This window comes from Metopolophium dirhodum, chromosome 1 (assembly GCF_019925205.1).
Source record: "Metopolophium dirhodum isolate CAU chromosome 1, ASM1992520v1, whole genome shotgun sequence".
NCBI lineage: Eukaryota > Metazoa > Arthropoda > Insecta > Hemiptera > Aphididae > Metopolophium > Metopolophium dirhodum.
The window spans coordinates 36753794-36897972 of record NC_083560.1 but is presented as its reverse complement, the minus strand read 5'-3'; the positions used below and the strand labels follow the sequence as shown (position 1 = coordinate 36897972).

The following is a 144179-nucleotide window of genomic DNA, read 5'->3' as shown; positions in this document are numbered from 1 at the left end:
TCTATGTGTATTTTTTATTTTTCTGCTTGCCCCATGATGTACCGAATATCGACAACATGGGACATTCATGTTTTTTCTATGAAAAATCAATTTTATAATTTACTCAAACCAACTTGGGGCACTATTTTAAATTTTTAAAAAATACTAGATAATTTTCTGAATTTAAAAAATATATTTTGTACCTGCAGGTCAGTGTATATTAACATATACAAAAAAATAAAAACATTCTTGTTAACCAATTAAAAATTATTAAAATATGTAAATAACATTAAAAAAATAAAAATAATAACATTCTTGTAGAGTATTAAATATTAAGTAGGTAGGTAACTTCCTTGTTAACCAATTTATAGATATAAAGAAATATATTAAGACTTAACACAGATAATGATTCTAATAATACGTTAACGTCAATCATGGAATCAAGTAAGAAGTTGAAAACTGTTATACCATTAGCTAATGCTTTATGTCGCTTAGCATATATATTACCCGTCTCTACAGCGACCAACGAAAGCGTATTCAGTATTCTTAAGTTTGTAAAAAACCATTTACGAACAACAATGACTGATGAACGATTAGACAATCATTAACTGAACTCATCCAAGGATATTCTGAATGAGATTGACATGACAACAACAATGATAGAAAATTAGGCAACCCTTAAAGTATGCCGTATAAATGTATAATCCACAATTATTGAAAGAACATTGTTATTATTTTTATAATATTTTATAGAATATAAAAACTTGGTACCTGGTCGAGTTTTTAATTTAATTTTTTACTTTTTACCTTTACTAACATCTTAACAAAAATCATATTCTTAAGATACCTAACCTTTTTGATAAATAATAATATACATATATCTAAATATAATATATTGCATTTGTTTTTAGACTAAACATGCATAATATGTAGGTATTTGATTTATAGGAAAAAATTATTTTAGATTTGCATTTGTTATTATTGCTCCAGTTTTCAATTTTATTTCGAGTCAGCAAAGACGGTAATTGGAGTCAACAATTTTTGTATCCCCCCCCCCCCCCCCCTATCAGATTTTTCTCGTGACGTCCCTGAGTACCATCTTCAAATCCAATTTGCTAAAAGATAAGGTACTATAATGTTGAAATCAAAGCACTCCTTCTGGTTTAAATTATGTATACAGAATATAAAAAAAAAAATAAACACCATAGTAAAACCACTATGCTCCTCGCTTCACTCAGAGTCTAAATTGTAATTTAATAACTCTCATAAATTTGGCTACATTTATCAAAAAATAAAAAAATAAATGTTTTTGATATTTATTTTTATATTTCTAGGACAACAGATAACGCGATAAGTTTATCCAGTCAGCCAATTGATCGCGGTCAATGAATTACGGCATTTTTTTTCGATATTCTTACGTGGTCATTATAATTAGTCACCATCATCATTGATTTTGAATTTACGCTTACAACCCATAATTTCAGTAGGAAAAGTAGTATTTCAAAGTTTACTATAATTGTATTTAATAAAAAATTTACGAAGGTATAGACGTATAGTTCAACAAAGTTTTTGGAATTTCAAAAAACGTAATCTGAATATTATAAGAAATTTTATGTTTTTTCATTTTACATGTTACATGTTTGAATGTTGTTTAATTTTCAGCCATCAAAAAAATTTAAATTTATCACCGATACCTGTTATGACCGTTATTTTATTTTTACACAAATATGCGCTTATACCAAAATATATCGTTATGTTCCCTATAACAGCACCAGGACTCCAGTGGTAATTTGAAAATGTTATACTACGCGCATCGACGTAAATCACAGGCATTCTAAGGGTGCTTAGTGCTCTGAATTTAAATGCCAATACCCCGAAGCTCGTGATTATCTTAAATAATAATTAAAAATATTGGACACGTACCTACTATCATAGGTAAAAATATAGACTATCGGACATTTCAATTATTGTTCACATAGAAAGATATATTCGTAGACACTAGGGAGTCCTCAAAGTGAAACTATTTAAAAGTTCTATATATATCCACAAGTCTGTGGTCATGTTATATCCGTAAAGAGAGTGAGTCGTATACTTTCGTATACTTTAGTCGTATTAGTTAATTTATATAAGTACTAAGTTGTACACACGTGACAAGGTTGACTTCTAATATTAATTGTATATTTCAATAATATATACTATATTTTAATCAATATAATTTTTACAAGATGAGGGATGTCATATAATCATAGTATTGTATCACTTTCTAGTAATAATAATTTTTACTATAATATTAGTGTACTCATTATTGATTATATGTAACCGATTTTATGTATTTGTATATTGTTATACTAATGGTAATCATAACCATGTTAAATAAAATAATTTTGAAAAAAGTGCTGTAAATGTATGGTCACATATTCTGGAGCCAGAAATTGTAATGTATAAGAAAACTATACTAGTTTCAATACATTATAATATGCTTTAAGAAGAAATAATAACCTTTTTAAAATCGTATTTATCTATTTTTTTTTTATTATGTATAGTTACACATTCAATTGTATTTCAAACGGTTTTTTTGATATAACAATAAGCTGATTACATTTTATTTAAACAATCAAAAAACCTTATATACATAAATGTAAGCAAACAATAAATGCATAAGATGAATACATTACATTTTAATATTGCATTGTAACTGATTTACAAGTATCGCAAGGTGGATAACAGGCATTTCAAAATTATACCCAGTGTTAAATAAATGATCCAAAAGTGTGCTGATTTCACTCATTCTTGTTCTTCTTTCAAGTTTTGAGGTCAGTTTTAATATTAGAGTGAATTGACCTATCATCAAATTTTTAAGTAACAACATTATCTATGTGTTCTTTTGTTGATGTTTTACGATATTTTAATTTATCAGTTTAGTTTGTTATGAATAGGTAAAACATTCATATTTTAAAATGCTCATAATTCACTTAAAAATTTAAATATTGTAAAAACCAATGAGAGAACTCAGATAATGTTTTTACCTAAAAGTTTGATAATAGATCGATTCACTCTAATATCAAAACTATTGAAACTGGCGAACGATATTTGCTATGTCGTCCGTGTGTAAGACGAAGACAACACATACAGGGCAACGTCCTCTAGAGTTAAAAAGTTTAAAAAAATTAACCTATGTCACACAAATTATTAGGCATAAGATGTTTGCGGTCTTTGTTCATGAACGCGCACGGGATTAATATAAGACAGTTAAAAAAAAAATAAAAAAAATAAATGGGAGTGATATTATAATACTGACATTACTATAGTATACGATTTTATTTATACTTACTGCGTACGTGTTACCTGACTGACGTGATAAATATATGACACGACGAATGTTAGGTATAAAAAAGACTGTTATTATATCTAATTTAGCGTCAGAATCATAGAAAATAAAGAATGGATAGGCCACGCCTATGCTTATAACATTAGGTGTCGTGTTCCTTGAGAGCAGATATCTTCTATCCAGTAGGAAATGAAAAATGTATAATATGTATAATACCTACATAACATATTACTATGCTGACCATATAAATAAGCCACAGTGTTTTAAATATGCAACGGGCCTTAAAAGAACACTCTGGCCAAATGCTGTTCCTTCTTTAGACATAGATATAACTGAGGTGGTCATTTTAAATTTTCATGACGAAGAAAAACTAGAAAATTACTATTTGCTTAAAAAGTAACATTACAATAAATTATTCAATATACAATCCTAAACCTTTGATTGTTTTATGTACCTATATTTCAATAAGTGATTCAACTAAAGAAATTTTGCCTAGCTGTAGCGCAATTACATATGATTTACCTACTTGAAGCCCAATTCGAAGTCCATTAGGTAGAAGGTAAACAAATTTATAATAAAAATTACGTTATTTGATATGTATAATTTGGGTCAGATTAAAATAGTCTTACTATATTTGCCTAATGCCTTATTTTAATTTCAGTCTGTCAGATTGTTCAATAATTGAAACACAAAAAAAAAACAAAAATTTGGAATAACACTAGATTTGTTGATTTATCTGTCTGTCGTTTTTTAAAACCAAGAAGGGCGGCCAGAAATTTCAAAATACTAAAATCCAGTGTTTTGAACATTCGATATAAAAACAAATTATTAGCTCAGCTATTTTGAAGCTAGACATTGGATATTCACCCGTAAATTAAAAAAAATCTCATGCAATAATTTTCTTATTTGGTCGTTATTCACAAGCTATAATAACCATGAGCTAAATTTTCGTCAAATGTTTATTTTATCATTTTCTATACACGATATAATTTTAAAAATATTCTCATTTGTTTTAAGTTATTTATACATAGACAATATCAATTTTCAATTTTTATAGTTTTCTATTCTATTAATGTTAATACAATTTCGTTCCGTCTGAACCTTTTGTTTGTTTAAATTTATATATTCTTTTTTTTATGATTTCTTTTTAGAACGTCCTGGGTTATGAATTTATCGTTTGGTTTACAATAATTGTAGGTGGGACTGAAAAATGACAACTCGTTTGCGTACAGCTATTAAATTAGATTTAAACGATAATGTGATTTTAGATAAATGTGTGCGTTATTGACGACCGCTGGATGTTACTATATGCTTATTATTTAGTCGAACGTGTGATGCTATCGAGATACGAGTCATTTTATTTCGTGTAATACCATGGACATTCAAATGTTTTTGAAACGCGCAGAGGAAAACGTTGTTTTAATATCAGAAAGATTATATCAAAAACCTATTTTGATGTACGATACAGTGCAATAAAGTACATTGATAAACAATTTTCAATTGAAACCATTAAATTAGTGATTGGAATTGATGGTTGCCTTTGATGAATAGCTCAGAAAATGCATTTTGGCCAATATTAGTTTATACCAACTATGATGTTTTATATTATAAACATGCACCATGAGTAAAATACATAAACTAATGAAAAACAATGAATGTAAAAATGTACCATCATAATATTTCAATATATTCTTCTGTACAATGGAGGTGGTTATAATATTTTAGTAATTTTTTTCGTACAACAAGTCCGGAGTGGACGTAATATGCACTTATGCCGGTGGAGACGAATCGGTTTATAATTATTGATGGTAAGAACATTATCTGTGTTTGTATGAGGATTTTTATGATAGTTTAATTTTTAAGTGTGTTAGGTTAATTTAGGTTAATTGAATGAAAATGCATAACTTGCTAAACAATTGATCAATCATATAAAAAACAAACATACAAACCAGATAATGTTATTAGTTCTTACCGTTAAGTTTCATAGTAGTTCGGTGAATTTTAATTTTTAAACTAACTGTGCTAAACGTAATCTACTGAGAGTAAATTTGTTCTGTTACGCACAGAGACAGAGACAACAAATGGCCGTGTTGTGTCGTGGTGTCCCTTAAGAAATACATGAATTTATTAAAACCAAAAGCAGTTAAATATTCATTATAAAAACGTTTAAACTATTTTGGTTTTAAAATGGTGAAAATTTTTTTAAAAAAGTGAGGAATATTTAGGTGCTGCTGACGCTGGACATAAAGGAATCTATTAAAATTTACAATATAATTAATAATATTATTGTAATGTATATTTATTATTTAAAAATATTAAAATGTATGATAAAACAAAAAAAACAATTAATAAACAAAATATAGTATATTTGTTAAATATTTACAGTTTACAAATGGTTATATAACAGGTAAAACAATTTATTTTATTTAATAATAGTTTGTAAAAAAATCAGTTTTCTGAACACATACAATTATTTTTGTTATTTTTTCTGTGGAGACTTGAGTTGTTCGCACGTACCTGTCCGCCGGTCGTTGTGTTTGCGTGGCGTCCTTTTGCGAACTCCTGACGTGACGGAGTCTGAAGCCTCTGCGCTTTTTTACGTTCAGCCGTCGAAACCTCGTGGTCGAGCCGTTACGCGTTCATACCTCGTCGTCTAGGTCGACAAGTGCGTTTACCTACCTTGTTGGGGGACATCGCGGTTGTCGCCGCCGATTATCGTGTGCGTGTCCGCGATCGCTGATTGCATTGATTGCAAAAAAGGTCGACAAATGGGTAAACTTTGTATTTCATTTTTTTTGTACAATTTCGTACTGGCAAAATACAATAATGTACTTTATTCACAATAATATCATCAAATATACTTGGTAATATCATAGGCTGACTGACCGTTTTCGCTCAGAATCGTTTTCCTTATACAATGATATTATATCATTGAATTCAAATTTAACATCATCCATTACAGTGACCTATTTGGAACCTACTGTACAGCAGAGCGATATCCACTTACTTGCTTTTTTTAAATCTAAAATATAAAATATGCAATTTCATCAATTTCCAACTCAAAATAATTTACAAAATGTTGTGGTTTTGAAATTTGTCAAATTTTGAACTTCCGACTTTTATTAAAAACTATTGTGAATTTTTAGGCTTAACTTTCTTCTTAAATAACACTAACATAACCTAACCTAACCTATAAGGAGCCTTTTGTTAAAAAAAATAAAAGTAAAAATTGAGACATCATCGCAAAATCATTACTTAAGCGCTCCGCTCAGAATTTAAAATATAATACAAGCCTCCTACTATATTGTTACAATGACAATGACAATTGAAAAATATTTGAAATCCTTAGTCAGAGTTTTTTTTTATAAGCATTTAAAGTTCAAATCTTGATAAAATACTAATGGGATACAATTTAAATGTAATATGTTTAAATTATTGCACACACTTAGTCTATTCAACTAGTTTTTTCTTGTTACTTCGGAATTATTTTTTTCAAATTCAACAATTTAATTAATTGATGTATTTGCTACCTATATTCGTATACAATTTTAAATTTAGTATATTATATTATATAGATATTATATAGTGTATACATTAAATAATAATAAAAACTAGACTTTATCAATATAAAATAATTGGTTTAATATAACAACAATAATTATACACTTGCATTAATTGTCTATTGGAGTGCTATTGGTTAAAGTTTACTTTGATTTCGTGGTGTGGGCAGACATTTTGCTAACGAAATAGTTAAAGTTAATTTTGTTGTTTTACTTGATAGAAACACAACGCATAGCTCCAAGGAAATTTAATCGATATTCTCCCTGAAAAAAAAATATAAAATCGTGTTGACCAGTATTATATATTATTGTACACATATTTGTTACAATACGCAATGGTTACTATATTGACACATATAACTAAGTAGGTATTTACAAACGGTAATTGTGGAAAAACATACGTCAATAATTATAAAAACAAAAGGATTCACTACAGGACTTCATCTTTGGTCTACTCTAATATTATAACAATATATAAACAACAACGAAGTTCCTCGTCCTACTGTTATTCATAGCAATCGTATGATTTTGGTCCAACAATATGGTAGATATTTTTATTTTAATAATGTATATCATTACTATTCATTGACCTCGATTTCACTATTGTTGCTGTAGATAACTTTAGCATATAATAACATATTATTTAAAATAGATAGGTAATAGATATTATATTCTTATAGGTACTATGTTATTGAAGATTCGGAATAATACACTTTCAATTATTAACAAAAAAATTAGCAAATTATTAGGTATCATTTAATTTTTGACAATTTATTCAAGTGCGTGATTACTAATATTTATTATGACCTTAAGGTAATATATTATTAACTATTAAAATTTTTTTAAATTTTGGTTGGAAATTATAATAATTTATATGGTATTATTCATGCCAGTTAGTGCTTGTAATAGTTATAGGTACTTACGAATATTATTCATGAATCTGAAATAAATTAATTGAAACACAGTTTTTGGTATAGACTTACACGTTAGGACAAGTACTTGTTTCAGTATGTAATTTCATTAATGTACGTGGAAAAAAACACGCATCATTGAAAAGCAATACATTTGCTTAAAATCTAAAATTCATCTGATATCTCTCTCTATATATAAAAAGAAGTGTACATTTTGAATAAATTTTATAACTCAAGATCCAGCAAACCGATTTCGATAAAAGCGTGAGGCTTTTGTATTAATTGATTATATTAATCCTCCGTAGGTGGAATTAAGTAAAAATGACAAACTTGGTACAATTTTTACACTTACGTACAAACAGCACGGGGTCCGCGATCTACTGCAGGTAGATTGCCTACCTGATAATATACTGCTGCGAATCAGAATTTTTATTCCGAGCAACAGAAAAGTTAAGATAAATTTAGAACACCATACACCATACACAATACACCAAATATTAAATAACGAATTGAACAAAGTTTGAAGAATTGGTACATTTAACAGGCAACAAAGTGCCAGCGGGATCAGCTAGTTTTATATATTTAAATGTTTAATATATACAAATAACTTAATAATAATATAATGTAACAAAATTATATGAATCGCTTTTAGTGTTGTATCACGAAAAAAAAAAAGGTACATGAGAAATATAAAAAAAATATATCAAGTCTAAAAATATTAAATATTTTTTATGTAAGTGAACATAGATAGTCTAAAAAATGTAATATTACCATTTTGTTGTATAATTATAGCTTCTCGTAGCAAAATCACTAGAGTAAAATTAAAAATAGTTGTATAATTATGTACTTGAACTTGAATAGGTAGTAGGTAGTAGGTACTATAGGTAATACTATAGTATTATAATAATATATTATTTATTTACTAAGATACAGCCTCAAAAGTACAGAGTGTAAGATAATATTTAAATGAAATATGTATATTTATATTAACGGCACTTAAGAGGACACCCACCTGGGCATTTGTTGTATCCGTCTTATAAACTGAACAAAGTTCGAGTCATAATATAGAGTTGGTACATTTAACGGGCAACGAAGTGCACGGAATCAGCTGGTATATACATATATTTAACATTTAAATATAACGCCCCCTTCATACAAAATGTAAGTTTTCATTACACACTTGAAGTTTTTAACAAATTAAATTAATTATAAGAAACAGGAAAAACACACGTTTTAGATATTCAACTTGAGTTGGAATATAAAATATAAAGTTATACAAATTATATGGATATTATAATATATAAGACAATTAAATTAGAAATTATATTTTACATCTAATGTATTATGACAAGGAAGTCCAAGAGAAATGCAATGAAAAAAAACAATTTAGTGCAGTGAAAATAATTTTAATATAAAACTAAAAATTATAATCGTAAAATTATGTTGAAAATATTATTTTAAATTGTTTTGGTTTGATTATTTGTCTTTTATTGTACCTACTTAAGGTTTGATTTTTTACATTTTTTTATGGGAGATGTAAATTAACAATCGATGAATCAATATCCATATTTGCCATTTTATTAAGTTGGTCAACGACCATTGGTAGAAATATTATACTTTAACTTTTATTATTATCAAGAGAAAGATCTAACTATAGGTAGGTACCAATATACTTTTAAGTTTTGATATACCTACTCAAAACTATGAAAACATATTACATTAAACTAATTAACTATTTAAACTATTTAATCTATAGGTTTTCATTTCAAATGTTACGTCATAATGTTATAATCTATGAAACTTAATTTTGCCATAATTGCTCAAATTTATAGACCATATTCTGCATTGAATATTTGTATTAAAGCACTAGACATTAAACAGAAGAACGCATAATTTATTCACTTTACAGTAGTTACAAAAAATCTATGCATGTGATTTAATTTTCAATTTGTTAAATGATTTTATTAATTTAATTTGATTGCTTATACTATTATAATAATATATAGGTACCAATTGGTTAGTTAATGTACATTAATGTACCATACGATAATAATATTATTATTGTTAAAGAGTTTTGCGCATAACCGCTATATATTGTTGTCCATAACCATGGATATTTATATTGTCATTTTATGAATGTTTAAAAACATAACAAACAAAGTACTATATTATGACGTCATTATACTGTGTTACGCAGAAATAAGACGACTTGCGTTTTTTTACTTTTATCAATCCGCATTACGAATCTATATATTTCGGAACAGTTTTGGTATGTAACTCGACGGTCGACGGTGGCGATCACATACCTGATAATTGATGGTAATATGATTACATATAATATATCTATTATCAGGTCTATGGCGGCGATGCATCTGTGCCATCGGGATGGATAGGGACATATCCCAGAGACCGCAGAACGGCCAGTAACTGATGTTGTATCGAGCTGTAACTACAGTTGCGAAATTCGTTTGACGACGCGATGACCCTCCCCAGGAGATCGGCTAACTTTACGGCGTCAGATTTCCCTTCCGGTGTCAGGACTCAGGAACGAGTGGTTCCTCGGCCTGGTTGAGATGGGCTCAGTAGTACTTACCTGATTTTGACGTACATTACATAATAATAACCTATATCATTAAACAAAACAAAACGCATAAACTCATTGCTTCAATATACAGAGTTATTTCAAATTGCCTATATTGTCATCAAACAAAATAAAATGGCAGCGTAAGGGTACATTCCATATAGTTATAACTAGGGCTCGGAAGTTGAGGCATTTTGCATTTTTTTTTGGAACTCTTTAGACGATGCTCTCCTGGCTACAAATGTGTTTTATTAGCATGTGAAACTGAAAAACTAAATTTTATTTTGCATTTTTATGCATTTTTTGGCTTTCTTTACTTTTAAGTCATTTTTTGACATTTTTAGGTCATTTTTCGACAATTTTAGCTCATTTTTCGACATTTTTAGTCATTTTTACTAATTTCACACTAGTATTCACTTCTTATCGTTTCTTGTCTATGCCGATAACTTAAAACTTGGAATTACCACGGACTAAGATTAGTACCTGTTCGATTTTATCTCGCCGATTACATTTTGTCGTTGTATTGTAGTGAATAATATTATACCTACATTTTATTATTTTTTCCTAATATTCGATTAGTATCCGATTTTATCTCGCCGATTACAGTCGTCGCGTCGTTGTCGTGTAAAAGTGAATTTATTAACAGATAATCGTCGTTCATTTACTTTCGATAATATAAAATACTCTCTTATTGTACAATGCAATGATTTTGATTTTTAAATAATTTGTAAGCATTGATAAATTTATAAAACAAATATTTTTAATTTTTTAATTTTCCTATTTTAAGGACATTTTTGTCATTTTTATGTCATATTTTGAATTTTATAGTAAAATAGAGTAAAATATTTAAAAAAATGTATTTTTATTAATATAAAACTGATATATGTAATTTTTTTAGGTCATTTTTTTAGGACATTTTTTGCTATTTTTATGGTCATTTTTATGGTCATTTTTTATTGTTTTTAAGGTCATCAACTTCCGAGCCCTAGTTATAACTTATAAGTATGGGTCGTCCCCTTTCGCTGTCGTTTAAATTTCTCAACGTCGAGGTATTCAACATTTTTCATACTGCGGCTCCTTTATGTGTTCACAATATTTTCACGGCTCACGAATTATCATGAAAAATTTGAAACAATACGGATAAAATATTGCCAATATCGGTGGTGATAACAGTGATTTTTGTACTAGAAATAAAACTTTTAATAGTCGCGTAATGTATTTCACTCCTTCCCCCCGCCGAAAATGATTTTCTTTAGATTTAACGTTAAAAGTTGTTTGAGCACATATTACTTTGTAAATAACCACAGTTGAATCTGAATTAAAAAATGTTAATATATCAGTTTCCTTTAAAATATGTTTATATTGAATAATTGTTAAGACTGCGTAAATTTAAGTATCATTCCTTCAAAGTTCAAAAACGATTTAGACACTTAAAATTTCAACTTAATATAGCAAATACTAAAAAAATAATTATTAAAATAAAATAATATGTCATTATTTCATGTAGAATAATATAATAGCTAAATAAAAAAAAATTATATATTTTATAGTTTTAATAGAGAAAATTAAATAATGTAAAAATGTATATAAGTTTAAAATATCAATCAAATAATATATATTTTTTATACAAACGGCTCTATAAGTCGGTCGTATGTTAACACATTTTTTTGAAATTCTATTTTTAGTGTCGGAATATTGTAAAGATAAATTACCTACTGATAAAAAACCGATAATTTTTTTTTGTTTTAAAATAGTACGTTTCGCCGGCTAAAATTACCATTCATCCCACACGGCTGGGCTCGATTAAACAGTTGTAATAACTTAGTAATTATGATTATTATTATTTTTCCAAAATTATCGAATATAAATAAAATTATTATTATTGTGTGTGTCAATATTCGCATCGTAACGAGGCGTTTTATCGGGATGACAAGTGCGTATAGTCGGCTACGCGTGTCACAGCTATAATATTTATTATGATCATTACATTAACCGTCGCAAAGAGCAGTATTAATCATCGGAACGACAAGAGCGTATAGTCGGCTACGTGTTTCAGTTATAAAATCATAAATATTTTGAAGCTAGACATTGGATATTCACCCGTAAATTAAAAAAAATCTCATGCAATAATTTTCTTATTTGGTCGTTATTCACAAGCTATAATAACCATGAGCTAAATTTTCGTCAAATGTTTATTTTATCATTTTCTATACACGATATAATTTTAAAAATATTCTCATTTGTTTTAAGTTATTTATACATAGACAATATCAATTTTCAATTTTTATAGTTTTCTATTCTATTAATGTTAATACAATTTCGTTCCGCCTGAACATTTTGTTTAAATTTATATATTCTTTTTTTTATGATTTCTTTTTAGAACGTCCTGGGTTTTGAATTTATCGTTTGGTTTACAATAATTGTAGGTGGGACTGACAACTGACAACTCGTTTGCGTACATCGAAAAACGTGAAAACCCGGTTAATACTAATTTTGACCTGAAAAATGACTACTCGTTTGCGTACAGCTATTAAATTAGATTTAAACGATAATGTGATTTTAGATAAATGTGTGCGTTATTGACGACCGCTGGATGTTACTATATGCTTATTATTTAGTCGAACGTGTGATGCTATCGAGATACGAGTCATTTTATTTCGTGTAGTACCATGGACATTCAAATGTTTTTGAAACGCGCAGAGGAAAACGGTGTTTTAATATCAGAAAGAATATATCAAAAACCTATTTTGGTGTACGATACAGTGCAATAAAGTACATTGATAAACAATTTTCAATTGAAACTATTAAATTAGTGATTGGAATTGATGGGTTGCCTTTGATGAAAAGCTCAGAAAATGCATTTTGGCCAATATTAGTTTATACCAACTATGATGTTTTATATTATAAACATGCACCATGAGTAAAATACATAAACTAATGAAAAACAATGAATGTAAAAATGTACCATCATAATATTTCATTATATTCTTCTGTACAATGGAGGTGGTTATAATATTTTAGTAATTTTTTTCGTACAATAAGTCCCGAGTGGACGTAATATGCACTATGCCGGTAGAGACGAATCGGTTTATAATTATTGATGGTAAGAACATTATCTGTGTTTGTATGAGGATTTTTATGATAGTTTAATTTTTAAGTGTGTTAGGTTAATTTAAGTTAATTGAATGAAAATGCATAACTTGCTAGACAATTGATCAATCATATAAAAAACAAACATACAAACCAGATAATGTTATTAGTTCTTACCGTTAAGTTTCATAATAGTTCGGTGAATTTTAATTTTTAAACTAACTGTGCTAAACGTAATCTACTAAGAGTAAATTTGTTCTGTTACGCACTTGTAAGACAGAGACAACAAATGGCCGTGTTGTGTCGTGGTGTCCCTTAAGAAATACATGCATTTATTAAAACCAAAAGCAGTTAAATATTCATTATAAAAACGTTTAAACTATTTTGGTTTTAAAATGGTGAACATTTTTTTAAAAAAGTGAGGAATATTTAGGTGCTGCTGACGCTGGACATAAAGGAATCTATTAAAATTTACAATATAATATAATAATATTATTGTTATGTATATTTATTATTTAAAAATATTAAAATGTATGATAAAACAAAAAAAAACAATTAATAAACAAAATATACTAATATATTCGTAAACTGGTAAGGCACATAGGTATGTTACGGTAACATGAGAAATTCAATTATAATTTGATTTTGCAGTTGTTATTATACATAATATAACAAATAGTACATTAAAATTTCATGTTACATATTATTATCAACAATGAATTATTATTTTATATTAATTTATATTAATAGGCATTACAGTTTTTACTATACATAATCATAACAGATAGTGTACATTCAATTTTCAATTTTTCATGTTACATATTATTAATTTTATATTATCATTTATACCCCATCTTACAACATCTTACATGTTACATATATTTGTTAAATATTTATAGTTTACAAATGGTTATATAACAGGTAAAACAATTTATTTTATTTAATAATAGTTTGTAAAAAAATCAGTTTTCTGAACACATACAATTATTTTTGTTATTTTTTCTGTGGAGACTTGAGTTGTTCGCACTGTAGTAAACCTGCGTTTCTACGAATATATTAAGTACCTTTCCGCGGTAGGACAACAACAACAAGGAGATTAACTTTCAACTATTCGATTCCAAGAATCGCGTACATGTACGTACCTAGAGTTTTACGACGTAATTAAAACTTCGACATCAAATATCTGCAAAACAAACCTATAATAATTTAAGTGCCAATAAAGAAGAGTGCCAATCGTACATTCGGGTTGTTTTGCAATAACAACGTCCAGCTCCGGTTCCCTTTCAGATATCCACCTCCTGGGCTCTACCGTGTACATTTTTTTATACATATAGATTTTATATAAATATAAGATAGAGTCTATAGCAAATTAGGATTTAGTACAGAGTCTGCACCACGCAGTCACTAACTTCTCGGGCAGATGCTTTTCGCTCTGTCCTCAAATTTATCTAATTTCTTTATAAATGTTTAATTATTATTATTTTGTCTTAACAATAAAGTACTATAAATAACTTATACAACTTGTCTCTCTCCAACCTTCTCTCCTACATTAACCATCAACGTCGACGAACTCAAAATATAAGCGAGCAGTGAGGGATCACTACACGTCTTTTGGTGTCAGGTGTGGGGTATTCCCGAAGGAAGAATTTTGGTATCCAACCCAGAATCGAGTACATCAGCGGACCTCGAGTTCAACTACGTTGCTGAAACCTAGGAAGGAAGGAACGACCGAGCCAAGCCACCAACTACACTCAACATAGCCAAGCGGAGCATCAACGACGAGCCAGCAGAGCCGCCAGCACGCAGAGCAGACAGGACCAGACAAAAATCGCAATGAATCCTACATTGTAAGTTGTTATTTAAGCAGATTATTTAGTATATGTCTGAGGTCCAAATAGGTGTTGGGAAGTAGTTAAATATAACCCGCGAACTTTACATACTACCATAATGAGTGTAACATTAGGAATAGACACCGCCTTGCGCGGCATACCTAATTTTAACGGGGGAACTGAGGCAGATTTGTCCTCATATATAACCGAATGTAACTATGTAATGGACAATATCCATGACAATATTAAACCGGTAGTATTCCAAAATATTTTAGCTAAATTAAAGGGAGACGCATATCAGGCTACACGTTACCGCAACTTCACAGACTGGACAGAGCTTAAAAACCACCTTCGTAACGTTTTTGGGGCACCACATTCAATTAATTATTTACAGTCCCAACTTAGTAACATTAGGCAACGTACCGACGAAGACGTACGTAGCTTCGCCGGACGAACCGAAAAATGCTATCACGAATTGGTAGGAGCGTTAACATTAGGACTAGAGCCAGCCTCAGCCGCCGCGGTAGCCACATCCCATAAAACAGGAGCACTTACTGCGTTCGTTAACGGAGCAAAACCAGCAATCAGGTCATTTTTAAGGGCGCGTGACGTAGATTCTCTCGAAAAAGCAATTACTATCGCTATTGAGGAGGAACAAGACCTCCAACACATTAACCGTCGTTTTAACGCAGATAAAAATTATGTAAAAAACAATGCAAACCATAAAAAAAACATTAAATGCAATAAATGTAGTAAATTAGGACATTACGCAAATGAATGCCGCAGTAACACCGGTACTTCGTCCAACACATTTTTTAGAAATCCCATAAATAACCGCGATGACAAAACTAGTATAGTCAAACGCGAATATCAGGGTCAAGTTCGATTTTGCGCGTACTGTAAAAAAACTAACCACAACATTAAAGATTGTAGGAAGCGCATGTATAACGAAAGTAAAAAAACAAGTAGTAAGGACGGTGAAGGTCCTAGCACCAGCCGTACCGTAGCCGAAATTAATCAGAATCACGTACGAGTGGTAGCGGACTTTCAAGAGGAACACATAATATGTGGGTCTCACAATTTCGAACCGCATAACATTAAATTATTAATTGACTCCGGGGCAGAAATGAATCTTATTAAGATTTCTGCACTCAACGGGCAGGTAGTCGTAAATGAACACGAAAAACGCACAATTAAAGGTATAAACGAAATACCTATATTTACAATAGGAACTATAGTGACGACGATGCAAATTAACGCAGTAGACGTTCTCATAAAATTCGACGTCGTTTTTGGCGACTTTCCAATAACAGAATCAGGTATTATAGGACGTAACTTCTTGAAACAAAACAAGGTCATTATGGACTATAGTCAAAATTTATTGACCATACCCGAACAAACCAGTTCGAGGGAAATTATATTACCGCCTCGTAGCAACTGCGTACTATTAATTAAAAACGATGAGCACATCACGCATAAAAATATAACTATTAAAAAACAAGACGTGAACGAAAACGTTATTATAGCTAACAGCATTAGCCCAGTCAATAGTGACACAATTATAAGTAACATAATAAATATTTCAGAGGAACCTTTTGTCATTGACGAGTTAACCACTCAACATATCGAGTGGGAACCGTACCTTGAAACAGCTTTAACAGCTTCTTTTGTAGACACGAAAATTAACAATCGCATAACCATATTAACAAACGAAATTAACACGGACAATTTAAATCACGAAGAGCGCGAACGCATTCTAGAATTATGTTGTAGTTACGCGGACTTATTTTATTTACCGGGGGACTATTTGAGTGCCACCGACGTCGTGACACACGAAATTAATACACCGCGTTGCACTAAACCAATTAATATACGACCATATCTATATGGACGTCATTTCAATATTATTACCGATCATCGACCTCTTACATACCTGTTTAGTATTAAGGACGCGTCGTCGCAACTTATGCGCTGGCGTTTACAGCTCGCGGATTACGATTACACTATTACGTATAGGGCAGGGCCCGAACACTCGAACGCCGATTGTTTATCACGTATCCGAGTAGTACAAACGAATACGACTAGCGCCGATACAGAGTTCAACGAATTCCGTGCCGCTGAGAGTAAGCCAATATTCAATTCTAAAATTCTCGAAATCGAAGGCGACGTTAACAAGGTCACGGAAAGCGAAACTATTATAGTAACGATTCCCGAAGATAAAATAATTACACATCCAGTCGTGCGCGAGATCATAAAAAAAGTTGATTTTAACGAAATACATTTTACCGACGGAAACCGGTTCTATACGCACACCAATGGATCAAAATTAATTATATTCTATGGTATCACCAAAACACATACAACACCGCTTGAAGCGGAATCCATTTATCTAGCGTTACAAAATATACGCGACTATTGTATGACAAATCGAATTAAATCTTTTTCCACGGTCAAATTAAATGGACCTACCTCATTAACAAATTTCTTGAGAATTCGTACGATGTTTCGGTACGTATTTCGACAAACCGACATCGTAATAAAAATATATACAGGTGAACGTTTTACCGACGAGGAAAAACAACAAATTATTTATGAGCATCACAACTCACCTCTAGGCGGACACTCCGGTGTATCGCGTACTCTCAAACGATTAAAACTTAATCATGACTGGCATAACATTAAGAAAGACGTTAAACGTTATATTAAACACTGTGAACTATGTCAGAAAAATAAATCCCATGTTAAAACAAAGCAACCTATGATGATTACTAGTACAGTAGTCAAACCTTTCGAACGAATCTGTCTCGATATCGTAGGGCCACTACCCAAAACCGTGATGGGGAACTTATATATTTTAACATTACAAGACGAGTTATCGCGTTATGCACTCGCTATTGCACTATCATCCACTGACGCTCCAACCGTAGCACAAGCTTTCGTCGAATGTTTCGTATGCACATACGGAATTCCAAAATCGATTTTAACCGATTGCGGGACCAATTTTTTATCCGACATTTTTAAAAGCATGTGTAAGCTGTTGGACATTAAAAAGATTCAGACGACTGCATGGCACCCACAAGGAAACGGTTTTTTAGAACGGTCACATAAAACACTAAAAGCGTACTTACGCAGCTTTGTAGACAAGGACAGTAATTGGGATAAACTTTTATGTTACGCAACTTTCTGTTATAACACGACGGTTCACACGTCGACTAACTTTACACCATATGAATTAGTATTCGGAACAAAACCCACAGTTCCATCAGCTTTTCATAAAGAACCCGAAGCACAATATAATTACGATAATTACGTTTTCGACCTTAAAAGAATTATGCAAGAAACGCATAAAATAGCTCGGGAAAATCTTATTAAAAAGAAAGAAACAAATAAAACATATTACGATAAAACGTCTAACGCCATCGATTTACACGTAGACGATAAAGTTCTACTTAAAGAACAAAATAAAAAAAAATGCTCTTAGTTTCAACTGGTCAGGACCATTCGAGATACTATTAGTACATGATAATGAAAATATAACGATTCAAAAAGGCCGTCGCGAATACCGTATTCATAAAAATAACGTTAAACGCTATTATGACGACGACGATACTGAATAACTATATAACTAGTATCATAAAACTATAATTTTTTTTTATTAATTCTTATTTTATTTTTTTTATTTTTATCATTATAGTAATTCTTATTAGTAGTTTCTAAGAAATGGAACGGGTATATTAAATACTATTAAGCTGAATTTTATTTTAAAATTATATTTTAACTAATAAGCTGAAACGGTTTTCAGACTTATACTACTTATCATACCATTCACGTCAGGAACTTTTCGATACGCTGACGAACCATTAAAACAACATTCTGGTCTATACTACGAAAACAGGGGACCTTTGAAACTCATAACATCTCAATGGGATCTTACTGCATACATTAATCTTACTAAATATAACGAAGAATTCGAATACATAAACGAAGTAATAGATAAAACGAACGAATTGTGTGTTGCATACATGCACGACCCAGTTACCAATAACTTTAATTGTAACAACTTACTTAAAACAGCCACCGCTATAGTTGACAATTTACACAATAAAAAGACACAAGTCTTAGATTCTATTGGTCACATAATTACTAAACGTAATGCTTTAACTAAACTCGTTACAAAAGCAGCTAAATTAATATACGGAATATGCAATTTAGAATGCATACAAAAATTTAATTTTAATATAGCAAAAAGCCAAAGCACTTCGCAATCTAAACTAATAAAAGAACAAATTAAAGTAGTACAACTACAGAATAATATAGTGTCACCCAACATTATATCTTCGGTACCTTTAACATTAATGGTGAACGAAACGACAAACATTACAAGGGAACAACAAATAAAAAATTATTTGACAAAACATTTTATACACGTTAATTTATTAATTACAAAACAGATAGAAGAAACAAACACACTATTAGAGGTAATACAACAAGCTAAAATGGGAATTATTCATCCAAGTTTAATATCTCCAAAAGAGTTATTAGAACACGTTAAAGACGTTAAAGTATCATTACCTGGGGGCACCGATTTACCAACTGATTTAGACATACAAAATATTTACGAATTGATAAAGCTCTCAGACATTACTATATACTATGCAAATGACAACTTAGTGTTTATAATTTCTTTACCTTTAATTTATCAAAATGATTTTAGTTTGTATAATTTAATACCTGTGCCAGTGTGCACCGGAAACGATTGTTTTTATATAAAACCTAGTAATAAGTATCTAGCCATAAGTAGAACGAAAGAACACTATGCTCTTTATGACGAATTGTATTACACACATTGTAAACACGCTAGAGACTTCCTTTTGTGTCCTGAGGGTAATCCTTTACATCCACGTGCTAGTAGACCAGCATGCGAAGTACAATTACTCCAAGATCCTATAAAACTTCCAACAAACTGCGAAATCATGCACATACAAATGGGTACATCCATCTTTCACAAAAAACGATTCAAAAACGAGTGGATCTACGTCACTAACTACGATTTAGTATTCATCACCTGCGACGAAGATAAAGAATCCACCAGCCATACACTAAAAGGTGTAGGTATCTTAAAACTAAACGAAACTTGTAAAGGGTACGCCGCTAGAGACGTACTCTTACCAGGAAAAGTCGATTACAAATCAGAATATATGGATTTCAACCCGAAATCAGTTTTACAACACATAAAGGATATGCCGTTCACCGACAACGACAACTTAATGGAAAACTACCATGTTAAAACAAATAACATGGAGGACCTACATAAAGTGTCAGGTTCGAACAAGCAATTAGAAAAACAACAAAAAGTCGACAATAAAATCGACGAGCTACAAAACACACAAGAACGTAACGATTATATACTATATGTAATAACAAGTAGTATTTTTATGGCAGTAATCATATTAATAATAAATATGGTTAAAACAAAAACAGTAACAAACCACACGGAAGTAGCACAGTCACAGGAAGAAACAGAGGAACTTAATGCAAACCCAGTGATGTCATTAAGAGGAGTCGACATGGTCGAGTTTCCACTCGCGCCAAGAAACAGCCCTACCGGCTACCCAACACTGCGAACATTCTTGAATTAGTGGAAGTCGGGGACTTCCATCTTCGAGGGGAGGAATGTAGTAAACCTGCGTTTCTACGAATATATTAAGTACCTTTCCGCGGTAGGACAACAACAACAAGGAGATTAACTTTCAACTATTCGATTCCAAGAATCGCGTACATGTACGTACCTAGAGTTTTACGACGTAATTAAAACTTCGACATCAAATATCTGCAAAACAAACCTATAATAATTTAAGTGCCAATAAAGAAGAGTGCCAATCGTACATTCGGGTTGTTTTGCAATAACAACGTCCAGCTCCGGTTCCCTTTCAGATATCCACCTCCTGGGCTCTGCCGTGTACATTTTTTTATACATATAGATTTAATATAAATATAAGATAGAGTCTATAGCAAATTAGGATTTAGTACAGAGTCTGCACCACGCAGTCACTAACTTCTCGGGCAGATGCTTTTCGCTCTGTCCTCAAATTTATCTAATTTCTTTATAAATGTTTAATTATTATTATTTTGTCTTAACAATAAAGTACTATAAATAACTTATACAACTTGTCTCTCTCCAACCTTCTCTCCTACATTAACCATCAACGTCGACGAACTCAAAATATAAGCGAGCAGTGAGGGATCACTACAGCACGTACCTGTCCGCCGGTCGTTGTGTTTGCGTGGCGTCCTTTTGCGAACTCCTGACGTGACGGAGTCTGAAGCCTCTGCGCTTTTTTACGTTCAGCCGTCGAAACCTCGTGGTCGAGCCGTTACGCGTTCATACCTCGTCGTCTAGGTCGACAAGTGCGTTTACCTACCTTGTTGGGGGACATCGCGGTTGTCGCCGCCGATTATCGTGTGCGTGTCCGCGATCGCTGGCTAAAGTCCGATCGACCGTCATTGATTGCGAAAAAGGTCGACAAATGGGTAAACTTTGTATTTCATTTTTTTTGTACAATTTCGTACTGGCAAAATACAATAATGTACTTACACCCCCCCCACCCCAAAAAAAAAAAAAAAATAAAAATAATCTACTATAAAAATTCAGTGGGGAGGTGAATAATATATCCTAGTTTATTTAAAACAGATCGAGAATTATATGCAAGGATATTTTACCCCCTTAAAATTTTACCGGAGGTATAAATATCTTAGGTTTTTTTTACCCCCAGTAAAAATATGCTAGGTTATTTTTACAGAGGGGGGGGGGTAAAAATCGCATGTTACCCCGGGCTTAAGGATCAATAGAAAAAAAAAGTAATTTTTATTGCCTATGGATCTAATTATTGCATTGACAGACTGAAAAGAATATCTGAATTTATATCATTTTTATCATGTTGTACAATAACACGATGTAGTCATTTGTTATCGGGTATCGTTATTCGTCATTCTTCAAATCATCGAATAAGAATGATCGTGATTTTATCGGACATCACGTACACTACATTACATACCTACCTAATATTCTTGTCTGTATTTTGTTTAGTTTAATTTTTTTAATTAGTATAATTAAAAAAATGGAGTTAATAACAAGCATGAGGGAAACAAATTGTAGACAATGGCTACGATAGAACATTGATTTTATTTTGGCTTATATTCTTCTTCTCAGAATGTTGAACGGTGGCGATGTTCAAATAAACCAAACTATTTATTTGGGATGGAAAAATAAATTATTAAGAGACATAGTATGTTGCAAACATATATTTTATTTTTATAAAACAATATGTAAAATATAAATATTAAACAATATGAATATATCTATAAAACAAGTTAACTGTTTTCGTAATATTCAATTTTTATTTTATAGACTCATATAATTACAAACAATGTACAACTTCTGTTAAAGCACACGATGCAATGCCGCACTGTTAAAAAAAAGTATAATGACTAAAAATATTTATATTTATATATTTATGTGCATGAACATAGGTTGTATTGAATAATTAATTATTTTAGGGCACAGGACTTGTAGCTTTAAAAAAGCACACGGTGGCGATGTTCAAATAAACCAAAATATTTATTTGGGATGGAAAAATAAATATTAAACAATATAAATATATCTATAATGCGTCAAAAATTAAAAATAAATACATTTTTATCCATACATTTAGGCGGTATTCCTTTAAATAAAAATGTTGGTGTGGAAAAAATAAATTGAAGTTAAATATGTCTCAAAAAGGTTTTTTTTTTATTTATTACAATAAAAATGTTTCAGCATATTGTGCATGCGATTACAAGTTTCCAATTACAATTTAATTACGGTTAGTTATTGATTTTCGGTTATTATACAAATAGAATATAGTATAAGGCTTGTAGATAATTTTAATGAGGTTTGTCGATAAGGGATTTATTGTTAGGAATAATGACTGTTATGGGAATTGTTGTAAAATAGTAAAAAAAAAAGAATAAAATTTCGTATAAAAGTGTACATAAAATATACCCTATATCAAAAAGGACTCAAAATATGCATTTATAAAATTTTAAAACTAGTTTTGCAAAAGCATGAAACGTATTTGTATCATACTCTGCTATTATTGTGAATGTGCAAAATAAATATGCAAATACTACAAGTCCTCTGCCCCAATTATAATAGTTTATTGTATAATTAGTTGCCTATAGCAACTTTACAAATGTAAACTGAAGACAAATATAAATGTATAATTCTGTACTTGAACATAATACTATATAGTTAATGCTATTATTAATTTAATTATTAAGATAAACGCCAAATAAGCTCAAATACAGTGTTGAATATTGTAATGAATATTGAACGTGGTTGTATTGTGGTAATTTTATTCACGTTTATTCTCATTATAATACGAGAAATCAATGATATTGTTTTACAATATTTCTTTTAAAATAATGGTTTATACTCTAACGAGTGTACAATAAAAATAGTGTATATTGGGATCACATAAAAGGAGTGAGAATTTGTGAACTTTTAATTCACGGTTGTTTTTCCGAAGGATATACTGGCTGTATAGTCCTGGATGTCAGCGTGTTCAATGAATGGCGGAACTGAATCGGTAGCGGACGGCGGAACGCTCGTTGTCTTCCCGGTAGTTGACTCTCAATAACAGTGAACTCTTTCGCAACGCACTATGTTAGTGGAGAAAATTAAATTTGCCGGGTCAGACTGTAGAGCATCCGTGTATAACGATATCAAGTGTCATCCGGCCTGCTCACTCTGGGGCAGAAAAGCTGTTGGTTGATTGGAGATTGGGGTCCGTGTATAACGATAATAAATATCGTCCGGTTCACCAGTCATCCGCCCTCAGAACATTGGCTGGCGGCGGCTTGTATTTATGTGGTTCGCAGCCGTTGGATCACAATTGAATTGATAGTTGTTATTTCTTCGTGTTTGGTTTTCTAATTATTGATTTGAAATGTTTGATGATTGTAATCATATAGTTTGAAGGGTGCTGATTCAGAATAAGTTAACTTCAAGGTTTTATTTCCACAAATTCGTTGAGAAAACTCGATATCCCGACGGGTGGCACACGGGTGCTATCTAGACTGGGTTCCTGACGGTCGGTCGTTGACGGGTCTCTGATGCGTGAGCGCGCGGCGGCAGCGTGTTATTTTTTGACTGGTTGGTGCAATGCACTACGAGAGTGCGCCACATAAATGGGCACTCCGTTTTGTCTCGTTACAATATTATTTATATGTGGCGTAGGTAAGTAAATTTATTATGACGTTACTTAAGTTAAATTTTAGATTTTTAATATGTATATGCTTATGAATACTAAAAAAAAAATACCAAAATTACATTACATTTTTAAATAAAGAATAATTTGTTAACTGATGAAAACCGTGAATGTTTAATTTGTAATGGAAAAAGTCCAAAACAGACTATTTTCCCTGTAACTTCAAGAATCTTTCAAAGAGGTTAATTTGACCATACTTAATTCGGTGAGATTGATATGAAATGAATGACATGTTCCGCAGTTTTATTGAGGTATGCGGAAAGGGATACGTTCTGAAAATAGAATTGAAGTTATTTAGTAATTTATTGTCATTGAAAGAAAGGGAATGCCTGCATTTTTCCTAGAAAAACTTATATAAATGATTGAGATAATTTGTTAATTTTCGTGATTTTTCGGTATTTTGTCAAGATTTGAACCTTAAATGCTTATAAAAAGTTTTATTGACATTCATTGAAAAAAAAAGTAGGTAAGTGGATGTCACTCTGCAGAAAGTTACAAGTGGGTCACTGTCATGGATGGTGTTAAATTTGAATTCAATGGTAATATAATATCATTGTAAAAGAAAAACGATTCTGAGCGAAAACGGTCAGTCAGCCTATGATATTACTAAGTATAATTGATAATATTATTGTGAATAAAGTAATTTATATATTATAACCTATTTACGTGGAGCCTTGTTTTAAATTTTCAATCCATAGCCATAAAAGTTAAAAATTTATAAATTTATAAATTTTTAACCACAAAATAATTAATAAATTATAAATTTGATAAATGTTGTCAAAATTTGAACTTTAAATGCTTATAACAAAAAATTGTGCCTATGTATTTTTAATATTTTTCAACTGCTATTAGAACGATATATCAGGAGCCTTATATTAAATTTTCACGCTTTTTTACCCAACAAATAAAAATTTATTGATATTTATAGAAAAAAAAACTAAAAAAATTGAAAACTGACAATGTCCGTAAACAGCTCAAAAAGAGTCAAAATATTTTCAACATTTTATGGTGTATAGAAAATGCTAATATAAACATTCAGTGTAATTTTCAAGTATCTACAGTCATTCGTTTTTTAATTACAATAAAATAAGAAAATTGTTACATGAGAAATCGAGTAAATATCAAATGTTGTAAAAATATAAATTTCAGACGCTCATAAAAATTTAATTTAAGTTTCTTCTAGACATTTTTTGAACCTAACCTAACCGGCTCATCCGTAGTCGGACTTACTGTAGTGGTAGGCGAGGTAGATATACCTCATCCCATACCACCAATCATTATATGTATACCTATTGTGCGGTTAAATTACCTACATCCCAATTTTTGCCTGTCGGTAAAACGATTCTTTTTTATAATAATTAACCGTCAGTAAACTTTTAGCCGACACGTCCGTATATATTATTAAATAATATGTATAGTGTTTCCCCAAGACTAAAACCCGCACACTTTTTCAAGGTTGTTGTATCCAAAAAAAAAAAATTGTATAGGTAGGTGCTTCCCTAAAAATGTATGTACTTTTAAATGTAAAACCTAAGAATTCTATATTTTGTTCATACAATAACAATTTCATCTCATTTGCGTAAACGTATAAACATAAGTCAATTTTTCATTTTCGGTGGTATGAATGTGGGTAGGTATTTAAAGCAAATTTTAGTGCTTCTATCAAACCTTTTGGTAAATTTGGTAAAAGTTTTGACGTTCGGAATGCATCTGGTCTGTAGATTAAAAATAGTGTGCAGTATTTTTCCATATATTGGGCCGATAAAGAATGTGGTTTTATGCATCGATCTTTTTGGAGTAGAAATGCGAAGTCTTTCCCCCTGAAAACGTCTCTGAGTAGAGTTAGTAACAATTATACCAGTATTATATTCGATATAACAAAGCTGCTCCAAAAGTTAAAATCCTAGATCTCGAATTGCCCTCACTAGTATGTACAAATGTAAACATACCGGAAGCCGGAAAGTTAGGATGCGTTATTGCATTTATAATGAACAACTTTTTTCTTATAGGTTATTAATACTTAACTTTGTCGTCACATGTATTTGCTTGGTCAAATTCGAGTTATTATACGTCTACAGCATGCAGTGGCGTACACTGATATTTTTAATGAGAGGGGTTATATTACAAAATTATACATATCAACATATTTTTTTAATTTTAATAATTTGTATATTATACCTATAATACGTATGTACACCACTGCCTACATGAGTTATATGTATATACATAGTTGTAATAATGTAATAATATCAATAACATCACAAAGCACAACTAGTATTAACAAACAAAATCAAATCGTTCCACGCTATGTCACTCCGTTTGGCTATTAGATTATCTTTAGTTCTAAACCGGTGGGAATAGGTATATGAACGGAAACTCCATCGTGAGTGTATATTGTTTTGTGAATGATATGAATACACATTACACATTGACAATAAAATAATACACGCGCGTCTAAGCAAATTACGACGTGTTTGATTTCCTTAATTTTTTTATTTCAGTATAGGTAGAAACGACTAAATTATATATTTATATGCCAATAATATATTATAAACCAACATTCGTGTAAACCCATACAAAAGATATGATTTGAACTGTGCAACAAACTGCGCCCTGTATAATATGTCAGAGACTATAGAGTTCACGGTGGCTACATAAAGATAACTACATACGTTAACATAACCGCAGCATTAATTTTAAATTATATAGTTGTAAATGAGTGAATAATGCATATTTATTACAAGTATATATGTATGAACTAGTAATTACTAATATATTCGTGTCTTTTTTGTTTCAACAGTCACTCTTCATCGCCGCACACATTTGAACAACCAAATGAATAGAATAGGTAAAACTAGGTTTTTATTGCATTGTAGATTTTCTGCAGTAGTTTGGTGATGAATGAATAATGATGATGATGATGATGATGATGATATTTCTTCTGATTGCAGTTTTTAAATACCTACAGCCATTAACTGTAGGAAATACGGGGAATATGAAACTTTAAAATAATAGATACTGAATAAACCGTGAGATTTGCTGTAAACTGGTACAACAACTAACTTATAAAAAAAGTTTAAAATTAAAACTTCTATTTGGGAAATAATATGAAATCTAAAATCAGAATGACGAATAAAATGTCAATCAATACCTATATAATATACACATGTATATTTTTAAAAAATGTATACAGCTGAAAATTCAATTATACAATATATATAGAAATTTCAAATTTGTCTTGTATCAGTTATAGGTATCATAATAGTGATAAAATACTAAATTACTATAGGTTAAGTACCTACTGTAAAAAATGCATTAATTAAAATAATTACCTTATTATAAGTTATTATTTATTACGTATTATTAATTTCTGATTTACCTAAAATCCTGGGAAGCGATTAAGCAATTATCCACTAACGATGTGCAGTCGATGTTCGATTACAATTTCGCAAAGCTGAAAGCATAAATATGTATATAGCATGACATAATTCTCGATCGTTATTGTGTATTGATATATTTAACGGAAAGCGGATACTATAGAGCAGGGGTCTCCAAACTGTTTTATTCGAGGGCCACATAAAATATCAAAAGCTTTTAGCGAGCCAAAAGTGTATAAACACATGTCATTTTTACGTGGGCTGTCGTTTAGAGATTCCTGCTATAGAGTACAAAATATATAATAGGTAGTAATTATATAATATGATTAGAAATTACAATACAGCTCTTCTCGATATAATATCACAAAGTATTTGTAACAACTAGGTACCTGTGAATTAAATTATGGTTTTTTTTTAATAATATTAAGATATATTATACTAAGTTAATTAGTTAAATAAATTAGGTTAATCCTATTATTATACATGAGGTATGATTATACATATCAGAAGAACAGGGTCAGTGAGACTTATTAATGGAACTAATGTATTGAAGGCCTTAAAAGAGATGGAATAGGGAGTGACATGAAAATAGCTGGTGTGACTGTAATAGTGTACGAGATGTAGGAAATCAAGGTCTATAATGGAGGCGTAAGACGAGGGTGGGCAGGTCAACATATAGTTAGTAGTAGTATAAGGCAACGTAAAAGAGTGTGGCAGCCACATTTAATTATTTAAAAGTTTCAAAACTTCTACATAAAATAATATTATGTTTGTACCATTTATTTCCTAGATTACCTTTTAATTGGACCGTGATGCGTTCAATAAAAGAAGACTTTTAATTTTCAAAAGAATCGAGAATATTATATTATGATTCTTTGGGTCCCGACAGTTCTGATAAGAATGATCGATTTCTCTATAAAAGATGTGTATTGTGATTGTGCATTTTTCTTTTATATTTTCGATTATCTTTCTCCTTTAAGCAAAGCTTGTGTAGGAGAAAGAAAGTTATTATATATATGATACAATTATTATAATGATAAAATTTACAAAATACAGAGTATAGGTTCTAAGTACATATAAAGCTAAATAAACAAATATAGTTTAGAAATATTATTAAGAAATTGTACATGATAGTTGTACAATTTCTAACTCAATGTTACTAGAGAGTCAATTTTTTGAGTTAAAAAATCTAGTGAGCCAGAGAAAATCGAAAGAAAAATACAAAAAAAGAAGCTATGTTAACTATGCTCCTATAAATAATATGATAATAAGACATTTAATAGTTCAGTATTAGATAAGAATTCATATCTTCGTTTTACGATAAACATTACATCGATTTTAATAATTTTATAAATATTAAAAAATAAAATAGAGAAAAATCCTAACATTTTATATTTTTATAAAGTAAATTGAAATGTATCACGGGCAGGGACGAACCCACACTCAGCAATATTTGATTTTCAGTCGGCAAAATAGAATTTTTTTTCACCTGAATTAAACCAATTTTTTTAAGAAGAGGAAAGGAAAATTAAATAAATTGTTTAAATGTTAATATTGTTTTGAGGCCCCTGAAAATGTGTCATTTTTATGGAGTTGTGTATAGGCAATTATTTTGTTCCTGCGATTACTGATAGTCTTCGTGTGTGTAGTTAATGATCATTAGTGTGTGTCTACTCTCCTACTATCACCCGCGACCCAAATCAATTTACAATACATTGTTAATTTTATCTGGTTTATGGTCGCACGCACGCACATGCACAATTCATTAAATGTCTAGATCAAAATATTCAAAACCAATTTGTGGACGTGAAATAGCCGTCGCACTGACAAAAATTAAGTTACTTCTAGTGGTTTGATTTAAAAAATGTTAAGATGTTTTTGTTGGTAAACAAGTTTACTTTGCATCGGTCTGAGCACTTTTTCAATTTTATCAAATTCTTGACGGTAATAAATATTTTACATTTTATAAATTTAAAAATTTTTAGTATTGAATACATTCAAAAATATCTAAAATATAAAAAATATGCTCCGACCTATGCAAAGTAGACTTGTTGACCAATTAAAACTATTTAAAACATCTTTACATTTATTAAATTGAACCACTATAAGTACTTTAATTTTTGTCAGTCGCTAAGGTCGTTTTGATGAAAAATTAATAGGGTTTGCAGGGTCCTTAATTAATATAGATATAAAAAATATAGATTTTAAAAATATTATACATATCTCGTTTCACTCAGAATCTAATATTTTTTATTAAATTTAATGAATTTTTTTAATAATTAAATTGAAACCATTGGTAAATATATAGGTAGGACATTTTATGAAAATACAAATATTGAGATTATTTTATATTTATATAGGTTATGATAGAAGAAGACGATTCTTATAATATAGATAATGATTTGGCAACAATAATAATAAGTGATGAATTATAATTATTACCTATTTCATATTATGTTTGTTGATGTTATTTCATTCTGATATAAATTAAAAATAATAAGTTAAAAATAATAACAATTTTTAAGAATACACCCCCCTATGGTTTTTTTGGGATCGTCCCTGATCACGGGCCAGTTAAAAATGGTACGCGAATGGTAAAAATGGTACCACCAGTTACCCATCGCTGATGTATTGGTACGAGTAATATCACAGAATAGATAGGTAATATAGTTATATAGCAACGAGTAATCCAAAAATACTGCTTGTATATTATATACTTTTTATAGTTACAATGGATATTGGTTTGGCACTGGGCCACTGGGGGTAAGTATTGCCTCCAAACTGATATTGAACTTCTTTAAAACCCATGCAGAGATTACACCAGACAAACGAAAAATTGTTCTTCTTTATAATATTAATATAATATATAGATATATGTAAAGATTAATACATGACGTTGGTGATAATATAACTTACATGAATTAAATATTTAAACACATAGGAATAGGTAGGTACACAATAATTATATTCATTTAACAGCCCACTACAGCTGTACCTAATAATTATGGCACAACAAGTGTCAGCCCTTCTCTTTGGGTTATATAAAATAATACTTTCAATTAAGTTTATTTTATGCATGTACTCAAACATTATCCATGTTTTTACTGTTATTTCTCAAAAATAGCCACTAATCCATAAAAACCATCTGGAGTCTATATCACTAAGGCTCAGTTTTAAAAATGTCTAAGGTTTGCTTGTTCAACTTAAGAGGACGCCACACGCACATTTTAGATCTTTTCTGGGAAATAGATAGCAGTGTAGTTTGAGCCGCAGATTAAAATAAACATGAAAAGAAATTCAATTCATTTTCCATATAATAATATACATGTGATCCCGATTATTTTTACAAAATACCAATAACAAATTGTGATTTACGTTATCCAATTGTTAATATTATATAATACATATTCTTAAATCAATCATACATTCACGTAAGGTATTTTGTTTAATCCGGACTTTCATTTATTCGGACAATCTAGAGCCCCAATTAATCCGGATTATTGAGATTCTACCTACTGTATTTTATTATCTCTCCGATAAACCGATAACGGCGGTCGTTGTCGATTTTGAATCCGTACGATACGGTCCTTTTAATTCAGCCATAGCTGTGTCGATCGAAGGTGCCGACGTATGTTTTCCCGATAAATGTGGTACGCTTTTAAACAAAACAAGACCGTAACCGTCGGAGAGCACGTGACTGTGCACCATGTCCATAATATGTGTTTTTTTTGTTTCGATTAGAAGTCTTTTCGTAAGCCCAATGTCGTATTTCGTCGAACATAAAATGTAAAACATTAAGTGTTTATCAAATGCACGGAGCACGGACAGCTGAAACGGTCGGATCGTCAGCGGCTCACACAATACATTCGATCCGCGTACAGCGGAGCTGTCGTCGACGGTTCCAATGTACCTATTGGCTATTGTTTTGTACTTAGTGGTATGCAATTGTGTATTCTCGCTTTGTACGATATGATTATTTTGAAACCATTTACATATTATTAAGTCATCATCGAACAATCGGTGCTGCAGTGTAAGTGGCATGGCCAACAGCCAGATTTAACTGTGAGACATTAACCTTTGTAATTTGTTTATTTTAGATTCTGAGTCGATGATTTTTTTATTTTTGTGTCGTCATCATCTTTTAGGACAGTAAAACTGCTTAGATTTTAAGCATGATTTTGAAATGTATAAAATGTATCAATTCTAGTAATTTTCGATACATTCGGGTAAAAATATAAAAAAAACAGCAGAAAACGACAGTATATATTGTATGAAAAAAAAATATTGCATAAGCTTATATAACATAAGCTTGAAAACAAATGTTAAAAAAAACAAAATTTAAAAAAAAAATGTAAAATGATTAACCTAATTTAAGTTAGTATAAGATATAAAAAAAAATGTTAAAGCAAGTCAAGTACAAACAATGTGTAAAATTTTTCTAACTTATTTAAGTCAGCATAAGCTTGAAAACAAATGTAAAAAAATGTAAAATGATTAACATAAAAACAAAAAAAAAAAATGTGTCTATGAACTAAATACATTGTAAGCAAAGTTTATATGAAAAATGTATAGTTAGATTAGTTAAAAGTTAAAACTATGTAGAATATATAGAATAAAAACCAAAATATGTAAAAATTCATAACATGAGAACATGACAATATATTGTACACAAATATTAAATTAAAATAATTGTATAGCTATCATTACAACACCATATAGGGAACTAAAATATAAAATATATAAGAATAGAAACATATCAATGGAATGCGGGGAGTACGAACTTTCAGCTTCAGTTATCTGTTATCTTCCTAATTTTTTTTATGTAAACTTTAATATTATTTACATTGCCCCTTTTAGATTGTATAGTAAAATTTGTTTTCTTTATATATATATATAAATGTCTAGTTTAAATTGTATAACTTTTTCAACTTTCAACTTATTCTCATTTTATCTCTCCTCTACTTAAATATTTGTATTGCTCTCACTCTCGCCCACGAGTGGTGTTGTGAGGGCACAACACAAAAAAGTGCAGGGTGGATGTAATAATATGCTCACACACCCTTATAATAAACTAAAATTTTACAGAATAATAAACAACGGCCAGACTGTCGCTTGTAGAAATCGGTCGTATCAAATAAAACCATTGACAACGACAACTAAGATATCGACACGCACTCATAACAATATTACGTAGGATGTGTGTGACCTTATTTTATGCTGACGCCAAAGAATAATCTAGTTTCCAGGCCCACGATAATTTAGTGACAAAGCCACCCACCACTCTCTGGTCAGCATCCTCGCGTCCGTCCCTTAAATCAGTGCATGAGCACCAACCACCAGAGTAACAACCTCTCAAGTCCAAAAGAAACCGATTTCAACGAGCGACAACTGGACTCCTTATGCGAGCAATAATCAGTGCGTTCGTTAATTCAATTTGTGTATTTGAAGTATTACTTTGTTTTATCTAAAACCTAAAACTCCTACAATATTATCTACAAACAACTGCGAATCAGGTAAAGCATATAATATAATATTTTATGTTGATTGCAGTTAATACATTCCATGTGCTTTTTTCCATAAAATTATATTGTACGGTGTATTTGATCTAATTCTCGAATACACGATCTCGAGAGCCCTCCGAACACCTGGAGGAAGGTAATAGCGTAATTTTACTACTCTAACTTTTACTATTTTAATATAACTATCGAAAGGAGTCATATTTATTCTATTTATCTTATTTCTACGTTATTACAATATTGTAACTATAAAGCTAAAATTGTAAGTTAAATAACATACTTCTTTCATATACTATCACCAAAAATACATGCAGTTTCTTTTATAGTTATTTTATGTTATATTATATATCATTGAATTCAAATTTAATACCATCCATTATACTGTTACGTGCTGCCCCTTCAGGGATTCATTATGTAGATGATTTTGAAAATAATAGTATAGTCAAATTAGAATAGTAAATGCAATGTTTTTATTATAACAGAATAAAATGTATAATATCGTCGTGGTAGTAGTAGTCGGCCTGTATATGGCTAGTGGCATGAAGGCGCTTCTGTGTTGCTGTTCCAGGTACATCTGCTTATGCTGTGCTCCAAGCCCTCATATATACGATGTCGGTTCCTTTGATAGTATTGGCGCGTGCACAGGGTGTCCTTGAGGTGGATGTAGCTGTTCACAAAGTTGTTATACTCGCAATTTAGTGAAACTGCCGCCTCGTAATGGTAATTTGTTGTTGTACGCTCTTCTTGATTAGTTTGCCAAAATAGAATATGGCTTCTAACTATGAGATTACGTCCAGGAGACCATAACAACTCAAGGAGAACTGCCTCTGCGAGTCGAGCAATACTTATACACTAATACGTGAATCAATTACCCACATATATTATATATTAGTACGTAAAGCTATTCCTTTACACCTCCCTGCCAAAAAAAAGGTTATTAGCCTATAAAGGCTAAGAATCTTTAACAATGATATTTAAGTTCAATAGTCAACAGTAGTTGGTTTACAATTTTGATATACATTTACATTGATTACAATTTTGTAATATATATTTTACATTTCATTACAATCTTGTTATTACAAGTTACAATTGATATATATGTTTTACATTTACAATCTTGTTATAACAGGTAGGTAACTATTTTGTTATACATATTTTATGACGTTTTACAATTATAACGTAATTTACAGTGCTTATTCAATTACATTCTGTTGTTTTTTTTTAATTTATATAATAAGAGAATATTTTGATTACCTGAAATTATAATATTAGAATTGTTAAAATGTTAGTTAATTATATAATATAAGTTTATATTTCCCCTTTTGAATACAATATTATTTAGTGATTAAAATCTTCCACCAATTGATATTTAATTATGTGAATAATATAAATAACTGTTACACACATATGTCAACATAATTCTATTTACTTAGGATAATTAAGTATATAGCTCGGATCTCTCGTTTTTTCTATTAATTTTAGTAATTCTTTACATTCTCCGTTACAATGGTCATTCATAAAAAGTTAAATATTTCTGGTTATCTTATTTAATTTTCTGAAATCATAACGTTCGTTTAACCTTTTGTTTGCTTTTAACATGTGCCAGATAAAGCATACTGAATATACTGATTTCATCTTATTATCCTTAAATTTATAAATATGAACTTCAGTGCTTAATATTTTTTTTAATTCTTCGATAAATCTAAAAACTATATAATTGTGTTAAATCTACGTAATTACCTTCACCGTGAAATTATTGAAATGATTTTAGATTCTGAGCGAATGAGTTAAACGTATTGATTTTACAATGTGTGTTTTTTTTTTGTGTCTGTCATCACCTTTTAGGACAGTAAAAGTGCTTGGATTTTCTTCAACAGTAACTTTTCTGATAGAAAAGTGAATCTAGTTGCTGACATTGGGGGGTCAAAAGTAAAAATTTCTCAGTAGTTTTCAAAAGCTCCGTGAAAAACAAAAAAAAAATTAAGGAAAAACGGGAATTTTTATGCAAAATCTGTTTACGAAAAAATCGATTTTGGTTTTAGGTGAAACTCTAAAACAAATGACCGTAGGTACATGAAATTTGACTGAATGTTTATATTACCATTTTTTATACACCATAACATTTTCCAAATATTTTGAGCGGTTTACGGACATTTTAAGTTTCCATTTCTTTTAGGTTTTTTTTTTCTATAAATATCAATAAAATTTTATCTGTTGGGTAAAAAAGCTTGAAAATTTAAAAGAAGGCTCCTAGGTTATTGTTTCAAAGCAGATGAAAAAAATTAAAAATCCTTAGTCACAGTTTTTATTTATAAGCATTTAAAGTTCAAATCTTGACAAAATACGGAAAAATCACGAAAATTAGTAAACTATTTTGAGTTGAGAATTCATAAAAATTTTCTTTTCAAATCTTAGATTTTAAAATGTAATACAAGATTATACATAAGATTGTCTACCTTTATCAAAAAAAAAAAATGTCTACAATAATTCAAATTAAATTTCTATGAGCGTTTGAAATTCATATTTTTACAACATTGATACATGACTGTAGATACTTGAAAATTTCACTGAATGTTTGTATTAGCATTTTCTATACACGATCAAATTTTGAAAATAATTTAACTCTTTTTGAGCTGTTTACGGACATTGTCAGTTTTCAATTTTTTTAGTTTTTTTTTTCTATAAATATCAATCAAATTTTATTTGTTGGGTAAAAAAACGTGAAAGGCTCCTGATATATCGTTAAAAAATATTAAAAATACATATTGTAGTAAACCTGCGTTTCTACGAATATATTAAGTACCTTTCCGCGGTAGGACAACAACAACAAGGAGATTAACTTTCAACTATTCGATTCCAAGAATCGCGTACATGTACGTACCTAGAGTTTTACGACGTAATTAAAACTTCGACATCAAATATCTGCAAAACAAACCTATAATAATTTAAGTGCCAATAAAGAAGAGTGCCAATCGTACATTCGGGTTGTTTTGCAATAACAACGTCCAGCTCCGGTTCCCTTTCAGATATCCACCTCCTGGGCTCTACCGTGTACATTTTTTTATACATATAGATTTTATATAAATATAAGATAGAGTCTATAGCAAATTAGGATTTAGTACAGAGTCTGCACCACGCAGTCACTAACTTCTCGGGCAGATGCTTTTCGCTCTGTCCTCAAATTTATCTAATTTCTTTATAAATGTTTAATTATTATTATTTTGTCTTAACAATAAAGTACTATAAATAACTTATACAACTTGTCTCTCTCCAACCTTCTCTCCTACATTAACCATCAACGTCGACGAACTCAAAATATAAGCGAGCAGTGAGGGATCACTACAATATGCACAATTTTTTTTTATAAGCATTTAAAGTTCAAATTTTGACAATTTTTCATTATTTTGTTGTTAAAAATTTATAAAATGTTCAACTTTTATAGCTAAGGATTGAAAATTGAAAACAAGGCACTTAGGCTCCACGTAAATAGGTTATTATATATAAATTACTTTTTTCACAATAATATCATCAAATATACTTGGTAATATCATAGGCTGGCTGACCGTTTTTTTTTCCTATATTTCTTACCTAGTCTATATAAATATATCTGCCTTATTTTCGCGACTACATAGTCAAATCGCATTTTGTTAAAACTGCGGCAGCAATTGGATCGTGACAATGCGTGATATGATGATTCGTATTGCACACCAATCAACGTGCTTCCAATAAGTTTAACATTTTGCCATTTTATTAATTTTTCCTATGTACCCTGAATATAAGGTTTCCTTTGTTTCTATATTAGTTAGTTTTAAATTGAATTCATCATTATTCCTATCGCTATATGCTGTTATATTTAAAAATACTAAAATACCCCTTGTACGAACAATAATAGGCCGTGCCGCCCGGTCACCAAAATACTTCGTGCGTCGTTACACCACTACTCCCCGACCGACCAGTGTGGTATGTGTGTATATGGTTAAGTACTCAACAGGAAGTGGACAGGTTCACCGAGCAAAACCTGCAAGTACTAGTTATAGGGGTGGGGTGTGTAGCCGTGTAGGTGTGTACTTGTGTGGGTGTGTGCTTAAAAATTATGTGAATAAATGTATAACAGTAAGGCTTTAGGCACAATATCAGCGTATAATTTCAGTTAATAATAATACACGGGCCTTCTGGCTGAACGAATATAAAAATAATATGTAAATAAAAACTCACAAATATGACGGTGCTCGGTTGGCCAGCTGCTACCCTTCCTATAATGTTTATAACGATAATAATAATAATAATAATAATAATAATAATAAACGGCACACACTATGCGTCGCTACAATAAGTAAAAAACAATACCTATATAAAATTCTGGCGATAAGCGCCTTACAAAAAACAATATATAAATTACTGGTGATTCGCGCTCTACAAAAAACATTAATATACTTCACGCCTTTCTCGCACGTAATAATTCATCGTTCCGCGTAGGCACTACGGAACGGACTGCTCGCCCCGGCGGCCTATGCTGAACGATGCCGTGTCACGGCCTAATCTACATATTATGCAATAATATCTTTAACAATAATTAAATAATCATACAACTGATTTGTGCCTGTGTGTGTGTTTGAGCCGGTCGGTGGCGGGATGTATTATGGCGGTTATTCTGTCGTGGCGGCGACACCCCTTAACCTTATCTTTTTATAATTGTTAAATCTGTCGTCCCATTCCAAAAAACTATTATTGGCTCCCTGTTATCGATGCGCAAATATTTCTGTAGGTATACTGTTGACAAAGTCGACTCCCCCTGATGGCTTACACTTGTGTATACTTGTTCCAACAATGATGTGGTCAAGTTTGGTTTATTCCGAAATACCCTTTTGATTGTTTGCACAACTTTCCCCAAGTCACAGCGCCGGAACCTCCTTAACTTATCGTCTTGCATAAGTACAAGAAGATAATAAAAGGGGTCCTTGCAAGAACGAGATAACTCCATGTTTTTCGAAAAATGGGGTTTTGGCTGTGTATTATCAAGAAAAAAATTACGAGTATATCTGTGCAAGAACGAGACAATTCCGATCATTCGTATAGGAGATATAAAGTAAATGGAGTTGTCTGGTTTTTTTTCCGTTGAAAAACCAGATAACTCCGGAGCGGTACATAATTATATTTATATATTTTTTTTTTTATTATATTTTCTTTATTATTTTTTTTTGTATTTTTTACAAATTTATAAAACATAGAATGAATAATAATTTTTTTTTGTATTAAAACAAATTATGAATAAATAATAAATACATGGTTTTGGTCAAAAAACAAGATAAATCCAAAAATGTAGGTTAATATTAACTATTATCTCAAAGAAATTAAGAAAATCAAATCAATTACTACGGCATATTTTTTATCGTGGTCTAATGTATCTAAATTAATTTCCAAATTATATTATATAATTTGGTAATTAAATATTTAAATATTTCTAAAATAACATTATCGTTTCCTGAAAAGTTTTGAAAAATGGAGTTATCTCGTTCTTGCACGTACCCCTTTGATTGTCCTCCAGTTTCATCGGTTTATATTTTTCTAAACTGTTAGAGATGGCGCCGGATACCAATAATATTTCGGTCTTATTGATCATAGTGAATTCGAAATCCACTATGAAAAAACGGATTTGAGAGCTAGAATATAAAATATAATATTTATACATATTATTATTACTATAATTACATATTACTACTATATATCATTTTCCTGTGTTGTTGTTATTTTGTTTTATTCTTCGAAGAAATGATCCGTCGATAATATCGATAGTATATAGTTGCTCTAAAAGCACGCCCACCTCTACACAAATCGACCTATCCGCGCTAGGTTTATCGATTACTGCGTGTACAAACGCGGTCATTGGTACCATAGCTTGGTTTAATACACGTGGTGTAAGCGGCATGGTCATTTTTCTATTAGCCTCTATTACATGTCGTTTAAAACATCCTATACAAATTATATCCCCACGAACGTACTGGTTGTGCTGCCCTGTTAATAATTCGTTTTTCAGCTCTCGGAAAAAATCGAATGCTTAGTGTTAATGAAAGCTCTGCCGACAATGGTATGTTTTCGTTCATGTTTTGTTTTTTGTTTAAATCTTTTATATATTTTATATTTTTACGTGTATTTTATATTTCATTTCTTCCTTCTTATACTATGAAATAGTTAAAATTTTATTTATTACTTATTACGATTGTTACGTTAATATATTTTTTTTTTTTTTTATTAATTAAACATAAGACTTTCCTAGCCTAAGGCTATCTAAATCTAGGGATATTGAAAGTTTACATAATTTTTAACATTATAACATGATAATTAAAATTTTTAAGTACTATGGATAATTACAATTGGTATAAAATATAGTATGACATATAAAATTAATGATATTTGTTAGCATGAGCAAAATGTATACAAATAGATAAAATAGCAACGTGTTTATATAATCTAAAGTAAATAAAGATAAGTAATTGTAGGTATGGTCTGATATACGATGAAAAGATAGATAAAAAGGGAAAAACCTGTACACTATGGACAGAAACGTTTATTGACAATCTCGGTAAGGAGATTAATTAGTGGAGTAATTAAAGAGTTAAAATTAGAAATAAATTCTGATAAAACGTTTGTGATGGATTCCATGGAAGAGGTTACCGTTTTGGTCGCTGCAGCATAGGATTTCCTTGGAAGCTGCCGAGCATGATCTCCTGGGACATCGTTTGACGAAGACTTTGTAGGCGTTGGTACATTTGTATTTTTGCGTTTTTTTGTAACGGATTGATAAACACGGCATCCTTTGTAGTTAGCCGTGTGTACCTCAGAACAGAGCGCGCATTTGGCTGGACTAGCTCGGTCGTTTATGCAGTTCACGGAGCGGTGGTCTCCACCGCATTTGACGCACCTAGATTCATGTTGACAGTAGTTATCGGTATGGCCGTAGGCTTGACAATTATGGCACTGAGGCGGACCACGGCGGGACAGATGAGGTTTTTCGATTTTAACTTTGGTATCAAGTAGCAAAGCGATATTGAAAATATCTTTGTTATTATTCTGACGATATAAATCAACAAAAAATAATCGGAGACCGCGTCTATTTTTATCTTGGACATTGATAACTTGTTTCACAGAATGTCCGTCTTCCGACAAGGCGACAGAAATTACCGTACACAATGTGGAATGGTGGAGATTTCTTATTGCGACTCTGAATGAGCGATTAACGCGAGCTTGAAAAGTATGAAAACTGGAATCAGTATTATTGAGATGATTCAGAATAGTGTTGTAGTTGAGTACGCCTCTGGGATATACGATCAGGTATGATTTAGTAGACTTACAGATAAATGCGTTTGGACCGGTCAACCTTGTTAGCTCATTTGTGAAGGCGGAGAAATTTGAGATGTTGGAGTTGTAAAACGGAGGTGGCGTGACGTCTTGTGTATCGAGCATAGGCTGCTCGATATTTTGTTTTGCAGGACCTGATTTTTCGTTGCAAACTGTCGAACTGTTGGTGGATGTATTAAATATGTTGTCCCTAGAATCATCAGAGTACAAGGCGAACTCATAACGAATTTTTTTGACTTTTTATCAGCAACTTTTGGCGAAATTGACGAATTTGAAAAATTGCGTTTGTTAGACATTGATGTCTGGAGCGACTCGCCACCGGTGTCGTGGACTTTGTCTACCATATTATCGAACTGCGAGTGCGATAACGGAGCTCATAGGCAACTGCGTGCGTGCACGTTGAGCGTAATAGCCGGACTGACGTTATTATTACTACATATCCTAATTGTTGTTAATATTACTTACGATATATTATTTTTACGTATTATTTTTTTGTTTTTACGTATTTATAATTTATTTTATAATTTATTTATTTTTATTGTTTTTTTGATTTATTTTGATTTATTTTATTTTGTATATGTTTAACAAGGATTTATTTATAAAAATAAATGGGTGGTAAAAATACGTCTATTAATTGATTTTATATTGCACCTATAGTTAAACAAATTGATCTATTCGGACGTGTAATGTTACAAAATGGATGGAGATATGTGGTCAAAGGAATCATCACTAAGTTTCATTCTTCTTCTGATAGTGGTATGGGCATTCTATTGTGTGCTTATAGTACGTGATGTTCAAAACAGCTTAAGTATATTATGTTTCTTCGTACTGAATATGTGCATTAGTTAATAACACTTCTTTTAATTCTTTAATAAAATCGATCACATGTAAAGTTAATGAATATTCTAAAGATATTGGTGCATTTCCACCCATGTTTATAGTTTATATTTTATTGGTTAACATATATTTTATTTTGACGTTCTCTTGTTTATTTTCTGAAACATAATTTATATTATTTTGTTTGCATCATTATTATTTATATACATTTATTATTATTATTAATTACCTAAGTTATTATTTATTTATTATTATTATTATTATTTTTACTCTAATTTAACTAGTAATTATTCCTTATTTATTCTATTTTTATTATTATTATTTTTTTTTCACTACTATTTATCCTGGTGACGGTGGTGGAGTGAATAGTGTATCTGCAAACCCTCTTATGTAGTCACTTCTGTTTGATGGTCTATATTTAACTATCCTTCTGGGTATATCTATTACTTGCTCATCACTAATATATTTGCATTTAATTAATATATATATATTGCTATTATGAGTATGAGAGTTAGCTAATAATATTATTGTTACATATAGTATGTTACTGTGTATAAACTGGTGTTTTTGGCTCTGTTCTCTTAAAAATTCTGGATCAACTATTTGTTGTACTTCATCCAAAGACTTAGATACGCCGTGTAGATCCGTCAACTGCATATTTGGTATGTCTCCCCATTCTTTATTTACCTCGAATCTATATATGTGTTCAGGTATCATTTCTAACATGTTTTTTATGTTAGTTGTAGGTATGAAGTCCTTATAATTTGTGTTAGTAATGGTACAGTATGGTTAGTGCTTTACTTCCCACATGTTTCCAGGTGTTTGTGTTCATGTGTTGTACTCCTTTAACGAAAAATATGTGACGAGTTTATATTCAGCCCCTATAATCCTAGTAGGTCCTAAATTTTCGTAATATAATCCTTTGCCATGTCCATAAGGCATATATCCAAATTAGTATTCTGATGTATTTATTTCATCAGATTTGACTAGACTACCAATTATCATCACCAATCTAAAAGTATAAAATTATATTTATATTAAACTAACTACCTTATTTATTATTATCTTATATTTTTTTTTTTTAAACCATCTATCATAATCTAGTAAATCCCTTGGATCGTATAAAATTTCATATAATTTCTTAGTCGTTTACATAAAGTATCTATTGACGTCACTGAATCTGATGACAAATCGTACATGATTTTAGTAATAATTTCTGTTATTTTAGTTATTTCGAGAGTTGTGAAAGGTTCTTCAATGTTATTATTTGCAGTATTGATATTCCTTTACAACACGTGCATGAACGTTACATGGGGTCTCATAATAAAATAATGATAAATCCCCTTGCTAGAGTGAGAAGCACCATATAAAAGCAGTCTGTCTCTCATCCACATTCCGGCACGCAAACCCCTCGCACATTAATATAGGAATGGATATTGTATTATGTGTGGCACTACTGCACTACTATAATAATACACACTGATGCCGTTCCACCCCTTTCTTTCACAAGCCGCCACTGACTTGAATACAACCAATAATCGGTCAATTGTGTTGCCAATATCGAATATTGATCGTGTATGAGCCGCTTAAAAGATGTTAAAAAGTCTTAATCTCAATCCTTGTACTTGTAGGGAAAATGCCTTTATTTCAAAGATAATAAATGACTCAACAACTTGTTTTATATTTGTATAACAGGTTTCTTTCCGCAAACCTCAATATAAACACTGGAACATATCGTTCACTTTATATAAATACTCACCGAAATAAGTAGGTATGGTCAAATTAACCACTTGAGAGATTTTTGGAGATACAGGGAAATTAGTCTGGATTGGACTTTTTCTTTTACAAATTGAACATTCACGATTTTCATCAGTAAACAGTGGCGTACGCAGGGGTAGGGTTCTAGGCTTCTGACCCTTAAATTAACACAATCGCTGCGACGCAAACAATAAATAATATGATACTGAGTATATATAGTACTGTATAATATACTTATAAATTAGGTATTAATATTTATGTTATAAACTTATAAATACTTATAAAGTTATAACATAATTGTCTGGGTTTCCCTAAAAGCCATCGACTGAAAAATGTTTACCTTCCCAACCCACCACCAATCACACTGGTCAGTGGTCTCTGTCATTATCAGTCAACAATTGTGATCATATTGTGATTGACATTTGGATAATACCATCTAACTGCGATCATTTAAGTTATTACCTATTTTGTAGGCATTCAGACATATTTTATCGTAGTTTCTCGTGGTCTTTACTCTTCTTAACATTAGGAATACATTGTTTGTACTTTGTGTCTTTGTTACTTATTAAAATGGGAAGAAAATCGACCAATCCTGTAAGTAAGTTATAATTTACATGTTATATTCAAAAGGAAGAATCGACTTGCACTATTGAAAAGTTCCGACGACCTTTATTAAAAATCAATACCGGTGTCCGAAATCGGAAAAAATCAATACCGACATCTGAAACCGAAACCGAAACCTAACGACGAGCCACACACAAATAATATTATCTTGCATTATTAACTAAATTAATTTGATAATAATTTATCTCCACCAAACCTAACATTTTACACCTCACCCCTTACTTACTTGGCTATAACACGATTCCCTAAAATTATTTACACGCAATTTATTTATATTTTTCTCTAGATTGAGGCAATTATATTTCACCTTATCCACTAGATTGTCATCAATTATAGATTTCGGAATGTCTTCAATTTACTGAAAACCAATAATATTTTATATTTAGGTATTCAAACATAAAAAAATTATCAATTCTAATTAATAAATATTAAATATTCATTACGGTATTTTTTTTTTTTTATAAAAATGAATTAATTAATTTAAGAATTAAAGAATTATAGGTAAATATTGAAAATATTTCTCGTTAAGTATCTTTTTTTTTTATCTTTTTTGTACAATAATTTATGTTTATTTTTAAATATTTTAAAAATAAATCCTATAATGAATCGAACTTTATTGTAATATTGTCACATAATTCAGTTTTTTAATTATTTACTTTACAGAAATACATTGAGGCATATTGTACTAAATACAATAAATTGCATTGTGCACTGTGCCAATTGGTGAGTTATAGATCATTTAGATTGTAAGACTAAAAGCAAAGATATGGGGGAGATCCGTTAAAATTTAATAAAAACTAAAGTGCACTTATGATGAGATGGTTAAAATTTTTATAATTAAATATATTTATTTTTTTTAAATGTCTACTGTTTAAATTTTTTAAGAATAATAAAATATATATATTTTTTAACAGTGAAAAATCAAATTAGGAGTAGATATACCTAACCTATATACTATTGCAAAATATATTTGAAAAAAATCTAGGTAGGTACCCATTTCAGATCTAAGCAATTTTGAATTTTCACGGCGTAATATATTTTCCACTAACTAAGATTTATATTCTGTCCTCAAAAATCTAATATACATATTTTTACCTAGGTAGGTACTAAATGATTCGTAAAATTTCAGTTTGATAAATTTCGTCATGTTTGATCTTTAAACACTTATATCTCAACTGCTATTTTAACTACTTATGAGGAACCTTGTATTAATTTTAAAAATTGTTAATCCAACGAATAAAATTGTATAGACATTAGTTATAGAATAAAAAAATAAGAAAATTTCAAATTTCAAATTCGTATAAATAAGTCAAAACACGTTGTAAAGAAAACTCCTAGTACCTGTTTGAATTAATAATAATTTTAGTTAATAATTTACGGGTAAATCAATGTCAAACGCCCTTAATAAATTAATTTGACTTTTCGGTAAACTTTTTTTTTTTGTTAAATGTAAAAAAACTTAAGGGTAATGTTGTATGGTTATTAAAATTCTTAGATATACATGGAAAAGTTTTTATGAATTTCTCATTTGCAACAATTTACCAATTTTCGTGATTTTGATAAATGTCAAAATTTTAACTTCAGACATTGTATAATATACTGTATTAAACTTGAATTCAATGATATAATATCATTGTATAAGAAAAACGATTCTGAGCGGAGACGGTTTGTCAGTCTGGATATATTATATTGTTATTATTTATAATATCATGTAAGTTGAATTAATATTATAATATTATAATTTTTTATTCGTTTCTATGGTAATACACAAAGCGTTTTTAATTAATTAATTAATTACAATCCCATTTTTAGTGGTTTTTCGTAATTTTTCGATGATTTTTCCCGTGGCATTAAATAATTATTGATAAAACCGAAAAATGACCTCTCTAGGTTATTTTTTTTGTTGCTCATATGAGTCCACGAGAACATTTACTAGAATATTTACTTTGTAATATGGATGTTTCACTCATGGCCGGAGGGAAGTGGGCCATGAGAGGTCGTGACAACCCCCCCCCCCCCCTATCAGATTTTTCTCGTGCCGTCCCTGAGTACCATCTTCAAATCCAATTTGCTAGCTAAAAGATAAGGTACTATATGTTGAAATCAAAGCACTCCTTCTGGTTTAAATTATGTATACAAATATAAAAAAAAAAATAAACTTCATAGTAAGAGTAGAATCTACATTGTAATTTAATAACTCTCATAAGTTTGGCTACATTTAACAAAAAATAAAAAAATAAATGTTTTGATATTTATTTTTATATTTCTAGGACAACAGATAACGCGATAAGTTTATCCAGTCAGCCAATTGATCGCGGTCAATGAATTACGGCATTTTTTTTTCGATATTCTTACGTGGTCATTATAATTAGTCACCATCATCATTGATTTTGAATTTACGCTTACAACCCATAATTTCAGTAGGAAAAGTAGTATTTCAAAGTTTATTATAATTGTATTTAATAATAAATTGACGAAGGTATAGACGTATAGTTCAACAAAGTTTTTGGAATTTCAAAAAATGTAATCTGAATATTATAAGAAATTTTATGTTTTTTCATTTTACATGTTACATGTTTGAATGTTGTTTAATTTTCAGCCATCGAAAAAATTTAAATTTATCACCGATACCTGTTATGACCGTTCTTTTATTTTTACACAAATGTGCGCTTATACCAAAATATATCGTTATGTTCCCTATAACAGCACCAGGACTCCAGTGGTAATTTGAAAATGTTGACCTATGCGCATCGGCGTAAATCACAGGCGTTCTAAGGGTGCTTAGTGCTCTGAATTTAAATGCCAATACCCCGAATCTCGTGATTATCTTAAATAATATTGGACACGTACCTACCACTATCATAGGTAAAAATATAGACTATCGGACATTTCAATTATTGTCCACATAGAAAGATATATTCGTAGACACTAGGGAGTCCTCAAAGTGAAACTATTTAAAACAAATATGTTAAAAAAAAAGTGTCCACTGTAATTATATATTTATAGTATAACTACAGGGAAACTTCCCTACAATGAACTTCCAACTAACAAAATGTTTTGTTTAACTTAATATTTTAGAGATCCAAATGTAGGTATTTACTTCTATTTTACGAAATTCTTCATGATAAAAATTTTTTTTGTTGCTCATATGAGTCCACGAGACTTTATAATATGGATGTTTCACTGTACATATTATATAACTATGAAAAAAAAATTAATTTGATTTTAAAATTATTATAATTATGGCTGTGAATATAATGCAGTTGTTGTATATGCATGCACGCGTATGTATGTATGTATGTATGTATGTATGTATGTATGTACTATGTATATATATGTATGTATGTATGTATGTATGTATGTATGTACTATGTATATATATGTATGTATGTAATACATATATAGGGATAAATGTGATGACTCGGGGTAAGACGAGTGTGTGACCGATTCGGTTCTCACGATGGTCTACGTGACCGAAAGGGCTGGTTCAGCACATTCTTAGAGGCCTGGACGGACCGTTGCGGCGGGCCTCGCCCGGCGGACGGCAGTCGTGTAAGGTCGAAAGAGTGAGTAACACCCGTGTTACTGGTCAGAGCATCTTTTATAGTTTATTACAGAGCCTCATATAGTTTTAATCAGAACCTCTCTCAGTGTCAGTATTTATATAGATTCATTACATTAATTATATATACATTAATTCTTTTGTGTTTACTTGAAATATTTAGTATTAATATCAACTTATAAAAGCATTATATACATTGTTACAACAAGTGTCTAATTTAATAAATTGGTAATCTTAGTATACGTAATCTACGTGTTACTTATTTAACACCAATACCTACGGTTTAACGTCATTCGACGGTGGATCACACTTCACAGTAAAAAATCTTGTTTAATGCATTTTGAACCTAAACAATTTTACTTTATAATGCAACCTACATATACCCTAAAAAACTTTAAGTTTTTAAAAATTATCGAAAAAAGTGATTTAAGGAATGTAAAACAACTTATAATGGAAAAAAAAATCTTAAAATTTCAAAATCGAGTACAGTGTAAAGTGAAAGTCATTCTGCTGTACAGTGTGTCATTGAAATGGATGGCGTTAAATTTAAATAAAATTATCTAAAATAATTGTATACTAGTCCGTATTTGATGAAATTTTTGTGGTTAATGTAATTTATTTTACTTTTAAGCATTAGTACAAAAGTAGGTAGTATAACAATTACATTTGAAATTGTAATTGTATGCATAAAATATAATTATATACTCTAACATTTTCATATACCCACGAATAATATTTTTCACTGAAAACAAAATAAATTTACTATAACAGTTAGGTATTCTTGGTTTTAATATATACCTAATTTTGTTCTAATTTGAACTTATATAAGGTCTGTAAAAATTAACTAGTGTTGCGTGCACCCGTCTTATAGGAGAAGGTTGATAGGTTGGTGGTAGAAGCGTCAAATGATCAACAAATTGTAGTTCGATGCAAATTCACAGTGCCAAGATCTAATTCATAGAATCTATTGCGCGTCGCGGAGTTCCCACAGCTTTCTTACCAGTTCGGGTTCTATCATCTGGCCGTTGGCGGATGCTGAATCTGTTGCTAACAATAAATTATAATGATGCTCTCCCAGGGTTTTGTGCACTACGCTAACATCATCCCAACCATCTATGTGTTACCCATGCATTAGATATTCGTATATTCTAACATGTGAAGGAGCGGAGTTGAGGGGTACCGTACGTAGCACTAGTAATAAAAGTTGAAAATTATATAAACTTTTAACTACCGTAGAATGGGCATAACCTGGGTTACTTTGATTTCATGGGGCTACTTTGATACACTTATATTTTAATTCACAAGAGTACCACGACGATATAATTTTTTTCATAAAATGGTGTTACTTTGATATCACATTAAGAAATATAGGTATTAAAGTCGTATTAGACATAATTATGTAACGCATAGTTTTCTTTTTTAATTGTCTGTTTCACAGTGATATTTATGTTCCACGTACCTAGTCCGTTAACTAGCTCATATTTGTTGTTTTGTATCAATTATCAATTTGTTTCTATGAAGTAACTACTTAAACTTCATACTATTAGTTCCTGTTGAAAATATAAATTTAAACTTAAGAAATATGGATGATTTTAACTAACAATTTTATCATGTATAGAAAATGTTAAATAAACATTTGATGAAAATGTCAAGTATTTACAATTGATAGTTAGGTATAGTTAGGTATTCTTGGTTTTAATATATACCTAATTTTGTTCTAATTTGAACTTATATAAGGTCTGTAAAAATTAACTAGTGTTGCGTGCACCCGTCTTATAGGAGAAGGTTGATAGGTTGGTGGTAGAAGCGTCAAATGATCAACAAATTGTAGTTCGATGCAAATTCACAGTGCCAAGATCTAATTCATAGAATCTATTACGCGTCGCGGAGTTCCCACAGCTTTCTTACCAGTTCGGGTTCTATCATCTGGCCGTTGGCCAGTGCCGCAATAACCGGGTGTGTTGCGTGTGTTGAACACACGGGCCCAAGGCCCCAACCCATAAGGGAGGCCCAATGATAAAAATTTAAAAATATATAGAAAGAAAAAAATAAAACCTTTTTGTTATAATAATAATTATTAATAAAGATTGAGCAATAGATCGGTTTCGTTTTGTTCACAACATTATCATACATCAACGTTTCTTTGCGGCCTTTATAACCGAAATTAAAAATAGTTTGGTTGTAATTGATTCAAATGCGTCATGCGAAGGAACGCGCATTTTGACCGGTTTAGTGTGAGCGTGTCTACGCGTTTCAATTATTGGTGCCTATTTTTGTTGTGCGAGAAAAACGAGACCGGGCTCGCTTTTATAATACAAGTTCAAAAGGTGAGTCTTCTACGGTCGGTATTTTGTAGTCGGTCAATAATAAGCTCTCCATTTTGATAACGTATGTGAAAACTTAGTTGCGATATTTATATGAATAATTAAATTTAAAATAATAAATAAATGATTGCCATAATTTTTTGAAGTGAGTACAGTATTTATTTTTGAGTTTCTAATTGACTGTTAATGTATGGTATGTTCAATTTATTAGATTCTGAGCGAAGCGATGAATGTATAATGTATTGATTTTACAATGATGAGTGTTTTTTTTAAATTTTTTTTTGTGTCTGTCATCACCTTTTAGGACAGTAAAAGTGCTTGGATTTTCTTCAACAGTAACTTTTCTGATAGGAAAGTGAATCTAGTTGGTACTTTGGGGGGTAAAAAGTAAACATTTCCCAGTAGTTCTCAAAAGCGACATAAAAATAAAGAAAAATTAAGAAAAAACAAAGATTTTTACGCAAAATCTATTTTTGAGAAAATCGATTTTGGTTTTCGGTGTAACTCTAAAACAAATGACCGTAGGTACATGAAATTTTGACTGAATGTTTATACTAGCATTTTATATACACCATAACATTTTGACTTATTTTGAGCTGTTTACGAACATATTCAGTTTCCATTTTTTTTAGTTTTTTTTTCTACAAACATCAATAAAATTTTATATGTTGGGTAAAAAAGGTTGAAAATTTAATACCTAGGTGATTGTTTCAAAGGTAGATGAAAAAAAATTATTTTGAGTTGAGAATTCATAAAAATTTTTCTTTTTCAATCTAAGATTTGAAAATGTAATACAAGATTATCCATAAGTTTATCTAAGTATACACGATATAATTTTAAAAATATTCTCATTTGTTTTAAGTTATTTATATATAGACAATATCAATTTTCAATTTTTATAGTTTTCTATTCTATTAATGTTAATACAATTTCGTTCCGTCTGAACCTTTTGTTTGTTTAAATTTATATATTCTTTTTTTTATGATTTTTTTTTAGAACCTTCTGGGTTTTGAATTTATCGTTTGGTTTACAATAATTGTAGGTGGGACTGACAACTAACAACTCGTTTGCGTTCATCAAAAAACGTGAAAACCCGGTTAATACTAATTTTGACCTGAAAAATGACAACTCGTTTGCGTACAGCTATTAAATTAGATTTAAACGATAATGTGATTTTAGATAAATGTGTGCGTTATTGACGACCGCTGGATGTTACTATATGCTTATTATTTAGTAGAACGTGTGATGCTATCGAGATACGAGTCATTTTATTTCGTGTAGTACCATGGACATTCAAATGTTTTTGAAACGCGCAGAGGAAAACGTTGTTTTAATATCAGAAAGAATATATCAAAAACCTATTTTGGTGTACGATACAGTATAGTAATACTGTAAAGTACATTGATAAACAATTTTCAATTGAAACCATTAAATTAGTGATTGGAATTGATGGGTTGCCTTTGATGAAAAGCTCAGAAAATGCATTTTGGCCAATATAAGTTTATACCAACTATGATGTTTTATATTATAAACATGCACCATGAGTAAAATACATAAACTAATGAAAAACAAGGAATGTAAAAATGTACCATCATAATATTTCATTATATTCTTCTGTAAAATGGAGGTGGTTATAATATTTTAGTAATTTTTTTCGTACAATAAGTCCCGAGTGGACGTAATATGCACTATGCCGGTAGAGACGAATCGGTTTATAATTATTGATGGTAAGAACAATATCTGTGTTTGTATGAGGATTTTTATGATAGTTTAATTCTTAAGTGTGTTAGGTTAATTTAGGGTAATTGAATGAAAATGCATAACTTGCTAAACAATTGATCAATCATATAAAAACCAACATACAAACACGGATAATGTTATTAGTTCTTACCGTTAAGTTTCATAATAGTTCGGTGAATTTTAATTTTTAAACTTGCTGTGCTAAACGTAATCTACTGAGAGTAAATTTGTTCTGTTACGCACTTGTAAGACAGAGACAACAAATGGCCGTGTTGTGTCGTGGTGTCCCTTAAGAAATACATGAAATTATTAAAACCAAAAGCAGTTAAATATTCATTATAAAATCGTTTAAACTATTTTGGTTTTAAAATGGTGAAAAAAATTTTAAAAAAGTGAGGAATATTTAGGTGCTGCTGACGCTGGACATAAAGGAATCTATTAAAATTTACAATATAATTAATAATATTATTGTAATGTATATTTATTATTTAAAAATATTAAGATGTATGATAAAACAAAAAAAAACAATTAATAAACAAAATATACTAATATATTCGTAAACTGGTAAGGCACATAGGTATGTTACGGTAACATGAGAAATTCAATTATAATTTGATTTTACAGTTGTTATTATCCATAATATAACAGATAGTACATTAAAATTTCATGTTACATATTATTATCAACAATGAATTATTATTTTATATTAATTTATATTAATAGGTATTACAGTTTTTACCATACATAATTATAACAGATAGTGTACATTCAATTTTCAATTTTTCATGTTACATAGGTATTATTAATTTTATATTATCATATATATACCCCATCTTACAACATCTTACATCTTACATATATTTGTTAAATATTTACAGTTTACAAATGGTTATATAACAGGTAAAACAATTTATTTTATTTAATAATAGTTTGTAAAAAAATCAGTTTTCTGAACACATATAATTATTTTTGTTATTTTTTCTGTAGAGACTTGAGTTGTTCGCACGTACCTGTCTGCCGGTCGTTGTGTTTGCGTGGCGTCCTTTTGCGAACTCCTGACGTGACGGAGTCTGATGCCTCTGCGCTTTTTTACGTTCAGCCGTCGAAACTTCGTGGTCGAGCTGTTACGCGTTCATACCTCGTCGTCTAGGTCGACAAGTGCGTTTACCTACCTTGTTGGGCGACATCGCGGTTGTCGCCGCCGATTATCGTGTGCGTGTCTGCGATCGCTGGCTAAAGTCCGAACGACCGTCATTGATAGCAAAAAAGGTCGGTTCATTTTTTTTGTACAATTTCTTACTGGTAAAATACAATAATGTACTTACACCCCCCCACCAAAAAAAAAAAAAAAAAAAATAAAAATAATATACTATAAAAATTCAGTGGGAAGGTGAATAATATATCCTAGTATATTTTAAACAGATCGAGAATTATATGCTAGGATATTTTACCCCCTTAAAATTTTACCGGAGGTATAAATATCTTAGGTTTTTTTTACCCCCAGTATAAATTTGCTAGGTTATTTCTACAGGGGGGAAGGTAAATATCCGGGGGGTAAAAATCGCATGTTACCCCAGGCTTAAGGATCAATAGAAAAAAAAAGTAATTATTATTGCCTATGGATTTAATTATTGCATTGAAACACTGAAAAGAATATCAGAATATCAGTTTATATCATTTTTATTATGTTGTACAGTACACGATGTAGTCATTTGTTATCGGGTATCGTTATTCGTTATTCATCATAAATCATCAAATAAGAATGATCGTGATTTTATCGGACATCACGTACACTACATTACATACCTACCTAATATTCTTGTCTGTATTTTGTTTAGTTTAATTTTTTTAATTAGTATAATTAAAAAAATGGAGTTGATAACAAGCACGAGGGAAACAAATTGTTGTAGACAATGGCCACGATAGAACTTTGATATTATATTAGCTTAATATATTCTTCTTCTCAGAATGTTAAACGGTGGCGATGTTCAAATAAACCAAACTATTTATTTGGGATGGAAAAATAAATATTAAACAATATGAATATATCTATAAAACAAATTAACTTCTTTCGTAATATTCAATTTTTATTTTATGGACTCATATAATCACAAACAGTGTAAAACTTCTGTTAAAGCACACGTTGCAATGTTGCACTGTTAAAAAAAAGTGTAATGACTAAAAATATTTATATTTATATATTTATGTACATGAACATAGGCTGTATTGAATAATTCATTATTTTAGGGCAGAGGACTTGTAGCTCTAAAAAAGCACTAAATATGCAAGAATTTTTGCACTCATGGAATATTTTTTTAGCAATTTCATTTAAAAATATTTATAAAATAAATAGCATTTAAAATAAGTCAAAACAATTACATAATTTAAATATATCTTATACCATTGCCAAATAAACAAAATGCATTTTTCTTAATTTTCTATTTTTTATTTATTTATTTCTTTCTATTAATAAATTAACTACAGGAAATTAATATTATTGGCTTATCAGCGATCCTCAAGCGCTTCTAGAAAAAACTTGTGCCCGCGGACAGTAAAAAATCATATTAAGCGTCAAAAAATTAAAAATAAATACATTTTTATCCATACATTTAGGCAGTATTCCTTTAAATAATTATGTTGGTGTGGAAAAAATTAATTGAAGTTAAATATGTCTCAAAAAGGTTTTTTTTTTATTTATTACAATAAAAATGTTTCAGCATATTGTGCATGCAATTACAAGTTTCCGATTACAATTTAATTACGGTTAGTTATTGATTTTCGGTTATTATACAAATAGAATATAGTATAAGGCTTGTAGATAATTTTAACGAGGTTTGTCGATAAGGGATTTATTGTTAGGAATAATGACTGTTATGGGAATTGTTGTAAAATAGTAAAAAAAAAAAAAGAATAAAATTTCGTATAAAAGTGTACATAAAATATACCCTATAACAAAAAGGACTCAAAATATGCATTTATACAATTTTAAAACTAGTTTTGCAAAAGCATGAAACGTATTTGTGTCATACTTTGCTATTATTGTGAATGTGCAAAATAAATATGCAAATACTACAAGTCCTCTGCCCCAATTATAATAGTTTATTGTATAATTAGTTGCCTATAGCAACTTTACAAATGTAAACTGAAGACAAATATAAATGTATAATTCTGTACTTGAACATAATACTATATAGTTAATGCTATTATTAATTTATTTATTAAGATAAACGCCAAATAAGCTCAAATACAGTGTTGAATATTGTAATGAATATTGAACGTGGTTGTATTGTGGTAATTTTATTCACGTTTATTCTCATTATAATACAAGAAATCAATGATATTGTTTTACAATATTTCTTTTAAAATAATGGTTTATACTCTAACTAGTGTACAATAAAAATAGTGTATATTGGGATCACATAAAAGGAGTGAGAATTTGTGAACTTTTAATTCACGGTTGTTTTTCCGAAGGATATACTGGCTGTATAGTCCTGGATGTCAGCGTGTTCAATGAATGGCGGAACTGAATCGGTAGCGGACGGCGGAACGCTCGTTGTCTTCCCGGTAGTTGACTCTCAATAACAGTGAACTCTTTCGCAACGCACTATGTTAGTGGAGAAAATGAAATTTGCCGGGTCAGACTGTAGAGCACGGATGAGCCATTGGATCACAATTGAATTGATAGTTGTTATTTCTTCGTGTTTGGTTTTCTAATTATTGATTTGAAATGTTTGATGATTGTAATCATATAGTTTGAAGGGTGCTGATTCAGAATAAGTTAACTTCAAGGTTTTATTTCCACAAATTCGTTGAGAAAACTCGATATCCCGACGGGTGGCACACGGGTGCTATCTAGACTGGGTTCCTGACGGTCGGTCGTTGACGGGTCTCTGATGCGTGAGCGCGCGGCGGCAGCGTGTTATTTTTTGACTGGCTGGTGCAATGCACTACGAGAGTGCGCCACATAAATGGGCACTCCGTTTTGTCTCGTTACAATATTATTTATATGTGGCGTAGGTAAGTAAATTTATTATGACGTTACTTAAGTTAAATTTTAGATTTTTAATATGTATATGCTTATGAATACTAAAAAAAAAAATACCAAAATTACATTACATTTTTAAATAAAGAATAATTTGTTAACTGATGAAAACCGTGAATGTTTAATTTGTAATGGAAAAAGTCCAAAACAGACTATTTTCCCTGTAACTTCAAGAATCTTTCAAAGAGGTTAATTTGACCATACTTAATTCGGTGAGATTGATATGAAATGAATGACATGTTCCGCAGTTTTATTGAGGTATGCGGAAAGGGATACGTTCTGAAAATAGAATAGAAGTTATTTAGTAATTAATTATTGTCATTGAAAGAAAGGGAATGCCTGCATTTTTCCTAGAAATACTTATATAAATGATTGAGATAATTTGTTAATTTTCGTGATTTTTCGGTATTTTGTCAAGATTTGAACATTAAATGCTTATAAAAAGTTTTATTGACATTCATTGAAAAAAAAAGTAGGTAAGTGGATGTCACTCTGCAGAAAGTTACAAGTGGGTGGATGGTGTTAAATTTTAATTCAATGATAATATAATATCATTGTATAAGAAAAACGATTCTGAGCGAAAACGGTCAGTCAGCCTATGATATTACTAAGTCTAATTGATAATATTATTGTGAATAAAGTAATTTATATATTATAATCTATTTACGTAGAACCTTGTTTTAAATTTTCAATTCTTAGCTATAAAAGTCTAAGCGTTTTTACTGTACTAAAAAGTGATGACAGACACAAAAATAAAAATAAAATACACATTGTAAAATCAATAAATTCATCGTTCCACTCAGGATCTAAAAAAAATATTTTCTTGTGGGTATCGCTCTGCTGTAATGGTGTGTGGGTCACTTATATGGATTATTTAATATACAATTAAATATTAGGAACAAAGTAAGTTGAATTAATTTTTGACAAAATGTTGGGTTTTTAAATATAAATTTGTATAAAAAATAAATAATAATTTTAGTAGGAACCTCGAGAGTTTCAAATACCAATAAAAAATATTATTCACTTACAACAAAATCGTTATTCTTCGTGTAAATGTGCAATTTCGTCTAAACTTAAAATACATAAAAAAATCCAGGAGTACGTTATTTTAGATTTTTTTGTTACAGCTCGAATACTTATAACTTATTATAGTAGATCGCGGATTTGCATGCATTTGCGTATTTATTCTGGTTGATCGTATAATATACTAAGCAAACAAAAAAATTGGGACATAACGACTAAAAAATTAACTTTTTTCAGTGCATGTTTTTATATATTTTGATATTTATCTACTTTAAGGGCTTATTTTACAATTTTAACTGCATATTCCATCTTTGAGTGCATATTTTGATTATTTTGTTTTTTGGACATTTTTGAAATATATACTATTGCAATATAAGAAAAAAAATATTATATTTGTAGAGTTTCGATTAATATCAATCTAAATTAATAAGTACTTGTAGGTATAAATGGTTTTCCTAAATATTTTTTATACTAATTGATACCTGTTTTTATTTTTATCTTATAAATTAAAACTGCCCACAAAATGATGAAAGTAAAGAAAAAATGAAGAAAAGTATTTATAGTAGGGTTCCATAAATTTAAATATAATGTTAATTAATTAATTAAAACTTAATCTTAAAATTTTTTTCGCTGATTTTTTTTATTTTTCATGCATATTTTAACTATTTCTAGGGCTTATTATGTGATTGGTTTTTAATGCATATAAATCTACGCTCTTATTATTAGATACCTTGTTTATGATGTTCAATCATTACATAGCTGTAATAATTGAATATTTTATACATTTATAACTGCAAATAATTTGCAAACTTTTGAGGTTTTGAAGAATTTTGTCAAATTTCAAACATCGGACACTATTATAAACATAATTGTGAATTTAGGCTCAAGGTTTATTTTAAATCACGTGAATAAAAACTTGCGTAATAATATCTTGACTATGCAAGTTTAATATTTTTTAACTGCTATCTTGGGAACCTATGAGGATACATACCTATTATAGTAAATTTTTAAATCTTAAATAGAAAAAGGTGGATAAGTGGATGTCGCTCTGCTGTACAGTAGGTTACAAGTGGGTCACTGTAATGGATGGTGTTAAATTTGAATTCAATGATATAATATCATTGTATAAGAAAAACGATTCTGAGCGAAAACGGTCAGTCAGCCTATGATTTTACCAAGTGTATTTGATGATATTATTGTGAATAAAGTAATTTATATAATTTATATAATTTATAACCTATTTACGTGGAGCCTTGTTTTAAATTTTCAATCTTTAGCCATAAAAGTAGAAAAAAAACCAAAGAAAAAAAAACTAAAAAAATTGAAAAATGACAATGTCCGTAAACAGCTCAAAAAGAGTCAAACTATTTTCAACATTTTATGGTGTATAGAAAATGCTAATATAAACATTCAGTGAAATTTTCAAGTATCTACAGTCATTCGTTTTTTAATTACAATAAAATAAGAAAATTGTTACATGAGAAATCGAGTAAATATCAAATGTTGTAAAAATATAAATTTCAGGCGCTCATAAAAATTTAGTTTAAGTTTCTTCTAGACATTTTTTTTTTGATAAAGGTAGACAAACTTATGAGTAATCTTATATTACATTTTCAAATCTTAAATTTAAAAAGAAAAAATTTTATGAATTCTCATCAAAAAATTTGCTATTTTTCGTGATTTTTCCGTATTTTGTCAAAATTTGAACTTTAAATGCTTATAATTAAAAACTGTGACTAAGGATTTTTAATTTTTTTCATCTGCCTTTGACACAATAACCTAGGAGCCTTCTATTAAATATTCAAGCTTTTTTACTCAACAGATAAAATTTTATTGATATTTATAGAAAAAAAAACTATAAAAATTGAAAACTGACAATGGCCGTAAACAGCTCAAAAAGAGTCAAAATATTTTGTAAATTTTATGGTGTATAGAAAATGCTAATATAAACATTCAGTCAAAATTTCATGTCCCTACGATCATTTGTTTTAGAGTTACACCAAAAACCAAAATCGATTTTCTCGAAAACAGATTTTACGTAAAAATTCCCGTTTTTCCTTAATTTTTCTTTTGTTTTTCACGTCGCTTGTGAAAACTACTGGGAAATTTTTAATTTTGACCCCCCAAAGTACCAACTAGATTCATTTTCCTATCAGAAAAGTTACTATTGAAGAAAATCCAAGCACTTTTACTGTCCTAAAAGGTGATGACAGACACAAAAATAAAAATTAATAAAAAAAATAAAAAAAAAATAAAAAAAAAAACACACATCATTGTAGAGTCAATACATTCATCGCTTCGCTCAGAATCTAAAATGACTAATTTTATGAATTCTTATTAACTCAAAATAATTTACACTGTATTGTGGCTTGACGACTTTTGTCAAATTCAAATTTCGAACAGTTATAAAAAGTTTTAACAAATTTATACTCAACTTTTTTTTTAAATCACACGAATAAAAATTTACCAAGAGCCTAGGCTTGTGTTAAAATTTCAATTTTATGATAAGGCCAAATATTATTTATTCACAATACATTGAAGAAACTAAAAATGTCTAATAGCTATAAAAACTAAATAAAAGTCTATGGTTTGATTGTTAAGTAATCTTTAGTAATTCAATCAAAATATGTTACTAATTAGATTTTAAAGAGTGTTTAACGATGTAAGCTTGAACATGTTTAATTAAAAACTTTTTTTTCATTTAAATTTTCCGAGCACTTTAAACTTTCTTAGGAAATTTATTTTTTTAATGTACATATTTTTTTAAATATATATAGATAATAGGGGATAATATATACGAAAAATAAAAGGTAAAAAAAGACGACTCTTTGAAAAATCAATACATTCAGCTCTCAGCTCAAAGATGATTTTTAATTTAACTTAAAAAAGTAAATTTTGTGTTTCAATTAAGTTTATTTTATGCATGTACTCAAACTTTATCCATGTTTTAATTGTTATTTCTCAAAAATAGCCACTTATCCATAAAAACCATCTGGAGTCTATATCACTAAGTCTCAGTTTTAAAAATGTCTAAGGTTTGCTTGTTCAACTTAAGAGGAGGCCACACGCACATTTTAGATCTTTTCTGGGAAATAGAGAGCGTTCAGGTCTCCTCGTTCCCAGGACTGTAACTTGTATACAGTAAAACCTCATTAATCTGGACCCCATTAGTCCGGACTTCGATTAATCCGGACAGTCATTTAATAATACGTAAACGTGTAGTTTGAGCCGCAGATTAAAATAAACATAAAAAGAAATTCAATTCATCTTCCATATAATAATATACATGTGATCCCGATTATTTTTACAAAATATAATAACAAATTGTCATTTACTTTATCCAATTGTTAATATTATATAATACATATTCTTAAATCAATAATACATTCACTTAGGGTATTTTGTTTAATCCGGACTTTCATTTATTCGGACAATCTAGAGCCCCAATTAATCCGGATTATTGAGATTCTACCTACTGTATTTTATTATCTCTCCGATAAACCGATAACGGCGGTCGTTGTCGATTTTGAATCCGTACGATACGGTCCTTTTATTTCAGTCATAGCTGTGTCGATCGAAGGTGCCGACGTATGTTTTCCCGATAAATGTGGTACGCTTTTAAACAAAACAAGACCGTAACCGTCGGAGAGCACGTGACTGTGCACCATGTCCATAATATGTGTTTTTTGTTTCGATTAGAAGTCTCAAATGCACGGACCACGGACAGCTGAAACGGTCGGATCGTCAGCGGCCCACACAATACATTCGATCTGCGTACAGTGGAGCTGTCGTCGATGGTTCCAATGTACCTATTGGCTATTGTTTTGTACTTAGTGGTTTGCAATTGTGTATTCTCGCTTTGTACGATATGACTTTTTTGAAACCGTTTACATATTATTAAGTCATCATCGAACAATCGGTAAAAGCCAGATATAACTGTGAGACTTTAAATTTTAAATTAACCTTTGTAATTTGTTTATTTTAGATTCTGAGTGGACGATTTTTTTATTTTTGTGTCTGTCATCATTTTTTAGGACAGTAAAACTGCTTAGATTTTAAGCATGATTTTGAAATGTATAAAATGTATCATTTCTAGTAATTTTCGATACATTCGGGTAAAAATATAGAAAAAACAGCAGAAAACGACAGTATATTATATTGTATGAAAAAAAAATATAGCATAAGCTTATATAACATTTGCTTGAAAACAAATGTAAAAAAAAACAAAATTTAAAAAAAAAAATGTAAAATGATAAACATAATTTAAGTTAGTATAAAATATAAAAAAAAAGTCAAGTACAAACAATGTGTACAATTTTTTCTAACTTATTTAAGTCAGCATAAGCTTGAAAACAAATGTAAAAAAATTAAAAAAAAAAAAAAAATGTAAAATGATTAACCTAATTGAAGTTAGTATAAGGTATAAGATCAATTTAAAGCAGTGAATACAAAAAATAAACCTAATTTTCAGCTAGTACTAATAAGAAAATAAATGTTAAGCATAAGAAATACAAAAAAAAAAAAAATATATACAAAAAAATTAACTTTGTTTAACTTTTAGGTTAACATAAAAACAAAAAAAAAATGTGTCTATGAACTAAATACATTGCAAGCAAAGTTTATATGAAAAATGTATAGTTAGATTAGTTAAAAGTTAAAACTATGTAGAATATATAGAATAAAAACCAAAATATGTAAAAATTCATAACATGTGAACATGACAATATATTGTACACAAATATTAAATTAAAAAAAAAAAAATTGTATAGCTATCATTACGACACCATATAGGGAACTAAAATATAAAATATATAAGAATAGAAACATATCAATGGAATGCGGGGAGTACGAACTTTTAGCTTCAGTTCTATCTTCCTAATTTTTTTTATGTAAACTTTAATATTATTTACATTGCCCCTTTTAGATTGTATAGTAAAATTTGTTTTCTTTATATATATATATAAATGTCTAGTTTAAATTGTATAACTTTTTCAACTTTCAACTTTCAACTTTCAACTTATTCTCACATTATCTCTCCTCTACTTAAATATTTGTATTGCTCTCACTCTCGCCAACGAGTGGTGTTGTGAGGGCACAACACAAAAAAGTGCAGGGTGGATGTAATGATATGCTCACACACCCTTATAATAAACTAAAATTTTACAGAATAATAAACAACGGCCAGACTGTCGCTTGTAGAAATCGGTCGTATCAAATAAAACCATTGACAACGACAACTAAGATATCGACACGCAATCATAACAAAATTACGTAGGATGTGTGTAACCTTATTTTATGCTGACGCCAAAGAATAATCTAGTTTCCAGGCCCACTATAATTTAGTGACAAAGCCACCCACCACTCTCTGGTCAGCATCCTTGCCTCCGTCCCTTAAATCAGTGCATGAGCACCAACCACCAGAGTAACAACCTCTCAAGTCCAAAAGAAACCGATTTCAACGAGCGACAACTGGACTCCTTATGCGAGCAATAATCAGTGCGTTCGTTAATTCAATTTGTGTATTTGAAGCATTACTTTGTTTTATCTAAAACCTAAAACTCCTACAATATTATCTACAAACAACTGCGAATCAGGTAAGGCATATAATATAATATTTTATGTTGATTGCAGTTAATACATTCCATGTGCTTTTTTCCATAAAATTATATTGTACGGTGTATTTGAGCTAATTCTCGAATACACGATCTCGAGAGCCCTCCGAACACCTGGAGGAAGGTAATAGCGTAATTTTACTACTCTAACTTTTACTATTTTAATATAACTATCGACAGGAGTCGTATTTATTCTATTTATCTTATTTCTACGTTATTACAATATTGTAACAATAAAGCTAAAATTGTAAGTTAAATAACATACTTCTTTCATATACGATCACCAAAAATACATGCAGTTTCTTTTATAGTTATTTTATGTTCAAATTTGGACGAAATTAAATAACCAAGAATAACGATTTTAGTTATTTTGTTGTAATTTTATAATATTAATTCAACTTACCGGCTGCCGTATTATTAATAAGTAAAACTATATAAATATAATATAAAATATCCACACAGGCAAACCGTCACCGCTCAGAATCGTTTTTCGTATATAATGATATTAGATATCATTGAATTCAAATTTAATACCATCCATTATACTGTTACGTGCTGCCCCTTCAGGGATTCATTATGTAGATGATTTTGAAAATAATAGTATAGTCAAATTAGAATAGTAAATGCAATGTTTTTATTATAACAGAATAAAATGTATAATATCGTCGTGGTAATAGTAGTCGGCCTGTATATGGCTAGTGGCATGAAGGCGCTTCTGTGTTGCTGTTCCAGGTACATCTGCTTATGCTGTGCTCCAAGCCCTCATATATACGATGTCGGTTCCTTTGATAGTATTGACGCGTGCACAGGGTGTTCTTGAGGTGGATGTAGCCGTTCACAAAGTTGTTATACTCGCAATTTAGTGAAACTGCCGCCTCCTAATGGTAATTTGTTGTTGTACGCTCTTCTTGATTAGTTTGCCAAAGCAGAATATGGCTTCTAACTATGAGATTACGTCCAGGAGACCATAACAACTCAAAGAGAACGGCCTCTGCGAGTAGAGCAATACTTATACACTAATACGTGAATCAATTACCCACATATATTATATATTAGTACGTAAAGCTATTCCTTTACACCTCCCTGCCAAAAAAAAGGTTATTAGCCTATAAAGGCTAAGAATCTTTAACAATGATATTTAAGTTCAATAGTCAACAGTAGTTGGTTTACAATTTTGATATACATTTACATTGATTACAATTTTGTAATATATATTTTACATTTCATTACAATCTTGTTATAACAAGTTACAATTGATATATATGTTTTACATTTACAATCTTGTTATAACAGGTAACTATTTTGTTCTACATATTTTATGACGTTTTACAATTATAATGTAATTTACAATACTTATTCAATTACATTCTGTTGTTTTTTTTAAATTTATATAATAAGAGAATATTTTGATTACCTGAAATTATAATATTAGAATTGTTAAAATGTTAGTTAATTATATAATATAAGTTTATATTTCACCTTTTGAATACAATATTATTTAGTGATTATAAATCATCCACCAATTGATATTTAATTATGTGAATAATATAATTAACTGTTACACACATATGTCAACATAATTCTATTTACTTAGGATAATTAAGTATATAGCTCGGATCTCTCGTTTTTTCTATTAATTTTAGTAATTCTTTACATTCTCCGTTACAATGGTCATTCATAAAAAGTTAAATATTTCTGGTTATCTTATTTAATTTTCTGAAATCATAACGTTCGTTTAACCTTTTGTTTGCTTTTAACATGTGCCAGATAAAGCATACTGAATATACTGATTTCATCTTATTATCCTTAAATTTATAAATATGAACTTCAGTGCTTAATATTTTTTTTAATTCTTCGATAAATCTAAAAACTATATAATTGTGTTAAATCTACGTAATTACCTTCACCGTGAAATTATTGAAATGATTTTAGATTCTGAGCGAATGAGTTAAACGTATTGATTTTACAATGTGTGTTTTTTTTTTGTGTCTGTCATCACCTTTTAGGACAGTAAAAGTGCTTGGATTTTCTTCAACAGTAACTTTTCTGATAGAAAAGTGAATCTAGTTGCTGACATTGGGGGGTCAAAAGTAAAAATTTCTCAGTAGTTTTCAAAAGCTCCGTGAAAAACAAAAAAAAAATTAAGGAAAAACGGGAATTTTTATGCAAAATCTGTTTACGAAAAAAATCGATTTTGGTTTTTGGTGTAACTCTAAAACAAATGACCGTAGGTACATGAAATTTGACTGAACGTTTATATTAGCATTTTCTATACACCATAACATTTTCCAAATATTTTGAGTGGTTTACGGACATTTTCAGTTTCCATTTTTTTTAGTTTTTTTTTTCTATAAATATCGATAAAATTTTATCTGTTGGGTAAAAAAGCTTGAAATTTTAAAAGAAGGCTCCTAGGTTATTGTTTCAAAGCAGATGAAAAAAATTAAAAATCCTTAGTCACAGTTTTTATTTATAAGCATTTAAAGTTCGAATCTTGACAAAATACGGAAAAATCACGAGAATTAGCAAACTATTTTGACTTGAGAATTCATAAAAATTTCCTTTTCAAATCTTAGATTTGAAAATGTAATGCAAGATTATACATAAGTTTGTCTACCTTTATCAAAAAAAAAAAAAATGTCTACAAGAATTCAAATTAAATTTCTATGAGCGTTTGAAATTCATTTTTTTACAACATTGATACATGACTGGAGATACTTGAAAATTTTACTGAATGTTTGTATTAGCATTTTCTATACACGATCAAATTTTGAAAATAATTTGACTCTTTTTGAGCTGTTTACGGACATTGTCAGTTTTCAATTTTTTTAGTTTTTTTTTCTATAAATACCAATAAAATTTTATTTGTTGGGTAAAAAAGCGTGATATATCGTTCTAATAGCAGTTGAAAAATATTAAAAATACATATGCACAATTTTTTTTAATAAGTATTTAAAGTTCAAATTTTGACAAAATTTATCAAATTTATAATTTAATAACTATTTTGTTGTTAAAAATTTATAAAATGTTCAACTTTTATAGCTAAGGATTGAAAATTGAAAACAAAGCATTTAGGCTCCACGTAAATAGGTTATTATATATAAATTACTTTTTTCACAATAATATCATCAAATATACTTGGTAATATCATAGGCTGGCCGACCGTTTGTTCTTCCTATATTTCTTACCTAGTCTATATAAATATATCTGCCTTATTTTCGCGACTACATAGTCAAAAACTCATATTGTTAAAATTACGGCAGCAATTGGATCGTGACAATGCGTGATATGATGATTCGTATTGCACACCAATCCATGTGCTTCTAATAAGTTAAACATTTCGCCGTTTTTATTAATTTTTCCTATGTACCCTGAATATAAGGTTTCCTTTGTTTCTATATAAGTTAGTTTTAAATTGAATTCATCATTATTCCTATCGCTATATGCTGTTATATTTAAAAATACTAAAATACCCCTTGTACGGGCCGGGTACGAACAATAATAGGCCGTGCCGCCCGGTCACCAAAATACTTCGTGCGCTGTTACACCACTACTCCCCGACCGACCTGTGTGGTATGTGTGTATATGGTTTAGTACTCAACAGGAAGTGGAAAGGTTCGCCGAGCAAAACTTGCAAGTACTAGTTATAAGGGGGGTTTGTGTGTAGCCGTGTAGGTGTGTACTTGTGTGGGTGTGTGCTTAAAAACTATGTGAATAAATGTATAACAGTAAGGGTTTAGGCACAATATCAGCGTATAATTATAACCACTTTGAGAGATTTTTGGAGTTACAGGGAAATTAATCTGGTTTGGACTTTTTATTTTACAAATTGAACATTCACGATTTTCATCAGTAAATATTGGCATACGCAGGGGTAGGGTTTTAGGGTTCTGACCCTTAAATTAACACAATCGCTGCGACGCAAACAAAAAAATTATATAATTAAATATATTTAATTTTTTTAAATGTCTACCGTTTAAATTTTATAAGAATAATAAAATATATATATTTTTTAACAGTGAAAAATCAAATTAGGAGTAGATATACCTAACCTATATACTATTGCAAAATATATTTGAAAAAAATCTAGGTAGGTACCCATTTCAGATCTAAGCAATTTTGAATTTTCACGGCGTAATATATTTTCCACTAACTAAGATTTATATTCTGTCCTCAAAAATGTATAATGTGTACTTAACAATACGTAACGATCAGTGGCATTTTATAAAAATAATAATTGATATACATATTATAATAGGTACCTCTATCCTTATAATTAATAAATGTTTGTAATTTTATATCTTTTTATAAAAATCAATAGATTTTGATAGTTGCGAATGCGTTTTTTTCTCAAACGATGAATACATCTACGAATGAAATTTACATCATTCAATGTTACATCTACGACATTTCATTGAACTACTTTGCACATTAATTTTAACGAGCGTTCATAATATTAGATGTCGGTTTTTTCGTTAAATTTTTACGCAGTGAATGTTCATGTTTGATAACCGATTTTAAAAGAACTTTTACATCTTTACTGATACCTATATACTGTTTTGAAGTAGGTTGTAGCTATTGTAGGTACTAAGTGGACATCTCCAATTGACACCCACTTGTGTAATTATTTAAAACTAATAACATTTTTCCAGTGGCATATAATTATAATTACGGTAGGGCTGACGGTATTGAAAATAATCTTCGGTATTACGGTATTGATTTCAATACCGGTTTGAAACAATATACCGAAAAACCGAAATGTTTCGGTATACCTAAATACCGATATGGTACGGTATACAGAAATAATAAATAAAATCTAACTAGTATCGATATTTTTTACTTTTATTGTTTCACATTATATACTTTATTATATACTATAATATATAATATTGTAATCTATAATATACTAGCTGATCCCGTGCACTTCGTTGCCCGTTAAATGTATCAACTCTATATGACTCAAACTTTGTTGTAGGAGTTTATTCCGGAAAAAGATATGACACGGGATTTTTGTGTATGTATCATAATATTACCATTGATACTAGAAAACAGCACTAAAACCGTCCATTCGGTTTTTTATGGTATACCGTTCATTCGGTTTTTTACGGTATATCAATTACCAAAATAATTTTAAAATACCGTCAACCCTAAATTATGGTTGAAATAATGTGTAAAATAATCTTATCTGACACGTTAAAAATAATAAGTAACTAGTGTTTTTTGTAGTTTATTTTTTAATTTAAAGAAATGTTTCAATTTATTATTTTGTTATATTCTAATAATTGATATTCCAAGAAATTAGGGTTATTGTCTACCTATTTGAGAAATTCGATCAAATTATCAGTTGATTAATTTAATTTTTCATTCATCACCAATAATTCAAGTAAGTTACCTACCCACCTACTTAATAATTGACGTAAAACATTTGACAAAATGGTTTTTTAAATTTATATTTTAAACAAAAAAAGATGAGTAAGTGGATATCGCTCTGCTGTACAGTAGGTTACAAGTGGGTCACTGTAATGGATGGTGTTAAATTTGAATTCAATGATATAATATCATTGTATAAGAAAAACGATTCTGAGCGAAAACGGTCAGTATTTTTTAACTGCTATTGTAACGATATATCAGGAGCCTTTCACGCTTTTTTACCCAACAAATACAATTTTATTGATATTTATAGAAAAAAAACTAAAATAATTGAAAACTGACAATGTCCGTCAACAGCTCAAAAAAGTCAAATTATTTTCAAAATTTCATCGTGTATAGAAAATGTTAGTATAAACATTCAGTGAAATTTTTAAGTATTTACAGTCATATGTTTTTTAATAACAAAAAAATAAGAATATCGTTACATGAGAAATCGAGTGAATATCAAATGTTGTAAAAATACGAATTTCAAACGCTCATAGAAATTTAATTTGACTTTCTTGTAGACATTTTTTTTTTGCTAAATTTTTTCCTAGATTTAAAAAGAAACATTTTTATGAATTCTCAACTCAAAATAATTTGATAATTTTCGTGATTTTTCCGTATTTTGTCAAGATTTGAACTTAAAATGCTTATAAATATAAATAAAAACTGTGACTAAGGATTTTTAATCTTTTTCACCTGCCTTTGAAACAATAACCTATTAAATTCTATTAAATTTTCAAGCTTTTTTAACCAACCAATTTTATTGATATTTATAGAAAATAAAACTAAAAAAAATGGAAACTGAAAATGTCTGCAAACAGTTCAAAATATTTGGAAAATGTTATGGTGTATAGAAAATGCTAATATAAACATTCAGTCAATATTTCATGTACCTATGGTAATTTGTTTTAGAGTTGCACCAAAAACCAAAATCGATTTTCTCAAAAACAGATTTTGCGTAAAAATTTTCGTTTTTCCTTAATTTTTCTTTTGTTTTTCACGTCGCTTTTGAAAACTACTAGGAAATTTTTAATTTTGACACCCCCAAAGTACCAAGTTGATTCACTTTCCTATCAGAAAAGTTACTGTTGAAGAAAATCCAAGCATTTTTACTATCCTAAAAGGTGATGACAGACAAAAATAAAAATAAAAAAAACACACATCATATTAAAAAATCAATAAATTCATCGCTTCGTTCAGAATCTAAAAATTAACTTCTATCTAACTAAGTTGGAAATTTGCAGGTAAGTTTCAGAAAGTTTAAATAAAGGTTTAAATTGTATTTGTTGGGTAAAACAGCCTTGTTCATGTACTGTTATATAAACTTGCCTTTAAGATACGATGCCGAGGTGCTGTATATTATTATTGTTATTTATATAATATGTTGGTATAAACATCGAAAAAAACCACCATGCAAGCTCTTTCCTCATCCGTTGCCAGTACTTGCAACTACACGGGCACGGGACGTATGAATATCAGCCTCTAGCTATATATTATACTGATATGTATAGGGATCAGAAGAAGAACAGTTTCCAAAACCAACAAAAGAATAATAGGTTAAAGTGGAAACGGTGAAATCTCCCTTGCCCGAATATTATTTCCTTGATGACGAGCAGCTGCATGACGTTCGGGTGGCGTCGTCGGACTTGTGCATGTATTTATAATATATATGACGAAACAACAAGACCACAAGGCTGGATGGTCTGTATTTGGAATGTGGTTGAAGAGATTGTACGCATTGAGTACCTATAGTCGACTCTTAAGAAACAAATCCAAACAATTAAGAAATAGGGACTATTATTTAACTTCTTATCTTATAACTTATTAATTTTATTTACACAATTCGTACATATTGACCTGTCGACATTTTTTTCTTGTCGATATTATATTGACTGTCGACGTTTAGAAAGTAATGTATTTTACTGTTAGGCATTAGTTCAAAGGTAGGTTAAATTTATTTTTGACAAAAAATTACATTTCATGTAATTTTATTGTTATTATTAATACGGTAGCTTATGTTTGTTATGTTGAATTATTATTATTTGTTTTTTTTTCATATTTGTATATTACAATATACTCTAAAAGTTTCATATAACCACAAATAATATTTTTTAAATTATGTATAAGTACTACAAAATAACTAAAATCATTATTCTTGGTTACCGTTAACCAGGCCAACTTGGGGCAGTTTTGAAATTCTATTATAAATAACTTTAAGTCTAATTATTCTATAGGTATTTTCAATATAACATAATTTTTTTAGTTAAGGTTTAGTTTATTAATTTCTGTTGCATTTGAATCATACAAATTATTCCTTCTATGTGTATTTTTTATTTTTCTGCTTGCCCCATGATGTACCGAATATCGACAACATGGGACATTCATGTTTTTTCTATGAAAAATCAATTTTATAATTTACTCAAACCAACTTGGGGCACTATTTTAAATTTTTAAAAAATACTAGATAATTTTCTGAATTTAAAAAATATATTTTGTACCTGCAGGTCAGTGTATATTAACATATACAAAAAAATAAAAACATTCTTGTTAACCAATTAAAAATTATTAAAATATGTAAATAACATTAAAAAAATAAAAATAATAACATTCTTGTAGAGTATTAAATATTAAGTAGGTAGGTAACTTCCTTGTTAACCAATTTATAGATATAAAGAAATATATTAAGACTTAACACAGATAATGATTCTAATAATACGTTAACGTCAATCATGGAATCAAGTAAGAAGTTGAAAACTGTTATACCATTAGCTAATGCTTTATGTCGCTTAGCATATATATTACCCGTCTCTACAGCGACCAACGAAAGCGTATTCAGTATTCTTAAGTTTGTAAAAAACCATTTACGAACAACAATGACTGATGAACGATTAGACAATCATTAACTGAACTCATCCAAGGATATTCTGAATGAGATTGACATGACAACAACAATGATAGAAAATTAGGCAACCCTTAAAGTATGCCGTATAAATGTATAATCCACAATTATTGAAAGAACATTGTTATTATTTTTATAATATTTTATAGAATATAAAAACTTGGTACCTGGTCGAGTTTTTAATTTAATTTTTTACTTTTTACCTTTACTAACATCTTAACAAAAATCATATTCTTAAGATACCTAACCTTTTTGATAAATAATAATATACATATATCTAAATATAATATATTGCATTTGTTTTTAGACTAAACATGCATAATATGTAGGTATTTGATTTATAGGAAAAAATTATTTTAGATTTGCATTTGTTATTATTGCTCCAGTTTTCAATTTTATTTCGAGTCAGCAAAGACGGTAATTGGAGTCAACAATTTTTGTATCCCCCCCCCCCCCCCCCTATCAGATTTTTCTCGTGACGTCCCTGAGTACCATCTTCAAATCCAATTTGCTAAAAGATAAGGTACTATAATGTTGAAATCAAAGCACTCCTTCTGGTTTAAATTATGTATACAGAATATAAAAAAAAAAATAAACACCATAGTAAAACCACTATGCTCCTCGCTTCACTCAGAGTCTAAATTGTAATTTAATAACTCTCATAAATTTGGCTACATTTATCAAAAAATAAAAAAATAAATGTTTTTGATATTTATTTTTATATTTCTAGGACAACAGATAACGCGATAAGTTTATCCAGTCAGCCAATTGATCGCGGTCAATGAATTACGGCATTTTTTTTCGATATTCTTACGTGGTCATTATAATTAGTCACCATCATCATTGATTTTGAATTTACGCTTACAACCCATAATTTCAGTAGGAAAAGTAGTATTTCAAAGTTTACTATAATTGTATTTAATAAAAAATTTACGAAGGTATAGACGTATAGTTCAACAAAGTTTTTGGAATTTCAAAAAACGTAATCTGAATATTATAAGAAATTTTATGTTTTTTCATTTTACATGTTACATGTTTGAATGTTGTTTAATTTTCAGCCATCAAAAAAATTTAAATTTATCACCGATACCTGTTATGACCGTTATTTTATTTTTACACAAATATGCGCTTATACCAAAATATATCGTTATGTTCCCTATAACAGCACCAGGACTCCAGTGGTAATTTGAAAATGTTATACTACGCGCATCGACGTAAATCACAGGCATTCTAAGGGTGCTTAGTGCTCTGAATTTAAATGCCAATACCCCGAAGCTCGTGATTATCTTAAATAATAATTAAAAATATTGGACACGTACCTACTATCATAGGTAAAAATATAGACTATCGGACATTTCAATTATTGTTCACATAGAAAGATATATTCGTAGACACTAGGGAGTCCTCAAAGTGAAACTATTTAAAAGTTCTATATATATCCACAAGTCTGTGGTCATGTTATATCCGTAAAGAGAGTGAGTCGTATACTTTCGTATACTTTAGTCGTATTAGTTAATTTATATAAGTACTAAGTTGTACACACGTGACAAGGTTGACTTCTAATATTAATTGTATATTTCAATAATATATACTATATTTTAATCAATATAATTTTTACAAGATGAGGGATGTCATATAATCATAGTATTGTATCACTTTCTAGTAATAATAATTTTTACTATAATATTAGTGTACTCATTATTGATTATATGTAACCGATTTTATGTATTTGTATATTGTTATACTAATGGTAATCATAACCATGTTAAATAAAATAATTTTGAAAAAAGTGCTGTAAATGTATGGTCACATATTCTGGAGCCAGAAATTGTAATGTATAAGAAAACTATACTAGTTTCAATACATTATAATATGCTTTAAGAAGAAATAATAACCTTTTTAAAATCGTATTTATCTATTTTTTTTTTATTATGTATAGTTACACATTCAATTGTATTTCAAACGGTTTTTTTGATATAACAATAAGCTGATTACATTTTATTTAAACAATCAAAAAACCTTATATACATAAATGTAAGCAAACAATAAATGCATAAGATGAATACATTACATTTTAATATTGCATTGTAACTGATTTACAAGTATCGCAAGGTGGATAACAGGCATTTCAAAATTATACCCAGTGTTAAATAAATGATCCAAAAGTGTGCTGATTTCACTCATTCTTGTTCTTCTTTCAAGTTTTGAGGTCAGTTTTAATATTAGAGTGAATTGACCTATCATCAAATTTTTAAGTAACAACATTATCTATGTGTTCTTTTGTTGATGTTTTACGATATTTTAATTTATCAGTTTAGTTTGTTATGAATAGGTAAAACATTCATATTTTAAAATGCTCATAATTCACTTAAAAATTTAAATATTGTAAAAACCAATGAGAGAACTCAGATAATGTTTTTACCTAAAAGTTTGATAATAGATCGATTCACTCTAATATCAAAACTATTGAAACTGGCGAACGATATTTGCTATGTCGTCCGTGTGTAAGACGAAGACAACACATACAGGGCAACGTCCTCTAGAGTTAAAAAGTTTAAAAAAATTAACCTATGTCACACAAATTATTAGGCATAAGATGTTTGCGGTCTTTGTTCATGAACGCGCACGGGATTAATATAAGACAGTTAAAAAAAAAATAAAAAAAATAAATGGGAGTGATATTATAATACTGACATTACTATAGTATACGATTTTATTTATACTTACTGCGTACGTGTTACCTGACTGACGTGATAAATATATGACACGACGAATGTTAGGTATAAAAAAGACTGTTATTATATCTAATTTAGCGTCAGAATCATAGAAAATAAAGAATGGATAGGCCACGCCTATGCTTATAACATTAGGTGTCGTGTTCCTTGAGAGCAGATATCTTCTATCCAGTAGGAAATGAAAAATGTATAATATGTATAATACCTACATAACATATTACTATGCTGACCATATAAATAAGCCACAGTGTTTTAAATATGCAACGGGCCTTAAAAGAACACTCTGGCCAAATGCTGTTCCTTCTTTAGACATAGATATAACTGAGGTGGTCATTTTAAATTTTCATGACGAAGAAAAACTAGAAAATTACTATTTGCTTAAAAAGTAACATTACAATAAATTATTCAATATACAATCCTAAACCTTTGATTGTTTTATGTACCTATATTTCAATAAGTGATTCAACTAAAGAAATTTTGCCTAGCTGTAGCGCAATTACATATGATTTACCTACTTGAAGCCCAATTCGAAGTCCATTAGGTAGAAGGTAAACAAATTTATAATAAAAATTACGTTATTTGATATGTATAATTTGGGTCAGATTAAAATAGTCTTACTATATTTGCCTAATGCCTTATTTTAATTTCAGTCTGTCAGATTGTTCAATAATTGAAACACAAAAAAAAAACAAAAATTTGGAATAACACTAGATTTGTTGATTTATCTGTCTGTCGTTTTTTAAAACCAAGAAGGGCGGCCAGAAATTTCAAAATACTAAAATCCAGTGTTTTGAACATTCGATATAAAAACAAATTATTAGCTCAGCTATTTTGAAGCTAGACATTGGATATTCACCCGTAAATTAAAAAAAATCTCATGCAATAATTTTCTTATTTGGTCGTTATTCACAAGCTATAATAACCATGAGCTAAATTTTCGTCAAATGTTTATTTTATCATTTTCTATACACGATATAATTTTAAAAATATTCTCATTTGTTTTAAGTTATTTATACATAGACAATATCAATTTTCAATTTTTATAGTTTTCTATTCTATTAATGTTAATACAATTTCGTTCCGTCTGAACCTTTTGTTTGTTTAAATTTATATATTCTTTTTTTTATGATTTCTTTTTAGAACGTCCTGGGTTATGAATTTATCGTTTGGTTTACAATAATTGTAGGTGGGACTGAAAAATGACAACTCGTTTGCGTACAGCTATTAAATTAGATTTAAACGATAATGTGATTTTAGATAAATGTGTGCGTTATTGACGACCGCTGGATGTTACTATATGCTTATTATTTAGTCGAACGTGTGATGCTATCGAGATACGAGTCATTTTATTTCGTGTAATACCATGGACATTCAAATGTTTTTGAAACGCGCAGAGGAAAACGTTGTTTTAATATCAGAAAGATTATATCAAAAACCTATTTTGATGTACGATACAGTGCAATAAAGTACATTGATAAACAATTTTCAATTGAAACCATTAAATTAGTGATTGGAATTGATGGTTGCCTTTGATGAATAGCTCAGAAAATGCATTTTGGCCAATATTAGTTTATACCAACTATGATGTTTTATATTATAAACATGCACCATGAGTAAAATACATAAACTAATGAAAAACAATGAATGTAAAAATGTACCATCATAATATTTCAATATATTCTTCTGTACAATGGAGGTGGTTATAATATTTTAGTAATTTTTTTCGTACAACAAGTCCGGAGTGGACGTAATATGCACTTATGCCGGTGGAGACGAATCGGTTTATAATTATTGATGGTAAGAACATTATCTGTGTTTGTATGAGGATTTTTATGATAGTTTAATTTTTAAGTGTGTTAGGTTAATTTAGGTTAATTGAATGAAAATGCATAACTTGCTAAACAATTGATCAATCATATAAAAAACAAACATACAAACCAGATAATGTTATTAGTTCTTACCGTTAAGTTTCATAGTAGTTCGGTGAATTTTAATTTTTAAACTAACTGTGCTAAACGTAATCTACTGAGAGTAAATTTGTTCTGTTACGCACAGAGACAGAGACAACAAATGGCCGTGTTGTGTCGTGGTGTCCCTTAAGAAATACATGAATTTATTAAAACCAAAAGCAGTTAAATATTCATTATAAAAACGTTTAAACTATTTTGGTTTTAAAATGGTGAAAATTTTTTTAAAAAAGTGAGGAATATTTAGGTGCTGCTGACGCTGGACATAAAGGAATCTATTAAAATTTACAATATAATTAATAATATTATTGTAATGTATATTTATTATTTAAAAATATTAAAATGTATGATAAAACAAAAAAAACAATTAATAAACAAAATATAGTATATTTGTTAAATATTTACAGTTTACAAATGGTTATATAACAGGTAAAACAATTTATTTTATTTAATAATAGTTTGTAAAAAAATCAGTTTTCTGAACACATACAATTATTTTTGTTATTTTTTCTGTGGAGACTTGAGTTGTTCGCACGTACCTGTCCGCCGGTCGTTGTGTTTGCGTGGCGTCCTTTTGCGAACTCCTGACGTGACGGAGTCTGAAGCCTCTGCGCTTTTTTACGTTCAGCCGTCGAAACCTCGTGGTCGAGCCGTTACGCGTTCATACCTCGTCGTCTAGGTCGACAAGTGCGTTTACCTACCTTGTTGGGGGACATCGCGGTTGTCGCCGCCGATTATCGTGTGCGTGTCCGCGATCGCTGATTGCATTGATTGCAAAAAAGGTCGACAAATGGGTAAACTTTGTATTTCATTTTTTTTGTACAATTTCGTACTGGCAAAATACAATAATGTACTTTATTCACAATAATATCATCAAATATACTTGGTAATATCATAGGCTGACTGACCGTTTTCGCTCAGAATCGTTTTCCTTATACAATGATATTATATCATTGAATTCAAATTTAACATCATCCATTACAGTGACCTATTTGGAACCTACTGTACAGCAGAGCGATATCCACTTACTTGCTTTTTTTAAATCTAAAATATAAAATATGCAATTTCATCAATTTCCAACTCAAAATAATTTACAAAATGTTGTGGTTTTGAAATTTGTCAAATTTTGAACTTCCGACTTTTATTAAAAACTATTGTGAATTTTTAGGCTTAACTTTCTTCTTAAATAACACTAACATAACCTAACCTAACCTATAAGGAGCCTTTTGTTAAAAAAAATAAAAGTAAAAATTGAGACATCATCGCAAAATCATTACTTAAGCGCTCCGCTCAGAATTTAAAATATAATACAAGCCTCCTACTATATTGTTACAATGACAATGACAATTGAAAAATATTTGAAATCCTTAGTCAGAGTTTTTTTTTATAAGCATTTAAAGTTCAAATCTTGATAAAATACTAATGGGATACAATTTAAATGTAATATGTTTAAATTATTGCACACACTTAGTCTATTCAACTAGTTTTTTCTTGTTACTTCGGAATTATTTTTTTCAAATTCAACAATTTAATTAATTGATGTATTTGCTACCTATATTCGTATACAATTTTAAATTTAGTATATTATATTATATAGATATTATATAGTGTATACATTAAATAATAATAAAAACTAGACTTTATCAATATAAAATAATTGGTTTAATATAACAACAATAATTATACACTTGCATTAATTGTCTATTGGAGTGCTATTGGTTAAAGTTTACTTTGATTTCGTGGTGTGGGCAGACATTTTGCTAACGAAATAGTTAAAGTTAATTTTGTTGTTTTACTTGATAGAAACACAACGCATAGCTCCAAGGAAATTTAATCGATATTCTCCCTGAAAAAAAAATATAAAATCGTGTTGACCAGTATTATATATTATTGTACACATATTTGTTACAATACGCAATGGTTACTATATTGACACATATAACTAAGTAGGTATTTACAAACGGTAATTGTGGAAAAACATACGTCAATAATTATAAAAACAAAAGGATTCACTACAGGACTTCATCTTTGGTCTACTCTAATATTATAACAATATATAAACAACAACGAAGTTCCTCGTCCTACTGTTATTCATAGCAATCGTATGATTTTGGTCCAACAATATGGTAGATATTTTTATTTTAATAATGTATATCATTACTATTCATTGACCTCGATTTCACTATTGTTGCTGTAGATAACTTTAGCATATAATAACATATTATTTAAAATAGATAGGTAATAGATATTATATTCTTATAGGTACTATGTTATTGAAGATTCGGAATAATACACTTTCAATTATTAACAAAAAAATTAGCAAATTATTAGGTATCATTTAATTTTTGACAATTTATTCAAGTGCGTGATTACTAATATTTATTATGACCTTAAGGTAATATATTATTAACTATTAAAATTTTTTTAAATTTTGGTTGGAAATTATAATAATTTATATGGTATTATTCATGCCAGTTAGTGCTTGTAATAGTTATAGGTACTTACGAATATTATTCATGAATCTGAAATAAATTAATTGAAACACAGTTTTTGGTATAGACTTACACGTTAGGACAAGTACTTGTTTCAGTATGTAATTTCATTAATGTACGTGGAAAAAAACACGCATCATTGAAAAGCAATACATTTGCTTAAAATCTAAAATTCATCTGATATCTCTCTCTATATATAAAAAGAAGTGTACATTTTGAATAAATTTTATAACTCAAGATCCAGCAAACCGATTTCGATAAAAGCGTGAGGCTTTTGTATTAATTGATTATATTAATCCTCCGTAGGTGGAATTAAGTAAAAATGACAAACTTGGTACAATTTTTACACTTACGTACAAACAGCACGGGGTCCGCGATCTACTGCAGGTAGATTGCCTACCTGATAATATACTGCTGCGAATCAGAATTTTTATTCCGAGCAACAGAAAAGTTAAGATAAATTTAGAACACCATACACCATACACAATACACCAAATATTAAATAACGAATTGAACAAAGTTTGAAGAATTGGTACATTTAACAGGCAACAAAGTGCCAGCGGGATCAGCTAGTTTTATATATTTAAATGTTTAATATATACAAATAACTTAATAATAATATAATGTAACAAAATTATATGAATCGCTTTTAGTGTTGTATCACGAAAAAAAAAAAGGTACATGAGAAATATAAAAAAAATATATCAAGTCTAAAAATATTAAATATTTTTTATGTAAGTGAACATAGATAGTCTAAAAAATGTAATATTACCATTTTGTTGTATAATTATAGCTTCTCGTAGCAAAATCACTAGAGTAAAATTAAAAATAGTTGTATAATTATGTACTTGAACTTGAATAGGTAGTAGGTAGTAGGTACTATAGGTAATACTATAGTATTATAATAATATATTATTTATTTACTAAGATACAGCCTCAAAAGTACAGAGTGTAAGATAATATTTAAATGAAATATGTATATTTATATTAACGGCACTTAAGAGGACACCCACCTGGGCATTTGTTGTATCCGTCTTATAAACTGAACAAAGTTCGAGTCATAATATAGAGTTGGTACATTTAACGGGCAACGAAGTGCACGGAATCAGCTGGTATATACATATATTTAACATTTAAATATAACGCCCCCTTCATACAAAATGTAAGTTTTCATTACACACTTGAAGTTTTTAACAAATTAAATTAATTATAAGAAACAGGAAAAACACACGTTTTAGATATTCAACTTGAGTTGGAATATAAAATATAAAGTTATACAAATTATATGGATATTATAATATATAAGACAATTAAATTAGAAATTATATTTTACATCTAATGTATTATGACAAGGAAGTCCAAGAGAAATGCAATGAAAAAAAACAATTTAGTGCAGTGAAAATAATTTTAATATAAAACTAAAAATTATAATCGTAAAATTATGTTGAAAATATTATTTTAAATTGTTTTGGTTTGATTATTTGTCTTTTATTGTACCTACTTAAGGTTTGATTTTTTACATTTTTTTATGGGAGATGTAAATTAACAATCGATGAATCAATATCCATATTTGCCATTTTATTAAGTTGGTCAACGACCATTGGTAGAAATATTATACTTTAACTTTTATTATTATCAAGAGAAAGATCTAACTATAGGTAGGTACCAATATACTTTTAAGTTTTGATATACCTACTCAAAACTATGAAAACATATTACATTAAACTAATTAACTATTTAAACTATTTAATCTATAGGTTTTCATTTCAAATGTTACGTCATAATGTTATAATCTATGAAACTTAATTTTGCCATAATTGCTCAAATTTATAGACCATATTCTGCATTGAATATTTGTATTAAAGCACTAGACATTAAACAGAAGAACGCATAATTTATTCACTTTACAGTAGTTACAAAAAATCTATGCATGTGATTTAATTTTCAATTTGTTAAATGATTTTATTAATTTAATTTGATTGCTTATACTATTATAATAATATATAGGTACCAATTGGTTAGTTAATGTACATTAATGTACCATACGATAATAATATTATTATTGTTAAAGAGTTTTGCGCATAACCGCTATATATTGTTGTCCATAACCATGGATATTTATATTGTCATTTTATGAATGTTTAAAAACATAACAAACAAAGTACTATATTATGACGTCATTATACTGTGTTACGCAGAAATAAGACGACTTGCGTTTTTTTACTTTTATCAATCCGCATTACGAATCTATATATTTCGGAACAGTTTTGGTATGTAACTCGACGGTCGACGGTGGCGATCACATACCTGATAATTGATGGTAATATGATTACATATAATATATCTATTATCAGGTCTATGGCGGCGATGCATCTGTGCCATCGGGATGGATAGGGACATATCCCAGAGACCGCAGAACGGCCAGTAACTGATGTTGTATCGAGCTGTAACTACAGTTGCGAAATTCGTTTGACGACGCGATGACCCTCCCCAGGAGATCGGCTAACTTTACGGCGTCAGATTTCCCTTCCGGTGTCAGGACTCAGGAACGAGTGGTTCCTCGGCCTGGTTGAGATGGGCTCAGTAGTACTTACCTGATTTTGACGTACATTACATAATAATAACCTATATCATTAAACAAAACAAAACGCATAAACTCATTGCTTCAATATACAGAGTTATTTCAAATTGCCTATATTGTCATCAAACAAAATAAAATGGCAGCGTAAGGGTACATTCCATATAGTTATAACTAGGGCTCGGAAGTTGAGGCATTTTGCATTTTTTTTTGGAACTCTTTAGACGATGCTCTCCTGGCTACAAATGTGTTTTATTAGCATGTGAAACTGAAAAACTAAATTTTATTTTGCATTTTTATGCATTTTTTGGCTTTCTTTACTTTTAAGTCATTTTTTGACATTTTTAGGTCATTTTTCGACAATTTTAGCTCATTTTTCGACATTTTTAGTCATTTTTACTAATTTCACACTAGTATTCACTTCTTATCGTTTCTTGTCTATGCCGATAACTTAAAACTTGGAATTACCACGGACTAAGATTAGTACCTGTTCGATTTTATCTCGCCGATTACATTTTGTCGTTGTATTGTAGTGAATAATATTATACCTACATTTTATTATTTTTTCCTAATATTCGATTATTATCCGATTTTATCTCGCCGATTACAGTCGTCGCGTCGTTGTCGTGTAAAAGTGAATTTATTAACAGATAATCGTCGTTCATTTACTTTCGATAATATAAAATACTCTCTTATTGTACAATGCAATGATTTTGATTTTTAAATAATTTGTAAGCATTGATAAATTTATAAAACAAATATTTTTAATTTTTTAATTTTCCTATTTTAAGGACATTTTTGTCATTTTTATGTCATATTTTGAATTTTATAGTAAAATAGAGTAAAATATTTAAAAAAATGTATTTTTATTAATATAAAACTGATATATGTAATTTTTTTAGGTCATTTTTTTAGGACATTTTTTGCTATTTTTATGGTCATTTTTATGGTCATTTTTTATTGTTTTTAAGGTCATCAACTTCCGAGCCCTAGTTATAACTTATAAGTATGGGTCGTCCCCTTTCGCTGTCGTTTAAATTTCTCAACGTCGAGGTATTCAACATTTTTCATACTGCGGCTCCTTTATGTGTTCACAATATTTTCACGGCTCACGAATTATCATGAAAAATTTGAAACAATACGGATAAAATATTGCCAATATCGGTGGTGATAACAGTGATTTTTGTACTAGAAATAAAACTTTTAATAGTCGCGTAATGTATTTCACTCCTTCCCCCCGCCGAAAATGATTTTCTTTAGATTTAACGTTAAAAGTTGTTTGAGCACATATTACTTTTGTAAATAACCACAGTTGAATCTGAATTAAAAAATGTTAATATATCAGTTTCCTTTAAAATATGTTTATATTGAATAATTGTTAAGACTGCGTAAATTTAAGTATCATTCCTTCAAAGTTCAAAAACGATTTAGACACTTAAAATTTCAACTTAATATAGCAAATACTAAAAAAATAATTATTAAAATAAAATAATATGTCATTATTTCATGTAGAATAATATAATAGCTAAATAAAAAAAAATTATATATTTTATAGTTTTAATAGAGAAAATTAAATAATGTAAAAATGTATATAAGTTTAAAATATCAATCAAATAATATATATTTTTTATACAAACGGCTCTATAAGTCGGTCGTATGTTAACACATTTTTTTGAAATTCTATTTTTAGTGTCGGAATATTGTAAAGATAAATTACCTACTGATAAAAAACCGATAATTTTTTTTTGTTTTAAAATAGTACGTTTCGCCGGCTAAAATTACCATTCATCCCACACGGCTGGGCTCGATTAAACAGTTGTAATAACTTAGTAATTATGATTATTATTATTTTTCCAAAATTATCGAATATAAATAAAATTATTATTATTGTGCGTGTCAATATTCGCATCGTAACGAGGCGTTTTATCGGGATGACAAGTGCGTATAGTCGGCTACGCGTGTCACAGCTATAATATTTATTATGATCATTACATTAACCGTCGCAAAGAGCAGTATTAATCATCGGAACGACAAGAGCGTATAGTCGGCTACGTGTTTCAGTTATAAAATCATAAATATTTTGAAGCTAGACATTGGATATTCACCCGTAAATTAAAAAAAATCTCATGCAATAATTTTCTTATTTGGTCGTTATTCACAAGCTATAATAACCATGAGCTAAATTTTCGTCAAATGTTTATTTTATCATTTTCTATACACGATATAATTTTAAAAATATTCTCATTTGTTTTAAGTTATTTATACATAGACAATATCAATTTTCAATTTTTATAGTTTTCTATTCTATTAATGTTAATACAATTTCGTTCCGCCTGAACATTTTGTTTAAATTTATATATTCTTTTTTTTATGATTTCTTTTTAGAACGTCCTGGGTTTTGAATTTATCGTTTGGTTTACAATAATTGTAGGTGGGACTGACAACTGACAACTCGTTTGCGTACATCGAAAAACGTGAAAACCCGGTTAATACTAATTTTGACCTGAAAAATGACTACTCGTTTGCGTACAGCTATTAAATTAGATTTAAACGATAATGTGATTTTAGATAAATGTGTGCGTTATTGACGACCGCTGGATGTTACTATATGCTTATTATTTAGTCGAACGTGTGATGCTATCGAGATACGAGTCATTTTATTTCGTGTAGTACCATGGACATTCAAATGTTTTTGAAACGCGCAGAGGAAAACGGTGTTTTAATATCAGAAAGAATATATCAAAAACCTATTTTGGTGTACGATACAGTGCAATAAAGTACATTGATAAACAATTTTCAATTGAAACTATTAAATTAGTGATTGGAATTGATGGGTTGCCTTTGATGAAAAGCTCAGAAAATGCATTTTGGCCAATATTAGTTTATACCAACTATGATGTTTTATATTATAAACATGCACCATGAGTAAAATACATAAACTAATGAAAAACAATGAATGTAAAAATGTACCATCATAATATTTCATTATATTCTTCTGTACAATGGAGGTGGTTATAATATTTTAGTAATTTTTTTCGTACAATAAGTCCCGAGTGGACGTAATATGCACTATGCCGGTAGAGACGAATCGGTTTATAATTATTGATGGTAAGAACATTATCTGTGTTTGTATGAGGATTTTTATGATAGTTTAATTTTTAAGTGTGTTAGGTTAATTTAAGTTAATTGAATGAAAATGCATAACTTGCTAGACAATTGATCAATCATATAAAAAACAAACATACAAACCAGATAATGTTATTAGTTCTTACCGTTAAGTTTCATAATAGTTCGGTGAATTTTAATTTTTAAACTAACTGTGCTAAACGTAATCTACTAAGAGTAAATTTGTTCTGTTACGCACTTGTAAGACAGAGACAACAAATGGCCGTGTTGTGTCGTGGTGTCCCTTAAGAAATACATGCATTTATTAAAACCAAAAGCAGTTAAATATTCATTATAAAAACGTTTAAACTATTTTGGTTTTAAAATGGTGAACATTTTTTTAAAAAAGTGAGGAATATTTAGGTGCTGCTGACGCTGGACATAAAGGAATCTATTAAAATTTACAATATAATATAATAATATTATTGTTATGTATATTTATTATTTAAAAATATTAAAATGTATGATAAAACAAAAAAAAACAATTAATAAACAAAATATACTAATATATTCGTAAACTGGTAAGGCACATAGGTATGTTACGGTAACATGAGAAATTCAATTATAATTTGATTTTGCAGTTGTTATTATACATAATATAACAAATAGTACATTAAAATTTCATGTTACATATTATTATCAACAATGAATTATTATTTTATATTAATTTATATTAATAGGCATTACAGTTTTTACTATACATAATCATAACAGATAGTGTACATTCAATTTTCAATTTTTCATGTTACATATTATTAATTTTATATTATCATTTATACCCCATCTTACAACATCTTACATGTTACATATATTTGTTAAATATTTATAGTTTACAAATGGTTATATAACAGGTAAAACAATTTATTTTATTTAATAATAGTTTGTAAAAAAATCAGTTTTCTGAACACATACAATTATTTTTGTTATTTTTTCTGTGGAGACTTGAGTTGTTCGCACTGTAGTAAACCTGCGTTTCTACGAATATATTAAGTACCTTTCCGCGGTAGGACAACAACAACAAGGAGATTAACTTTCAACTATTCGATTCCAAGAATCGCGTACATGTACGTACCTAGAGTTTTACGACGTAATTAAAACTTCGACATCAAATATCTGCAAAACAAACCTATAATAATTTAAGTGCCAATAAAGAAGAGTGCCAATCGTACATTCGGGTTGTTTTGCAATAACAACGTCCAGCTCCGGTTCCCTTTCAGATATCCACCTCCTGGGCTCTACCGTGTACATTTTTTTATACATATAGATTTTATATAAATATAAGATAGAGTCTATAGCAAATTAGGATTTAGTACAGAGTCTGCACCACGCAGTCACTAACTTCTCGGGCAGATGCTTTTCGCTCTGTCCTCAAATTTATCTAATTTCTTTATAAATGTTTAATTATTATTATTTTGTCTTAACAATAAAGTACTATAAATAACTTATACAACTTGTCTCTCTCCAACCTTCTCTCCTACATTAACCATCAACGTCGACGAACTCAAAATATAAGCGAGCAGTGAGGGATCACTACACGTCTTTTGGTGTCAGGTGTGGGGTATTCCCGAAGGAAGAATTTTGGTATCCAACCCAGAATCGAGTACATCAGCGGACCTCGAGTTCAACTACGTTGCTGAAACCTAGGAAGGAAGGAACGACCGAGCCAAGCCACCAACTACACTCAACATAGCCAAGCGGAGCATCAACGACGAGCCAGCAGAGCCGCCAGCACGCAGAGCAGACAGGACCAGACAAAAATCGCAATGAATCCTACATTGTAAGTTGTTATTTAAGCAGATTATTTAGTATATGTCTGAGGTCCAAATAGGTGTTGGGAAGTAGTTAAATATAACCCGCGAACTTTACATACTACCATAATGAGTGTAACATTAGGAATAGACACCGCCTTGCGCGGCATACCTAATTTTAACGGGGGAACTGAGGCAGATTTGTCCTCATATATAACCGAATGTAACTATGTAATGGACAATATCCATGACAATATTAAACCGGTAGTATTCCAAAATATTTTAGCTAAATTAAAGGGAGACGCATATCAGGCTACACGTTACCGCAACTTCACAGACTGGACAGAGCTTAAAAACCACCTTCGTAACGTTTTTGGGGCACCACATTCAATTAATTATTTACAGTCCCAACTTAGTAACATTAGGCAACGTACCGACGAAGACGTACGTAGCTTCGCCGGACGAACCGAAAAATGCTATCACGAATTGGTAGGAGCCTCCGCGGTAGCCACATCCCATAAAACAGGAGCACTTACTGCGTTCGTTAACGGAGCAAAACCAGCAATCAGGTCATTTTTAAGGGCGCGTGACGTAGATTCTCTCGAAAAAGCAATTACTATCGCTATTGAGGAGGAACAAGACCTCCAACACATTAACCGTCGTTTTAACGCAGATAAAAATTATGTAAAAAACAATGCAAACCATAAAAAAAACATTAAATGCAATAAATGTAGTAAATTAGGACATTACGCAAATGAATGCCGCAGTAACACCGGTACTTCGTCCAACACATTTTTTAGAAATCCCATAAATAACCGCGATGACAAAACTAGTATAGTCAAACGCGAATATCAGGGTCAAGTTCGATTTTGCGCGTACTGTAAAAAAACTAACCACAACATTAAAGATTGTAGGAAGCGCATGTATAACGAAAGTAAAAAAACAAGTAGTAAGGACGGTGAAGGTCCTAGCACCAGCCGTACCGTAGCCGAAATTAATCAGAATCACGTACGAGTGGTAGCGGACTTTCAAGAGGAACACATAATATGTGGGTCTCACAATTTCGAACCGCATAACATTAAATTATTAATTGACTCCGGGGCAGAAATGAATCTTATTAAGATTTCTGCACTCAACGGGCAGGTAGTCGTAAATGAACACGAAAAACGCACAATTAAAGGTATAAACGAAATACCTATATTTACAATAGGAACTATAGTGACGACGATGCAAATTAACGCAGTAGACGTTCTCATAAAATTCGACGTCGTTTTTGGCGACTTTCCAATAACAGAATCAGGTATTATAGGACGTAACTTCTTGAAACAAAACAAGGTCATTATGGACTATAGTCAAAATTTATTGACCATACCCGAACAAACCAGTTCGAGGGAAATTATATTACCGCCTCGTAGCAACTGCGTACTATTAATTAAAAACGATGAGCACATCACGCATAAAAATATAACTATTAAAAAACAAGACGTGAACGAAAACGTTATTATAGCTAACAGCATTAGCCCAGTCAATAGTGACACAATTATAAGTAACATAATAAATATTTCAGAGGAACCTTTTGTCATTGACGAGTTAACCACTCAACATATCGAGTGGGAACCGTACCTTGAAACAGCTTTAACAGCTTCTTTTGTAGACACGAAAATTAACAATCGCATAACCATATTAACAAACGAAATTAACACGGACAATTTAAATCACGAAGAGCGCGAACGCATTCTAGAATTATGTTGTAGTTACGCGGACTTATTTTATTTACCGGGGGACTATTTGAGTGCCACCGACGTCGTGACACACGAAATTAATACACCGCGTTGCACTAAACCAATTAATATACGACCATATCTATATGGACGTCATTTCAATATTATTACCGATCATCGACCTCTTACATACCTGTTTAGTATTAAGGACGCGTCGTCGCAACTTATGCGCTGGCGTTTACAGCTCGCGGATTACGATTACACTATTACGTATAGGGCAGGGCCCGAACACTCGAACGCCGATTGTTTATCACGTATCCGAGTAGTACAAACGAATACGACTAGCGCCGATACAGAGTTCAACGAATTCCGTGCCGCTGAGAGTAAGCCAATATTCAATTCTAAAATTCTCGAAATCGAAGGCGACGTTAACAAGGTCACGGAAAGCGAAACTATTATAGTAACGATTCCCGAAGATAAAATAATTACACATCCAGTCGTGCGCGAGATCATAAAAAAAGTTGATTTTAACGAAATACATTTTACCGACGGAAACCGGTTCTATACGCACACCAATGGATCAAAATTAATTATATTCTATGGTATCACCAAAACACATACAACACCGCTTGAAGCGGAATCCATTTATCTAGCGTTACAAAATATACGCGACTATTGTATGACAAATCGAATTAAATCTTTTTCCACGGTCAAATTAAATGGACCTACCTCATTAACAAATTTCTTGAGAATTCGTACGATGTTTCGGTACGTATTTCGACAAACCGACATCGTAATAAAAATATATACAGGTGAACGTTTTACCGACGAGGAAAAACAACAAATTATTTATGAGCATCACAACTCACCTCTAGGCGGACACTCCGGTGTATCGCGTACTCTCAAACGATTAAAACTTAATCATGACTGGCATAACATTAAGAAAGACGTTAAACGTTATATTAAACACTGTGAACTATGTCAGAAAAATAAATCCCATGTTAAAACAAAGCAACCTATGATGATTACTAGTACAGTAGTCAAACCTTTCGAACGAATCTGTCTCGATATCGTAGGGCCACTACCCAAAACCGTGATGGGGAACTTATATATTTTAACATTACAAGACGAGTTATCGCGTTATGCACTCGCTATTGCACTATCATCCACTGACGCTCCAACCGTAGCACAAGCTTTCGTCGAATGTTTCGTATGCACATACGGAATTCCAAAATCGATTTTAACCGATTGCGGGACCAATTTTTTATCCGACATTTTTAAAAGCATGTGTAAGCTGTTGGACATTAAAAAGATTCAGACGACTGCATGGCACCCACAAGGAAACGGTTTTTTAGAACGGTCACATAAAACACTAAAAGCGTACTTACGCAGCTTTGTAGACAAGGACAGTAATTGGGATAAACTTTTATGTTACGCAACTTTCTGTTATAACACGACGGTTCACACGTCGACTAACTTTACACCATATGAATTAGTATTCGGAACAAAACCCACAGTTCCATCAGCTTTTCATAAAGAACCCGAAGCACAATATAATTACGATAATTACGTTTTCGACCTTAAAAGAATTATGCAAGAAACGCATAAAATAGCTCGGGAAAATCTTATTAAAAAGAAAGAAACAAATAAAACATATTACGATAAAACGTCTAACGCCATCGATTTACACGTAGACGATAAAGTTCTACTTAAAGAACAAAATAAAAAAAAATGCTCTTAGTTTCAACTGGTCAGGACCATTCGAGATACTATTAGTACATGATAATGAAAATATAACGATTCAAAAAGGCCGTCGCGAATACCGTATTCATAAAAATAACGTTAAACGCTATTATGACGACGACGATACTGAATAACTATATAACTAGTATCATAAAACTATAATTTTTTTTTATTAATTCTTATTTTATTTTTTTTATTTTTATCATTATAGTAATTCTTATTAGTAGTTTCTAAGAAATGGAACGGGTATATTAAATACTATTAAGCTGAATTTTATTTTAAAATTATATTTTAACTAATAAGCTGAAACGGTTTTCAGACTTATACTACTTATCATACCATTCACGTCAGGAACTTTTCGATACGCTGACGAACCATTAAAACAACATTCTGGTCTATACTACGAAAACAGGGGACCTTTGAAACTCATAACATCTCAATGGGATCTTACTGCATACATTAATCTTACTAAATATAACGAAGAATTCGAATACATAAACGAAGTAATAGATAAAACGAACGAATTGTGTGTTGCATACATGCACGACCCAGTTACCAATAACTTTAATTGTAACAACTTACTTAAAACAGCCACCGCTATAGTTGACAATTTACACAATAAAAAGACACAAGTCTTAGATTCTATTGGTCACATAATTACTAAACGTAATGCTTTAACTAAACTCGTTACAAAAGCAGCTAAATTAATATACGGAATATGCAATTTAGAATGCATACAAAAATTTAATTTTAATATAGCAAAAAGCCAAAGCACTTCGCAATCTAAACTAATAAAAGAACAAATTAAAGTAGTACAACTACAGAATAATATAGTGTCACCCAACATTATATCTTCGGTACCTTTAACATTAATGGTGAACGAAACGACAAACATTACAAGGGAACAACAAATAAAAAATTATTTGACAAAACATTTTATACACGTTAATTTATTAATTACAAAACAGATAGAAGAAACAAACACACTATTAGAGGTAATACAACAAGCTAAAATGGGAATTATTCATCCAAGTTTAATATCTCCAAAAGAGTTATTAGAACACGTTAAAGACGTTAAAGTATCATTACCTGGGGGCACCGATTTACCAACTGATTTAGACATACAAAATATTTACGAATTGATAAAGCTCTCAGACATTACTATATACTATGCAAATGACAACTTAGTGTTTATAATTTCTTTACCTTTAATTTATCAAAATGATTTTAGTTTGTATAATTTAATACCTGTGCCAGTGTGCACCGGAAACGATTGTTTTTATATAAAACCTAGTAATAAGTATCTAGCCATAAGTAGAACGAAAGAACACTATGCTCTTTATGACGAATTGTATTACACACATTGTAAACACGCTAGAGACTTCCTTTTGTGTCCTGAGGGTAATCCTTTACATCCACGTGCTAGTAGACCAGCATGCGAAGTACAATTACTCCAAGATCCTATAAAACTTCCAACAAACTGCGAAATCATGCACATACAAATGGGTACATCCATCTTTCACAAAAAACGATTCAAAAACGAGTGGATCTACGTCACTAACTACGATTTAGTATTCATCACCTGCGACGAAGATAAAGAATCCACCAGCCATACACTAAAAGGTGTAGGTATCTTAAAACTAAACGAAACTTGTAAAGGGTACGCCGCTAGAGACGTACTCTTACCAGGAAAAGTCGATTACAAATCAGAATATATGGATTTCAACCCGAAATCAGTTTTACAACACATAAAGGATATGCCGTTCACCGACAACGACAACTTAATGGAAAACTACCATGTTAAAACAAATAACATGGAGGACCTACATAAAGTGTCAGGTTCGAACAAGCAATTAGAAAAACAACAAAAAGTCGACAATAAAATCGACGAGCTACAAAACACACAAGAACGTAACGATTATATACTATATGTAATAACAAGTAGTATTTTTATGGCAGTAATCATATTAATAATAAATATGGTTAAAACAAAAACAGTAACAAACCACACGGAAGTAGCACAGTCACAGGAAGAAACAGAGGAACTTAATGCAAACCCAGTGATGTCATTAAGAGGAGTCGACATGGTCGAGTTTCCACTCGCGCCAAGAAACAGCCCTACCGGCTACCCAACACTGCGAACATTCTTGAATTAGTGGAAGTCGGGGACTTCCATCTTCGAGGGGAGGAATGTAGTAAACCTGCGTTTCTACGAATATATTAAGTACCTTTCCGCGGTAGGACAACAACAACAAGGAGATTAACTTTCAACTATTCGATTCCAAGAATCGCGTACATGTACGTACCTAGAGTTTTACGACGTAATTAAAACTTCGACATCAAATATCTGCAAAACAAACCTATAATAATTTAAGTGCCAATAAAGAAGAGTGCCAATCGTACATTCGGGTTGTTTTGCAATAACAACGTCCAGCTCCGGTTCCCTTTCAGATATCCACCTCCTGGGCTCTGCCGTGTACATTTTTTTATACATATAGATTTTATATAAATATAAGATAGAGTCTATAGCAAATTAGGATTTAGTACAGAGTCTGCACCACGCAGTCACTAACTTCTCGGGCAGATGCTTTTCGCTCTGTCCTCAAATTTATCTAATTTCTTTATAAATGTTTAATTATTATTATTTTGTCTTAACAATAAAGTACTATAAATAACTTATACAACTTGTCTCTCTCCAACCTTCTCTCCTACATTAACCATCAACGTCGACGAACTCAAAATATAAGCGAGCAGTGAGGGATCACTACAGCACGTACCTGTCCGCCGGTCGTTGTGTTTGCGTGGCGTCCTTTTGCGAACTCCTGACGTGACGGAGTCTGAAGCCTCTGCGCTTTTTTACGTTCAGCCGTCGAAACCTCGTGGTCGAGCCGTTACGCGTTCATACCTCGTCGTCTAGGTCGACAAGTGCGTTTACCTACCTTGTTGGGGGACATCGCGGTTGTCGCCGCCGATTATCGTGTGCGTGTCCGCGATCGCTGGCTAAAGTCCGATCGACCGTCATTGATTGCGAAAAAGGTTGACAAATGGGTAAACTTTGTATTTCATTTTTTTTGTACAATTTCGTACTGGCAAAATACAATAATGTACTTACACCCCCCCCCCCCCCAAAAAAAAAAAAAAAATAAAAATAATCTACTATAAAAATTCAGTGGGGAGGTGAATAATATATCCTAGTTTATTTAAAACAGATCGAGAATTATATGCAAGGATATTTTACCCCCTTAAAATTTTACCGGAGGTATAAATATCTTAGGTTTTTTTTTACCCCCAGTAAAAATATGCTAGGTTATTTTTACAGAGGGGGGGGGGGGGGGGGGGGGGTAAAAATCGCATGTTACCCCGGGCTTAAGGATCAATAGAAAAAAAAAGTAATTTTTATTGCCTATGGATCTAATTATTGCATTGACAGACTGAAAAGAATATCTGAATTTATATCATTTTTATCATGTTGTACAATAACACGATGTAGTCATTTGTTATCGGGTATCGTTATTCGTCATTCTTCAAATCATCGAATAAGAATGATCGTGATTTTATCGGACATCACGTACACTACATTACATACCTACCTAATATTCTTGTCTGTATTTTGTTTAGTTTAATTTTTTTAATTAGTATAATTAAAAAAATGGAGTTAATAACAAGCATGAGGGAAACAAATTGTAGACAATGGCTACGATAGAACATTGATTTTATTTTGGCTTATATTCTTCTTCTCAGAATGTTGAACGGTGGCGATGTTCAAATAAACCAAACTATTTATTTGGGATGGAAAAATAAATTATTAAGAGACATAGTATGTTGCAAACATATATTTTATTTTTATAAAACAATATGTAAAATATAAATATTAAACAATATGAATATATCTATAAAACAAGTTAACTGTTTTCGTAATATTCAATTTTTATTTTATAGACTCATATAATTACAAACAATGTACAACTTCTGTTAAAGCACACGATGCAATGCCGCACTGTTAAAAAAAAGTATAATGACTAAAAATATTTATATTTATATATTTATGTGCATGAACATAGGTTGTATTGAATAATTAATTATTTTAGGGCACAGGACTTGTAGCTTTAAAAAAGCACACGGTGGCGATGTTCAAATAAACCAAAATATTTATTTGGGATGGAAAAATAAATATTAAACAATATAAATATATCTATAATGCGTCAAAAATTAAAAATAAATACATTTTTATCCATACATTTAGGCGGTATTCCTTTAAATAAAAATGTTGGTGTGGAAAAAATAAATTGAAGTTAAATATGTCTCAAAAAGGTTTTTTTTTTTATTTATTACAATAAAAATGTTTCAGCATATTGTGCATGCGATTACAAGTTTCCAATTACAATTTAATTACGGTTAGTTATTGATTTTCGGTTATTATACAAATAGAATATAGTATAAGGCTTGTAGATAATTTTAATGAGGTTTGTCGATAAGGGATTTATTGTTAGGAATAATGACTGTTATGGGAATTGTTGTAAAATAGTAAAAAAAAAAGAATAAAATTTCGTATAAAAGTGTACATAAAATATACCCTATATCAAAAAGGACTCAAAATATGCATTTATAAAATTTTAAAACTAGTTTTGCAAAAGCATGAAACGTATTTGTATCATACTCTGCTATTATTGTGAATGTGCAAAATAAATATGCAAATACTACAAGTCCTCTGCCCCAATTATAATAGTTTATTGTATAATTAGTTGCCTATAGCAACTTTACAAATGTAAACTGAAGACAAATATAAATGTATAATTCTGTACTTGAACATAATACTATATAGTTAATGCTATTATTAATTTAATTATTAAGATAAACGCCAAATAAGCTCAAATACAGTGTTGAATATTGTAATGAATATTGAACGTGGTTGTATTGTGGTAATTTTATTCACGTTTATTCTCATTATAATACGAGAAATCAATGATATTGTTTTACAATATTTCTTTTAAAATAATGGTTTATACTCTAACGAGTGTACAATAAAAATAGTGTATATTGGGATCACATAAAAGGAGTGAGAATTTGTGAACTTTTAATTCACGGTTGTTTTTCCGAAGGATATACTGGCTGTATAGTCCTGGATGTCAGCGTGTTCAATGAATGGCGGAACTGAATCGGTAGCGGACGGCGGAACGCTCGTTGTCTTCCCGGTAGTTGACTCTCAATAACAGTGAACTCTTTCGCAACGCACTATGTTAGTGGAGAAAATTAAATTTGCCGGGTCAGACTGTAGAGCATCCGTGTATAACGATATCAAGTGTCATCCGGCCTGCTCACTCTGGGGCAGAAAAGCTGTTGGTTGATTGGAGATTGGGGTCCGTGTATAACGATAATAAATATCGTCCGGTTCACCAGTCATCCGCCCTCAGAACATTGGCTGGCGGCGGCTTGTATTTATGTGGTTCGCAGCCGTTGGATCACAATTGAATTGATAGTTGTTATTTCTTCGTGTTTGGTTTTCTAATTATTGATTTGAAATGTTTGATGATTGTAATCATATAGTTTGAAGGGTGCTGATTCAGAATAAGTTAACTTCAAGGTTTTATTTCCACAAATTCGTTGAGAAAACTCGATATCCCGACGGGTGGCACACGGGTGCTATCTAGACTGGGTTCCTGACGGTCGGTCGTTGACGGGTCTCTGATGCGTGAGCGCGCGGCGGCAGCGTGTTATTTTTTGACTGGTTGGTGCAATGCACTACGAGAGTGCGCCACATAAATGGGCACTCCGTTTTGTCTCGTTACAATATTATTTATATGTGGCGTAGGTAAGTAAATTTATTATGACGTTACTTAAGTTAAATTTTAGATTTTTAATATGTATATGCTTATGAATACTAAAAAAAAAATACCAAAATTACATTACATTTTTAAATAAAGAATAATTTGTTAACTGATGAAAACCGTGAATGTTTAATTTGTAATGGAAAAAGTCCAAAACAGACTATTTTCCCTGTAACTTCAAGAATCTTTCAAAGAGGTTAATTTGACCATACTTAATTCGGTGAGATTGATATGAAATGAATGACATGTTCCGCAGTTTTATTGAGGTATGCGGAAAGGGATACGTTCTGAAAATAGAATTGAAGTTATTTAGTAATTTATTGTCATTGAAAGAAAGGGAATGCCTGCATTTTTCCTAGAAAAACTTATATAAATGATTGAGATAATTTGTTAATTTTCGTGATTTTTCGGTATTTTGTCAAGATTTGAACCTTAAATGCTTATAAAAAGTTTTATTGACATTCATTGAAAAAAAAAGTAGGTAAGTGGATGTCACTCTGCAGAAAGTTACAAGTGGGTCACTGTCATGGATGGTGTTAAATTTGAATTCAATGGTAATATAATATCATTGTAAAAGAAAAACGATTCTGAGCGAAAACGGTCAGTCAGCCTATGATATTACTAAGTATAATTGATAATATTATTGTGAATAAAGTAATTTATATATTATAACCTATTTACGTGGAGCCTTGTTTTAAATTTTCAATCCATAGCCATAAAAGTTAAAAATTTATAAATTTATAAATTTTTAACCACAAAATAATTAATAAATTATAAATTTGATAAATGTTGTCAAAATTTGAACTTTAAATGCTTATAACAAAAAATTGTGCCTATGTATTTTTAATATTTTTCAACTGCTATTAGAACGATATATCAGGAGCCTTATATTAAATTTTCACGCTTTTTTACCCAACAAATAAAAATTTATTGATATTTATAGAAAAAAAAACTAAAAAAATTGAAAACTGACAATGTCCGTAAACAGCTCAAAAAGAGTCAAAATATTTTCAACATTTTATGGTGTATAGAAAATGCTAATATAAACATTCAGTGTAATTTTCAAGTATCTACAGTCATTCGTTTTTTAATTACAATAAAATAAGAAAATTGTTACATGAGAAATCGAGTAAATATCAAATGTTGTAAAAATATAAATTTCAGACGCTCATAAAAATTTAATTTAAGTTTCTTCTAGACATTTTTTGAACCTAACCTAACCGGCTCATCCGTAGTCGGACTTACTGTAGTGGTAGGCGAGGTAGATATACCTCATCCCATACCACCAATCATTATATGTATACCTATTGTGCGGTTAAATTACCTACATCCCAATTTTTGCCTGTCGGTAAAACGATTCTTTTTTATAATAATTAACCGTCAGTAAACTTTTAGCCGACACGTCCGTATATATTATTAAATAATATGTATAGTGTTTCCCCAAGACTAAAACCCGCACACTTTTTCAAGGTTGTTGTATCCAAAAAAAAAAATTGTATAGGTAGGTGCTTCCCTAAAAATGTATGTACTTTTAAATGTAAAACCTAAGAATTCTATATTTTGTTCATACAATAACAATTTCATCTCATTTGCGTAAACGTATAAACATAAGTCAATTTTTCATTTTCGGTGGTATGAATGTGGGTAGGTATTTAAAGCAAATTTTAGTGCTTCTATCAAACCTTTTGGTAAATTTGGTAAAAGTTTTGACGTTCGGAATGCATCTGGTCTGTAGATTAAAAATAGTGTGCAGTATTTTTCCATATATTGGGCCGATAAAGAATGTGGTTTTATGCATCGATCTTTTTGGAGTAGAAATGCGAAGTCTTTCCCCCTGAAAACGTCTCTGAGTAGAGTTAGTAACAATTATACCAGTATTATATTCGATATAACAAAGCCGCTCCAAAAGTTAAAATCCTAGATCTCGAATTGCCCTCACTAGTATGTACAAATGTAAACATACCGGAAGCCGGAAAGTTAGGATGCGTTATTGCATTTATAATGAACAACTTTTTTCTTATAGGTTATTAATACTTAACTTTGTCGTCACATGTATTTGCTTGGTCAAATTCGAGTTATTATACGTCTACAGCATGCAGTGGCGTACACTGATATTTTTAATGAGAGGGGTTATATTACAAAATTATACATATCAACATATTTTTTTAATTTTAATAATTTGTATATTATACCTATAATACGTATGTACACCACTGCCTACATGAGTTATATGTATATACATAGTTGTAATAATGTAATAATATCAATAACATCACAAAGCACAACTAGTATTAACAAACAAAATCAAATCGTTCCACGCTATGTCACTCCGTTTGGCTATTAGATTATCTTTAGTTCTAAACCGGTGGGAATAGGTATATGAACGGAAACTCCATCGTGAGTGTATATTGTTTTGTGAATGATATGAATACACATTACACATTGACAATAAAATAATACACGCGCGTCTAAGCAAATTACGACGTGTTTGATTTCCTTAATTTTTTTATTTCAGTATAGGTAGAAACGACTAAATTATATATTTATATGCCAATAATATATTATAAACCAACATTCGTGTAAACCCATACAAAAGATATGATTTGAACTGTGCAACAAACTGCGCCCTGTATAATATGTCAGAGACTATAGAGTTCACGGTGGCTACATAAAGATAACTACATACGTTAACATAACCGCAGCATTAATTTTAAATTATATAGTTGTAAATGAGTGAATAATGCATATTTATTACAAGTATATATGTATGAACTAGTAATTACTAATATATTCGTGTCTTTTTTGTTTCAACAGTCACTCTTCATCGCCGCACACATTTGAACAACCAAATGAATAGAATAGGTAAAACTAGGTTTTTATTGCATTGTAGATTTTCTGCAGTAGTTTGGTGATGAATGAATAATGATGATGATGATGATGATGATGATATTTCTTCTGATTGCAGTTTTTAAATACCTACAGCCATTAACTGTAGGAAATACGGGGAATATGAAACTTTAAAATAATAGATACTGAATAAACCGTGAGATTTGCTGTAAACTGGTACAACAACTAACTTATAAAAAAAGTTTAAAATTAAAACTTCTATTTGGGAAATAATATGAAATCTAAAATCAGAATGACGAATAAAATGTCAATCAATACCTATATAATATACACATGTATATTTTTAAAAAATGTATACAGCTGAAAATTCAATTATACAATATATATAGAAATTTCAAATTTGTCTTGTATCAGTTATAGGTATCATAATAGTGATAAAATACTAAATTACTATAGGTTAAGTACCTACTGTAAAAAATGCATTAATTAAAATAATTACCTTATTATAAGTTATTATTTATTACGTATTATTAATTTCTGATTTACCTAAAATCCTGGGAAGCGATTAAGCAATTATCCACTAACGATGTGCAGTCGATGTTCGATTACAATTTCGCAAAGCTGAAAGCATAAATATGTATATAGCATGACATAATTCTCGATCGTTATTGTGTATTGATATATTTAACGGAAAGCGGATACTATAGAGCAGGGGTCTCCAAACTGTTTTATTCGAGGGCCACATAAAATATCAAAAGCTTTTAGCGAGCCAAAAGTGTATAAACACATGTCATTTTTACGTGGGCTGTCGTTTAGAGATTCCTGCTATAGAGTACAAAATATATAATAGGTAGTAATTATATAATATGATTAGAAATTACAATACAGCTCTTCTCGATATAATATCACAAAGTATTTGTAACAACTAGGTACCTGTGAATTAAATTATGGTTTTTTTTTAATAATATTAAGATATATTATACTAAGTTAATTAGTTAAATAAATTAGGTTAATCCTATTATTATACATGAGGTATGATTATACATATCAGAAGAACAGGGTCAGTGAGACTTATTAATGGAACTAATGTATTGAAGGCCTTAAAAGAGATGGAATAGGGAGTGACATGAAAATAGCTGGTGTGACTGTAATAGTGTACGAGATGTAGGAAATCAAGGTCTATAATGGAGGCGTAAGACGAGGGTGGGCAGGTCAACATATAGTTAGTAGTAGTATAAGGCAACGTAAAAGAGTGTGGCAGCCACATTTAATTATTTAAAAGTTTCAAAACTTCTACATAAAATAATATTATGTTTGTACCATTTATTTCCTAGATTACCTTTTAATTGGACCGTGATGCGTTCAATAAAAGAAGACTTTTAATTTTCAAAAGAATCGAGAATATTATATTATGATTCTTTGGGTCCCGACAGTTCTGATAAGAATGATCGATTTCTCTATAAAAGATGTGTATTGTGATTGTGCATTTTTCTTTTATATTTTCGATTATCTTTCTCCTTTAAGCAAAGCTTGTGTAGGAGAAAGAAAGTTATTATATATATGATACAATTATTATAATGATAAAATTTACAAAATACAGAGTATAGGTTCTAAGTACATATAAAGCTAAATAAACAAATATAGTTTAGAAATATTATTAAGAAATTGTACATGATAGTTGTACAATTTCTAACTCAATGTTACTAGAGAGTCAATTTTTTGAGTTAAAAAATCTAGTGAGCCAGAGAAAATCGAAAGAAAAATACAAAAAAAGAAGCTATGTTAACTATGCTCCTATAAATAATATGATAATAAGACATTTAATAGTTCAGTATTAGATAAGAATTCATATCTTCGTTTTACGATAAACATTACATCGATTTTAATAATTTTATAAATATTAAAAAATAAAATAGAGAAAAATCCTAACATTTTATATTTTTATAAAGTAAATTGAAATGTATCACGGGCAGGGACGAACCCACACTCAGCAATATTTGATTTTCAGTCGGCAAAATAGAATTTTTTTTCACCTGAATTAAACCAATTTTTTTAAGAAGAGGAAAGGAAAATTAAATAAATTGTTTAAATGTTAATATTGTTTTGAGGCCCCTGAAAATGTGTCATTTTTATGGAGTTGTGTATAGGCAATTATTTTGTTCCTGCGATTACTGATAGTCTTCGTGTGTGTAGTTAATGATCATTAGTGTGTGTCTACTCTCCTACTATCACCCGCGACCCAAATCAATTTACAATACATTGTTAATTTTATCTGGTTTATGGTCGCACGCACGCACATGCACAATTCATTAAATGTCTAGATCAAAATATTCAAAACCAATTTGTGGACGTGAAATAGCCGTCGCACTGACAAAAATTAAGTTACTTCTAGTGGTTTGATTTAAAAAATGTTAAGATGTTTTTGTTGGTAAACAAGTTTACTTTGCATCGGTCTGAGCACTTTTTCAATTTTATCAAATTCTTGACGGTAATAAATATTTTACATTTTATAAATTTAAAAATTTTTAGTATTGAATACATTCAAAAATATCTAAAATATAAAAAATATGCTCCGACCTATGCAAAGTAGACTTGTTGACCAATTAAAACTATTTAAAACATCTTTACATTTATTAAATTGAACCACTATAAGTACTTTAATTTTTGTCAGTCGCTAAGGTCGTTTTGATGAAAAATTAATAGGGTTTGCAGGGTCCTTAATTAATATAGATATAAAAAATATAGATTTTAAAAATATTATACATATCTCGTTTCACTCAGAATCTAATATTTTTTATTAAATTTAATGAATTTTTTTAATAATTAAATTGAAACCATTGGTAAATATATAGGTAGGACATTTTATGAAAATACAAATATTGAGATTATTTTATATTTATATAGGTTATGATAGAAGAAGACGATTCTTATAATATAGATAATGATTTGGCAACAATAATAATAAGTGATGAATTATAATTATTACCTATTTCATATTATGTTTGTTGATGTTATTTCATTCTGATATAAATTAAAAATAATAAGTTAAAAATAATAACAATTTTTAAGAATACACCCCCCTATGGTTTTTTTTGGGATCGTCCCTGATCACGGGCCAGTTAAAAATGGTACGCGAATGGTAAAAATGGTACCACCAGTTACCCATCGCTGATGTATTGGTACGAGTAATATCACAGAATAGATAGGTAATATAGTTATATAGCAACGAGTAATCCAAAAATACTGCTTGTATATTATATACTTTTTATAGTTACAATGGATATTGGTTTGGCACTGGGCCACTGGGGGTAAGTATTGCCTCCAAACTGATATTGAACTTCTTTAAAACCCATGCAGAGATTACACCAGACAAACGAAAAATTGTTCTTCTTTATAATATTAATATAATATATAGATATATGTAAAGATTAATACATGACGTTGGTGATAATATAACTTACATGAATTAAATATTTAAACACATAGGAATAGGTAGGTACACAATAATTATATTCATTTAACAGCCCACTACAGCTGTACCTAATAATTATGGCACAACAAGTGTCAGCCCTTCTCTTTGGGTTATATAAAATAATACTTTCAATTAAGTTTATTTTATGCATGTACTCAAACATTATCCATGTTTTTACTGTTATTTCTCAAAAATAGCCACTAATCCATAAAAACCATCTGGAGTCTATATCACTAAGGCTCAGTTTTAAAAATGTCTAAGGTTTGCTTGTTCAACTTAAGAGGACGCCACACGCACATTTTAGATCTTTTCTGGGAAATAGATAGCAGTGTAGTTTGAGCCGCAGATTAAAATAAACATGAAAAGAAATTCAATTCATTTTCCATATAATAATATACATGTGATCCCGATTATTTTTACAAAATACCAATAACAAATTGTGATTTACGTTATCCAATTGTTAATATTATATAATACATATTCTTAAATCAATCATACATTCACGTAAGGTATTTTGTTTAATCCGGACTTTCATTTATTCGGACAATCTAGAGCCCCAATTAATCCGGATTATTGAGATTCTACCTACTGTATTTTATTATCTCTCCGATAAACCGATAACGGCGGTCGTTGTCGATTTTGAATCCGTACGATACGGTCCTTTTAATTCAGCCATAGCTGTGTCGATCGAAGGTGCCGACGTATGTTTTCCCGATAAATGTGGTACGCTTTTAAACAAAACAAGACCGTAACCGTCGGAGAGCACGTGACTGTGCACCATGTCCATAATATGTGTTTTTTTTGTTTCGATTAGAAGTCTTTTCGTAAGCCCAATGTCGTATTTCGTCGAACATAAAATGTAAAACATTAAGTGTTTATCAAATGCACGGAGCACGGACAGCTGAAACGGTCGGATCGTCAGCGGCTCACACAATACATTCGATCCGCGTACAGCGGAGCTGTCGTCGACGGTTCCAATGTACCTATTGGCTATTGTTTTGTACTTAGTGGTATGCAATTGTGTATTCTCGCTTTGTACGATATGATTATTTTGAAACCATTTACATATTATTAAGTCATCATCGAACAATCGGTGCTGCAGTGTAAGTGGCATGGCCAACAGCCAGATTTAACTGTGAGACATTAACCTTTGTAATTTGTTTATTTTAGATTCTGAGTCGATGATTTTTTTATTTTTGTGTCGTCATCATCTTTTAGGACAGTAAAACTGCTTAGATTTTAAGCATGATTTTGAAATGTATAAAATGTATCAATTCTAGTAATTTTCGATACATTCGGGTAAAAATATAAAAAAAACAGCAGAAAACGACAGTATATATTGTATGAAAAAAAAATATTGCATAAGCTTATATAACATAAGCTTGAAAACAAATGTTAAAAAAAACAAAATTTAAAAAAAAAATGTAAAATGATTAACCTAATTTAAGTTAGTATAAGATATAAAAAAAAATGTTAAAGCAAGTCAAGTACAAACAATGTGTAAAATTTTTCTAACTTATTTAAGTCAGCATAAGCTTGAAAACAAATGTAAAAAAATGTAAAATGATTAACATAAAAACAAAAAAAAAAAATGTGTCTATGAACTAAATACATTGTAAGCAAAGTTTATATGAAAAATGTATAGTTAGATTAGTTAAAAGTTAAAACTATGTAGAATATATAGAATAAAAACCAAAATATGTAAAAATTCATAACATGTGAACATGACAATATATTGTACACAAATATTAAATTAAAAAAAAAAAAAATTGTATAGCTATCATTACGACACCATATAGGGAACTAAAATATAAAATATATAAGAATAGAAACATATCAATGGAATGCGGGGAGTACGAACTTTTAGCTTCAGTTCTATCTTCCTAATTTTTTTTATGTAAACTTTAATATTATTTACATTGCCCCTTTTAGATTGTATAGTAAAATTTGTTTTCTTTATATATATATATAAATGTCTAGTTTAAATTGTATAACTTTTTCAACTTTCAACTTATTCTCATTTTATCTCTCCTCTACTTAAATATTTGTATTGCTCTCACTCTCGCCCACGAGTGGTGTTGTGAGGGCACAACACAAAAAAGTGCAGGGTGGATGTAATAATATGCTCACACACCCTTATAATAAACTAAAATTTTACAGAATAATAAACAACGGCCAGACTGTCGCTTGTAGAAATCGGTCGTATCAAATAAAACCATTGACAACGACAACTAAGATATCGACACGCACTCATAACAATATTACGTAGGATGTGTGTGACCTTATTTTATGCTGACGCCAAAGAATAATCTAGTTTCCAGGCCCACGATAATTTAGTGACAAAGCCACCCACCACTCTCTGGTCAGCATCCTCGCGTCCGTCCCTTAAATCAGTGCATGAGCACCAACCACCAGAGTAACAACCTCTCAAGTCCAAAAGAAACCGATTTCAACGAGCGACAACTGGACTCCTTATGCGAGCAATAATCAGTGCGTTCGTTAATTCAATTTGTGTATTTGAAGTATTACTTTGTTTTATCTAAAACCTAAAACTCCTACAATATTATCTACAAACAACTGCGAATCAGGTAAAGCATATAATATAATATTTTATGTTGATTGCAGTTAATACATTCCATGTGCTTTTTTCCATAAAATTATATTGTACGGTGTATTTGATCTAATTCTCGAATACACGATCTCGAGAGCCCTCCGAACACCTGGAGGAAGGTAATAGCGTAATTTTACTACTCTAACTTTTACTATTTTAATATAACTATCGAAAGGAGTCATATTTATTCTATTTATCTTATTTCTACGTTATTACAATATTGTAACTATAAAGCTAAAATTGTAAGTTAAATAACATACTTCTTTCATATACTATCACCAAAAATACATGCAGTTTCTTTTATAGTTATTTTATGTTATATTATATATCATTGAATTCAAATTTAATACCATCCATTATACTGTTACGTGCTGCCCCTTCAGGGATTCATTATGTAGATGATTTTGAAAATAATAGTATAGTCAAATTAGAATAGTAAATGCAATGTTTTTATTATAACAGAATAAAATGTATAATATCGTCGTGGTAGTAGTAGTCGGCCTGTATATGGCTAGTGGCATGAAGGCGCTTCTGTGTTGCTGTTCCAGGTACATCTGCTTATGCTGTGCTCCAAGCCCTCATATATACGATGTCGGTTCCTTTGATAGTATTGGCGCGTGCACAGGGTGTCCTTGAGGTGGATGTAGCTGTTCACAAAGTTGTTATACTCGCAATTTAGTGAAACTGCCGCCTCGTAATGGTAATTTGTTGTTGTACGCTCTTCTTGATTAGTTTGCCAAAATAGAATATGGCTTCTAACTATGAGATTACGTCCAGGAGACCATAACAACTCAAGGAGAACTGCCTCTGCGAGTCGAGCAATACTTATACACTAATACGTGAATCAATTACCCACATATATTATATATTAGTACGTAAAGCTATTCCTTTACACCTCCCTGCCAAAAAAAAGGTTATTAGCCTATAAAGGCTAAGAATCTTTAACAATGATATTTAAGTTCAATAGTCAACAGTAGTTGGTTTACAATTTTGATATACATTTACATTGATTACAATTTTGTAATATATATTTTACATTTCATTACAATCTTGTTATTACAAGTTACAATTGATATATATGTTTTACATTTACAATCTTGTTATAACAGGTAGGTAACTATTTTGTTATACATATTTTATGACGTTTTACAATTATAACGTAATTTACAGTGCTTATTCAATTACATTCTGTTGTTTTTTTTTAATTTATATAATAAGAGAATATTTTGATTACCTGAAATTATAATATTAGAATTGTTAAAATGTTAGTTAATTATATAATATAAGTTTATATTTCCCCTTTTGAATACAATATTATTTAGTGATTAAAATCTTCCACCAATTGATATTTAATTATGTGAATAATATAAATAACTGTTACACACATATGTCAACATAATTCTATTTACTTAGGATAATTAAGTATATAGCTCGGATCTCTCGTTTTTTCTATTAATTTTAGTAATTCTTTACATTCTCCGTTACAATGGTCATTCATAAAAAGTTAAATATTTCTGGTTATCTTATTTAATTTTCTGAAATCATAACGTTCGTTTAACCTTTTGTTTGCTTTTAACATGTGCCAGATAAAGCATACTGAATATACTGATTTCATCTTATTATCCTTAAATTTATAAATATGAACTTCAGTGCTTAATATTTTTTTTAATTCTTCGATAAATCTAAAAACTATATAATTGTGTTAAATCTACGTAATTACCTTCACCGTGAAATTATTGAAATGATTTTAGATTCTGAGCGAATGAGTTAAACGTATTGATTTTACAATGTGTGTTTTTTTTTTGTGTCTGTCATCACCTTTTAGGACAGTAAAAGTGCTTGGATTTTCTTCAACAGTAACTTTTCTGATAGAAAAGTGAATCTAGTTGCTGACATTGGGGGGTCAAAAGTAAAAATTTCTCAGTAGTTTTCAAAAGCTCCGTGAAAAACAAAAAAAAAATTAAGGAAAAACGGGAATTTTTATGCAAAATCTGTTTACGAAAAAATCGATTTTGGTTTTAGGTGAAACTCTAAAACAAATGACCGTAGGTACATGAAATTTGACTGAATGTTTATATTACCATTTTTTATACACCATAACATTTTCCAAATATTTTGAGCGGTTTACGGACATTTTAAGTTTCCATTTCTTTTAGGTTTTTTTTTTCTATAAATATCAATAAAATTTTATCTGTTGGGTAAAAAAGCTTGAAAATTTAAAAGAAGGCTCCTAGGTTATTGTTTCAAAGCAGATGAAAAAAATTAAAAATCCTTAGTCACAGTTTTTATTTATAAGCATTTAAAGTTCAAATCTTGACAAAATACGGAAAAATCACGAAAATTAGTAAACTATTTTGAGTTGAGAATTCATAAAAATTTTCTTTTCAAATCTTAGATTTTAAAATGTAATACAAGATTATACATAAGATTGTCTACCTTTATCAAAAAAAAAAAATGTCTACAATAATTCAAATTAAATTTCTATGAGCGTTTGAAATTCATATTTTTACAACATTGATACATGACTGTAGATACTTGAAAATTTCACTGAATGTTTGTATTAGCATTTTCTATACACGATCAAATTTTGAAAATAATTTAACTCTTTTTGAGCTGTTTACGGACATTGTCAGTTTTCAATTTTTTTAGTTTTTTTTTTCTATAAATATCAATCAAATTTTATTTGTTGGGTAAAAAAACGTGAAAGGCTCCTGATATATCGTTAAAAAATATTAAAAATACATATTGTAGTAAACCTGCGTTTCTACGAATATATTAAGTACCTTTCCGCGGTAGGACAACAACAACAAGGAGATTAACTTTCAACTATTCGATTCCAAGAATCGCGTACATGTACGTACCTAGAGTTTTACGACGTAATTAAAACTTCGACATCAAATATCTGCAAAACAAACCTATAATAATTTAAGTGCCAATAAAGAAGAGTGCCAATCGTACATTCGGGTTGTTTTGCAATAACAACGTCCAGCTCCGGTTCCCTTTCAGATATCCACCTCCTGGGCTCTACCGTGTACATTTTTTTATACATATAGATTTTATATAAATATAAGATAGAGTCTATAGCAAATTAGGATTTAGTACAGAGTCTGCACCACGCAGTCACTAACTTCTCGGGCAGATGCTTTTCGCTCTGTCCTCAAATTTATCTAATTTCTTTATAAATGTTTAATTATTATTATTTTGTCTTAACAATAAAGTACTATAAATAACTTATACAACTTGTCTCTCTCCAACCTTCTCTCCTACATTAACCATCAACGTCGACGAACTCAAAATATAAGCGAGCAGTGAGGGATCACTACAATATGCACAATTTTTTTTTATAAGCATTTAAAGTTCAAATTTTGACAATTTTTCATTATTTTGTTGTTAAAAATTTATAAAATGTTCAACTTTTATAGCTAAGGATTGAAAATTGAAAACAAGGCACTTAGGCTCCACGTAAATAGGTTATTATATATAAATTACTTTTTTCACAATAATATCATCAAATATACTTGGTAATATCATAGGCTGGCTGACCGTTTTTTTTTCCTATATTTCTTACCTAGTCTATATAAATATATCTGCCTTATTTTCGCGACTACATAGTCAAATCGCATTTTGTTAAAACTGCGGCAGCAATTGGATCGTGACAATGCGTGATATGATGATTCGTATTGCACACCAATCAACGTGCTTCCAATAAGTTTAACATTTTGCCATTTTATTAATTTTTCCTATGTACCCTGAATATAAGGTTTCCTTTGTTTCTATATTAGTTAGTTTTAAATTGAATTCATCATTATTCCTATCGCTATATGCTGTTATATTTAAAAATACTAAAATACCCCTTGTACGAACAATAATAGGCCGTGCCGCCCGGTCACCAAAATACTTCGTGCGTCGTTACACCACTACTCCCCGACCGACCAGTGTGGTATGTGTGTATATGGTTAAGTACTCAACAGGAAGTGGACAGGTTCACCGAGCAAAACCTGCAAGTACTAGTTATAGGGGTGGGGTGTGTAGCCGTGTAGGTGTGTACTTGTGTGGGTGTGTGCTTAAAAATTATGTGAATAAATGTATAACAGTAAGGCTTTAGGCACAATATCAGCGTATAATTTCAGTTAATAATAATACACGGGCCTTCTGGCTGAACGAATATAAAAATAATATGTAAATAAAAACTCACAAATATGACGGTGCTCGGTTGGCCAGCTGCTACCCTTCCTATAATGTTTATAACGATAATAATAATAATAATAATAATAATAATAATAAACGGCACACACTATGCGTCGCTACAATAAGTAAAAAACAATACCTATATAAAATTCTGGCGATAAGCGCCTTACAAAAAACAATATATAAATTACTGGTGATTCGCGCTCTACAAAAAACATTAATATACTTCACGCCTTTCTCGCACGTAATAATTCATCGTTCCGCGTAGGCACTACGGAACGGACTGCTCGCCCCGGCGGCCTATGCTGAACGATGCCGTGTCACGGCCTAATCTACATATTATGCAATAATATCTTTAACAATAATTAAATAATCATACAACTGATTTGTGCCTGTGTGTGTGTTTGAGCCGGTCGGTGGCGGGATGTATTATGGCGGTTATTCTGTCGTGGCGGCGACACCCCTTAACCTTATCTTTTTATAATTGTTAAATCTGTCGTCCCATTCCAAAAAACTATTATTGGCTCCCTGTTATCGATGCGCAAATATTTCTGTAGGTATACTGTTGACAAAGTCGACTCCCCCTGATGGCTTACACTTGTGTATACTTGTTCCAACAATGATGTGGTCAAGTTTGGTTTATTCCGAAATACCCTTTTGATTGTTTGCACAACTTTCCCCAAGTCACAGCGCCGGAACCTCCTTAACTTATCGTCTTGCATAAGTACAAGAAGATAATAAAAGGGGTCCTTGCAAGAACGAGATAACTCCATGTTTTTCGAAAAATGGGGTTTTGGCTGTGTATTATCAAGAAAAAAATTACGAGTATATCTGTGCAAGAACGAGACAATTCCGATCATTCGTATAGGAGATATAAAGTAAATGGAGTTGTCTGGTTTTTTTTCCGTTGAAAAACCAGATAACTCCGGAGCGGTACATAATTATATTTATATATTTTTTTTTTTATTATATTTTCTTTATTATTTTTTTTTGTATTTTTTACAAATTTATAAAACATAGAATGAATAATAATTTTTTTTTGTATTAAAACAAATTATGAATAAATAATAAATACATGGTTTTGGTCAAAAAACAAGATAAATCCAAAAATGTAGGTTAATATTAACTATTATCTCAAAGAAATTAAGAAAATCAAATCAATTACTACGGCATATTTTTTATCGTGGTCTAATGTATCTAAATTAATTTCCAAATTATATTATATAATTTGGTAATTAAATATTTAAATATTTCTAAAATAACATTATCGTTTCCTGAAAAGTTTTGAAAAATGGAGTTATCTCGTTCTTGCACGTACCCCTTTGATTGTCCTCCAGTTTCATCGGTTTATATTTTTCTAAACTGTTAGAGATGGCGCCGGATACCAATAATATTTCGGTCTTATTGATCATAGTGAATTCGAAATCCACTATGAAAAAACGGATTTGAGAGCTAGAATATAAAATATAATATTTATACATATTATTATTACTATAATTACATATTACTACTATATATCATTTTCCTGTGTTGTTGTTATTTTGTTTTATTCTTCGAAGAAATGATCCGTCGATAATATCGATAGTATATAGTTGCTCTAAAAGCACGCCCACCTCTACACAAATCGACCTATCCGCGCTAGGTTTATCGATTACTGCGTGTACAAACGCGGTCATTGGTACCATAGCTTGGTTTAATACACGTGGTGTAAGCGGCATGGTCATTTTTCTATTAGCCTCTATTACATGTCGTTTAAAACATCCTATACAAATTATATCCCCACGAACGTACTGGTTGTGCTGCCCTGTTAATAATTCGTTTTTCAGCTCTCGGAAAAAATCGAATGCTTAGTGTTAATGAAAGCTCTGCCGACAATGGTATGTTTTCGTTCATGTTTTGTTTTTTGTTTAAATCTTTTATATATTTTATATTTTTACGTGTATTTTATATTTCATTTCTTCCTTCTTATACTATGAAATAGTTAAAATTTTATTTATTACTTATTACGATTGTTACGTTAATATATTTTTTTTTTTTTTTATTAATTAAACATAAGACTTTCCTAGCCTAAGGCTATCTAAATCTAGGGATATTGAAAGTTTACATAATTTTTAACATTATAACATGATAATTAAAATTTTTAAGTACTATGGATAATTACAATTGGTATAAAATATAGTATGACATATAAAATTAATGATATTTGTTAGCATGAGCAAAATGTATACAAATAGATAAAATAGCAACGTGTTTATATAATCTAAAGTAAATAAAGATAAGTAATTGTAGGTATGGTCTGATATACGATGAAAAGATAGATAAAAAGGGAAAAACCTGTACACTATGGACAGAAACGTTTATTGACAATCTCGGTAAGGAGATTAATTAGTGGAGTAATTAAAGAGTTAAAATTAGAAATAAATTCTGATAAAACGTTTGTGATGGATTCCATGGAAGAGGTTACCGTTTTGGTCGCTGCAGCATAGGATTTCCTTGGAAGCTGCCGAGCATGATCTCCTGGGACATCGTTTGACGAAGACTTTGTAGGCGTTGGTACATTTGTATTTTTGCGTTTTTTTGTAACGGATTGATAAACACGGCATCCTTTGTAGTTAGCCGTGTGTACCTCAGAACAGAGCGCGCATTTGGCTGGACTAGCTCGGTCGTTTATGCAGTTCACGGAGCGGTGGTCTCCACCGCATTTGACGCACCTAGATTCATGTTGACAGTAGTTATCGGTATGGCCGTAGGCTTGACAATTATGGCACTGAGGCGGACCACGGCGGGACAGATGAGGTTTTTCGATTTTAACTTTGGTATCAAGTAGCAAAGCGATATTGAAAATATCTTTGTTATTATTCTGACGATATAAATCAACAAAAAATAATCGGAGACCGCGTCTATTTTTATCTTGGACATTGATAACTTGTTTCACAGAATGTCCGTCTTCCGACAAGGCGACAGAAATTACCGTACACAATGTGGAATGGTGGAGATTTCTTATTGCGACTCTGAATGAGCGATTAACGCGAGCTTGAAAAGTATGAAAACTGGAATCAGTATTATTGAGATGATTCAGAATAGTGTTGTAGTTGAGTACGCCTCTGGGATATACGATCAGGTATGATTTAGTAGACTTACAGATAAATGCGTTTGGACCGGTCAACCTTGTTAGCTCATTTGTGAAGGCGGAGAAATTTGAGATGTTGGAGTTGTAAAACGGAGGTGGCGTGACGTCTTGTGTATCGAGCATAGGCTGCTCGATATTTTGTTTTGCAGGACCTGATTTTTCGTTGCAAACTGTCGAACTGTTGGTGGATGTATTAAATATGTTGTCCCTAGAATCATCAGAGTACAAGGCGAACTCATAACGAATTTTTTTGACTTTTTATCAGCAACTTTTGGCGAAATTGACGAATTTGAAAAATTGCGTTTGTTAGACATTGATGTCTGGAGCGACTCGCCACCGGTGTCGTGGACTTTGTCTACCATATTATCGAACTGCGAGTGCGATAACGGAGCTCATAGGCAACTGCGTGCGTGCACGTTGAGCGTAATAGCCGGACTGACGTTATTATTACTACATATCCTAATTGTTGTTAATATTACTTACGATATATTATTTTTACGTATTATTTTTTTGTTTTTACGTATTTATAATTTATTTTATAATTTATTTATTTTTATTGTTTTTTTGATTTATTTTGATTTATTTTATTTTGTATATGTTTAACAAGGATTTATTTATAAAAATAAATGGGTGGTAAAAATACGTCTATTAATTGATTTTATATTGCACCTATAGTTAAACAAATTGATCTATTCGGACGTGTAATGTTACAAAATGGATGGAGATATGTGGTCAAAGGAATCATCACTAAGTTTCATTCTTCTTCTGATAGTGGTATGGGCATTCTATTGTGTGCTTATAGTACGTGATGTTCAAAACAGCTTAAGTATATTATGTTTCTTCGTACTGAATATGTGCATTAGTTAATAACACTTCTTTTAATTCTTTAATAAAATCGATCACATGTAAAGTTAATGAATATTCTAAAGATATTGGTGCATTTCCACCCATGTTTATAGTTTATATTTTATTGGTTAACATATATTTTATTTTGACGTTCTCTTGTTTATTTTCTGAAACATAATTTATATTATTTTGTTTGCATCATTATTATTTATATACATTTATTATTATTATTAATTACCTAAGTTATTATTTATTTATTATTATTATTATTATTTTTACTCTAATTTAACTAGTAATTATTCCTTATTTATTCTATTTTTATTATTATTATTTTTTTTTCACTACTATTTATCCTGGTGACGGTGGTGGAGTGAATAGTGTATCTGCAAACCCTCTTATGTAGTCACTTCTGTTTGATGGTCTATATTTAACTATCCTTCTGGGTATATCTATTACTTGCTCATCACTAATATATTTGCATTTAATTAATATATATATATTGCTATTATGAGTATGAGAGTTAGCTAATAATATTATTGTTACATATAGTATGTTACTGTGTATAAACTGGTGTTTTTGGCTCTGTTCTCTTAAAAATTCTGGATCAACTATTTGTTGTACTTCATCCAAAGACTTAGATACGCCGTGTAGATCCGTCAACTGCATATTTGGTATGTCTCCCCATTCTTTATTTACCTCGAATCTATATATGTGTTCAGGTATCATTTCTAACATGTTTTTTATGTTAGTTGTAGGTATGAAGTCCTTATAATTTGTGTTAGTAATGGTACAGTATGGTTAGTGCTTTACTTCCCACATGTTTCCAGGTGTTTGTGTTCATGTGTTGTACTCCTTTAACGAAAAATATGTGACGAGTTTATATTCAGCCCCTATAATCCTAGTAGGTCCTAAATTTTCGTAATATAATCCTTTGCCATGTCCATAAGGCATATATCCAAATTAGTATTCTGATGTATTTATTTCATCAGATTTGACTAGACTACCAATTATCATCACCAATCTAAAAGTATAAAATTATATTTATATTAAACTAACTACCTTATTTATTATTATCTTATATTTTTTTTTTTTAAACCATCTATCATAATCTAGTAAATCCCTTGGATCGTATAAAATTTCATATAATTTCTTAGTCGTTTACATAAAGTATCTATTGACGTCACTGAATCTGATGACAAATCGTACATGATTTTAGTAATAATTTCTGTTATTTTAGTTATTTCGAGAGTTGTGAAAGGTTCTTCAATGTTATTATTTGCAGTATTGATATTCCTTTACAACACGTGCATGAACGTTACATGGGGTCTCATAATAAAATAATGATAAATCCCCTTGCTAGAGTGAGAAGCACCATATAAAAGCAGTCTGTCTCTCATCCACATTCCGGCACGCAAACCCCTCGCACATTAATATAGGAATGGATATTGTATTATGTGTGGCACTACTGCACTACTATAATAATACACACTGATGCCGTTCCACCCCTTTCTTTCACAAGCCGCCACTGACTTGAATACAACCAATAATCGGTCAATTGTGTTGCCAATATCGAATATTGATCGTGTATGAGCCGCTTAAAAGATGTTAAAAAGTCTTAATCTCAATCCTTGTACTTGTAGGGAAAATGCCTTTATTTCAAAGATAATAAATGACTCAACAACTTGTTTTATATTTGTATAACAGGTTTCTTTCCGCAAACCTCAATATAAACACTGGAACATATCGTTCACTTTATATAAATACTCACCGAAATAAGTAGGTATGGTCAAATTAACCACTTGAGAGATTTTTGGAGATACAGGGAAATTAGTCTGGATTGGACTTTTTCTTTTACAAATTGAACATTCACGATTTTCATCAGTAAACAGTGGCGTACGCAGGGGTAGGGTTCTAGGCTTCTGACCCTTAAATTAACACAATCGCTGCGACGCAAACAATAAATAATATGATACTGAGTATATATAGTACTGTATAATATACTTATAAATTAGGTATTAATATTTATGTTATAAACTTATAAATACTTATAAAGTTATAACATAATTGTCTGGGTTTCCCTAAAAGCCATCGACTGAAAAATGTTTACCTTCCCAACCCACCACCAATCACACTGGTCAGTGGTCTCTGTCATTATCAGTCAACAATTGTGATCATATTGTGATTGACATTTGGATAATACCATCTAACTGCGATCATTTAAGTTATTACCTATTTTGTAGGCATTCAGACATATTTTATCGTAGTTTCTCGTGGTCTTTACTCTTCTTAACATTAGGAATACATTGTTTGTACTTTGTGTCTTTGTTACTTATTAAAATGGGAAGAAAATCGACCAATCCTGTAAGTAAGTTATAATTTACATGTTATATTCAAAAGGAAGAATCGACTTGCACTATTGAAAAGTTCCGACGACCTTTATTAAAAATCAATACCGGTGTCCGAAATCGGAAAAAATCAATACCGACATCTGAAACCGAAACCGAAACCTAACGACGAGCCACACACAAATAATATTATCTTGCATTATTAACTAAATTAATTTGATAATAATTTATCTCCACCAAACCTAACATTTTACACCTCACCCCTTACTTACTTGGCTATAACACGATTCCCTAAAATTATTTACACGCAATTTATTTATATTTTTCTCTAGATTGAGGCAATTATATTTCACCTTATCCACTAGATTGTCATCAATTATAGATTTCGGAATGTCTTCAATTTACTGAAAACCAATAATATTTTATATTTAGGTATTCAAACATAAAAAAATTATCAATTCTAATTAATAAATATTAAATATTCATTACGGTATTTTTTTTTTTTTATAAAAATGAATTAATTAATTTAAGAATTAAAGAATTATAGGTAAATATTGAAAATATTTCTCGTTAAGTATCTTTTTTTTTTATCTTTTTTGTACAATAATTTATGTTTATTTTTAAATATTTTAAAAATAAATCCTATAATGAATCGAACTTTATTGTAATATTGTCACATAATTCAGTTTTTTAATTATTTACTTTACAGAAATACATTGAGGCATATTGTACTAAATACAATAAATTGCATTGTGCACTGTGCCAATTGGTGAGTTATAGATCATTTAGATTGTAAGACTAAAAGCAAAGATATGGGGGAGATCCGTTAAAATTTAATAAAAACTAAAGTGCACTTATGATGAGATGGTTAAAATTTTTATAATTAAATATATTTATTTTTTTTAAATGTCTACTGTTTAAATTTTTTAAGAATAATAAAATATATATATTTTTTAACAGTGAAAAATCAAATTAGGAGTAGATATACCTAACCTATATACTATTGCAAAATATATTTGAAAAAAATCTAGGTAGGTACCCATTTCAGATCTAAGCAATTTTGAATTTTCACGGCGTAATATATTTTCCACTAACTAAGATTTATATTCTGTCCTCAAAAATCTAATATACATATTTTTACCTAGGTAGGTACTAAATGATTCGTAAAATTTCAGTTTGATAAATTTCGTCATGTTTGATCTTTAAACACTTATATCTCAACTGCTATTTTAACTACTTATGAGGAACCTTGTATTAATTTTAAAAATTGTTAATCCAACGAATAAAATTGTATAGACATTAGTTATAGAATAAAAAAATAAGAAAATTTCAAATTTCAAATTCGTATAAATAAGTCAAAACACGTTGTAAAGAAAACTCCTAGTACCTGTTTGAATTAATAATAATTTTAGTTAATAATTTACGGGTAAATCAATGTCAAACGCCCTTAATAAATTAATTTGACTTTTCGGTAAACTTTTTTTTTTTGTTAAATGTAAAAAAACTTAAGGGTAATGTTGTATGGTTATTAAAATTCTTAGATATACATGGAAAAGTTTTTATGAATTTCTCATTTGCAACAATTTACCAATTTTCGTGATTTTGATAAATGTCAAAATTTTAACTTCAGACATTGTATAATATACTGTATTAAACTTGAATTCAATGATATAATATCATTGTATAAGAAAAACGATTCTGAGCGGAGACGGTTTGTCAGTCTGGATATATTATATTGTTATTATTTATAATATCATGTAAGTTGAATTAATATTATAATATTATAATTTTTTATTCGTTTCTATGGTAATACACAAAGCGTTTTTAATTAATTAATTAATTACAATCCCATTTTTAGTGGTTTTTCGTAATTTTTCGATGATTTTTCCCGTGGCATTAAATAATTATTGATAAAACCGAAAAATGACCTCTCTAGGTTATTTTTTTTGTTGCTCATATGAGTCCACGAGAACATTTACTAGAATATTTACTTTGTAATATGGATGTTTCACTCATGGCCGGAGGGAAGTGGGCCATGAGAGGTCGTGACAACCCCCCCCCCCCCCTATCAGATTTTTCTCGTGCCGTCCCTGAGTACCATCTTCAAATCCAATTTGCTAGCTAAAAGATAAGGTACTATATGTTGAAATCAAAGCACTCCTTCTGGTTTAAATTATGTATACAAATATAAAAAAAAAAATAAACTTCATAGTAAGAGTAGAATCTACATTGTAATTTAATAACTCTCATAAGTTTGGCTACATTTAACAAAAAATAAAAAAATAAATGTTTTGATATTTATTTTTATATTTCTAGGACAACAGATAACGCGATAAGTTTATCCAGTCAGCCAATTGATCGCGGTCAATGAATTACGGCATTTTTTTTTCGATATTCTTACGTGGTCATTATAATTAGTCACCATCATCATTGATTTTGAATTTACGCTTACAACCCATAATTTCAGTAGGAAAAGTAGTATTTCAAAGTTTATTATAATTGTATTTAATAATAAATTGACGAAGGTATAGACGTATAGTTCAACAAAGTTTTTGGAATTTCAAAAAATGTAATCTGAATATTATAAGAAATTTTATGTTTTTTCATTTTACATGTTACATGTTTGAATGTTGTTTAATTTTCAGCCATCGAAAAAATTTAAATTTATCACCGATACCTGTTATGACCGTTCTTTTATTTTTACACAAATGTGCGCTTATACCAAAATATATCGTTATGTTCCCTATAACAGCACCAGGACTCCAGTGGTAATTTGAAAATGTTGACCTATGCGCATCGGCGTAAATCACAGGCGTTCTAAGGGTGCTTAGTGCTCTGAATTTAAATGCCAATACCCCGAATCTCGTGATTATCTTAAATAATATTGGACACGTACCTACCACTATCATAGGTAAAAATATAGACTATCGGACATTTCAATTATTGTCCACATAGAAAGATATATTCGTAGACACTAGGGAGTCCTCAAAGTGAAACTATTTAAAACAAATATGTTAAAAAAAAAGTGTCCACTGTAATTATATATTTATAGTATAACTACAGGGAAACTTCCCTACAATGAACTTCCAACTAACAAAATGTTTTGTTTAACTTAATATTTTAGAGATCCAAATGTAGGTATTTACTTCTATTTTACGAAATTCTTCATGATAAAAATTTTTTTTGTTGCTCATATGAGTCCACGAGACTTTATAATATGGATGTTTCACTGTACATATTATATAACTATGAAAAAAAAATTAATTTGATTTTAAAATTATTATAATTATGGCTGTGAATATAATGCAGTTGTTGTATATGCATGCACGCGTATGTATGTATGTATGTATGTATGTATGTATGTATGTACTATGTATATATATGTATGTATGTATGTATGTATGTATGTATGTACTATGTATATATATGTATGTATGTAATACATATATAGGGATAAATGTGATGACTCGGGGTAAGACGAGTGTGTGACCGATTCGGTTCTCACGATGGTCTACGTGACCGAAAGGGCTGGTTCAGCACATTCTTAGAGGCCTGGACGGACCGTTGCGGCGGGCCTCGCCCGGCGGACGGCAGTCGTGTAAGGTCGAAAGAGTGAGTAACACCCGTGTTACTGGTCAGAGCATCTTTTATAGTTTATTACAGAGCCTCATATAGTTTTAATCAGAACCTCTCTCAGTGTCAGTATTTATATAGATTCATTACATTAATTATATATACATTAATTCTTTTGTGTTTACTTGAAATATTTAGTATTAATATCAACTTATAAAAGCATTATATACATTGTTACAACAAGTGTCTAATTTAATAAATTGGTAATCTTAGTATACGTAATCTACGTGTTACTTATTTAACACCAATACCTACGGTTTAACGTCATTCGACGGTGGATCACACTTCACAGTAAAAAATCTTGTTTAATGCATTTTGAACCTAAACAATTTTACTTTATAATGCAACCTACATATACCCTAAAAAACTTTAAGTTTTTAAAAATTATCGAAAAAAGTGATTTAAGGAATGTAAAACAACTTATAATGGAAAAAAAAATCTTAAAATTTCAAAATCGAGTACAGTGTAAAGTGAAAGTCATTCTGCTGTACAGTGTGTCATTGAAATGGATGGCGTTAAATTTAAATAAAATTATCTAAAATAATTGTATACTAGTCCGTATTTGATGAAATTTTTGTGGTTAATGTAATTTATTTTACTTTTAAGCATTAGTACAAAAGTAGGTAGTATAACAATTACATTTGAAATTGTAATTGTATGCATAAAATATAATTATATACTCTAACATTTTCATATACCCACGAATAATATTTTTCACTGAAAACAAAATAAATTTACTATAACAGTTAGGTATTCTTGGTTTTAATATATACCTAATTTTGTTCTAATTTGAACTTATATAAGGTCTGTAAAAATTAACTAGTGTTGCGTGCACCCGTCTTATAGGAGAAGGTTGATAGGTTGGTGGTAGAAGCGTCAAATGATCAACAAATTGTAGTTCGATGCAAATTCACAGTGCCAAGATCTAATTCATAGAATCTATTGCGCGTCGCGGAGTTCCCACAGCTTTCTTACCAGTTCGGGTTCTATCATCTGGCCGTTGGCGGATGCTGAATCTGTTGCTAACAATAAATTATAATGATGCTCTCCCAGGGTTTTGTGCACTACGCTAACATCATCCCAACCATCTATGTGTTACCCATGCATTAGATATTCGTATATTCTAACATGTGAAGGAGCGGAGTTGAGGGGTACCGTACGTAGCACTAGTAATAAAAGTTGAAAATTATATAAACTTTTAACTACCGTAGAATGGGCATAACCTGGGTTACTTTGATTTCATGGGGCTACTTTGATACACTTATATTTTAATTCACAAGAGTACCACGACGATATAATTTTTTTCATAAAATGGTGTTACTTTGATATCACATTAAGAAATATAGGTATTAAAGTCGTATTAGACATAATTATGTAACGCATAGTTTTCTTTTTTAATTGTCTGTTTCACAGTGATATTTATGTTCCACGTACCTAGTCCGTTAACTAGCTCATATTTGTTGTTTTGTATCAATTATCAATTTGTTTCTATGAAGTAACTACTTAAACTTCATACTATTAGTTCCTGTTGAAAATATAAATTTAAACTTAAGAAATATGGATGATTTTAACTAACAATTTTATCATGTATAGAAAATGTTAAATAAACATTTGATGAAAATGTCAAGTATTTACAATTGATAGTTAGGTATAGTTAGGTATTCTTGGTTTTAATATATACCTAATTTTGTTCTAATTTGAACTTATATAAGGTCTGTAAAAATTAACTAGTGTTGCGTGCACCCGTCTTATAGGAGAAGGTTGATAGGTTGGTGGTAGAAGCGTCAAATGATCAACAAATTGTAGTTCGATGCAAATTCACAGTGCCAAGATCTAATTCATAGAATCTATTACGCGTCGCGGAGTTCCCACAGCTTTCTTACCAGTTCGGGTTCTATCATCTGGCCGTTGGCCAGTGCCGCAATAACCGGGTGTGTTGCGTGTGTTGAACACACGGGCCCAAGGCCCCAACCCATAAGGGAGGCCCAATGATAAAAATTTAAAAATATATAGAAAGAAAAAAATAAAACCTTTTTGTTATAATAATAATTATTAATAAAGATTGAGCAATAGATCGGTTTCGTTTTGTTCACAACATTATCATACATCAACGTTTCTTTGCGGCCTTTATAACCGAAATTAAAAATAGTTTGGTTGTAATTGATTCAAATGCGTCATGCGAAGGAACGCGCATTTTGACCGGTTTAGTGTGAGCGTGTCTACGCGTTTCAATTATTGGTGCCTATTTTTGTTGTGCGAGAAAAACGAGACCGGGCTCGCTTTTATAATACAAGTTCAAAAGGTGAGTCTTCTACGGTCGGTATTTTGTAGTCGGTCAATAATAAGCTCTCCATTTTGATAACGTATGTGAAAACTTAGTTGCGATATTTATATGAATAATTAAATTTAAAATAATAAATAAATGATTGCCATAATTTTTTGAAGTGAGTACAGTATTTATTTTTGAGTTTCTAATTGACTGTTAATGTATGGTATGTTCAATTTATTAGATTCTGAGCGAAGCGATGAATGTATAATGTATTGATTTTACAATGATGAGTGTTTTTTTTAAATTTTTTTTTGTGTCTGTCATCACCTTTTAGGACAGTAAAAGTGCTTGGATTTTCTTCAACAGTAACTTTTCTGATAGGAAAGTGAATCTAGTTGGTACTTTGGGGGGTAAAAAGTAAACATTTCCCAGTAGTTCTCAAAAGCGACATAAAAATAAAGAAAAATTAAGAAAAAACAAAGATTTTTACGCAAAATCTATTTTTGAGAAAATCGATTTTGGTTTTCGGTGTAACTCTAAAACAAATGACCGTAGGTACATGAAATTTTGACTGAATGTTTATACTAGCATTTTATATACACCATAACATTTTGACTTATTTTGAGCTGTTTACGAACATATTCAGTTTCCATTTTTTTTAGTTTTTTTTTCTACAAACATCAATAAAATTTTATATGTTGGGTAAAAAAGGTTGAAAATTTAATACCTAGGTGATTGTTTCAAAGGTAGATGAAAAAAAATTATTTTGAGTTGAGAATTCATAAAAATTTTTCTTTTTCAATCTAAGATTTGAAAATGTAATACAAGATTATCCATAAGTTTATCTAAGTATACACGATATAATTTTAAAAATATTCTCATTTGTTTTAAGTTATTTATATATAGACAATATCAATTTTCAATTTTTATAGTTTTCTATTCTATTAATGTTAATACAATTTCGTTCCGTCTGAACCTTTTGTTTGTTTAAATTTATATATTCTTTTTTTTATGATTTTTTTTTAGAACCTTCTGGGTTTTGAATTTATCGTTTGGTTTACAATAATTGTAGGTGGGACTGACAACTAACAACTCGTTTGCGTTCATCAAAAAACGTGAAAACCCGGTTAATACTAATTTTGACCTGAAAAATGACAACTCGTTTGCGTACAGCTATTAAATTAGATTTAAACGATAATGTGATTTTAGATAAATGTGTGCGTTATTGACGACCGCTGGATGTTACTATATGCTTATTATTTAGTAGAACGTGTGATGCTATCGAGATACGAGTCATTTTATTTCGTGTAGTACCATGGACATTCAAATGTTTTTGAAACGCGCAGAGGAAAACGTTGTTTTAATATCAGAAAGAATATATCAAAAACCTATTTTGGTGTACGATACAGTATAGTAATACTGTAAAGTACATTGATAAACAATTTTCAATTGAAACCATTAAATTAGTGATTGGAATTGATGGGTTGCCTTTGATGAAAAGCTCAGAAAATGCATTTTGGCCAATATAAGTTTATACCAACTATGATGTTTTATATTATAAACATGCACCATGAGTAAAATACATAAACTAATGAAAAACAAGGAATGTAAAAATGTACCATCATAATATTTCATTATATTCTTCTGTAAAATGGAGGTGGTTATAATATTTTAGTAATTTTTTTCGTACAATAAGTCCCGAGTGGACGTAATATGCACTATGCCGGTAGAGACGAATCGGTTTATAATTATTGATGGTAAGAACAATATCTGTGTTTGTATGAGGATTTTTATGATAGTTTAATTCTTAAGTGTGTTAGGTTAATTTAGGGTAATTGAATGAAAATGCATAACTTGCTAAACAATTGATCAATCATATAAAAACCAACATACAAACACGGATAATGTTATTAGTTCTTACCGTTAAGTTTCATAATAGTTCGGTGAATTTTAATTTTTAAACTTGCTGTGCTAAACGTAATCTACTGAGAGTAAATTTGTTCTGTTACGCACTTGTAAGACAGAGACAACAAATGACCGTGTTGTGTCGTGGTGTCCCTTAAGAAATACATGAAATTATTAAAACCAAAAGCAGTTAAATATTCATTATAAAATCGTTTAAACTATTTTGGTTTTAAAATGGTGAAAAAAATTTTAAAAAAGTGAGGAATATTTAGGTGCTGCTGACGCTGGACATAAAGGAATCTATTAAAATTTACAATATAATTAATAATATTATTGTAATGTATATTTATTATTTAAAAATATTAAGATGTATGATAAAACAAAAAAAAACAATTAATAAACAAAATATACTAATATATTCGTAAACTGGTAAGGCACATAGGTATGTTACGGTAACATGAGAAATTCAATTATAATTTGATTTTACAGTTGTTATTATCCATAATATAACAGATAGTACATTAAAATTTCATGTTACATATTATTATCAACAATGAATTATTATTTTATATTAATTTATATTAATAGGTATTACAGTTTTTACCATACATAATTATAACAGATAGTGTACATTCAATTTTCAATTTTTCATGTTACATAGGTATTATTAATTTTATATTATCATATATATACCCCATCTTACAACATCTTACATCTTACATATATTTGTTAAATATTTACAGTTTACAAATGGTTATATAACAGGTAAAACAATTTATTTTATTTAATAATAGTTTGTAAAAAAATCAGTTTTCTGAACACATATAATTATTTTTGTTATTTTTTCTGTAGAGACTTGAGTTGTTCGCACGTACCTGTCTGCCGGTCGTTGTGTTTGCGTGGCGTCCTTTTGCGAACTCCTGACGTGACGGAGTCTGATGCCTCTGCGCTTTTTTACGTTCAGCCGTCGAAACTTCGTGGTCGAGCTGTTACGCGTTCATACCTCGTCGTCTAGGTCGACAAGTGCGTTTACCTACCTTGTTGGGCGACATCGCGGTTGTCGCCGCCGATTATCGTGTGCGTGTCTGCGATCGCTGGCTAAAGTCCGAACGACCGTCATTGATAGCAAAAAAGGTCGGTTCATTTTTTTTGTACAATTTCTTACTGGTAAAATACAATAATGTACTTACACCCCCCCACCAAAAAAAAAAAAAAAAAAATAAAAATAATATACTATAAAAATTCAGTGGGAAGGTGAATAATATATCCTAGTATATTTTAAACAGATCGAGAATTATATGCTAGGATATTTTACCCCCTTAAAATTTTACCGGAGGTATAAATATCTTAGGTTTTTTTTACCCCCAGTATAAATTTGCTAGGTTATTTCTACAGGGGGGAAGGTAAATATCCGGGGGGTAAAAATCGCATGTTACCCCAGGCTTAAGGATCAATAGAAAAAAAAAGTAATTATTATTGCCTATGGATTTAATTATTGCATTGAAACACTGAAAAGAATATCAGAATATCAGTTTATATCATTTTTATTATGTTGTACAGTACACGATGTAGTCATTTGTTATCGGGTATCGTTATTCGTTATTCATCATAAATCATCAAATAAGAATGATCGTGATTTTATCGGACATCACGTACACTACATTACATACCTACCTAATATTCTTGTCTGTATTTTGTTTAGTTTAATTTTTTTAATTAGTATAATTAAAAAAATGGAGTTGATAACAAGCACGAGGGAAACAAATTGTTGTAGACAATGGCCACGATAGAACTTTGATATTATATTAGCTTAATATATTCTTCTTCTCAGAATGTTAAACGGTGGCGATGTTCAAATAAACCAAACTATTTATTTGGGATGGAAAAATAAATATTAAACAATATGAATATATCTATAAAACAAATTAACTTCTTTCGTAATATTCAATTTTTATTTTATGGACTCATATAATCACAAACAGTGTAAAACTTCTGTTAAAGCACACGTTGCAATGTTGCACTGTTAAAAAAAAGTGTAATGACTAAAAATATTTATATTTATATATTTATGTACATGAACATAGGCTGTATTGAATAATTCATTATTTTAGGGCAGAGGACTTGTAGCTCTAAAAAAGCACTAAATATGCAAGAATTTTTGCACTCATGGAATATTTTTTTAGCAATTTCATTTAAAAATATTTATAAAATAAATAGCATTTAAAATAAGTCAAAACAATTACATAATTTAAATATATCTTATACCATTGCCAAATAAACAAAATGCATTTTTCTTAATTTTCTATTTTTTATTTATTTATTTCTTTCTATTAATAAATTAACTACAGGAAATTAATATTATTGGCTTATCAGCGATCCTCAAGCGCTTCTAGAAAAAACTTGTGCCCGCGGACAGTAAAAAATCATATTAAGCGTCAAAAAATTAAAAATAAATACATTTTTATCCATACATTTAGGCAGTATTCCTTTAAATAATTATGTTGGTGTGGAAAAAATTAATTGAAGTTAAATATGTCTCAAAAAGGTTTTTTTTTTATTTATTACAATAAAAATGTTTCAGCATATTGTGCATGCAATTACAAGTTTCCGATTACAATTTAATTACGGTTAGTTATTGATTTTCGGTTATTATACAAATAGAATATAGTATAAGGCTTGTAGATAATTTTAACGAGGTTTGTCGATAAGGGATTTATTGTTAGGAATAATGACTGTTATGGGAATTGTTGTAAAATAGTAAAAAAAAAAAAAGAATAAAATTTCGTATAAAAGTGTACATAAAATATACCCTATAACAAAAAGGACTCAAAATATGCATTTATACAATTTTAAAACTAGTTTTGCAAAAGCATGAAACGTATTTGTGTCATACTTTGCTATTATTGTGAATGTGCAAAATAAATATGCAAATACTACAAGTCCTCTGCCCCAATTATAATAGTTTATTGTATAATTAGTTGCCTATAGCAACTTTACAAATGTAAACTGAAGACAAATATAAATGTATAATTCTGTACTTGAACATAATACTATATAGTTAATGCTATTATTAATTTATTTATTAAGATAAACGCCAAATAAGCTCAAATACAGTGTTGAATATTGTAATGAATATTGAACGTGGTTGTATTGTGGTAATTTTATTCACGTTTATTCTCATTATAATACAAGAAATCAATGATATTGTTTTACAATATTTCTTTTAAAATAATGGTTTATACTCTAACTAGTGTACAATAAAAATAGTGTATATTGGGATCACATAAAAGGAGTGAGAATTTGTGAACTTTTAATTCACGGTTGTTTTTCCGAAGGATATACTGGCTGTATAGTCCTGGATGTCAGCGTGTTCAATGAATGGCGGAACTGAATCGGTAGCGGACGGCGGAACGCTCGTTGTCTTCCCGGTAGTTGACTCTCAATAACAGTGAACTCTTTCGCAACGCACTATGTTAGTGGAGAAAATGAAATTTGCCGGGTCAGACTGTAGAGCACGGATGAGCCATTGGATCACAATTGAATTGATAGTTGTTATTTCTTCGTGTTTGGTTTTCTAATTATTGATTTGAAATGTTTGATGATTGTAATCATATAGTTTGAAGGGTGCTGATTCAGAATAAGTTAACTTCAAGGTTTTATTTCCACAAATTCGTTGAGAAAACTCGATATCCCGACGGGTGGCACACGGGTGCTATCTAGACTGGGTTCCTGACGGTCGGTCGTTGACGGGTCTCTGATGCGTGAGCGCGCGGCGGCAGCGTGTTATTTTTTGACTGGCTGGTGCAATGCACTACGAGAGTGCGCCACATAAATGGGCACTCCGTTTTGTCTCGTTACAATATTATTTATATGTGGCGTAGGTAAGTAAATTTATTATGACGTTACTTAAGTTAAATTTTAGATTTTTAATATGTATATGCTTATGAATACTAAAAAAAAAAATACCAAAATTACATTACATTTTTAAATAAAGAATAATTTGTTAACTGATGAAAACCGTGAATGTTTAATTTGTAATGGAAAAAGTCCAAAACAGACTATTTTCCCTGTAACTTCAAGAATCTTTCAAAGAGGTTAATTTGACCATACTTAATTCGGTGAGATTGATATGAAATGAATGACATGTTCCGCAGTTTTATTGAGGTATGCGGAAAGGGATACGTTCTGAAAATAGAATAGAAGTTATTTAGTAATTAATTATTGTCATTGAAAGAAAGGGAATGCCTGCATTTTTCCTAGAAATACTTATATAAATGATTGAGATAATTTGTTAATTTTCGTGATTTTTCGGTATTTTGTCAAGATTTGAACATTAAATGCTTATAAAAAGTTTTATTGACATTCATTGAAAAAAAAAGTAGGTAAGTGGATGTCACTCTGCAGAAAGTTACAAGTGGGTGGATGGTGTTAAATTTTAATTCAATGATAATATAATATCATTGTATAAGAAAAACGATTCTGAGCGAAAACGGTCAGTCAGCCTATGATATTACTAAGTCTAATTGATAATATTATTGTGAATAAAGTAATTTATATATTATAATCTATTTACGTAGAACCTTGTTTTAAATTTTCAATTCTTAGCTATAAAAGTCTAAGCGTTTTTACTGTACTAAAAAGTGATGACAGACACAAAAATAAAAATAAAATACACATTGTAAAATCAATAAATTCATCGTTCCACTCAGGATCTAAAAAAAATATTTTCTTGTGGGTATCGCTCTGCTGTAATGGTGTGTGGGTCACTTATATGGATTATTTAATATACAATTAAATATTAGGAACAAAGTAAGTTGAATTAATTTTTGACAAAATGTTGGGTTTTTAAATATAAATTTGTATAAAAAATAAATAATAATTTTAGTAGGAACCTCGAGAGTTTCAAATACCAATAAAAAATATTATTCACTTACAACAAAATCGTTATTCTTCGTGTAAATGTGCAATTTCGTCTAAACTTAAAATACATAAAAAAATCCAGGAGTACGTTATTTTAGATTTTTTTGTTACAGCTCGAATACTTATAACTTATTATAGTAGATCGCGGATTTGCATGCATTTGCGTATTTATTCTGGTTGATCGTATAATATACTAAGCAAACAAAAAAATTGGGACATAACGACTAAAAAATTAACTTTTTTCAGTGCATGTTTTTATATATTTTGATATTTATCTACTTTAAGGGCTTATTTTACAATTTTAACTGCATATTCCATCTTTGAGTGCATATTTTGATTATTTTGTTTTTTGGACATTTTTGAAATATATACTATTGCAATATAAGAAAAAAAATATTATATTTGTAGAGTTTCGATTAATATCAATCTAAATTAATAAGTACTTGTAGGTATAAATGGTTTTCCTAAATATTTTTTATACTAATTGATACCTGTTTTTATTTTTATCTTATAAATTAAAACTGCCCACAAAATGATGAAAGTAAAGAAAAAATGAAGAAAAGTATTTATAGTAGGGTTCCATAAATTTAAATATAATGTTAATTAATTAATTAAAACTTAATCTTAAAATTTTTTTCGCTGATTTTTTTTATTTTTCATGCATATTTTAACTATTTCTAGGGCTTATTATGTGATTGGTTTTTAATGCATATAAATCTACGCTCTTATTATTAGATACCTTGTTTATGATGTTCAATCATTACATAGCTGTAATAATTGAATATTTTATACATTTATAACTGCAAATAATTTGCAAACTTTTGAGGTTTTGAAGAATTTTGTCAAATTTCAAACATCGGACACTATTATAAACATAATTGTGAATTTAGGCTCAAGGTTTATTTTAAATCACGTGAATAAAAACTTGCGTAATAATATCTTGACTATGCAAGTTTAATATTTTTTAACTGCTATCTTGGGAACCTATGAGGATACATACCTATTATAGTAAATTTTTAAATCTTAAATAGAAAAAGGTGGATAAGTGGATGTCGCTCTGCTGTACAGTAGGTTACAAGTGGGTCACTGTAATGGATGGTGTTAAATTTGAATTCAATGATATAATATCATTGTATAAGAAAAACGATTCTGAGCGAAAACGGTCAGTCAGCCTATGATTTTACCAAGTGTATTTGATGATATTATTGTGAATAAAGTAATTTATATAATTTATATAATTTATAACCTATTTACGTGGAGCCTTGTTTTAAATTTTCAATCTTTAGCCATAAAAGTAGAAAAAAAACCAAAGAAAAAAAAACTAAAAAAATTGAAAAATGACAATGTCCGTAAACAGCTCAAAAAGAGTCAAACTATTTTCAACATTTTATGGTGTATAGAAAATGCTAATATAAACATTCAGTGAAATTTTCAAGTATCTACAGTCATTCGTTTTTTAATTACAATAAAATAAGAAAATTGTTACATGAGAAATCGAGTAAATATCAAATGTTGTAAAAATATAAATTTCAGGCGCTCATAAAAATTTAATTTAAGTTTCTTCTAGACATTTTTTTTTTGATAAAGGTAGACAAACTTATGAGTAATCTTATATTACATTTTCAAATCTTAAATTTAAAAAGAAAAAATTTTATGAATTCTCATCAAAAAATTTGCTATTTTTCGTGATTTTTCCGTATTTTGTCAAAATTTGAACTTTAAATGCTTATAATTAAAAACTGTGACTAAGGATTTTTAATTTTTTTCATCTGCCTTTGACACAATAACCTAGGAGCCTTCTATTAAATATTCAAGCTTTTTTACTCAACAGATAAAATTTTATTGATATTTATAGAAAAAAAAACTATAAAAATTGAAAACTGACAATGGCCGTAAACAGCTCAAAAAGAGTCAAAATATTTTGTAAATTTTATGGTGTATAGAAAATGCTAATATAAACATTCAGTCAAAATTTCATGTCCCTACGATCATTTGTTTTAGAGTTACACCAAAAACCAAAATCGATTTTCTCGAAAACAGATTTTACGTAAAAATTCCCGTTTTTCCTTAATTTTTCTTTTGTTTTTCACGTCGCTTGTGAAAACTACTGGGAAATTTTTAATTTTGACCCCCCAAAGTACCAACTAGATTCATTTTCCTATCAGAAAAGTTACTATTGAAGAAAATCCAAGCACTTTTACTGTCCTAAAAGGTGATGACAGACACAAAAATAAAAATTAATAAAAAAATAAAAAAAAAATAAAAAAAAAAACACACATCATTGTAGAGTCAATACATTCATCGCTTCGCTCAGAATCTAAAATGACTAATTTTATGAATTCTTATTAACTCAAAATAATTTACACTGTATTGTGGCTTGACGACTTTTGTCAAATTCAAATTTCGAACAGTTATAAAAAGTTTTAACAAATTTATACTCAACTTTTTTTTTAAATCACACGAATAAAAATTTACCAAGAGCCTAGGCTTGTGTTAAAATTTCAATTTTATGATAAGGCCAAATATTATTTATTCACAATACATTGAAGAAACTAAAAATGTCTAATAGCTATAAAAACTAAATAAAAGTCTATGGTTTGATTGTTAAGTAATCTTTAGTAATTCAATCAAAATATGTTACTAATTAGATTTTAAAGAGTGTTTAACGATGTAAGCTTGAACATGTTTAATTAAAAACTTTTTTTTCATTTAAATTTTCCGAGCACTTTAAACTTTCTTAGGAAATTTATTTTTTTAATGTACATATTTTTTTAAATATATATAGATAATAGGGGATAATATATACGAAAAATAAAAGGTAAAAAAAGACGACTCTTTGAAAAATCAATACATTCAGCTCTCAGCTCAAAGATGATTTTTAATTTAACTTAAAAAAGTAAATTTTGTGTTTCAATTAAGTTTATTTTATGCATGTACTCAAACTTTATCCATGTTTTAATTGTTATTTCTCAAAAATAGCCACTTATCCATAAAAACCATCTGGAGTCTATATCACTAAGTCTCAGTTTTAAAAATGTCTAAGGTTTGCTTGTTCAACTTAAGAGGAGGCCACACGCACATTTTAGATCTTTTCTGGGAAATAGAGAGCGTTCAGGTCTCCTCGTTCCCAGGACTGTAACTTGTATACAGTAAAACCTCATTAATCTGGACCCCATTAGTCCGGACTTCGATTAATCCGGACAGTCATTTAATAATACGTAAACGTGTAGTTTGAGCCGCAGATTAAAATAAACATAAAAAGAAATTCAATTCATCTTCCATATAATAATATACATGTGATCCCGATTATTTTTACAAAATATAATAACAAATTGTCATTTACTTTATCCAATTGTTAATATTATATAATACATATTCTTAAATCAATAATACATTCACTTAGGGTATTTTGTTTAATCCGGACTTTCATTTATTCGGACAATCTAGAGCCCCAATTAATCCGGATTATTGAGATTCTACCTACTGTATTTTATTATCTCTCCGATAAACCGATAACGGCGGTCGTTGTCGATTTTGAATCCGTACGATACGGTCCTTTTATTTCAGTCATAGCTGTGTCGATCGAAGGTGCCGACGTATGTTTTCCCGATAAATGTGGTACGCTTTTAAACAAAACAAGACCGTAACCGTCGGAGAGCACGTGACTGTGCACCATGTCCATAATATGTGTTTTTTGTTTCGATTAGAAGTCTCAAATGCACGGACCACGGACAGCTGAAACGGTCGGATCGTCAGCGGCCCACACAATACATTCGATCTGCGTACAGTGGAGCTGTCGTCGATGGTTCCAATGTACCTATTGGCTATTGTTTTGTACTTAGTGGTTTGCAATTGTGTATTCTCGCTTTGTACGATATGACTTTTTTGAAACCGTTTACATATTATTAAGTCATCATCGAACAATCGGTAAAAGCCAGATATAACTGTGAGACTTTAAATTTTAAATTAACCTTTGTAATTTGTTTATTTTAGATTCTGAGTGGACGATTTTTTTATTTTTGTGTCTGTCATCATTTTTTAGGACAGTAAAACTGCTTAGATTTTAAGCATGATTTTGAAATGTATAAAATGTATCATTTCTAGTAATTTTCGATACATTCGGGTAAAAATATAGAAAAAACAGCAGAAAACGACAGTATATTATATTGTATGAAAAAAAAATATAGCATAAGCTTATATAACATTTGCTTGAAAACAAATGTAAAAAAAAACAAAATTTAAAAAAAAAAATGTAAAATGATAAACATAATTTAAGTTAGTATAAAATATAAAAAAAAAGTCAAGTACAAACAATGTGTACAATTTTTTCTAACTTATTTAAGTCAGCATAAGCTTGAAAACAAATGTAAAAAAATTAAAAAAAAAAAAAAAATGTAAAATGATTAACCTAATTGAAGTTAGTATAAGGTATAAGATCAATTTAAAGCAGTGAATACAAAAAATAAACCTAATTTTCAGCTAGTACTAATAAGAAAATAAATGTTAAGCATAAGAAATACAAAAAAAAAAAAAATATATACAAAAAAATTAACTTTGTTTAACTTTTAGGTTAACATAAAAACAAAAAAAAAATGTGTCTATGAACTAAATACATTGCAAGCAAAGTTTATATGAAAAATGTATAGTTAGATTAGTTAAAAGTTAAAACTATGTAGAATATATAGAATAAAAACCAAAATATGTAAAAATTCATAACATGTGAACATGACAATATATTGTACACAAATATTAAATTAAAAAAAAAAAAATTGTATAGCTATCATTACGACACCATATAGGGAACTAAAATATAAAATATATAAGAATAGAAACATATCAATGGAATGCGGGGAGTACGAACTTTTAGCTTCAGTTCTATCTTCCTAATTTTTTTTATGTAAACTTTAATATTATTTACATTGCCCCTTTTAGATTGTATAGTAAAATTTGTTTTCTTTATATATATATATAAATGTCTAGTTTAAATTGTATAACTTTTTCAACTTTCAACTTTCAACTTTCAACTTATTCTCACATTATCTCTCCTCTACTTAAATATTTGTATTGCTCTCACTCTCGCCAACGAGTGGTGTTGTGAGGGCACAACACAAAAAAGTGCAGGGTGGATGTAATGATATGCTCACACACCCTTATAATAAACTAAAATTTTACAGAATAATAAACAACGGCCAGACTGTCGCTTGTAGAAATCGGTCGTATCAAATAAAACCATTGACAACGACAACTAAGATATCGACACGCAATCATAACAAAATTACGTAGGATGTGTGTAACCTTATTTTATGCTGACGCCAAAGAATAATCTAGTTTCCAGGCCCACTATAATTTAGTGACAAAGCCACCCACCACTCTCTGGTCAGCATCCTTGCCTCCGTCCCTTAAATCAGTGCATGAGCACCAACCACCAGAGTAACAACCTCTCAAGTCCAAAAGAAACCGATTTCAACGAGCGACAACTGGACTCCTTATGCGAGCAATAATCAGTGCGTTCGTTAATTCAATTTGTGTATTTGAAGCATTACTTTGTTTTATCTAAAACCTAAAACTCCTACAATATTATCTACAAACAACTGCGAATCAGGTAAGGCATATAATATAATATTTTATGTTGATTGCAGTTAATACATTCCATGTGCTTTTTTCCATAAAATTATATTGTACGGTGTATTTGAGCTAATTCTCGAATACACGATCTCGAGAGCCCTCCGAACACCTGGAGGAAGGTAATAGCGTAATTTTACTACTCTAACTTTTACTATTTTAATATAACTATCGACAGGAGTCGTATTTATTCTATTTATCTTATTTCTACGTTATTACAATATTGTAACAATAAAGCTAAAATTGTAAGTTAAATAACATACTTCTTTCATATACGATCACCAAAAATACATGCAGTTTCTTTTATAGTTATTTTATGTTCAAATTTGGACGAAATTAAATAACCAAGAATAACGATTTTAGTTATTTTGTTGTAATTTTATAATATTAATTCAACTTACCGGCTGCCGTATTATTAATAAGTAAAACTATATAAATATAATATAAAATATCCACACAGGCAAACCGTCACCGCTCAGAATCGTTTTTCGTATATAATGATATTAGATATCATTGAATTCAAATTTAATACCATCCATTATACTGTTACGTGCTGCCCCTTCAGGGATTCATTATGTAGATGATTTTGAAAATAATAGTATAGTCAAATTAGAATAGTAAATGCAATGTTTTTATTATAACAGAATAAAATGTATAATATCGTCGTGGTAATAGTAGTCGGCCTGTATATGGCTAGTGGCATGAAGGCGCTTCTGTGTTGCTGTTCCAGGTACATCTGCTTATGCTGTGCTCCAAGCCCTCATATATACGATGTCGGTTCCTTTGATAGTATTGACGCGTGCACAGGGTGTTCTTGAGGTGGATGTAGCCGTTCACAAAGTTGTTATACTCGCAATTTAGTGAAACTGCCGCCTCCTAATGGTAATTTGTTGTTGTACGCTCTTCTTGATTAGTTTGCCAAAGCAGAATATGGCTTCTAACTATGAGATTACGTCCAGGAGACCATAACAACTCAAAGAGAACGGCCTCTGCGAGTAGAGCAATACTTATACACTAATACGTGAATCAATTACCCACATATATTATATATTAGTACGTAAAGCTATTCCTTTACACCTCCCTGCCAAAAAAAAGGTTATTAGCCTATAAAGGCTAAGAATCTTTAACAATGATATTTAAGTTCAATAGTCAACAGTAGTTGGTTTACAATTTTGATATACATTTACATTGATTACAATTTTGTAATATATATTTTACATTTCATTACAATCTTGTTATAACAAGTTACAATTGATATATATGTTTTACATTTACAATCTTGTTATAACAGGTAACTATTTTGTTCTACATATTTTATGACGTTTTACAATTATAATGTAATTTACAATACTTATTCAATTACATTCTGTTGTTTTTTTTAAATTTATATAATAAGAGAATATTTTGATTACCTGAAATTATAATATTAGAATTGTTAAAATGTTAGTTAATTATATAATATAAGTTTATATTTCACCTTTTGAATACAATATTATTTAGTGATTATAAATCATCCACCAATTGATATTTAATTATGTGAATAATATAATTAACTGTTACACACATATGTCAACATAATTCTATTTACTTAGGATACTTAAGTATATAGCTCGGATCTCTTGTTTTTTCTATTAATTTTAGTAATTTTTTACATTTCTCCGTTACAATGGTCATTCATTAAAAGTTAAATATTTCTGGTTATCTTATTTAATTTTCTGAAATCATAACGTTCGTTTAACCTTTTGTTTGCTTTTAACATGTGCCAGATTAAGCATACTGAATATACTGATTTCATCTTATTATCCTTAAATTTATAAATATGAACTTCAGTGCTTAATATTTTTTTTAATTCTTCGATAAATCTAAAAACTATATAATTGTGTTAAATCTACGTAATTACCTTCACCGTGAAATTATTGAAATGATTTTAGATTCTGAGCGAATGAGTTAAATGTATTGATTTTACAATGTGTGTTTTTTTTTTGTGTCTCTCATCACCTTTTAGGACAGTAAAAGTGCTTGGATTTTCTTCAACAGTAACTTTTCTGATAGAAAAGTGAATCTAGTTGCTGACATTGGGGGGTCAAAAGTAAAAATTTCTCAGTAGTTTTCAAAAGCTCCACGAAAAACATAAGAAAAATTAACGAAAAACGGGAATTTTTATGCAAAATCTGTTTACGAAAAAAATCGATTTTGGTTTTTGGTGTAACTCTAAAACAAATGACCGTAGGTACATGAAATTTGACTGAACGTTTATATTAGCATTTTCTATACACCATAACATTTTCCAAATATTTTGAGTGGTTTACGGACATTTTCAGTTTCCATTTTTTTTAGTTTTTTTTTTTCTATAAATATCGATAAAATTTTATCTGTTGGGTAAAAAAGCTTGAAATTTTAAAAGAAGGCTCCTAGGTTATTGTTTCAAAGCAGATGAAAAAAATTAAAAATCCTTAGTCACAGTTTTTATTTATAAGCATTTAAAGTTCGAATCTTGACAAAATACGGAAAAATCACGAGAATTAGCAAACTATTTTGACTTGAGAATTCATAAAAATTTCCTTTTCAAATCTTAGATTTGAAAATGTAATGCAAGATTATACATAAGTTTGTCTACCTTTATCAAAAAAAAAAAAAAATGTCTACAAGAATTCAAATTAAATTTCTATGAGCGTTTGAAATTCATTTTTTTACAACATTGATACATGACTGGAGATACTTGAAAATTTTACTGAATGTTTGTATTAGCATTTTCTATACACGATCAAATTTTGAAAATAATTTGACTCTTTTTGAGCTGTTTACGGACATTGTCAGTTTTCAATTTTTTTAGTTTTTTTTTCTATAAATACCAATAAAATTTTATTTGTTGGGTAAAAAAGCGTGATATATCGTTCTAATAGCAGTTGAAAAATATTAAAAATACATATGCACAATTTTTTTTAATAAGTATTTAAAGTTCAAATTTTGACAAAATTTATCAAATTTATAATTTAATAACTATTTTGTTGTTAAAAATTTATAAAATGTTCAACTTTTATAGCTAAGGATTGAAAATTGAAAACAAAGCATTTAGGCTCCACGTAAATAGGTTATTATATATAAATTACTTTTTTCACAATAATATCATCAAATATACTTGGTAATATCATAGGCTGGCCGACCGTTTGTTCTTCCTATATTTCTTACCTAGTCTATATAAATATATCTGCCTTATTTTCGCGACTACATAGTCAAAAACTCATATTGTTAAAATTACGGCAGCAATTGGATCGTGACAATGCGTGATATGATGATTCGTATTGCACACCAATCCATGTGCTTCTAATAAGTTAAACATTTCGCCGTTTTTATTAATTTTTCCTATGTACCCTGAATATAAGGTTTCCTTTGTTTCTATATAAGTTAGTTTTAAATTGAATTCATCATTATTCCTATCGCTATATGCTGTTATATTTAAAAATACTAAAATACCCCTTGTACGGGCCGGGTACGAACAATAATAGGCCGTGCCGCCCGGTCACCAAAATACTTCGTGCGCTGTTACACCACTACTCCCCGACCGACCTGTGTGGTATGTGTGTATATGGTTTAGTACTCAACAGGAAGTGGAAAGGTTCGCCGAGCAAAACTTGCAAGTACTAGTTATAAGGGGGGTTTGTGTGTAGCCGTGTAGGTGTGTACTTGTGTGGGTGTGTGCTTAAAAACTATGTGAATAAATGTATAACAGTAAGGGTTTAGGCACAATATCAGCGTATAATTATAACCACTTTGAGAGATTTTTGGAGTTACAGGGAAATTAATCTGGTTTGGACTTTTTATTTTACAAATTGAACATTCACGATTTTCATCAGTAAATATTGGCATACGCAGGGGTAGGGTTTTAGGGTTCTGACCCTTAAATTAACACAATCGCTGCGACGCAAACAAAAAAATTATATAATTAAATATATTTAATTTTTTTAAATGTCTACCGTTTAAATTTTATAAGAATAATAAAATATATATATTTTTTAACAGTGAAAAATCAAATTAGGAGTAGATATACCTAACCTATATACTATTGCAAAATATATTTGAAAAAAATCTAGGTAGGTACCCATTTCAGATCTAAGCAATTTTGAATTTTCACGGCGTAATATATTTTCCACTAACTAAGATTTATATTCTGTCCTCAAAAATGTATAATGTGTACTTAACAATACGTAACGATCAGTGGCATTTTATAAAAATAATAATTGATATACATATTATAATAGGTACCTCTATCCTTATAATTAATAAATGTTTGTAATTTTATATCTTTTTATAAAAATCAATAGATTTTGATAGTTGCGAATGCGTTTTTTTCTCAAACGATGAATACATCTACGAATGAAATTTACATCATTCAATGTTACATCTACGACATTTCATTGAACTACTTTGCACATTAATTTTAACGAGCGTTCATAATATTAGATGTCGGTTTTTTCGTTAAATTTTTACGCAGTGAATGTTCATGTTTGATAACCGATTTTAAAAGAACTTTTACATCTTTACTGATACCTATATACTGTTTTGAAGTAGGTTGTAGCTATTGTAGGTACTAAGTGGACATCTCCAATTGACACCCACTTGTGTAATTATTTAAAACTAATAACATTTTTCCAGTGGCATATAATTATAATTACGGTAGGGCTGACGGTATTGAAAATAATCTTCGGTATTACGGTATTGATTTCAATACCGGTTTGAAACAATATACCGAAAAACCGAAATGTTTCGGTATACCTAAATACCGATATGGTACGGTATACAGAAATAATAAATAAAATCTAACTAGTATCGATATTTTTTACTTTTATTGTTTCACATTATATACTTTATTATATACTATAATATATAATATTGTAATCTATAATATACTAGCTGATCCCGTGCACTTCGTTGCCCGTTAAATGTATCAACTCTATATGACTCAAACTTTGTTGTAGGAGTTTATTCCGGAAAAAGATATGACACGGGATTTTTGTGTATGTATCATAATATTACCATTGATACTAGAAAACAGCACTAAAACCGTCCATTCGGTTTTTTATGGTATACCGTTCATTCGGTTTTTTACGGTATATCAATTACCAAAATAATTTTAAAATACCGTCAACCCTAAATTATGGTTGAAATAATGTGTAAAATAATCTTATCTGACACGTTAAAAATAATAAGTAACTAGTGTTTTTTGTAGTTTATTTTTTAATTTAAAGAAATGTTTAAATTTATTATTTTGTTATATTCTAATAATTGATATTCCAAGAAATTAGGGTTATTGTCTACCTATTTGAGAAATTCGATCAAATTATCAGTTGATTAATTTAATTTTTCATTCATCACCAATAATTCAAGTAAGTTACCTACCCACCTACTTAATAATTGACGTAAAACATTTGACAAAATGGTTTTTTAAATTTATATTTTAAACAAAAAAAGATGAGTAAGTGGATATCGCTCTGCTGTACAGTAGGTTACAAGTGGGTCACTGTAATGGATGGTGTTAAATTTGAATTCAATGATATAATATCATTGTATAAGAAAAACGATTCTGAGCGAAAACGGTCAGTATTTTTTAACTGCTATTGTAACGATATATCAGGAGCCTTTCACGCTTTTTTACCCAACAAATACAATTTTATTGATATTTATAGAAAAAAAACTAAAATAATTGAAAACTGACAATGTCCGTCAACAGCTCAAAAAAGTCAAATTATTTTCAAAATTTCATCGTGTATAGAAAATGTTAGTATAAACATTCAGTGAAATTTTTAAGTATTTACAGTCATATGTTTTTTAATAACAAAAAAATAAGAATATCGTTACATGAGAAATCGAGTGAATATCAAATGTTGTAAAAATACGAATTTCAAACGCTCATAGAAATTTAATTTGACTTTCTTGTAGACATTTTTTTTTGCTAAATTTTTTCCTAGATTTAAAAAGAAACATTTTTATGAATTCTCAACTCAAAATAATTTGATAATTTTCGTGATTTTTCCGTATTTTGTCAAGATTTGAACTTAAAATGCTTATAAATATAAATAAAAACTGTGACTAAGGATTTTTAATCTTTTTCACCTGCCTTTGAAACAATAACCTATTAAATTCTATTAAATTTTCAAGCTTTTTTAACCAACCAATTTTATTGATATTTATAGAAAATAAAACTAAAAAAAATGGAAACTGAAAATGTCTGCAAACAGTTCAAAATATTTGGAAAATGTTATGGTGTATAGAAAATGCTAATATAAACATTCAGTCAATATTTCATGTACCTATGGTAATTTGTTTTAGAGTTGCACCAAAAACCAAAATCGATTTTCTCAAAAACAGATTTTGCGTAAAAATTTTCGTTTTTCCTTAATTTTTCTTTTGTTTTTCACGTCGCTTTTGAAAACTACTAGGAAATTTTTAATTTTGACACCCCCAAAGTACCAAGTTGATTCACTTTCCTATCAGAAAAGTTACTGTTGAAGAAAATCCAAGCATTTTTACTATCCTAAAAGGTGATGACAGACAAAAATAAAAATAAAAAAAACACACATCATTAAAAAATCAATAAATTCATCGCTTCGTTCAGAATCTAAAAATTAACTTCTATCTAACTAAGTTGGAAATTTGCAGGTAAGTTTCAGAAAGTTTAAATAAAGGTTTAAATTGTATTTGTTGGGTAAAACAGCCTTGTTCATGTACTGTTATATAAACTTGCCTTTAAAATACGATGCCGAGGTGCTGTATATTATTATTGTTATTTATATAATATGTTGGTATAAACATCGAAAAAAACCACCATGCAAGCTCTTTCCTCATCCGTTGCCAGTACTTGCAACTACACGGGCACGCGATGTATGAATATCAGCCCTAGCTATATATTATACTGATATGTATAGGGATCAGAAGAGGAACAGTTTCCAAAACCAACAAAAGAATAATAGGTTAAAGTGGAAACGGTGAAATATCCCTTACCCGAATATTATTTCCTTGATGACGAGCAGCTGCATGACGTTCGGGTGGCGTCGTTGGACTTGTGTATGTATTTATAATATATGACGAAACAACAAGACCACAAGGCTGGATGGTCTGTATTTGGAATGTAGTTGAAGAGATTGTACGCATTAAGTACCTATATATAGTCGATTCTTAAGAAACAAATCCAAAAAATTAAGAAATAAGGACTATTATTTAACTTCTTATTTTATAACTTATTAATTTTACTTACACAATTCGTACATATTGACCTGTCGACATTTTTTTTTTGTCGATATTATATTGACTGTCGACGTTTAGAAAGTAATGTATTTTACTGTTAGACATTAGTTCAAAGGTAAGTTAAATTTATTTTTGACAAAAAATATTACATTTCATGTAATTTTATTGTTATTATTAATACGGTAGCTTATGTTTGTTATGTTGAATTATTATTATTTTTTTTTTTTTTCATATTTGTATATTACAATATACTTTAAAAGTTTCATGTAACCACAAATAATATTTTTAAATTAGGTATAAGTACTACAAAATAACTAAAATCATTATTCTTGGTTACCGTCAACCAGGCCAACACGGGGCAGTTTTGAAATTCTATTACAAATAACGTTAAGTCTAATTATTCTATAGGTATTTTCAATATAACATATTTTTTTTTAGTTAAGGTTTAATTTATTAATTTCTGTTGCATTTGAATCATACAAATTATTCCTTCTATGTGTATTTTTTATTTTTCTGCTTGCCCCATGTTGTACCAAATATCGACAACATGGGGCATTCATGTTTTTTCTATGAAAAATCTATTTTATAATTTACTCAAACCAACTTGGGGCACTATTTTAAATTTTTAAAAAATACTAGATAATTTTCTGAATTTAAAAAATATATTTTGTACCTGGTCAGTGTATATTAACATATACAAAAAAATAAAAACAGTCTTGTTAACCAATTAAAAATTATTAAAATATGTAAATAACATTAAAAAAATAAAAATAATAACATTCTTGTAGAGTATTAAATATTAAGTAGGTAGGTAACTTCCTTGTTAACTAATTTATAGATATAAAGAAATATATTAAGACTTAACACAGATAATGATTCTAATAATACGTTAACGTCAATCATGGAATCAAGTAAGAAGTTGAAAACTGTTATACCATTAGCTAATGCTTTATGTCGCTTAGCATATATATTACCCGTCTCTACAGCGACCAACGAAAGCGTATTCAGTATTCTTAAGTTTGTAAAAAACCATTTACGAACAACAATGACTGATGAACGATTAGACAATCTTATGGTACTGAACTCATCCATGGATATTCTGAATGAGTTTGACATGACAACAACAATGATAGAAAATTAGGCAACCCTTAAAGTACGCCGTATAAATGTATAATCCACAATTATTGAAAGAACATTGTTATTATTTTTATAATATTTTATAGAATATAAAAACTTGGTACCTGGTCGAATTTTTAATTTAATTTTTTACTTTTTACCTTTACTAACATCTTAACAAAAATCATATTCTTAAGATACCTAACCTTTTTGATAAATAATAATATACATATATCTAAATATATATTGCATTTGTTTTTAGACTAAACATGCATAATATGTAGGTATTTACATTTACATTTACATTTATCAAAAAATAAAAAAATAAATGTTTTTGATATTTATTTTTATATTTCGAGGACAACAGATAACGCGATAAGTTTATCCAGTCAGCCAATTGATCACGGTCAATGAATTACGGCATTTTTTTTTCGATATTCTTACGTGGTCATTATAATTAGTCACCATCATCATTGATTTTGAATTTACGCTGACAACCCATAATTTCAGTAGGAAAAGTAGTATTTCAAAGTTTACTATAATTGTATTTAATAATAAATTGACGAAGGTATAGACGTATAGTTCAACAAAGTTTTTGGAATTTCAAAAAACGTAATCTGAATATTATAAGAAATTTTATGTTTTTTCATTTTACATGTTACATGTTTGAATGTTGTTTAATTTTCAGCCATCGAAAAAATTTAAATTATCACCGATACCTGTTATGACCGTTCTTTTATTTTTACACAAATGTGCGCTTATACCAAAATATATCGTTATGTTCCCTGTAACAGCACCAGGACTCCAGTGGTAATTTGAAAATGTTGACCTATGCGCATCGGCGTAAATCACAGGCGTTCTAAGGGTGCTTAGTGCTCTGAATTTAAATGCCAATACCCCAAAGCTCGTGATTATCTTAAATAATAATTAAAAATATTGGACACGTACCTACCACTATCATAGGTAAAAATATAGACTATCGGACATTTCAATTATTGTCCACATAGAAAGATATATTCGTAGACACTAGGGAGTCCTCAAAGTGAAACTATTTAAAACAAATATGTTAAAAAAAAAGTGTCCACTGTAATTATATATTTATGGTATAACTACAGGGAAACTTCCCTACAATGAACTTCCAACTAACAAAATGTCCTGTTTAACTTAATATTTTAGAGATCCAAATGTAGGTATTTACTTCTATTTTACGAAATTCTTCATGATAAAATTTTTTTTTGTTGCTCATATGAGTCCACGAGACTTTATAATATGGATGTTTCACTGTACATATTATATAACTATGAAAAAAAAATTAATTTGATTTTTAAATTATTATAATTATGGCTGTGAATATAATGCAGTAAAAAATCTTGATGAATGCATTTTGAACCTAAACAATTTTACTTTATAATGCAACCTACATATATCCTAAAAAATTTTAAGTTTTTAAAAATTATCGAAAAAAGTGATTTAAAGAATGTAAAACTGACTTATAATGGAAAAAAAAATCTTAAAATTTCAAAATCGAGTACTGTGTAAAGTGAAAGTCATTCTGCTGTACAGTGTGTCATTGTAATGGATGGCGTTAAATTTAAATAAAATTATCTAAAATAATTGTATACGAGTCCGTATTTGATGAAATTTTTGTGGTTAATGTAATTTATTTTACTTTTAAGCATTAGTACAAAAGTAGGTAGTATAACAATTACATTTGAAATTGTAATTGTATGTATAAAATATAATTATATACTCTAACATTTTCATATACCCACGAATAATATTTTTCACTGAAAACAAAATAAATTTACTATAACAGTTAGGTATTCTTGGTTTTAATATATACCTAATTTTGTTCTAATTTGAACTTATATAAGGTCTGTAAAAATTAACTAGTGTTGCGTGCACCCGTCTTATAGGAGAAGGTTGATAGGTTGGTGGTAGAAGCGTCAAATGATCAACAAATTGTAGTTCGATGCAAATTCACAGTGCCAAGATCTAATTCATAGAATCTATTGCGCGTCGCGGAGTTCCCACAGCTTTCTTACCAGCTCGGGTTCTATCATCTGGCCGTTGGCGGATGCTGAATCTGTTGCTAACAATAAATAATAATGATGCTCTCCCAGGGTTTTGTGTACTACGCTAACATCATCCCAACCATCTATGTGTTACCCTAGTGCATTAGATATTCGTATATTCTAACATGTGAACGAGCGGAGGTAGCACTAGTAATAAAAGTTGAAAATTATATAAACTTTTAACTACCGTAGAATGGGCATAACCTGGGTTACTTTGATTTCATGGGGCTACTTTGATACACTTATATTTTAATTCACAAGAGTACCATGACGATATAATTTTTTTCATAAAATGGGGTTACTTTGATATCACATTAAGAAATATAGGTATTAAAGTCGTATTAAACATAGTTATGTAACGCATAGTTTTCTTTTTTAATTGTCTGTTTCACAGTGATATTTATGTGCCACGTACCTAGTCCGTTAACTAGCTCATATTTGTTGTTCTGTATCAATTATCAATTTGTTTCTATGAAGTAACTACTCAAACTTCATACTATTAGTTCCTGTTGAAAATATAAATTTAAACTTAAGAAATATGGATGATTTTAACTAACAATTTTATCATGTATAGAAAATGTTAAATAAACATTTGATGAAAATGTCAAGTATTTATAATTGATAGTTTTCAAATAACAACAAAATAAGAAAATCGTTGTATGAATTTTTTTTAATAATTTACGGTTGAATATCCAATTTCTTACATTTATAGAAATATACTATAATTATACTAACATTTCTGTTACTTTTTGATAACATAGTTTTGTAGATTGATCTATTTTAGTTGGAAGCTAAGATAGGCTTAATATTATATTAAGACCTTTAATGGCTAATTGATTTTAAAAAAATTTAATATTTGTTCAATTTTTAATTGACCTGTGTATAGTTTAAACATTTAATAGCCATCTGAAGTTAAAAAGGTATCATGTAGGTACCTATGGCGGTCGGTAATTGGACCATACTTTATCTACCTGCTTCTTATAAAATATTTGTTTACATTTTACTACTCGGAGATTGGGCTACAAATTAATCTATATTTTCAAAGTGTACCCGGAGATGGGCCGTAAATGTACAGCATAAAAATATACGAATATAATATAACGTTTATTAACTAATAATTATTTTTTATAATGCATAAATTACAATAATATTTTTTTAATAATGCCATACGCAGAATTCACAAATTTAATATAATATATAATATAATAGGTCAATAAATTTAGTCAAAAAATAATTATTATAAATATTTTTTTCTAAAAAGTACATAAGATACAATTATTTTTTTTAAAAATATGATACCGATTTTACAAATT

At 29.7% G+C, this 144179-nt stretch overlaps 1 protein-coding gene and 3 pseudogenes across 1 annotated transcript in view; all 4 read right to left on the bottom strand.

Moving 5' to 3' along the window:
* The window catches only part of LOC132937208 (uncharacterized), a 73113-nt gene extending 69771 nt beyond the window's left edge, over positions 1-3342 (bottom strand). Inside the window, exon 1 of the mRNA XM_061004028.1 lies at positions 3311-3342. The gene's annotated coding sequence lies outside the window, so the exon portion shown is untranslated. The remainder of the gene's footprint in view (positions 1-3310) is intronic.
* A 36440-nt stretch (positions 3343-39782) lies between these two features.
* LOC132948202 (uncharacterized) lies at positions 39783-41179 on the bottom strand (annotated as a pseudogene).
* A 24325-nt stretch (positions 41180-65504) lies between these two features.
* Positions 65505-109175, bottom strand: LOC132937534 (uncharacterized; annotated as a pseudogene).
* A 683-nt stretch (positions 109176-109858) lies between these two features.
* Positions 109859-111255, bottom strand: LOC132947832 (uncharacterized; annotated as a pseudogene).
* Positions 111256-144179: the final 32924 nt, after the last annotated feature.